Source organism: Hypanus sabinus, chromosome 32 (assembly GCF_030144855.1).
Source record: "Hypanus sabinus isolate sHypSab1 chromosome 32, sHypSab1.hap1, whole genome shotgun sequence".
Taxonomy (NCBI): Eukaryota; Metazoa; Chordata; class Chondrichthyes; order Myliobatiformes; family Dasyatidae; genus Hypanus; species Hypanus sabinus.
In genome coordinates, this window is record NC_082737.1 from 1,517,851 (window position 1) to 1,649,928 (window position 132,078).

General features: G+C 49.2%; 2 protein-coding genes and 2 long non-coding RNA genes across 4 annotated transcripts; 3 read left to right on the forward strand and 1 right to left on the reverse strand.

The window, feature by feature from the left end:
* The first annotated feature begins 50,244 nt into the window (after nt 1–50,244).
* Nucleotides 50,245–56,164, forward strand: LOC132384372 (uromodulin-like). Its single transcript, XM_059955478.1, has 7 exons — nt 50,245–50,300; nt 51,301–51,377; nt 51,483–51,647; nt 54,165–54,306; nt 54,599–54,675; nt 54,781–54,945; nt 56,085–56,164. The coding sequence occupies exons 1-7, from the start codon at nt 50,245–50,247 to the stop codon at nt 56,162–56,164; spliced, it is 762 nt and encodes a 253-aa protein (XP_059811461.1).
* Nucleotides 56,165–56,769: 605 nt separating this feature from the next.
* Nucleotides 56,770–57,463, forward strand: LOC132384386 (uncharacterized). Its single transcript, XR_009508867.1, has 3 exons — nt 56,770–56,891; nt 57,183–57,259; nt 57,365–57,463. It is a non-coding gene; the product is annotated as an uncharacterized LOC132384386 (long non-coding RNA).
* Nucleotides 57,464–59,994: 2,531 nt separating this feature from the next.
* On the forward strand, nt 59,995–81,370 carry LOC132384373 (uncharacterized). Its single transcript, XM_059955479.1, has 6 exons — nt 59,995–60,079; nt 62,534–62,629; nt 65,545–65,706; nt 76,007–76,204; nt 79,136–79,269; nt 81,281–81,370. The coding sequence occupies exons 2-6, from the start codon at nt 62,551–62,553 to the stop codon at nt 81,368–81,370; spliced, it is 663 nt and encodes a 220-aa protein (XP_059811462.1). The 5' UTR covers nt 59,995–60,079; nt 62,534–62,550.
* Nucleotides 81,371–103,605: 22,235 nt separating this feature from the next.
* On the reverse strand, nt 103,606–112,669 carry LOC132384433 (uncharacterized). The gene is made up of 3 exons (XR_009508897.1): nt 112,637–112,669; nt 111,573–111,665; nt 103,606–103,636 (listed from the first exon to the last, which is right to left on the reverse strand). It is a non-coding gene; the product is annotated as an uncharacterized LOC132384433 (long non-coding RNA).
* Between the last annotated feature and the right edge of the window lie 19,409 nt (nt 112,670–132,078).

Consider the following 132,078-nt stretch of genomic DNA (forward strand, 5'->3'; position numbering starts at 1 on the left):
GGATCCCAGAGTTCCGGCAAGGCAGGGCAGGATCCCAGAGTTCCGGCGGGGCAGGGCAGGATCCCAGAGTTCCAGTGGGGCTGGATCCCAGAGTTCCGGCGGGGCAGGCAGAGCAGGATCCCAGAGTTCAGGCAGGGCAGGATCCCAGAGTTCTGACGGGGCAGGGCAAGATCCCAGAGTTCAGGCAGGGCAGGGCAGGATCCCAGAATTCAGTTGAGGCAGAGCAGGATCCCAGAGTTCCGGCGGGGCAGGGCAGGATCCCAGAATTCAGTTGAGGCAGAGCAGGATCCCAGAGTTCCGGGGAGGCAGAGCAGGATCCCAGAGTTCTGGTGGGGCAGGGCAGGATCCCGGAGTTCCGGCGAGGCAGAGCAGGATCCCAGTGTTCCGGCGAGGCAGAGCAGGATCCCAGAGTTCCGGCAGGGCAGGCAGAGCAGGATTCCAGAGTTCTGGCGGGGCAGGGCAGGATCCCAGAGTTCCGGCGGGGCAGGCAGAGCAGGATTCCAGAGTTCCGGCGGGGCAGGGCAGGATCCCAGAGTTCCGGCAGGGCAGGCAGAGCAGGATTCCAGAGTTCCGGCGGGGCAGGGCAGGATCCCAGAGTTCCGGCGGGGCAGGCAGAGCAGGATTCCAGAGTTCCGGCGGGGCAGAGCAGGATCCCAGAGTTCCGGCAGGGCAGGCAGAGCAGGATTCCAGAGTTCCGGCGGGGCAGGGCAGGATCCCAGAGTTCCGGCGGGGCAGGCAGAGCAGGATTCCAGAGTTCCGGCGGGGCAGAGCAGGATCCCAGAGTTCCGGCAGGGCAGGCAGAGCAGGATTCCAGAGTTCCGGCGGAGCAGGGCAGGATCCCAGAGTTCCGGCGGGGCAGGCAGAGCAGGATTCCAGAGTTCCGGCGGGGCAGGGCAGGATCCCAGAGTTCAGGTGAGGCAGGCAGAGCAGGATCCCAGAGTTCCGGTGGGGCAGGGCAGGATCCCAGAATTCAGTTGAGGCAGAACAGGATCCCATCGTTCCGGCGGGGCAGGGCAGGATCCCAGAATTCAGTTGAGGCACAGCAGTATCCCAGAGTTCCGGCAGGGCAGGCAGAGCAGGATCCCAGAATTCAGTTGAGGCAGAGCAGGATCCCAGAGTTCCGGCAGGGCAGGCAGAGCAGGATTCCAGAGTTCCGGCGGGGCAGGGCAGGATCCCAGAGTTCAAGCGAGGCAGGAGGATTCCAGAGTTCAGGCAGGCAGAAGAGCGCCCTGGGGCGGGCGCATAACTCCTGGGCAGGGCCGCCTCCCAGTTAGGAACACGGAGGCCAGGGCAAGACAAGGAACCCTGGGCAGGTGCGGGGCACAGCCCATCTGAGGTGAGGGGTAGGAAGGAGATCGATCCCCCTGCTGGGCAACGGCAGACGGCCTGGCTTCCCCGACAGAGGAAAGGGACAGGAAGGGACAGAACCACCCAACAGGTAACGGCGACGGCCTGGCTTCCCCGACAGAGGAAAGGGACAGGAAGGGACAGAACCACCCAACAGGTAACGGCGACGGCCTGGCTTCCCCGACAGAGGAAAGGGACAGGAAGGGACAGAACCACCCAACAGGTAACGGCGACGGCCTGGCTCACCCGACGGAGGCGAGGGAACAGAAGGGAGCTGGGTCCAGGGTGAGCAGCAGGACAACCGGGATACACCGGTAAATAGCGAGAAGCAAGCAGACAGTGTGATAGCGCAGGCAAGGTGAATACGGCGGAACAGCAGGACCAGCGCACACGAGAGAAGCAGGAAAACAAGACGAACCTGGACAGAACTGATACAGAGCAGGTCAGAAGCCAGGCAGAATAGGATTCAGAGCAGGCCGGCAACCAGGGCAGAACTGGATTCAGAGCAGACAAACCAAGTACAGTGAGTTAAACCAGCTTCGGAGCAGGACAACCCACCAACTAGGCTCAGTCTCCGAGCCACTTATAAACACCTGCCCTCTAATAGGTGACAGGTGTACCTCCATAAGCCAAGATGATCCCACAGCTCCGGGTGATAGGAGGGCTGGCCGGAAGGCCCAGAGTCTGGAGTCTGTGGACCGGAGCAAGACCCGGAAGGCGGGCTCCGGACCGGACCCTAACACAGTATGAGCTCATCAGTCTGATGGCCTGGTGGAAGAAGCTGTCCCGGAGCCTGTTGGTCCTGGCTTTTATGCTGTGGTACCGTTTCCCAGATGGTAGCAGCTGGAACAGTTTGTGGTTGGGGTGACTCGGGTCCCCAATGATCCTTCGGGCCCTTTTTACACACCTGTCTTTGTAAATGTCCTGAGTAGTGGGAAGTTCACATCTACAGATGCACTGGGCTGTCCACACCACTCTCTGCAGAGTCCTGCGATTGAGGGAAGTACAGTTCCCATACCAGGCAGTGATGCAGCCAGTCAAGATGCTCTCAATGAGTGTAATGAGTCTGGCCCACTGAGCGGCCTTTCAGTGGGTGAACAGAAACCACAACTTAATTTTCAAGATAGCTGTAGCTAAGGACAAGCACGCACCTTGCGAGAGAGTTTCAAATCTGAGCAGCACAAATTACGAGAGCATTACACAGGAGCCAGGGAGAATTAATTAGGAACGGCAGATCTTGGACAAGTCCACATCCGACATGCGGATGGTCTTTAAAGATGAACTGTATGGAGTAGAGTCAGAAGCAAGGACAAGGATGGCAAGGGAAGAGAACCGTAGGTGTCAAGAGACATCATGAATTCAGTCAAGGTGTAAAGGTTAGCGAGAATCAAAGAGAACTGGAAGGTGACACAGAAAAGAACACAAGCTGGGAATTAGGAACGGCAGGAGGAACCATGTAAAGTCCTTGGCAGCCAGGATTAACGGTAGGACTCTATACATACATCAGGAGCCAGAGGATAGTTATGGAGAAGGATGGGGAAACAGTTACCAGGATATGACAGATATGAGTGGGGTACTTACTGAGTATTTTACATCAGTATTTACCAAGGAAAAGGATGCCCCCAATGTGGAGATCAGATCCAGGATTATAAACATGCCAGGACATTTTGAAATAAAGTTGGAGGTAGTGTTAGGCCATTTAAATAGTATTAAGGTGGATTTGTCCCCAGGGCCTGATGGGAGATATCCCCAGGTTATTGGAAGAGGCAAATGAAAAGATTGCTGCGGTCTTCACCAATATTTTTCTGTCTTCCTTCACCACAAGTACGGTCCTGGAGTTTTGGTGAGTAGCCAATGTTAATCCATTATTCGGAAGGGGAACTAGGGGTAAACCTGGAAACTATAGACCGGTGAGTTTGCATCAGTGACAGAGAAGTTACTGGAGAGAATTCTTAGGGGTAAGGTTTATGAGCATTGGATAATGATGACTTAACGAGGGAGAGTTTGCATGGCCTTTTGTGGGGCAAATTGTGTCTTATTAACCTGATTGAGTATCTTGACCAAGCAACGAGGGTAACTGACAAAGGTGACTGATGAAGGTAGATCTGTGGATGTTGTCAACATGGATTTTAGTAAGGAATTTGATTAGTTCCCTCATGAGGCTAATCAAGAAGGTTAAGATGCATGGGATTGATGGTGAATTGGCTGTTTGGATTCAGAACTGACTTGCCTGTAGAGGAAGGAGGCTGGTATTGAAGCAAATTCTAGCTGGTGGTCTTTGATTAGTGGTGTACTGCAGAGGTCTCTACTCAGACCTCTGCAATTTGCAAGATATGATGGAGATGAAAATTCACATGGTTGGGATAAGAAGTTTGCAGATGATTCGAATATTGACAGTGTGAAAACTATAAATGACTGGCAAAGGGTACGGTAGGCTATCCTGCAAGTCATTTGTAGATATGGGCAGAAAAATGGCAGATGGAGTTTAACCCAGTCAAATGTGAAGTGTTGTGACTTGGTAGGTCAAATGTAAAGAGATAGCACAGTGTTAGATGCAAGACCACAGTGCGTGTGGATTGGAAATATATCTCCTCTTTGCTGATGATCAACACTGGCACATCACAGGGGTGTGTACTTATCCCACTGCTCTACACTCTCTACATCCATAACTGCGTGGCTAGGCATAGCTCAAATGACATCTATAAATTTGCTGATGATACAACCATTGTTGGCAGAAACTCAGATGGAGATGAGAAGGCGTACAGGACTTTTGACATACCAGCTAGTTGAGTGGAGTGGCAATAACAACCTTATACTCAACACCAGTGAGAACAAAGAGCTGACTTTAAAGTTCAGAAAGGGTAAGATGAGGGAACATGAACCAGTCTTCATAGAGGGATCAGAAGTGGAGGGAGTGAGCAGGTTCAAGTTCCTGGGTGTCAATATCTCAGAGTATGTAAAGTAGGCAATACCGCAGCTATACTTCAGGGCTATACTTTTGCAGATGTGTGGAGGAGATTAGCTTTACAGGCTGCAACACTGTCTGGTATGGGGTTGGGAGGGGGCTACTGCAGAGGACCAAAAGAAGCTACAGAAAGTTATAAAATTAATCAGTTCCATCTTGGACACTGGCCTCCCCAGTCTCCAAGATGTCTTCAAGGAGCGGTGCCTCAGAAAGATGACGTCCATTATCAAGGGCTCCCGGCACCCAGGGCATGCCCCTTTTCTCACTGTTACCAATAGGTAGGAGGTACAGAAGCCTGAAGACACACACTCAGCGATTCAGGAACAGGTTCTTCCCCTCTGCCATCCAATTTCTGAATGGACGATGAACCCATGAACACCACCTCATTGCATTTTTAAAAATTCTTTTTGCACAACTTATTTAATTTAACTGTTTAATAAATATGTACTGTATATACTTACTGTAATTCATGTTTTCTAAACTTAGCATGGATTTAATTCCACTCCTGCTGCAAAGTTAGCCCATTTCATGACTTTTGCCGGTGACATTAAACTTGATTCTGATTCTGATGGGATGGAATGCAAAGAGCTTCACTCTGTGTCTGACCCCGGGAGTGTGTGATGGGACGGTGTGGAGGGAGATTCACTCTGTGTCTGAGCCCGGGAGCGTGCGATGGGACGGTGAAGAAGCAAGGGTTCACAACCTGGGTCCAAGGACCCTCGGTTAATGGGAGGAGTCCATGACATTAAAAAATAGGTTGGGAACCCCTGGCAAAGGGAGCTTCACTATCTAAATATGGGAGAGTGATCAGAGGGAAATTTACTGCTATTGATTTGAACCCGGACACCCACACACGCACACAGAGACCGGAAAACACGGGGCTCTGGGCATCACACCAGCATCAATGTCCCCAACATCCGGTAAACACCCCCACCCCTCCAGAAAGCTCCAATCGCTTTCCACCATCGGTCATCGCATTCTGTTTTAAACAGCAGACTCTCCCTCACCTCAGACTCCCAGAACGCCAGCTCCAATGGCTCCCCACCATTGGTCACGGAATCCCGCCTCCCGCACGAGCTCCAATCGCTCTGCACCCTTGGTCAGGGAATCCCGCCTCCCGCACGAGCTCCAATCGCTCTGCACCATTGGTCAGGGAATCCCGCCTCCCGCACGAGCTCCAATCGCTCCGCACCATTGGTCACGGAATCCCGCCTCCCGCACGAGCTCCAATCGCTCCCCACCATTGGTCACGGAATCCCGCCTCCCGCACGAGCTCCAATCGATCCCCACCATTGGTCACGGAATCCCGCCTCCCGCACGAGCTCCAATCGCTCTGCACCATTGGTCAGGGAATCCCGCCTCCCGCACGAGCTCCAATCGCTCTGCACCATTGGTCAGGGAATCCCGCCTCCCGCACGAGCTCCAATCGCTCTGCACCATTGGTCAGGGAATCCCGCCTCCCGCACGAGCTCCAATCGCTCCGCACCATTGGTCACGGAATCCCGCCTCCCGCACGAGCTCCAATCGCTCCCCACCATTGGTCAGGGAATCCCGCCTCCCGCACGAGCTCCAATCGCTCTGCACCATTGGTCAGGGAATCCCGCCTCCCGCACGAGCTCCAATCGCTCTGCACCATTGGTCAGGGAATCCCGCCTCCCGCACGAGCTCCAATCGCTCTGCACCATTGGTCGGGAATCCCGCCTCCCGCACGAGCTCCAATCGCTCTGCACCATTGGTCAGGGAATCCCGCCTCCCGCACGAGCTCCAATCGCTCTGCACCATTGGTCAGGGAATGTCTGTCTGTGCGCCAGCCTCGCAGTGCGCTTTTCTGCCTTCTGGAAAACTCCGGGAGACGCGTTCCGGTGTTTAGTGAGGGAGGGTCCGGTGTTGTGAGGGTCTCGGGAGGGGTGCGGGATGAGAGGGTGAGTTGCGAAAGTTACGGGGGTGGGGATGGTGTGGGTGGGAGGTGAGAGAGCGTCCGCTGTTTAAAACATAGAAACATTAACATAGAAAGCCTGCAACACAATACAAGCCCTTCGGGCCACAAAGTTGTGCCGAACATTAATTACTAGACTTCTCCATAGCCCTCTATTTTTCTAAGCTCCGTGAACCTATCTGATAGCCTCTTAAAAGATCCTATCGTATGTACCCCCAGCACCGTTGCCGGCAGCCCATTCCACGCACTCACCACTCTCTGTGTAAAAATAAATAAATAAATCCTAACCCTCATATCACTTCTGTACCTACTCCGCAGCACCTCAAACCTAGAGTTTAGTGAGGGTCTCAGTGTGAGGTGAGGGGGCGTCCGGTGTTTAGACAGGGTCTCGGGAGGGGGTAGCGAGAGAGTCTCAGGTGAGGGAGTGTCCAGTATTTAGTGAGGGTCTCGGGGGATGAGAGAGAGTCTGAAGGATCATGCGAGGGTGGGAACGAACAGTCCTGAGGTAGCTGGACAGTCTGAAATGTGAGTCTAATTGGAGAGATTGAGGGGAATTCAGGGAGAGGGAAGGAGCAGGGGAGTGCAAAGGAAGCAGTTTGGGACCAAATATAGCTGGACGCAGGCAAGTGCAGAGAGGAGGAGCAGTTGGGAAAAGGGAAGAGGTGTGTAGGAGGCAGAAGGTACGGGACAGTGAGTAGGCAATGAAAGGAGAGAGGGAGCTTGGGAGGTGGAGAGGAAGCATGGGAGGACAAAGGGGGAGAGAAACAAAGGCAGAGTCCGAGGGAGGTGAGAAGGAGGAAGGGAGGGATTGAGTGGGGAGAGAGATGCAGGGAGGTACTGAGTGGGAGGAAAGTCACAGGGAGGGAGAAGTTGAGTGGAGAGAGATGCAGGAGAGAGGAATTAAGTGAGGATAGAAATGTAGGGAGGAATTGAACGAGGAGAGATATTCAGGGAGGGAAGGATTTTTTGGGGAGAGAGACACAGGGAGGGTGGTGTGTGGGGAGAGCGAGGCAGGGAGGGAGCAGTTGTGAGGAAGTGAGGGTATGATAGTTGGGGGTGAGACATGGTAGAAGGAAATTAGCGAGGGGGAAGTACCGGAGGGGAGAAGGATGGATAGTGGGAGCAAGGGGAGAGGAAGGGCGGACTGAGGGAGAGAGAGACTGGCATAACAAGGAAGGATGAAGGGAGGTGTTAGCAGTTGGGATACAAGGTGCAAGTGAGGAAAGAGAGGGACAGAGTGAGGAGGGTTGAACTGAGGGAGAAAGAGTCTCTCAGTCATTGATCAGCTAACTTGCCCAGTGTGCAAGTGGTTGGGGTGGGGGCTAAGGTGAGGGAATTCCTTAAGATGTGACAGACTGAGGGGGCTGAACTTTTCAAATCTTCTGGGATCTGAGAATTTCCAGCGACACCTGGCTCACTCTCCTCACGCTCTCCCTCACCTCTGCATTTACCCCTGGCTCCTCGTCCATGGTGAGGGAGCTCTTATGATGCAGTAAAGTTCTTGGGTTTGAGGGTAAGAGTCTAACTGAGGATTAGTGTCTGAGCTGAAGGTGAGGGATCTCATGATAATTGAAGTAGGCCCTGAGGCAGAGGGTTGGTCTGATCATGAGGGAACTCCTTAGGATGAGGGACAGACTGAGTGAGCTCCCTAAGGTTAAGGGATGGACCTGAGGCTCTGAGGTGGGCAGAGTCCCAATGGTCAGAGTCCGCTGATGACGGGTCTGTTACAGGAAGGTGTCAGACTGAGAGCGATGGACTCTCCGTGTCAGGGGCAGAGGCAACGTCTGGTGAGGAGCCACAGGGGAACATTGAACAACAGGTGGAAACCAGGCTGAGGTGAGAGATGGAGCTGAGACTGGGAGGGTGAACATTTCCTCTGGTCTCACTCCCCACTGAGATATCACTGCTGTCCCATCCCTGCCCCTATCATCCTGAATTAATCTCTACAACAGTGTCCACTCTGACCTTCAGCTGATTTGCCCTTGGCCTGAACTCCTCTCCTGAGCCAGCTCCACAAAGCTGTCAAATTTCCGTTCCTTCACGGATTGATCTTTTCCGTTAAGTACCTCCAATGTTTAGTACCCCAGATTTAACACTGTGAGAAGAGATATCGATGTACATCTCTTTTAAATCACCAGACAACTTGTTACCACATCCTTCTTATTTTAGTCAAACCCACTCCTGGAAACTTTTCAGCATCTACACTATCATCTCCGTCAGGACCTTTCAAACCCCAATAAGATCACCCTTCATTACTTCAAATTCCAAACTATACAGGTTGAGTGCTTTTAGCTCCTCATGGGAGGACAGCCTTCTCATCACAAGAATTAGCTGAGTGAATCTCTGCTCATCTACCTTCAATACTGGTCTCTACATTTGTATAAATCAGGGAACCAAAGTTGTATATAATATTCTGGATAACTTCACACACCTTCCCTTGTGTGGCACTCATCCTCTGAACTCTACCCCCTCACAATAATGACAAAATGCCCTTTACCTTCCTGATTGCTTGCTGCAGCTTCATGCTCACTTTATACTGTTTAACTTGAAGAACACCTCAATCACTCTGTACTCCATTCACCTAAAATGCTCTCCATATAGAGTTTTCCAAGATTTGACTCATCAACTTTATTCACAAAATATATCCAAGAAAAATAGAAATAGTACATTGCATTCCTCACATTTATATTGTCATCCAAACAATATGCTCATAGTGTCCTGTTTCTCACACACTGTGGCCATTTTATTAGGTACACATGTACATCTGCTTGTGAATGTAAATATCTAATCAGCAAAACATGTGCCAGCATCTCAGTGTATAAATGCATTCAGACATGGTCATGACGTTCACTTGTTCAGACTAAACATCAGCACTGGGAAGAAAGTGGTTGGAGTGAGCATGACCGTGGAATGATTGTTGGTTCCAAATGGGTTGGTTTGAGTTTCTCAGAAACTGCTCAGGTCTTGGGAATGTTATGCACAACAGTCTCTCGAGTTTAGAGTCTCTCGAGTCCAAAGTACATTTATTCTCAAAATATGTGAATGTTATACAACCTTGAGATTCAGGCAGCCATGAAGCAAAGAAACCCAGAAGAAACTATTAAAAAAACATGGAACACCCAATATTCAGAAAGAAAACAAATCATGTAAACAATGTAAACAAGCAAATGGATTCTGAACTGGGGTCCCCAGAGAGTCCACTCCCAGACCCTTGGTTCAGCACAGAGCCGAGTAGGTGTCGCAGAGCAGCAAGCTGAACAAGTCTGTTCCTTGCCTCAGGCCCCTGACCATTTCAGTCTGGCCCAGTGCCTAAAACATTGTCCAAACCCCACCATCTCAATTCAGCCTGTACCCAAACTTTCTGATTCGGCATGGCACCAGTGAGTGGTAGTTCTGTGGGTGAAAGCCCTTGTTAATGAGAGGCCAGAAGGAGAAATGGTAGGCTGGTTCTAGCTGTCTAGAGGGCAACGGTAACAAAAATAACCATGCGTTACAACAGCCACAGCTGAAGACAACACTGGGTTCCACTCCTGTGCTGAATGAAGTATTCCCATGAGGCAGCGCGGCACGGCAGCAGCAGCCTTTCAGACCTGGTGTTACTTTAATTTAATTTTCTATTTTTGATACACAATTTTCGATTAGGGCACATGGATAACAAAACAGCTATCTACCATCGCCAGATACTACTAAAATACAGAAATCGCCCAAAAACAAACCTCCACAAAGATCTGCTGGCTGAATTACGTCGGCTTGCTGAGGAGAATGGCCCGACAATCCTTGGACTTGCCTGATGTTGGGAGCCGGAGCCGGAGATGGAGACGTTGAAAGCGATGTGCGAGGAAGCAGAAGCGAGGCAAACGGGCAGGGGTCCGTGCCAGGCTAAAAGCAAACCCTAGCCGGCCGGCTCTCCCGTCCATTCTGCTCTCCAATGTCCGCTCCCTGGACAATAAAATGGATTACATCCGACTCCAACGGAATACTCGGCGAGAGTACAGAGTTTGCTCCGCGTAGGTCTTTACAGAGACATGGCTCACTGATGGGATTTCGGACGCTGCCATTCAGCAAGACGGGCTCGTCTTGTTTCGTGCGGACAAGGATGCAGCTCTCTCCGGCAAGACTCGCGGTGATGGTGCGTGTATTTACAGCAACACGGAACGGTGTAAGAACTCTGTGCTGGTTTCCAGACACTGCTCATCGCCAGTGGAGTTTGTGGGCTTTAGATGCAGACCATTTTATTTGCCACGGGAATTCACCTCTGCCCTTATATTCGGACTCCAATTCCCCACAGCGCTAATGCTAAGCAGGCGCTCTGTGAACTGTACGGGGCTATTAGCGAACTGCAGAACGCACACCCTGTTGGTCTGTTTATTGTCGCCGGTGATTTTAACCACGCAAACCTTAAGTCAGTGCTCCCCAAATTCCATCAGTATGTGGACTTAGAAACGAGGGGGGAGAATGCAATGGACCTGGTTTACACAAACATTCCCAACGCGTACCGGGCAGAGCCCCACCCCCACCTCGGTTACTCAGACCACATCTCTGTGATACAAATCCCAGCATACAGACTGCTCGTCAGGCGCTCCAGACCAGTTCAGAAGCAGGTGAAAACCTGGCCAGCAGGAGCCACCTCTGCTCATCAGAACTGCTTTGAGCACACTGACTGGCACATGTTCAGGGAGGCTGCAACCGATGGTGACTCTACCAACTTAGAGGAGTACACAGCATCAGTGACCAGCTACATCAGCAAGTGCATCGATGACGTCACTCTGTCCAAGACCATCACTATAGGTGCCAATCAGAAGCCATGGATGACCGCGGAGGTGTGTGCGCTGCTGAGGTCCCGTGACTCCGCCTTCAGAGCAGGCGACAAGGCAGCCCTAATAACAGCAAGGGCCAAAATGTCCCAAGCCATCAGATGGGCAAAGCTAATCCACAGTTACTTTCAGGACAGCGGTGACACGCGGCGCATGTGGAAGGACATCCAGGACATCACCAATTACAGGACAACATCACCTGACTGTGCAGATGAAGCCTCCCTCCCACATGCGCTGAATAACTTCTACGCCCAGTTTGATGCGGAAAATGACGTGGCGGCGAGAAAGTCCACCCCTCCTCCAAATGACCAGGTGCTGTGTCTCTCCGTGGCCGATGTGAGAATATCCCTGTGCAGGGTCAACCCACGGAAGGCTGCTGGAGCAGACAACATCCCTGGTAGAGTGCTCAGAGGATGTGCAGACCAGCTAGCAGATGTTCTCACTGACATCTTCAACATCTCCCTGAGCAGCACCACCGTTCCAACGTGCTTCAGGGCCATCGACCCCATACCGAAGAAGTCTTCAGGGTCATGCCTAAATGACTATCTCCCGTCCTGTTGCACTTACATCCATCATCATGAAGTGTTTCGAGAGGCTCATCATGAGGCATATCAAGACCCTGCTGCCCCCCCCCCCTCAGCGGACCTCCTGCAGTTTGCATACAGTCCCAACTGCTCAACAGACAACGCCATTGCCACCACCCTCCACCTGGCCTTAACCCACCTGGACAAAAAAGACACATACGTTCGGATGCTATTCATAGACTTTAGTTCAGCATTCAACACAATCATCCCTCAGAAACTGATTGGAAAGCTGAGCCTACTGTTCTGATTACCTCCCTCTGCAACTGGATCCTAGACTTCCTGACTGGGAGACCTCAGTCAGTCCAGATCGGGAGCAGCATTTCCAACACCATCACACGGAGCACGGGGGTCCTCCAGGGCTGTGTGCTCAGTCCACTGCTGTTCACTCTGCTGACCCATGACTGTGCTGCAACACACAGCTCGAACCATATCATCAAGTTCGCTGTGGTGGGTGTCATCAGCAAGAATGAAGAGTCATCTTACAAAGAGGAGGTGCAGCAGCTAATGGACTGGTGCGGAGCCAACAACCTGTCTCTGAATGTGAACAAAAAAAAAGAGATGGTTGTTGACTTCAGGAGGGCACGGAGCGACCACTCCCCACTGAATATCAACAGCTCCTCAGTAGAAATCGTTAACAGCCCCAAATTTTTTGGTGTTCACCTGACAGAGAATCTCACCTGGTCCCTTAACACCAGCTTCATAGCAAAGAAAGCCCAGCAGAGTCTCTAATTTTTACGAAGGCTGAGGAAAGTCCATCTCCCACCCCCCATCCTCATCACATTCTACAGGGGTTGTGTTGAGAGCATCCTGAGCAGCTGCATCACTGCCTGGTTTGTAATTTGCACCATCTCGGATCGCAAGACCCTGCAGTGGATAGTGAGGTCAGCTGAGAAGATCATCGATGTCTCTCTTCCCGCCATCACGGACATTTGCACTACACGCTGCATCCGCAAAAGAAACAGCATTATGAAGGACCCCATGCATCCCTCATACAAACTCTTCTCCCTCCTGCCATCTGGGAAAAGGCTCTGAAGCATTCGGGCTCTCATGACCAGAATATATAACAGTTTCTTCCCCCAAGCTATCAGACTCCTCAATACCTGAAGTCTGGACTGACACCTTGCCCTATTGTCCTGTTTATTATTTATTGTAATGCCTGCACTGTTTTTGTGCACTTAATGCAGTCCAGTGTAGGTCTGTAGACTAGTATAGCTTTCTCTGTTTTTTTTTATTATATAGATCAATCTAGTTTTTTGTACCATGTCATGTAAACCATGGTCCTGAAAAACATTGTCTCATTTTTACTATGCACTGTACCAGCAGTTATGGTCGAAATGACAATAAAAGTTGACTTGACTTGAAGTGACCATTGAGTGTATATGGTGAATGTAATGCATTCCATGTACAAAACACAGAACACTGAGCAGCCTCAGAACACAGAGCAGCTCAACACAGGAACAGACTAATAGGCTCATGATATCTCTACTTACCACGTTATCAGTCTAAACTAATCCTACCTTCCTGTACAAAGAACATATCTCACACTGCTGGTGTGGGTGAATCAATCCTGTCTCTCAATCTCTGTCCACTACAGTCCTGTGTACAGTGTGATAGCGCATACACAATCATAGATTGGGGCTGGGTTTATCCTGCGGAGATAATGTTTTGATCTGAAACATTGCCTGTTCACTTCCCTCCACAGGTGCTGCCTGACCAGCTGAACGCCTCCACCATCGTGTATGTTGCTCCAGATTCCTGCCGTCCCTGGTGCCACATACTGATGTTGCGTTCGTGAAAGGAAGCTGACAGAGAATGAACGATGGACTCACCGTGTCAGATGCAAAGACAACATCTGCTGAAAAGCCACAGGACGAAACTGAACAACAGATGGAAACAAGGCCGAGGTGAGTGATGGAGCTGGGGATTGGAATCAGGTTTACTATCACTGACATAGACTGAAAATTGTTTTGTATTGGCGGTACAGTGCAGGAGATAAAAATTACTCTAAGTTACAAAATAAATTAATAATGCCAGAGGCAAATAATGAGGCAGTGGTCCTGGGACTGGGAGAGGGTTTCATTTCCAATGATCTTACTGAGATATTTCTGTTGTCTTATCCCTCCCCTCCTCTATCCTGAATTGAAATCCTCCAGTGCTCTCACAAAGACCCTCTGCTCTGGAATGACTTCCCAAGACACCGCCACCTCTGCACACCAATAAAAAAAAACAATGAGATATGAAGAAATATGAAGGGTAATCTGGCATTAATATAACAGAGGATACCAAAGGCTTTCTCAGATATACAAGGGTAAAAGGGAGACAAGAATGCAGAATGACACTAGAGAGTTGGTAATGGGGGACAAAAAAAGATGGGCAAACTCAGTAAGTATTTTGTGTCCATCTTCATTGTGAAAGAACATCAGTAAGTCACAAATTTGTTTCAGGACAGAAGTGAGTGTAGTTGCTGTTACTGAGGAGCAGGTGCTTGGGTAGCTGAAAGGTCTGAAAGTCGATAAGTCACCTGGACCAGATAGACTGCACCCCCCCCCCTCCCCCAGGGTTCTGAAAGAGGTGGCTGAAATGATTGTGCAGGCATTAGTAGTGATCTTTCAACAATCACTAGATTCTGGACTGGTCTCAGAGGAATAGAAAATTGTAAAAGTCATTCCACTCTATAAGAAGGGAGGGAGGCAAACAACAGGAAATAGACAATAGGTGTAGGAGTAGACCATTTGGTCCTTCGAGCCTGCACTGCTATTCTGAGATTATGGCTGATCATCTACTATCAATACCAGGTTCCTGCCTTGTCCCCATATCCTTTGATTCCCCTATCCATAAGATACCTATCTAGCTCCTTCTTGAAAGCATTCGGAGAATTGGCCTCCACTGCCTTCCGAGGCAGTGCATTCCAGACCCCCACAACTCTCCGGGAGAAGAAGTTTTTCCTTAACTCTGTCCTAAATGACCTACCCCTTATTCTCAGACCATGCCCTCTGGTACTGGACTCTCCCAGCATCTGGAACATATTTCCTGCCTCTATCTTGTACAATCCCTTAATAATCTTATATGATGCAATAAGATCCCCTCTCAATCTCCTTAATTCCAGCATGTACAAGCCCTTCTCTCTAACCTCTCTGCGTAAGACAGTCCGAACATCTCAGGAATTAACATCGTGAATCTACACTGCACTTCCTCTGTAGCCAGGATGTCCTTCCTTAACCCTGGAGACCAAAACTGTACACAATATTCCAGGTGTGGTCTCACCAGGGCCCTGTACAAATGCAAAAGGATTTCCTTGCTGTTGTACTCAATTCCCTTTGTAATAAAGGCCAACATTCCATTAGCCTTCTTCACTGTCTGCTGCACTTGCTCATTCACCTTCAGTGACTGATGAACAAGGACTCCTTGATCTCTTTGTATTTCTCCCTTACCTAACTACACCATTCAGGTAATAATCTGCCTTCCTGTTCTTACTCCCAAAGAGGATATCCTCACACTTATTCACATTAAACGTCATCTGCCAAGTATCTGCCCACTCACTCAGCCTATCGAAGTCACCCTGAATTCTCCTAACATCCTCATCACATGTCACACTGCCACCCAGCTTAGTATCATCAGCAAACTTGCTGATGTTATTCTCAATGCCTTCATCTAAATCGTTGATGTAAATCGTAAACAGCTGTGGTCCCAATACCGAACCCTGTGGCACCCCACTAGTCACCACCTGCCATTCCGAGAAACACCGATTCACTGTTATCCTTTGCTTTCTATCTGCCAACCAGTTTTCTATCCATGTCAGTATCTTTCCCCCCAATGCCATGAGCTTTGATTTTACCCACCAATCTCCTTTGTGGGACCTTATTAGATGCCTTCTGAAAATCGAGGTACATCCACTGGATCTCCCTTGTCAAACTTCTTGGTTACATCCTTGAAAAACTCCAATAGATTAGTCTGGCATGATTTTCCCTTGGTAATTCCATGCTGGCTTGGCCCAATCCTATCACTGCTATCTAGATATGCCACTATTTCATCTTTAATAATGGACTCTAGCATCTTCCCCACTACTGATATTAGGCTGACAGGACGATAGTTCTCTGTTTTCTCCCTCCCTCCTTTCTTAAAAAGTGGGATAACATTAGCCATTCTCCAATCCTCAGGAACTGATCCTGAATCTAAGGGACATTGGAAAATGATTACCAATTCATCCGCAATTTCCAGGGCCACCTCCTTTAGTACCCTAGGATGCAGACTATCTGGACCTGAGGATTTGTCAGCCTTCAATCCCATCAGTCTACTCTTCACTGTTTCCTTCCTAATGTCAATCTGTTTCATTTCCTCTGTTACCCTATGTCCTTGGCCCATCCATACATCTGGGAGATTGCTTGTGTCTTCCCTAGTGAAGACGGATCTAAAGTACTCATTAAATTCTTCTGCCATTTCCTGTTTCCCATAACAATTTCACCCATTTCATTCTTCAAGGGCCCAACATTGTTCTTAACTATCTTCTTTCTCTTCACATACCTAAAAATGCTTTTGCTATCCTCCTTTATATTCCTGGCTAGCTTGCGTTCATACCTCATTGTTTCTCCCCATTTTACCTTTTTAGTTAAGTTCTGTTGTTCCTTAAACATTTCCCAATCATCTGTCCTCCCCCTCACCTTAGCTCTGTCATACTTCCTTTTTGTTAATACTGTGCAATCTCCGACTTCCTTTTTCAACCACTGTGGCCCCTTTCCCCCCTTTGAATCCTTCCTTCTCCGGGGGATGAACTGATTTTGCACCTTGTGCATTATTCCCAAGAATACCTGCCATTGCTGTTCCATTGTCTTTTCTGCTAGGATATCCGTCCAGTTAACTTTGGCCAGCTCCTCCCTCATGCCTCCATAGTCTCCTTTGTTCAACTACAACACTGACACCTCCAAATGGCCCTTAACCTTCTCAAATTGCAGATAAAAACATCATATTATGGTCACTACCTCCTAATGGCTCCTTTACTTCAAGATTGTTTATCAAATCCTGTACATTACACAACACTAAATCCAGAATAGTCTTGTCCCTGGTCGGCTCTTGTACAAGCTGTTCCAAGAATGCATCCCGTAGGCACTCTACAAACTCCCTATCCTGTGGTCCAGCACCAACCTGATTCTCCCAGTTCACCTGCATGTTGAAATCCCCCATAGCTACTGTGACATTACCTTTGCCACATGCCAGTGTTAACTCCCTATTCAACTTGCACCCAATATCCATGCTACTGTTTGGTGGCCTGTAGACAACACCCATTAGGGTCTTTTTGCCCTCACTGTTCCTCAGTTCTATCCACACAGACTCCACTTCTCCTGATCCTATGTTCTCCCTTGCAAAGGACTGAATCTCATTCCTCACCAACAGGGCCACCCCACCCCCTTTGCCCACATTTCTGTCCCTACGATAGCACGTATACCTTTTTACATTCATTTCCCAGGTCTGATCTCCCTGCAGCCATGTCTCGTTATCCCAACAACATCATAGTTACCCATTCGCACCTGAGCTTCAAGCTCATCTGCCTTATTCCTGACACTTAGTGCATTCAGATATAGAATTTTTGGCCCATTTCTCCTCTCTCTGTATAAATCGCTGCCTATTGTGCTTAACCCAGCTCCCCGAAATCACTATATGCCCCTTGGATTTTGTTGTCCTTCCTAAATTTACTTATTCTTTCTGCAAATCTAACTCCATGTTCCGTCAGACTATCCCTCTGTACATGTGTCCTCCTTATCACTTGTCCTGTCTCACCTTTCTCTACTACACACTTAATATTCCGGAACCGTGTCGTCCCCACCTGTCCTTTATTCTTCATCTCGCTATCCTCTCTCGCATTCTGGATCCCCGCACCCAGCAAATTTAGTTTCAACCCCCCCCCCCCCCCCCAAGAAGCACTAGCAAACTTCCCTGCAAGAATGTTAGTACCTCTCCAGTTCAGGTGTAAACCGTCCCTTCGGAACAGATCCCACCTTCCCTGGAACAAAGCCCAATTATCTAAAAACCTGAAGTCCTCCCACCTGCAGCATCCTCTCAGCCACGTATTAATCTTTATAATCTTCCTGTTCCTTGCCTCACTCGTACGTGGCACAGGTAGGAATCCTGAGATTGTTACCCTGGAGGTCCTGCCCTTCAGCTTCGCACCTAACTCCCTGAACTCGCTACGCAGGACCCCCTCACTCATCCTACCCACATTGTTGGTCCCTACATGGACCACAACATCTGGGTTCTTGCCCTCCCTCTTGAGAATAACCTGCACCCGATCTGAGATGTTCCGGACTCCGGCACCAGGGAGGCAACATACCATCTGAGACTCCTGATCTTCCCCACAAAATCTCCTATCCGCCCCCCGACTATAGAATCCCCCATCACTATCGCTCTCTTCTCTTCCCTCCTCCCCTTCCTAGTCGAGGGTCCAACCTCAGTGCCAGAGACAGGACCACTGCAACTTGTTCCTGGTAGGTCATCCCCACCAACAGTATCCAAAACGGTATATTTATTGTTGATGGGAACGGCCACAAGGATAATCTGCTCTCTCTGTCTGCTCCCCCTGCCTCTCTTGACTGTCATCCATTTGTGTGATGTGTGAAATGACAGGCAAAACTCAGATTGAGAACAAAGAACTGTTCATTTCACTCACATGGGTATCACGAGTTGAAAGCCACAGATGCAAATTCACCCAGAGAACTGAGAAGACTTCATGGATTAGGGTGCTGAGCTGATACAGAGAGAGTGAGACAGAAGGGGGAGGGGGTGAGACAAGCGGTGAGAGAGAAGCTGAAAGATTGTGGAAGCAGTAGTAGTGATCTTTCAACAGTCATTTGAATCTGAGGGGAATTTGAGTTTGAGGGGAATTGAAAATTGTAAACATCACTCCTCTCATTAGGAAGAGAAGGAGGCCAAAGACAGGAAATTATAAGCTAGTTAGCCTGACTTCAATATGACCAGTATTAAGAACAAAGTTTTGGGGTACTTGTAGGCACATGATAAGATGGGCCATTGTCAGCAAGATTTTGTTGAAATTCTTCAAGGAAATGACAAAGGGATAGACAAAGGAGAGTCAGTGGTTGTTATTTACTTGGATTTTCAGAAGGCCTTTAACAAGATGTTGTACAAGAGGCTGCTTAACCAGATAAGGGCCCGTGTTATTACAAAAAGATACCAGATAAATGGGCCCTTTTCTGATGGGCTGCCAGTGACTAGTTGTGTTTCATCCTGGTTGATGTTAGGACAACTTTTCACACAATAATGTATGTCAATGAGTTGGATGACAGAATTGATGGTTTTGTGGATGATACAAAGATCGGTGGAGGAGCGGTAGTGTTGAGGAAGCAGGGTGCCTGCAGAAGGACTTGTACAGATCAGAGGACTGGGCAAAGTGTGGCAGCTAGAATACGGTATGGGAAGTGTATGATCATGCACTTTGGTATAAGGATTAAAGTTGTAGACTATTTTCTAAATGGAGAGAAAATTCAGAACTCAAAGATGCAGAACCCTCCTGTCCGCTTCCCTGAGGGTTGATCTACTGGTTGAGCTGGTGGTGCAGAAGGCAAAAGCAATGTTAGCATAAATTTGAGAGGACTAGAATATAAAACCAAGGCTGGAATGCTGAAACTTTATAAGGCATTTGTCAGAATGTCTTTGGATAACTGAGTAGTTCTGGGTCCCTCTTCTAAGAAAGGATGTGCTGGCATTGGAGAGTGACCAGAGGAGGTTTGTGAGAATGACCCTGTGAATGAAAGGGTTAAACTAAGAAGAGCATTTGTTGGTACCGTGTAGATACTGGCTGGAGTTTACAAGAATGAGAAGGATCACATTGAGATCTATTGTACATTGAAAGCCCTGGATAGAGTGGACGTAGAGCAGATGTTTCCTATTGTTGTGAAGTCTAGGACTGAGGGTCACAGTCTCAGAATCAGAATCAGGTTTATTATCACTGGCATGTGTCATGAAATTTAACTTAGCAGCAGCAGTTCGATGCAATATATAATGTAGCAGAGAGAGAAAAAAAGCATAATAATAAATAAACAAAAAAATCGTATGTTATGTATATTGAATAGATTATTTACAAATGCGCAAAAACAGAAATACTATATATTAAAAAATGTGAAATAGTGTTCAAAGCTTCAAAGTCCATTGAGAAATCAGATGGCGGGGGGAAGAAACTGTTCGTGCATCACTGAGTGTGTGCCTTCAGGCTTCTGTATCTCCTACCTGATAGTAACAGTGAGAAAAGTGTGCCCTGCGTGCTGGAGGACTTTAATAATGCAGGGACATCCTTTTAGAACAGAGATGAAGAGGAATTCCTTTAGCCAGAGAATGCACATTGGAATTCATTGCCACAGATGATTGTGGGGGCCAAGTTATTGAGCATATTTTAAAAAGTTTTTGCTCCGTGGCCTGACTTGACAGAGTCAAGTATTAATTTGCTTATGCCTAAATAATTTACTCTGACTTCTGCAACTGCTGGAGTTTGAATAGAAACACTATACAGATTAATCATGTCTTGTTCTGACACCATGTTTGCAGCAGGAAGCACAAAGATTGAGAACAATGGACTGTTCATTTCACTCACACAGGTATCACATGTTGAAAGCCACAGATGCAAATTCACACACCAATAGAACTGAGAGGAGTTCCTGGAATAGGCTGCTGAGCTGATACAGAGAGTGAGACAGAAATGTGGGGGGGGGGGGGTGAGGTGAGAGAGGGTCAGGGAGATGCCCATGTAGTTTGTGGGGCTGAATATTCAGTTCCTCTGCAAAATATTCCAGATTATTCACTCTTGCTTCTTGGCCATTACAGTTCCAACAGGAACATCCCTCTGGTTAATTCTGTCCTGTTCTGTTCTCCTGTTTGCCACCAGATGCAAACAGTCTGAGAACAGAGGGGTTTTCACATCAGAGACACAGTTCACATTTGGTGAAATGTCACAGGTCAGAAACAATGTGTTGAGGTGTTCAAGGGGATTAGGAGTTTAGCATCTGTGCCCCCAATTTACCCCCGTTCACCTAGGGTGAAACACCGTCGCCCTACCAATAGTGCAATACGGTGTAATGCCCCCCCCCCCCCCAAGTACACGCCCGCAGCAAAAATATCAGACAATACACCAAAGGCAAGTAAATAATTACAACTTTATAGTTATTTCTTAGTGATCGGTTAGTGGAAACAGATAACCTAAAGACGCCAAATCAGTAAGTTTATCAGTTTGTGCACATAATATTTTAATACGTTGGAGCTCACGCCTCCGGTTCCAACCACAATGACCTTCTGAGCCTTCGACCACCGTCCGAACCTCCGACGTCCAGTATCCACTGCCCTGGAACCGCTGTCCGCTCCTCACACGTCATCCTCCTCGCTCGCCTCCCGAGAAAAGACCGTGAACTCCTGCTCAGCTCACAGATACAAGATCGCATAACAATTCTCCATTGGCTAGTTCCCCCCTTAGCTACAGTTATAACCCAAACATTCCAGATACTGAAACCTATTACAGCATTAAGTAACATTACAGAGAAGCCATTTCATTATAACAATACAAAGAAGCCATTTTGTTCACCTGAACAGTTAACACCACAGTTACTGGTACTGAGAGCCCTACATAAGACTTTTACTCCTGTATATGAAGGTTGTAAGGTCAATTCCAATTCAGTTTACACAGGCCTCAGAACAGTAACTAGGATGTAGACTACAAATTGCAACAGGAGATAGGAAGGGCATGTAAAAAGGACAATGTAATGATAATCATGGGGGTTTCAATTTGCAGGTAGATTGGGAAAATCATGTTGGTGCTGGATCCCAAAAGAAGGAATTTGTAGAATGCCTTTGAGATGGCTTTTTAAAGCCGCTCGTGGTTGAGCCCCCCAGGGAAAAGACGCCTGGATTTGGTGTTATGTAATGAGGCAGAGATCATGATATGATAGAAATTCGAGTGTCGGGGGCAGAAGTCAGTGTAGTTGCTATTACTAAGGAGAAGGTGCTTGGGTTGGTAAAAGATCTGAAAGTAGATAAATCACCTGGACCAGATGTACTACACCCCCAGGGTTCTGAAAGAGGTGGCTGAAATGATTGTGGAGGCATTAATAGTGATCTTTCAACAATCACTAGATTCTGGGATGGTTTCGGAGGAATGGAAAATTGTAAATGTCACTCCACTCTTTAAGAAGGGTGGGAGGCAAACAACAGGAAATCAAAGACAACAAAAAACACCCAGATTGAGAACAATGGACTGTTCATTTCACACACACAGCTATCACATGTTGAAAGCCACAGATGCAAATTCACCCACTAACAGAAATGAGAGGAGTTCCTGGAATAGAGTGCTGAGCTGATACGGAGAGTGAGACAGAAAGGTGGGGGGGGGGGTGGTTGAGGTGAGAGAGGGTCAGAGAGATGCCCAGGTAGCTTGTGAGGCTGAATGTTCAGTCTCTCTGTAAAACATTCTGAATTATTCACCCTGCTTCTGTGGCCATCACAGTTCTAATATAAATATCCCTCTGGTTAATTCTGCCCTGTTCTGTTCTCCTGTTTGCCACCGGATGTGAACAGAGGGGTTTTCACATCATAGACACAGGTCACAGGTGGAAACACAAGGCATTAGTATAATGTGAGGGGAAGAGTGGGAAAGTGAAAGACAGTAGTGTGAGAGACGAACGGGGGTAGAGAGAGAGAGTCAGAAAGTCATACAATGCTGAAACAGGCTCTTTGGCCCAAAGGGTACGTGTTGACCATCAAACACCATTGGCACTGATCTGATGCTAATCCCACGTTATTGTCTTTACTTTCACGGGAGGCAGTTTTCTGTGGCCATTTAATTGACTAATCAGTGGCTGGAATGCAATGAAAACATTCTGCCTTACAATCACCTCCTCCTCATTATGCAGTAAGACAACACATTAGAAGCAAGAGGGCTTTCTCTGGCTTCTCCGTTTAGGCTGGCACTCACTGGTTGATCCGTCCCAGTTCCACACCAATGCACAAGACCGGAGAAGCCTATTAATAGGGGTGGATACTGCCCAGTCCATCACAGGAAAAGCTCTCCCCACCACTGGGCACATTTACAAGGGGTGTTGACACAAGAACGCAGCATCCATCATCAAGGAAAAACAAGAGGAAACCTGCAGATGTTGGAAATCCAAGCAACACATGCAAAATGCTGGAGGAACACAGCAGGCCAGGCAGCATCTATGGAAAAGTGCATAGTGGGCATTTCAGGCTGAGACCTTTCAGTAGGACATATCCATCATCAAGGATCCTCACCATCCAGAACATGCTCTCTTCGCATGTTGCCATTGTGTAGGAGGTACAGGAGCCTGAGTTCTCACACCAGCAGGTCAAGAACAGTTATTACCTTTCAACCATCAGGCTGTTGAACCAGTATGGATAACCTCAATACCAAATTGATTCCACAAAATATGGTCTCACTTCTCAGGACTCTACATCTCATGTTATCAGCATTATATATTGATCTGTCTGTCTACAGTGCCTTCTAAGATTATTCAGCCTCCAACCCTTCGTACACATACATATTACAACCAGGGGTTTTGGTCAATTTCACTTGAGATTTTTTTTTATTTGTGACTCACATGTTCCTTTTTTTTTACAATAGTGCCCAAAAGCAGAGAGAATTGTTGCCCCAGCTGATGCACAAGATTAGACTTGCGCCTCATGTACCACTTGGTGTTGATGCCAAAAAACTCTGCTTTAGTCTCATCTGACCACAAGACATTCTTCCACATCTTTTCAAGCTTCTGAGTGACACTTTTCAAAGTCTTTACCGGTAAGGATTTTTTTCAGCAAAGTCTTATTTCTTGAAACTCTTCTGTAAGTACCCTTTTTGTGGAAGGCTTTAGAGATTGTGGAGACACAACTTCATCTCCAATTGCATCCACTGATTTCAGCAGCTCACTCTGTTGGCCTCCCTTCCAAGTGCCATCCCTTTCTGGTTACTAAGTTTAGATGGGTGGCCTAAACTGGGCTGTGACATTATGGTTTCACAATGGACTGCACTGTGCTCTGAGGTATGTTCAATGCCTTTGAGATGGTCTTGGACCTCTCCTTTCATTTGTGCTTCTCTATTATCATCACCCTGACTTGTCTTGAATGCTGTTTTGTCTTCATTTGGTTTGGTCTGTTGCCAGTCTACCAGATTTTTGGACCTGACAGAGAGAGGTATTTAATCTGTTGAATTCATTGAAAACAAGAGGTCCTCCAGTTTCCTACATCAACAGATTGGGTGAGTTGGTAAGGTTATGTATTGCATTGGAGAAAAGTTAGTGTAGTAATTACAAAGGGCAGGAATACATTTTCAGCTGCAGAATCTTTGGGGTTTTAATTTTTAGTAAATGAGAATAGAAACATAGAAAACATACAGCACAATACAGGCCCTTCAGCCCACAAAGCTGTGCTGAACATGTTCTTACCTTAGAAGTTACCTAGGTTACCCATAGCCCTCTATTTTTCTAAGCTCCATGTATCTATCCAGGAGTCTCTTAAAAGACCCTATGGTATCCGCCTCCATCACAATTGCTGGCAACCCATTCCACACACTCACCATTCTCTGCATAAAAAAACTTACCCCTGACATCTCCTCTGTACCTCCTTCCAAGCACCTTAAAGCTGTGTTCTCTTGTGCTAGCCGTTTCAGCCGTGGGAAGAAAAGCCTCTGTCTGTCCACATGACCAATGCCTCTCATCATCTTATACACCTCTGTCAGGTCACCTCTCATCCTCTGTCACTCCAAGAAGAAAAGGCTGAGTTCACTCAACCTTTTCTCATAAGGCATGCTCCCCAATCCAGGGAACATCTCTTGTAAATCTCTCTGCAACCTTTCTATGGTTTCCACATCCTTCCTGTAGTGTGGTGACCAGAACAGAGCACAGTACTCCAAGTGGGGTCGGACCAGGGTCCTATATAGCTGCAACATTACCTCTCGGCTCCTAAACTCAATCCCGCATTTGATGAAGGCCAATGCACTGTTTGCCTTCTTAACCACAGAGTCCCACCTGCACAGTAGCTTTGAGTGTCCTATGGACTCAGACCCCAAGATCCCTCTGATCCTCCACACTACCAAGAGTCTTACCATTAATACTATATTCTGCCATCATATGACCTACCAAAATGAACCATTTCACACTTATCCGGGTTAAACGCCATCTTCCACTTCTCAGTCCAGTTTTGCATCCTATCAATGTTCCGCTGTAAACTGTGACAGCCCTCCACACTATCCACAACACCATCAACCATTGTATCATCAGCAAATTTACTAACCCATCTGTCATCCAGGTCATTTATAAAAATCACAAAGAGAAGGGGTCCCAGAACAGATTCCTCAGGCACACCACTGGTCACCGACCTCCATGCAGAATATGACCTGTCTACAACTACTCTTTGCCTACTGTGGGCAAGCCAGATCTGGATCAACAAAGCAATGTTCCTCTGGATCCCATGCCTCCTTACTTTCTCAGTAAGCCTTGCATGGAATACTCTATGAAATGCCTTGCTAAAATATATAAACACTACATCTACTGCTCTTCCTTCATCAATGTGTTTAGTCACATCCTCTAAAAATTCAATCTGGCTTGTAAGGCACGACCTGCCCTTGACAAAGCCATGCTGACTGTTCCTAATCCTATTATGCCTCTACAAATGTTCATAAATATTGCCTCTCAGGATGTTTTGCATAAACTTAAAAACCAATGAAGTAAGACTGACTGGTTTATAATTTCCTGTGCTATCTCTACACCTTTTCTTGAATAAGAGAACATTATCTGCAACCCTCCAATCCTCCAGAACCTCTCATCCTCATTGATGATGCAAATGTCTTCACCAGAGGCTCAGCAATCTCCTCCCTCGCCTCCCACTGTAGCCTGGGGTACATATTGTGTGGTCCAGGTGACATCCATCTTGATGCTTTCCAGAAGCTCCAGCACATCCTCTTTCTTAATATCTACATGGTCAAGCTTTTCAGTCTGTTACAAGTCATCCCTACAATCGCTGATCCTTTTCTGTAATGGATATTGAAGCAAAGTACTCATTAAGTACCTCTGCTATCTCCTCTGGTTCCACACATACTTTTTCACTGTCACACTTGATTGGTCGTATTCTCACTCATCTTATCCTCGTCATATACATATAGAATGCCTTGGGGTTTTCCTTAATCCTGTCTGCCAAAGCCTTCTCATGGCCCCTTCTGGATCTCCTAATTTCATTCTTAAGCTCCTTCCTGCTAGCCTTATAATCTTCGAGATCTCTATCATTACCTAGTTTTTTGAACCTTTCATAAGCTTTTCTCTTCTTCCTGACTGGATTTACGACAGCTTCTGTACCCTACCATCCTTTCTTTTTCTCATTAGAACATACCTATGCAGAACTCCACGCAAGTATCCCCTGAACATTTGTCACATTTCTTCTGTACATTTCCCTGAGAACATCTGTTCCCAATTTATACTTCCAGATTCCTGCCTGATATCCTCATATTTCCCCTTACTCCAATTAAACGCTTTCCTAACTTGTCTGTTCCTATCACTCTCCAATGCTTTAGTAAAGGAAATAGAATTGTGATCACTATCTCCAAAATGCTCTCCCACTGAGAGACCTGACACTTGACTAGGTTCATTTCCCAATACCAGATCAAGTACAGACCATCCTCTTATCTATGCCTTATACCTTATCTATGCATTGTGCCAAGAAACCTTCCTGAACACACCTAACAAATTCTACCCCTTGCTCTTGAGAGATACCAATTGATATTTGGGAAATTAAAATCTCCCACCATTGCAACCCTGTTATTGTTACACCTTTCCAGAATCTGTCTTCCTATCCATTTCTTGATGTCCCTGTTACTATTGGGTGGTCTAGAAAAAACATCCAGCAGAGTTATTGACCCCTTCCTGTTCCTAACTTCTACCAACAGAGACTCCTTAGACAATCCCTTCATGTCTTCCTCCTTTTCCAGGTCCATGGCACTATCTCTGATCAACAGTGCCATGCCCCCACTTCCTTTGCCCCCCTCCCTGTCTTTCTGAAACATCTAAAGCCTGGTACTCGAAGTAAGCATTCCTGCTCCTGAGCCATCCAAGTCTCTGTAATGGCATCAAAATCGTAGCTCCAAGTACTGATCCATGGTCTAAGTTCATCTGAATTGTTGATGCATTTTAGATTTTTTTTCTTTTGATTCGATGTGATGAAGACTGCTTTATAGATTAGCTAAGATCCTTCTTCAATTTAGTTTAAATTTAGAAAATGGGACGGGAAAATGTGAAAATAGGTTTTGGGGCTGAATTATTTGTCAAGGAACTCCATCTACCTATTATTTGTTATGTACTTGCACAGTTTGCCTTTTGCACATTGGCTGTGTGTCAATTTTTATCTGTGTGTAGTTTTTCATTGCTTCTATTGTATTTCTTTGTAACGTGTATCTACAGGACAATGAATCAGGGTAGTGTATGATGACATACAGTTTATGTATGTCAATAATAATTAACTTTACTACTTACATCCTCCATATACATGATGAGTTAAAATCTTTACATTACATCTCTGTCTCAATGTGCAACATGCAAATTATAGTAAGTTATATAAATAGTATGTACAACATGATAGTCAATATAACATGGAAATGCAATTGTATCGGTATGAATTAATTAGTCTGATGGCCTGGTGGAAGAAGCTGTCCCAGAGCCTGTTGGTCAAAATTGCAATCAGTGGGATAGGGTGAAGTTTGTCTTTAAACTAAATATTAGGTTCAACATTTCAACAGTCTGTGAGAGTGATGATAAAGTAAAAGGGAAGGAGAGTGCAGGAGAGGCTACAAAAGTCCCCAGAAAGGGATTTAAATTTAACTTCTGATAACATGGGGGCAAAACTGAAAAGGATGATGAATACAGCATTGAAATGTTCGTACTGTACAAATAATGTGGATAATCTTGTAACACAGTTAGAAATTAACAGGTGTGATGTGGGCATCACTGAGTTGTGATTGAAAGAAGATCATAGTTGGAGTTTAGCATGCAAGGATAACATTGTATCAAATGGACAGGAGGGAAGGATTTGAGTACAGAAGCAGGGAGGTTCTACTGCAGTTGTACAAGGCCTTGGTCAGACCGCACCTAGAGTATTGTGTGCAGTTTTGGTCCCCTAATCTGAGGAAAGACATTCTTGCCATAGAGGGAGTACAAAGAAGGTTCACCAGATTGATTCCTGGGATGGCAGGACTTTCATATGAAGAAAAACTGGATCGACTGGGCTTATACTCGCTGGAATTTAGAAGATTGAGGAGGGATCTTATTGAAACTTATGTAACCCCCTGGGTCGCCTCAGGCTCACTCAGCTCGTTCTTGTCTAGGGGGAGCAGCCTTCGGCCCCACTAAACTGGGTAATCAGCTGGTGTGGATGCTGTGTGATGTCCCCGCCTCGCCAAAAACAGACAGGACACCATATGCAATTAAATGAGTACAATTTATAAAGGTTACTATAACTAAGTGATTAATAACGATACAGTATATATGAAGAGAAAATTAAAGGAAAGGCGCCAAACTTATCAAAGTCCAAACCACTTCGTGCACAGCCATTGGAGCTCAATTTCTGAAGTCTTCTGGCCACCATTCGATCCCCTCCGAACTCCTCGACTCGCAGCTCAGGACCCTCCGAACTCCTCGGACTCTCCAAACAGCTCAGGACCCTCCGAGTGGTCAACCAAGCACATCTAGCTTCATCCCCCCCCCTCGGAGAATCTCCCGGCCTCGGACCCCCCTTTGGGGTCCGATCCTCGCCCAGCTTAGAGCATTGCGTCCTCTCTCTCGACCCCCTCGCGCCGATCTGTCCAAAAGCCCGTCAACAAAAGCTTACAGACTCAGAAGAAAGAACATTAATCCCCATTTGGTTTACAAAGGAATACCATTCTCGTTATCAGTAAATTAGCATTCCTGCTAGTTAACAAAAAAGAAGAAACCCTCTTTACACTTATAAAATTCTAAAGGAATTGGACAGGCTAGATGCAGGAAGATTGTTTCCGATGTTGGGGAAGTCCAGAATGAGGGGTCACAGTTTAAGGGTAAAAGGTAAGCCTTTTAGGACCATGATGAGGAAAAACTTCTTCACACAGAGAGTGGTGAATCTGTGGAATTCTCTGCCACAGGGAACAGCTGAGGCCACGTCATTGGCTATATTTAAGAGTGAGTTAGATATGGCCCTTGTGGCTAAAGGGATCGGGGGTATGGAGAGAAAGCACGTACAGGGTTCTGAGTTGGATGATCAGCCATGATCATACTGAATGGCGGTGCAGGCTTGAAGGGCCGAATGGCCTACTCCTGCATCTATTTTCTATGTTTCTATGTTTAAGCAGAGGGTTTGGGGTGGGAATTGAATTCTTAGAAAGCACAAACAGAATCAGGTTTATTATCACCAGCATGTAATGTTGAATTTGTTAATTTAGCAGCAGCAGTTCAAAACAAAACATAATCTAGCAGAGAGAGAAAAAATAATGATAATAATAAATAAAATAAAAAATAATAAATAAACAAATCAATTACATATATTGAATAGATTATTTAAAAATGTGCAAAAGCAGATATACTGTATATTAAAAAAAAGTGAGGTAGTGTCCAAAGATTCAACGTGCATTTAGGAATCGGATGGCAGAGGGGAAGAAGCTGTTCCTGAATCGCTGAGTGTGTGTGTTCAGGCTTCTGTACCTCCTACCTGATGGTAACAGTGAGAAAAGGGCATGCCCTGGGTACTTTGTAGGCTAGTACCCAAGGTGGAGCTGGCTAGATTTGTAACATTCTGCAGCTTCTTTTGGTCTTGTGCAGAAGCCCCTCCACATCAGACAGTGAGGCAGCCTGTCAGAATGCTCTCCACGGTACAAATATAGATGTTTTTGAGTGTATTTGTTGACATGCTAAATCACTTCAAGCTCCTTATGAAGTATAGCCACTGTCTTGCCTTCTTTATGACTACATCAATATGTTGGGACCAGGTTAGATCCTCAAGATCTTGACACCCAGGAACTGCTCACTCTCTCCACTTCTGAGCCCTCTGTGAGGACTGACGTTAAGTGCTAGGTTGTTGCTGCAGCACCATTTCACTAGTTAGCGTATCTCACTCCTGTATGTCCTTTCGTCACCATCTGAGATTCTACCAACAATGGTTGTATCGTCAGAAAATTTGTAGATGGTATTTGAGCTATGTCTAGCCACACAGTCATGTGTGTACTGAGAGTAGAGCAGTGGGCTAAGCACACACCCCTGAGGTGCGCCATCGTTGATCGTCAGCGAAGAGGATATGTTATCACCAATCTGCACAGACTGTGGTCTTCTGGTTAGGAGGTTGAGGATCCAATTACAGAGGGAGGTACAGAGGCCCAGGTTCTGCAGTTTCTCAATCAGGGTTGTGGGAATGATGGTATTAAATGCTGAGCTATGGTCGGTAAACAGCATCCTTACTTAGGTGTTTGTGCTGCCCAGGTGGTCTAAATCCATGCAAAGAACCATTGAGATTGCATCTGCCATTGACCTATTGTGACGACAGGCAAATTGCAATGGGTCCAGATCCTTGCTGAGGCAGGAGTTCAGTCTAGTCATAACCAACCTCTCAAAGCATTTCATCACAGTCGATGTGAGTGCTACTGGGTGATAGTCATTAACGCAGCCCACATTATTCTTCTTTGACACGGGTATGATTGTTGCCTTTTTTGAAGTAAGTGGGAACTTCTGCCCATAGCAGTGAGAGGTTGAAAATGTCCTTGAATACTCCTGCTAGTTGGTTGGCACAGGATTTCAGAGCCTTACTCCATCGGGACCTTCTTCCTTGCAAAGGTTCACTCTCTTTAAAGACAGTCCAGTCTAACGTCGCTCCCTGAGACAGAGATCACAGGTTCATCAGGTGCAGCAGGGATCTTCACAGCTGTAGTTGTGTTCTCCCTTTCAAAGCGTGTATAGAAGGTATTGAGTTCCCCTGGTAGAGAAGCTTCGCTGCCATTCAGAATCAGAATCAAAATCAGACTTTAATCACCAAGTACCTGTACTCATACAAGGAATTTACTTCCGGCAGATGTTGTCTCTCTGCTCATAACAATAATAATGATAATTATAAATGAAAATATAGATTATACATACACGTAGTGCAATCCAAGTAATAGTTAGTCGACAGTTAACCGGCAGTTAACTGTTCAGCAAAGTGACCGCAGTAGGGAAAAAACTTCTCCGGTGCCTATTAGTCTTAGTCTGGAGGGATCTGAAACGCCTACCAGACGGAAGCAGTTCAAACAGTCCGTGCGCAGGATGGAAGGAGTCCTTTATGATGTTCCCCGCCGTCTTCTTCAACCTGGAAGAGTACAGGTCCACAACAGAGGGCAGGGAGGCTCCAATGATGCACTCGGCAGTCCTCACTGTGCGCTGTAGTCTGGTTCTATCCTTCTTGGTGGCGGCTCCAAACCACACAGTGATGGAGGTGCACAGGACAGACTCAATGACTGCAGTATAGAACTGCAGCAGCAATTCCTGAGGCAGACCATATTTCCTCAAGAGCCGCAGGAAGTACATCCGCTGCTGGGCCTTCTTCAGGATGGAGCTGATGTTCTGCTCTCACTTCAGATCCTGAGAGATGGTGGTTCCCAGGAACCTGAAGTTCTCCACGGTGGACACAGGGTGGCCGAGGACTGTGAGGGGGGGCATAACGGGGGGATGACTCCTGAAATCCACTATCATCTCCTTTGTCTTGAGCGTGTTCAGCTCCAGATTGTTCCCACTGCACCAGAGCGCCAGATGGTCCACCTGCTGTCGATATGCAGACTCATCACTGTTCTGGTTGAGTCCGATGACGGTGGTGTCATCTGCAAACTTCAAAAGCTTCGCATAGGGGTTGGAGGAGGTGCAGTTATTGGTGTAGAGGGTTTTGCTATTCGGTTTCATTTTTTAGGAAGAAATGTCTTGCAGTCCCCGCCAGAGTTGCCATGCATCTGATATCACCTCCAACCCCGTTTGAAATTGTCCCTTCACCCTTGAAATAGCCCTCCACAAGCAATACCTGGTTTTCAGCTACAGGCCTGGGTTGCCAGACTTGAATGCCACAGATCTAGCCTTCAGCATACGATATACCTCCTGGTTTGTCAACGGCTTTTGGTTTGCGAATGTACAGTAAGTCTTTGTAGGCATGCACTCATCCACACAGGTTTTAATGAAGTTGGTAGCAACAGCAGCATACTCATCCATATTCAAAGATGAATCCCTGAATACAGTCCAGTCCACCGATTCAAAGCAGTATTGTAAGCGCTCCTGTGCTCCAAACCTTCTTGGTGCTCACTACTGGTGTTGGATTGGAGAGATATAGAATCCTTGTGGGTAAAGTTTAGAAACTGCATGGGTAAAAAGAACCTGATGGACATTATATACAGTCTAGGAACAGTAGCTAGACGTGGACTACTAATTACACCAGGAGATAGTAAGGGCATGTAAAAAGGGGAATGTAATGACAGCCATGGAGGTTTCAATTTGCAGGTAGGTTGTGAAAGTTGGAGATGAGAAAATCTACAGATGCTGTCAATCCAAGCAACATGCACAAAATGCTGGAGGAACTTAGCAGGCCAGACAGCATTCATGGAGAAGGGTAAACAGTTTAACTATTGGGCCGAACCTTTCATTAGTGTCAGCCAAATATGTCATCTGCTTGAAATGTTCCATAGATGCTGCCTGGTCTGCTGAATTACTCCAGCATTTTGTGTTGCTTTGGAAAATCAAGTTGGTGCTGGACCCCAAAAGAAGGAATTTGTAGAATGCCGATGAGATGATTTTTTTATATCAGCTTGTGGTTGAGCCCACCAGGGAAAAGACAAGTAATGAAGCAGTGACCTTCTTTACCCTGCCGTTCTAGAGGGAGAAGTGAGATGTATTGGTATTACAGTGGATTAAATGGAACTATGGAGGCATGAGAAAAGACCTGGCCAAAGTTGATTGGAAGCAGACATTAGTAGGGATGATGACAGAGCAGCAATGGTTGGAGTTTCTGGGAGTAATTTGGAAGGTGCAGGATAGATAAATACTGAAGATGAAGAAATATTGTAAAGGGAGGATGAGGCAACTATGGCTGAAAAGGGAAGTCTAAAAGCATAAAAGCAAAAGAGAGGGCATGTAATAAAGCAATAATTAGTGGGAAACTGGAAGATATATAAAAAAACAAGTGAAGACAATAACAAAACAACAAGGAGAAAAAAGATGAAATAAAATAAGGTTAATTAGCCAATAATATAAAAGAAGGTACCAAAAGCTTTTCTAGATATACAAAGAGTAAAATAGAAGCAAGAAGGGAAAATGACATTGTAATGGGGAATACAGAAAATCACAGAAGTGAGTGTAGTTTCTATTACGAAGGAGAAGGTGATTGGGTGGCTGAAAGTAGATAAGTCACCTGGACCAGATGCACTACCCTCCATAGTTCTGAAAGGTAGCTGATATGATTGTGGAAGCATTAGTGGTGATCTTTCAACAGTCACTAGATTCTGGGATGGTTTTGGAGGTATTGACAATTGCAAATATTACACCACTCTTTAAGAGGGGAATGAGGCTGAAATCAGGAAATTATAAGCAACAGAAAACACACAGATTGAGAACAAAGAGCTATTCATTTCATTCACGCAGGTTTGTGCTGAAAGCTACAAATGCAAATTCACACACAGAGAGAAGTGAGAGCATTTCCTGGAATAGTGGTACAGTGAAAGAAAGATAGAAAGAGAGAGGAGAAGGGAGGCGAGGTGGCGGGGGCTGGGGGGGTGAAGAGAAATGCCATGCAATTTGTGGGGCCAAATATTCTGTTTCTCCACAACATGATACAAATTATTCAGTCTTGCTTCTGTTGGTCATTACAGACCTAACAGGAACATCCTTTTGGTTGATTATGCCCTGTTCTATTGTGTTTGCCACTGGTTGTGAACAGACTGAGAACAACAACACACACAAAATGGTGGTGGAATGCAGCAGGCCAAGCAGCATCTATAGGAAGAAGTACAGTTGACATTTTGGGCTGAGACCCTTCGTCCTGACAAAGAGTATCGGCCTGAAACATCGATTGTACTTCTTCCTATAGATGCTGCCTGACCTGCTGTGTTTCACCAGCATTTTGTGTGTGTTGCTTGAATCTCCAGCATCTGCAGATTTCCTCATGTTTGTGAGACTGAGAACAGAGGGGTTTTCACATCATGGACGCAGGTCACGACTGGTGAAAGTTGAGAAGATTTGGTTTGCCAACCAAAACAGTCAAAAACTTTCAGCTGGGTACAGTTATTGATTTTAACCAATGTTTTGATACCTGTACCTGCTGGAAGCCTGAAAAGAGTTTATTCATCATGTATGCCAGGAAAGCACTAGTTCCCACTGACTACATGCTGACCATCAAACAGTTTAGTCACTGGTTGCCATTGTCTGTCAAGCTACTCAAGGAACAAGACCTACTCTGGAGTTACCTCCTGAAGCCCCTCCATCTCATGATGCAAGAAGACAACACACTGAGGGCCAAAGGCATCTCCCAAACCCCAAGTCTGGTCTGCTGCTCACTGGTCAATCTGTCCCAGTCCCAGACCAATTCCCAAGAATGGAGAGGCCTATAAAAACTGGTCGATTAAGCCCAGTGCCTAGGAAAAGTTCTCTCCACCTTTGAGCACATCTACAAGGACAGTTGACACAAGAAAGCAACATTCATCCAGAACATTGTCTCTTTTTGCTGCATCCATTGGACAGTTTTAGGTCTCAACCACCAGATTACCCTTCAACCAACAAGCTGCTAAATGAGTGTGGATAGCTTCACTCACCTCAATTGTAAGCTGATTCCACAACCCAAGGACTCTGCAGCTCATGTTCCCTAATTATTTATTTATGTATCTATCTGTCTTCCTACAGTGGCTTAAAGTACTCAGCCTCCAACACATTGTTCACCTTAATGTGTATTGCAACCAGGGACTTCGATCAATTTAACTGAGTATTTTTTATTCATCAATCACAAGCTCCTATTTTCACAGTGGAGGGGAAAAAACATGAAAAATTAAGAATTCAAAAACTGAAATGTCAGCAGTTCAAAAGTACTCATCCCCCTTTGCTCTGTATCAAAAGGATGAAACTGACTCAACAGTCGAGGCATGTGGGAGCGAGACGGATTTGGAAAGAGGTCAAGTCGTGGTCGAAGAGGAAGTCAGAGTGGAAGGCCCAGCATAAGTACATTCCAAAGAATAAGTGTTCGAACTGGCGGCTGAGGCTGGTAAGAAAAGTCAAAGTTTGCATAAAAGCAAAAGAGAGGGCATGCACAGCAAATATTAGTGTGAAGCTAGAGATTTGGAAAGCAGTTAAAACCAACAGAAGGCAACTTAAAAAGCAATAAGAAGAGAAAAGTGAAATATGAAGGTAAGCTATCCAATTATATAAAAGAGAATATAAAGTAAGTTTTTTTTTCAGATATATAAAGAGTAAAAGAGAGGCAGGAGTGGATATTGGAACACTGGAAAATTATGCTGGAGAGGCAGTAATGAGGGACAAAGAAATGGCGGATGAGTTAAATATGTATTTGGTTTCTGTCTTTACTATGGAAGACAGTATACCAGAAATTCGAGAGTGAATGTGGGTGCCTCAAACACTATCTATAGATTTGCTGATTATACAGCTATTGTTGGCATAAATTCAGATGGTGACGAGGTACTGTACAAGAGTGAGATAGATCAGCAGGTTGTGTGGTGTCAAACCAACAATCTTCCAGTTAATGTTGGTAAGAACAAAGAATTGACTTTGGACTTCAGCAAGGGGAAGTCAAGGGAACACACACCAGTCTTCAATAAGGGATCAGCGGTGGAAAGGGTGAGCAGTTTCAAGTACCTGGGTGTCAGCATCTCTGAAGATCTATCCTGGGCCCAACATTAATGGAATTACAAAGAAGGCAAGACACTGGCTGTATTTAAGAGTTTGATGAGACTTGATTTGTCACCAAAGACTCTCACAAATTTCTACAGATGTACCGCAGAGAGCATTCTAACTGGTTGCTTCACTGTCTGGAATGGAGGGGATGCTGTACAGGATCAGAGAAAGTGGCAGAAAGTTGCAAACTCTGCCATCTCTATCAAAGCTGCTACCCTCTCCAGCAGTGAGGACATCTTGAACAGGTGATGCCTCACAAAGGCAGCATCCAGCATTAAGGACTCCACCACTCAGGACATGCCCTCTTCTCATTGCTACTGTCAAGGAGGTGGTGCTGGAGATTGAAGCCACACACTTGATCTTTTAGGAACAATTTCTTCCCCACCACCCTCCACCATCAGATTTATGAATGGACAATGAACCTATGTGCACCAACTATTTTCTCTTTTGCTCTTTTTTACACTACTAATTCAAATATAAATATATATATAAAATATATACACACTATATGTATATCTTATTGTAATTTTTACTTACTATTGAAAAGTACTTCTGCCACAAAACAACAAATTTCACAACATATGCCAGTGATATTAAACCTGATTCTGATTGGCTATTACTAAAAAGAAGCTGCTTAGGAAGCTGAAGTGTCGGAACCAGGTGGACTTGCACCCTAGAGGTAGCTGAAGGGATTGTGGAGGTATCAGTTATGATCTTCCAGCAATCACTGGTTTCTGGAATGATTCTGGAGGAGTGGAAAATTGCAACTGATCTCCACTTTTTAAGAGGGGATGCTGGCAGAAGAATGAAAATAATAGTCCATTAAGCATGATTTCATTGGATGGTAAGATGATGAAGATTTGGGGGACTTAAAGGCACATGATAAAATAGACCAAAGTCTGCATGGTTTCCTTAAAGTGAAATCTTGCCTGCCAAAGCTGTTGGAATTCTTTGAGGAAATAACATGCTGGATGGACAAAGAGTCAGTGGATGTTGCTAACTTGGATTTTCAAAAGGCCTTTGACAAGGAGACGCACATGAGGCTGTTAAGCAAGATGCTGAGCTGAATCCTCCATTGGTCAGTTGACTGCAATCTTGTGTGGTACGATGTGGAAGTAAGAGCCCAGGAAAGATACTAACATGACAGAGGATTGGCTGATTGGCAGGAGGTAGTGTGTGGAAAAAAAGGGATCCTTTTACTGATTGGCTGCTGGTGACTAGTGGTGTGTTGTGACCGCTTCTTTTCATATTAACGTACAAACAAGCTGGAGGAACTCAGCAAGTCAGGCAGCATCCGTGGAAATGAATGCTGCCCGACCTGCTGAGTTCCTCCAGCTTGTTTGTACGTGTTGCTTTGACAAAGCATCTGCAGTGTACTTGGTGTTCTTTTCATATTATGTCAGTGATTATATATTACGTCAATGATTTAGATGGCGGGATTGATATATTTGTGCAAAGTTTCTGGATGACACAAAGTAAGTCAAGAGACAGGTAGTTCTGAGGAAGCAGGGTGTTTGCAGAAACACAGATTAGGAGAATGGGGATATTGGCAGATGGAATCCCACGTAAGAAAGTGCATGGTCATGTACTTTGGTAGAAGGAATAAAGGCACTATCTATTTTCTAAATGGGGAGAAAATACAGCAATCAATCAGGAAAGAGTCTGAGAGTACTCAAACACAGAAATGGGATCTTCTGCCCATCTAGTCTGTGCCAAACTATTATTCTGCTTAGTCCAATCGACCTGCATCTAGACCGTAGACTTTTGTACCTTTGTACCTACCCAGATTTCTCTTGAATGTTGAAATTGTGCATCCTGGTGGCAGCTCATTCCATACTTTCACCACTCTCTTAGTGAAGAAGTTCCCCTTCATGTTCCCCTTAAACATTTCAAGCTCAGTTTAACTTTACCCTATCTATAAGCCACATAATTTTGTATACCTCCATCAAGCCTATCATTATAGACAATAGACAATAGGTGCAGAAGTAGACCATTCGGCCCTTCGAGCCTGCACCGCCATTTTGAGATCATGGCTGATCATCTACTATCAATAACAGGTTCCTGCCTTGTCCCCATATCCCTTGATTACCCTATCCATAAGATACCTATCTATCTCCTTCTTGAAAGCATCCAGAGAATTGGCCCCCACTGCCTTCCAAGGCAGTGCATTCCAGACCCCCACAACTCTCTGTGGAGAAGAAGTTTTTCCTTAACTCTGTCCTAAATGACCTACCCCTTATTCTCAAACCATGCCCTCTGGTACTGGACTCTACCAGCATCTGGAACATATTTCCTGCCTCTATCTTGTTCAATCCCTTAATAATCTTATATGTTTCAATCAGATCCCCTCTCAATCTCCTTAATTCCAGCATGTACAAGCCCAGTCTCTCTAACCTCTCTGCGTAAGACAGTCCAGACATCCCAGGAATTAATCTTGTGAATCTACACTGCACTTCCTCTACAGCCAGGATGTCCACAATACTCCAGGTGTGACACAGTACACAATACTCCAGGTGTGATCTCACCAGGGCCCTGTACAAATGCAAGAGGATTTCCTTGCTGTTGTCCTCAATTCCCTTTGTAATAAAGGCCAACATTCCATTAGCCTTCTTCACTGCCTGCTGCACTTGCTCATTCACCTTCAGTGACTGATGAACAAGGACTCCTAGATCTCTTTGTATTTCTCCCTTACCTAACTTTAACTCCCTTACCTACCTTAACTCCCTTACCTTACCTAACCATTTAGATAATAATCTGCCTTCCTGTTCTTACTCCCAAAGTGGATAACCTCACACTTATTCACATTAAACGTCATCTGCCAAGTATCTGCCCACCCACCCAGCCTATCCAAGTCACCCTGAATTCTCCTAACATCCTCATCACATGTCACACTGCCGCCCAGCTTAGTATCATCAGCAAACTTGCTGATGTTATTCTTAATGCCTTCATCTAAATCGTTGATGTAAATTGTAAACAGCTGTGATCCCAATACCGAGCCCTGTGACACCCCACTAGTCACCACCTGCCATTCTGAGAAACACCCATTCACCGCTACCCTTTGCTTTCTATCTGCCAACCAGTTTTCTATCCATGTCAATGTCTTCCCCCCAATGCCATGAGCTCTGATTTTACCCACCAATCTCCTATGTGGGACCTTATCAAATGCCTTCAGAAAATTGAGGTACACTACATACACTGGATCTCGCCTTTCTAACTTCCTGGTTACATCCTCGAAAAACTCCAATAGATTAGTCAAACATGATTTACCCTTGGTAAATCCATGCTGGCTCGGCCCAATCCTATCACTGCTATCTAGATATGCCACTATTTCATCTTTAATAATGGACTCTAGCATCTTCCCCACTACTGATACTCATTCTTCTACAGTCTAAGGAATAACACCTACTCAGCCCTCCCGTATAACTCAGTTCCTCAAGCCCCGGCAACGTCCTTGTAAATTTTCTCTAGTTTTGGAATCGCCCAGCTTTCGTTTATGCTATCTATTCCTCTCATAATTGTGTCTACCTTTATTCTCCAGAGCGTAGGAGAATGAGCAGAGATTTGATAAAGTGCCAACCTATTCAAACTTCCTTATTACTTAGGTCCTCAAGTCCTGGTAGCATCCTTGTAAATTTTCTCTGCACTCTTTGAATCTTATTGATATCTGACCTGTCAATAGCCTAACAGAACTGAACACAATTCTTTAAAATAGGCCTCACCACTTCAACAGGACATCTCAACTCCTTCACTCAATACTGTGATTTATGAAGGCTAATGTCCCAAAGGTACATTATGACCTTACCTAACTTTGATATTACTATCAATGAATTCTGGATCTGTATTTCAATATCCTGCTGTTCTACTGCACTCCTCAGTGCCCAAGCACCCACTGTGTAAGTCATTTGCTGGTTTGTCCTAACAAAGTGCAACATTTGTTTGCAATAAATTCCATCTGCCAATTTTCAACCCATTTTTCCAGTTGGTATAGATCTTATTTCAAGTCTTGTTAAACTTCCTTGCTGCCCATTACGCCCGAATCTTGGCGTCACTGGCAAATTTGCTGATCTAGTTCCCTACGTTATCATTCAGGTTGTTGATATGGATGACAAACAGCAGCAAACCCTATGGTAAACCACTAGTCACAGACCTCCGGTCAGAGAGGCAACCATCTTCTTTGGTTTCTCCTGTGAAGACAAAGTTTGCATAGGTTACCTCATCCTGAAAGCCAAGTGACTGAAACTGCTTAATCAACTTTCCATGTAGTACCTTGTCAAAGTGCATGTAGACAATATCCAATGCCTTGCTCTCCTCAGCTTTCCTGGTAACTTGCTCAAAAACCTTTAAGATTGGTTAGACATGATCTACAATGCACCAAGCCATGTTGACTATACCTTATCAGTCCCTGCCTGTCCAAATACTTGCATATCTGGTCCCTTAGGATACCTTCCAATAGGTTACCCACTACTGATGTCAGGCTCACTGGTTTATAGTTACATTATTTAGTTTTAGACCCTTTCTTAATGAATGGAACAACATTTGCTATCCTACAATTGTCCGGCACTTAAGTATGTTTTAAATGTTTCTGCTGGGGCCCCTGCAATTATTGATCTAGCATCGCAGAGGGTCTGAGGGAACACCTTGTTCGGCCCTGGTGATTTATCTACACTAATTGGCCTCAAGACAACAAATACCTCCTCCTCTGTAATCTGTATACGGACCATGATCTCCCTGCGTTGCCTCACTTCTATAGACACAGTGTCCATCTCCTGAGTGAATACAGATACAAGATGTACATTTAAGATCTCTCCTATCTTTTTTTGGCTCCACACATAGAAGATCTTCAAGTGGACCAAATTTGTCCCATGCTATCCTTTTGCTCTTAATATATCTGTAGAAGACCTTGAGATTCAACTTTGTCTACTCGAGCAATCTCATGCCTTCTTTTAGCCCTCCTGGATTCCTTCTTAAGTGTTCTCTAACATTTCTGATACTCAAATAGCTGATTTGTTCCTTCCTGTCCCTATTTGTATTCTGCACCGCTTCTTGTTACTCAAGGCCTGGAAAATCTCTCGGAGACCAAGGTTCCCTAAACCTGTTATCCTTCCCTTTTATTCTGACAGGAACATGCATACATTGTATTCTCAAAATTCTACCTTTGAAGGCCTCCCACTTACCAGGAATTCCTTTGCTAGAAAACAACCTGTACCAATCCACATTTGGCTGATCCTTAGAAACCATCAAAGGTGGCCTATCTCCAATGTAGATTTTCAAACTGAGGACCAGACCTATCCTGCTTCATCACTATCTTGAAACTGTGATCACTAGATATAAAGTGTTCCCCTACACAAACTTCTATCTCCTGCCCTAGGCTCCATGCCCTAGTAGGTGAGCTTAGGACATGGGTCAACACATGGAATTATGACTCTGCAGCTACTTGTGAGACTTGGTTGCAGGAGGATCAGGACTGGCGGACAATGTTCTGGGGATCCATTGTTTCAGACTCTTCATTTCCTAAGGGCAGATGAAGTATCATACTCTCTCTCGTTTGGACCTCAACAAAATAAGGAATCTGTCCTGAACGTATGTGACAAACTCCCATCTAGTCCAATTAGAGTATTTGAGTCCCAGTCAATATGTGGAAAGTTCAAATCACCTATTATCGTAACCTTCTGTTTCCTGTCACAGTCTGCGATCTCTACGAATTTGCTCCTCTACATCCTGTTGACTATTGAGTGGTTTGTAATATATATAAATCAAACCATTAATGTGGTCTCCCATTTTGTATCCCTTAGTTCTACCATATAAACTTAGTAGTCAAGCTCTCCAGTCTGTCCTGTTGGAGCAGTGCCATGACATTTTCTTTGACTTGTAGCACAACCACTCCCCCTTTAATCCCTCCTGCCCTGTCATGTCTAAGGCAATGGATCCCTGAAATACTGAGCAGCTAGTCCTGCTCCCCCTGAAACCAAGTCTCACTGATAGCTGCGAAGTCATAATTCTATGTGTTGATGCATGTCCTAAGCTCATCTACTTCACCTATAATACTCCTTGCATTGAAATATACACAGCTCAGAACATTGATCCCACCATGCTCAACATTTTGAGTCCTGACTTGGTAAGTAGTCTTAACAATATCTTTCCCCACAAGGCCCCACCATCTGCTCCATTGTTCTGGTTCCCATGAAACTCTAGTTTAAACTCCCCTCAGTCTTGCAAAGGGACCTGGGAACACTTATGGTTAATTTGCAAGTTGAATCAATCATAAGGAAGGCAAATGCAATATTAACATTTATTTCGAGAGGACTAAATTATCAAGGCAGAGGCTTTATAAGGAATTTATTAGACTGCATTTAGAATATTGTATTAGTTCTGGGACACTTATCTAAGAAAGTATGCACTGGTGTTGGAAAGCATTCAGAGGCGGTTCATCAGAATAATCCCATAAGGGAAAGGGATAAAGTATTTATGAGTTGCATTTGATGGCTCTGTGTCTGTACTTGTGGACTTTAGAAGAATGAGGGAGGGATCTTACTGAAGCCTATTGAATACTGAAAGGCGTAGATAGAGTGTATGTGGAAAGGTGCGTCCCGTAGTGGGGGCATCAAGGATCAGAGGGCACAGCCTCAGAATAGATGTATTTCCCTTCAGAACAGAAACTAGGTGTATTTACAGCAGAGGTTAATAGGTTATTGATGCGTAAGGGTTCAAAGGCTACAGAGAGAATGGGGTTGAGAGGGATAATAAATCAGCCATACTATGAAATCAGAGCAGACTCAATGGGTCAAATGGTCTAATTCTGCCCGTGTCCTATGGAAAAAGAACAAGAGTCCAGAGCCGTCATGTTCCTATCAGTGTAGGAGCCAAAGGTAATGAGTACAGTGAACCCTAGATGTCGAGGGTTGGGTAAAGAGAAGAAAGGATATACACAGGTACAGAGAACAAATGACGAAGTATAAAAAAGGTAGGAATTGTTAAAAAGGAAAGTAGGATGGCAAGGAGAAATTCTATTTTGGAGAAAAATAATGACAGCATTCAGGATCTGGTAGAAGTGGATTTGATAGGTTAGAGATGCATGGTAAATAAGAGGCTTTCAAAAGTGAAATAGTGAGTGTACAGAATCTACATTCCTATTGGTCTATGAGGCAAGGCTAACCTCTGTTATCGAGAGATATTGAGGGCCTGGTAAAGAAACAGAAAGAGACACAAATCAGGTCTACGCAGCTCAGAGTACAAAGTTCATTGTAAATCTCTTACCAAAGTACAGATCTGGAGCCTGAGATTTATTTTCTCGTGGGCAATCACAGTAAGTACAAAAAGCACAACAGAATCAATGAAAGATTGCACCCAAACAGCCACTGTGCAAGAGACAGCAAGACATGCTCATACAAAAAGGAAGAGAAGAATATAATAATAAATAAACTATCTATCAGTATCAAGATCATGAGATGACGAGTCATTGAAAGTGAGTCCATAGGTTTTGGGAACAGTTCAGTGATGGAGCGAGTGAAATTTTCCACTCTTGTTCAAGAGCCTGATGGTTAAGGGGTAATAACAATTCCTGTTCCTGAACCTGGTGGTGAGAGTCCAGAGGCTCAGATAACTTTTTCCTGATGGTAGCAGTGAGAGGAGAGCACGGCCTGGATGGTGGGGAGTCCATGATGATGGATGGTGCTTTCCTATGACAATGCTACACGTAGATGTGCTCAGTGATGAGGAGGGCTTTACCTATGATGGACTGGGCCATATCCATTACTTAGTTGTAGGCATTTGTGTTTCCATAGCAGACCAAGATACAACCAGTCAATATACTCTCCACCACACATTGATAGTTTATCATAAATTTTGATGACATGCTGAATCTTTTCTAACTTTCAAAACAGTAGAGGCTTTCTCCATAATAGAAATTATGTGCTATTACTATCAAGTTATTGAAAGTTACTAAAATGAGTTGCTTGAGAAGTATAAGGAAGAAAATACTTAACAGGGAAATGAGGCAAGCTAAAAGAGGTTTCTTTGTCAGACAAGGTAAAAGAGAATCTCTAGGGCTTCTACAGGTATATTAAGAGCAAAAGGAGAGGAACAGACAAAATTGGTCTTCTTGAAGATCACCGTGATCATATACGAATAAAGTTGGATCCAGATGAAGAGTAGTGAGGTTATCAACCATATCTAGATTATGGAGGAGGAGGTATTTACTTTTCTGAGACAAATTAGGATGGATAAACCCCCGGAGCTTGACAGGATGTCCCCTCAGCCTCAGTGGGAGGCTATTGTAGAAATTGCAGGGACCTTGTTAAGAGATATTTTAAACAACCTTAGCCAATGGTAAAATGCCCGAGGATTGGAGGATGACTAACATTGTTCAAGAAAGACTCTTAAGAATAAGCCAGGGAATTACAGGCTGGTGAGCCTGACATCAATAGTGGGTGAATTATTAGAAGGTAGTGCAAAGGATGGGATATATAAATATTTGGATAAAGATGTTTGATTAGAGACAGTCAACAAGGCTTTATGCATTGCATGTCACTTGTAACTGGACTTACTGGTTTTTTTTGAGTGGATTACCAAGAGGTCGATGAAGAAAAGGTGCCGGATGTTGTTTACGTGGACTTTAGCAAGACTTTAGGGAAATTCCCACTTGGGAGGCTGGTCAGAAGGTCAATTTGCTTGGCATTGTAGTTCATTGCGTTTGACAGTGGGAGAGGACAAAGAGTGGTAGTAAATGGTTGTCTTTCCAACTAGAGGCCTGTGACTCGTGGTTTCCGCAGGGATCAGTGCTGAGTCCGTTGTTTGTCATCTTTCACAATAGTCTGGATGATAATGTGGTAAACTGGATCAGCAATGTTGCTGCTGACTTCAGGATTGTGTGTGTAATGGACAGCGAGGAAGGCTATCAATGCTTGCAGTGGGATCTGGACCAGCTGAGAATGGGCAGATAGAATTTATTGCAAATGAGGGTGAGATGTTGAATTTGGGATGTCAAACTTGGATAAGACTCACATAGTGGATATTAGGGCTCTGAGGTGTGTGATAGAACTATGGGACCTGGAAATACAACTCCATATTTGCTTTAAAGCAGCATCACAGATAGATATGGTTGTAAAGAGAGCGTCAGGTACATTGGCCTTCATAAATCAGGGCATTGAGTAAGGAGTTGGGATGTTATATTGAAATTGTAAAAGATGTTAGTGAAGCTGATTTCAAAGTAATGCGTGAAGTTGTGGTCACCGACCGATAGGAAAGGTATCAATAAACTTGAAAGAATGCAGAGAAAATTTATAACAATGCTGCTGGCATTTGAGGACCTGAGTTACAGGCAAAGTTTGAATGCGTTAGGAATTTATTCATTGACGTCTTTTCTGGGAAAGGTGAAATATTTAAGAGGAATCTGAGGGGGATCTTCACTCAGAGGGTGGTGTGAGTGGAGTGAGCTGCCAACGGAAGTGGTAGATGCAAATTCAATTTTAACATTTAGGATAAGTCTGGATAGGTAAATGAGATGAGAGAGGTTTGGAGGGCTAGGGTCTGGGTGCAGAGAGATGGGATGAAGCAGAGGAGCAGGCTGGCATGGACTAGATGGGCCCAAGTTCCTGTTTCTATGCTGTAATGCTCCATGACTCTGATCAACAGCTCCCCCATACAATAAATATCAATGTGCCATTTGCCTTCCTAACTACTGCTGCCCCTTCCTGCAGTCTGAGATAAACACCCCACCGTGGACCAGTGTGACCACACACTCGCATCTGTGCAGAAACATCTTTGTGTCTTTCACTAAATTCCCTCTAAATTCCTTCTCCATTACCGACCCTGTACACGGTCCACTCCCCATTACTGACCCATTGCCAACCTGACTGGGGGTTTATCCTGTGTCCACTCCCCCTCTAATGTCTGCTGTCCGTTACAGACAATCTACACCTTCCACTCCACAATACTGACCCATTATAAACCTGGCAACAGTAATCCTGTGACTATTTCCTCTCCAGCACCTGTGTCCATTCCTGACCCTCTGCTCAATACTGTCCAATGACTGAAACCATGTTTATTAGAGGAGGCTCACTGACTGGGAACAATAGGCTCTTCATTGCACAGCCTCAGGAGAGATGATGTTTGCTTGCTTTGCATAACTTTTCAAGACATATATCAACTTTGCAACCGCCCAGCTCTGGTTTCATTGCATCGAGAAGCTGGTGCGGAAGGTAGTCGTTGACCTGTCGCTGCGTCTGACACCACTCACAGCAGAGAGTGAGGAGGTTGTAGGTGGTCCCATCTCCCTCCAGTTCACACAGCAACACCTCATCGGGAGTCACACGTGAGTAGACATCCCCAGTAGAGACTGATCGCACCTAAAAATTCATCTTGTGCTCTGTGTTTGTGTGTGGGTGTTGCAGAGAGAGAGAGAGGGTGTAAGTAAATGAAGGTAGATGGAGCTGCTCTGTCTCATTCATCTGTGAGGTTTCAGGAAGGAATTTTTCACCTCTGGGGTCTGAGTCACAGAGATCTCACTGTATGTGGGGTCCCAGTGAGGGAGAGAGGGAGATCTTACCTCTGTCCGTGGGGTTTCTGTCAAGGAGTGATGAATCTATCCCACTATTGATGGATATCCCTTTCCATCCTCAGTTCCCATCCCCATTTACACCTTGTCCTCAGCCCCAGTGTGTCATTTCTCACTGAGTTAATTCCAATCTTTCATTTCCAGAATGTCACCGGCTGAACTGAGGGTTGTGCTGCTGATCCTGGGTTTTCTGGGTGAGTAATGTCTTGTAGGGACAAACTGCGTGCCGTGTACAGTAAGAGGAAGCAGATGTTATTTATTGTTTCTGTAGACGAGCAGAGACAGCCTGTATTTAATGGGGGAAAAGTACTGAAGGGACCTCGGGAACATTATGAATCCAATTTGACACATGGCATTAGAGCTGGTGATCAGAAACATCCAGATATCCGGTTTGGTGAAACAACAGTAGGGAGTGGAGGGAGATGGGGAGGCAGAGAGGTTTCAGCAGAGAATGTCAGGCTTGAAGACTGAGGAGAAGGCACGGCTGGAAATGCAGTGATTACACTCCGAGAGGCTGGGACTGGAGGGAGTGTTGAGAGGCTGGAGGAGATTACACTGGGAGGGAGTGGTGAGGCTATGTTGGGATGTGAAAGCAAAGTTGGGTTGTGTGTTATTTAACCAGATTAGTCAACACAGGGACAGTGGGTGAAGGGGCATTGGGGAGGGGGAAAATTTTCAGGCACAGTCAGCAGAGTTTATGGAGAGCAGAGGGCAGGATTGGGAGGTGGCTGTAGTTGTGAATGAGAGTGGACTGAGACAGGGGTGGAGCTTGGTGACGTTACACTGGTGAAGTCTCAGTGGGGCAGAGATGCGGCTGGAGCCACATCAGTGACTGCACCAGACCCACTGAGGGCTTGGTCAGGCTGAGGGGAAAGGGAGGTGTCAGTACTCCTGGGCACGGTTTGAGGAAGGACCAAAGGCAGTTCCAGTGACTCAGTCCAAACCTGACCTTTATGGAGTTTGTATGTTTTCCCTGTGACCACATGGGCTCCCACAGGTTCTCGGGTTTCCTTCTCCTGCCAGAGGTTCAGGTCTGGTTCAGAGTAACACACACTATATGCTGGAGACACTCAGCAGGTGAGGCAAGGTCTGTGGAGAGGCGTAAAGAGCCGATGTTTCGGTTCGAGACTTTTCATTGGGACTGCAGGTTTGATTGGTTAACTGGCCACTGTAAATGGTCCTCTGTGTGGAAGTGAGATTAAATCCTGAGGGGAGTTGTTGCTACGTCTGGAAGATAAAAGATGAATCGTGTTGGACTGGTGTAAGTTGGTGTTTGATGATCAGTGTCGACTCTGTGAGTTGAAGAGCCACTTTCTGTGCTGGATGGCCCCGTGGAAGGCCTGGAGCCTGATTGGTTTCATTCGGACAGGGCTCTTGTCATTGGTCTGGGGGTGTCCCCGTGTAGATAGCCTCAGACATGATGGCTTGAACAACAATTTGTCATTCCAGAAATTTTATTTCCCTCCCCCCTTCCCTTGTCTTCCATTCCCCAATCTGGCCTCTTACCTTCTTTCCTCACCTGCCTATCACCACCCCCTTCTGCTTTTCCTTCACTTTCCCCATGGTCCACTCTCCTCTCCTATCAGATTCCTTCTTCTCCAGCCCACTCTCTACCTTTCCCACGCACCTGGCTTGACCTGTCATCTTTTAGCTAGCCCTACTTTTCTTCCCCCACCTTTTCACTCAGGCGTCTTCCCCCTTCCTTTCCAGTCCTGAAGGAGGATCTCAGCTCTAAATGTTGACTGTTTATTCATTTCCATCAATGCTTCCTGACCTGCTGAGGTCCTCCAACATTATTATGTGAGTATCATTCTTGCAATCAGTGTCACTTTATACACCCAGCAGTCACCTTACTGGCTACAGTGCGTCTCTAATAAAGTAGAGACAGGAGTAGAAACCGGTGTGGTCTTCTGCTGCTGTAGTCCAAACACTTCAAGGTTTGATGTGTTGTGTGTTCAGAGATGCTTTCCTGCACACTACTGTTGTAACATGTGGTTATATGAGTTTCTATCTCCCTGCTGTCAGTTTGATCCAGTCTGACCATTACCTCTCTCATTACCAGGGCATGTTCACTGACAGAACTGTTGCTCACTGGACCCCTTTTGATTTTTGCACCATCCTCTGTAAACTCTGGAGACTGATGTGGGTGAAAAATCCCAGCAGTTTCTGAGATACTCACACCACCCTGTCTGGCACCAGCTATCATTCCACAGTCAAAGTCACATAGATCACATTTCTTCTCATTTTGATGTTTGGTCTGAGCAACAACTGAATCTTTTGACCATGTCTGCATGCTTTTATGTATTGAGCTGCCACCATGTGATTGGCTAATCAAATATATTAATGAGTTAGTGTTCAGGTGTACCTAATAAAGTGGCCACTGAGTGCATCCCCACTGACTTGGCCTCCACTGCTGTCTGTGGTTATGGATACCACTGACTCACCACCCTCTGGCTAAAAATACCCCCTTATCTCTACCCTAAAGGGATGTCCTTGTATTCTCAGGCTGTGCCCACTGGCCCTAGACTCCTCCACTACTGGTCAAATCTCTGTATTCACTCGATCCATGCCTTTCAATATTTGGTAGGCACATGGATTGTAGAAGAATGGAGGGTTGTGTTGGAAGAGAGGGCTTGATTGATCAGAGGTCTAACATCACTGCTATATGTCATGAAATTTGTTGTTTAGCAGTAGTACCTTGCAATACAAGATGATAAAAGCTATAAATTACAAATTAAATATATTTAAATAAATGAACTAATTAGTGTAAAGAGAGAACAAAAAGATTTGCAGTGGTGCACATGGGTTCATTGTCCATTCAGTGATCTGATGGCGGAGAGGATGAAGCTCTTGCTAAAACATTAAGAATGCATCTTCAGGCTCCTGGGCCACCTCTTTGATGGCTGCAAAGAGAAAAGGGATGGTCCTTGGCTATGGGTGTCCTTAATGATGGATAAGACCTTTTTGATCTGTCACTTTTTGATGCTAGGGAGGCTAATGCCTATGATGGAGCTGGATGTGTTTAACATTTTCTGCAGTTTATACTGATCCTGTGCAGTGACCCCTCCATCCCAGACAGTGATGCAACCAGTTAGAATGGTCTCTGCTGTACATTCGTAGAAATTTGCGTGAGTCTGCTGTCATGCCAAGTCCTTCAAACCCCTGATGAAATATAGCTGCTGTTGGGCCTTCTTAGTAATTGGCTCAATATGTTGGGCCCAGGATAGAACTTCAGAGATGTTGACACTCAATAACTTGAAACTGCTCACCCTTTCCACTGCTGATTCCTTGATGAGGTGTGTATGCCCTTGACTATTCCTTTCTGAAGTCCAGATTTATTTTCTTGGTCCTACTGATGTTCGATGCAAAGTTGTTATGACACCACTCAACCAGCTGATCCACTCGCTACTGTATGCCTCCTTGTCACCATCTCAAATTCTGTCAACAATAGTTGTGTTAACGGCAAATTTATAGATGGTGATTGAGCTGTACTGAACCACACAGTCGTGGGTGTAGGGAGAAAGTAGAGCAGTGGGCTCACAAATACTTGAAGCATTTCCAGTGTTGATTGTCAGTGAGCAGGAGATGCTATTTTAGATCTGCACTGACTGTGGTCTCCCAACGAGGAAGTCAAGGATCCAGTTGTAGAGGGACATACTGAGGGCCAGGATTTGAAGGTTGCTGATGAGTACTGAGGATATGATGTTGCTGAACACTGAGCAGTAGTCAGTAAAATTCAGCCTGATGTAGGGATAGCTATTGTCCAGGTGATCCAAGGCCAAGTGTGGAACCAGTGAAATTGCATCTACTGTAGACCTATTGTGGTGAATGCCAAGTTACAGTGGGTCCAGGTCCCTGCTTAGGCTGGAGTTGATTCTGGCCATGACTAACCCCTCAAGGTACTTCATCACTATAGAACTGAGTGCAACTGGACAGTCGTCATTTAAATTTCAAAGTAAATTTATTATCGGAGTACATACAGTGCCTTGTAAAAGGCCTCAAACCTTTCGATCACATAACTATTACAACCAGGGATTTTGATCAATTTAACTGAGCATTTTATTTGTTAATCACATGCTCCTTTTTTCAAGCAAGAAAAAAAATCTGTAAAATGTCAAAAAGCTAAAAAATTTTAAGACAGAAATGTCAGCAGATCAAAAGAATTCATCCACCTTTGCTCAGTGCTCAGTTGAACCAAGGTTTGCTCATTCCTCTGTGCAACTTTCTCAAGCTGTACCAGGTTAGTTGGGGCGAGGTGCTGGACAGGAATCTGGAAGATTTGCTGGAGATGTTGAATCGAGTTAAAGTCCGGACTCTGACTGGGCCACTGAAGGACATCAATAGTCTTCATTTGAAGCCACTCCATGGTTGCTCTGGCAGTGTGTTTTGGGTTATGTTACATATTCACAGGAGCTGTTGTTTCACGACTCCACCTCAGGTTAGATCTTAAATTTATACAACAAATTTTGGGCAATAGCCAATAGCTAAATGCATCTGGTTGTGGATTTAATGAAGCACTTGTTAAGTATCAGCAAGTCTACCAATGTTTCCGCGTGATACACAAAATTAGAATTGCGTGTCTACAGTCAGTTCAATTAATAGCTAGACAATAATGTCTGGATTTTGTTAGCTCACACAAGCATGGAAGCATCTGCCTCTTATCCCATCACTCTCAAGATCCAGATCTTCAGCAATATCTAGCTAGTCAAGTTTGTACACCGTTTCATCACTGAACACCATTCTGTCCCTCAGCCGCAGACTCCACACTCGGTGATCCATGTGCAAGCCACACCGTCCTGGATCAGCCCTGGAGGAGCACGGATTGTTTCAACACTGAGTGTACCCATGGACAATGGATGGGTGATGGAAATCTTGAAGTGGGATGGTACAGATTTAACAGGTAAAGTGAGGAAATAATCACTGAGAAACTGGACACAGAAGGGGAATGTAAACAGGGGAACAAGGGGTGTGTGAATGAGAAATACAGGGAGACCAGGATCATCAGTGACTACACTGAGATACGGAGTAAATACAGGGAGAGGAGAGATCCCACATTTTTGGGGTAGAGAAAAGGGGGAGGTAGAACAGAGAAGAAAATCCCAGGATTGGGGATTTCTTTGGGTGAGTCCAATTTGCCATGTCTCTCTGATTGAATAACCCCTCTCAGATCAGGGACTGACTCTGTGATTATTGTTTCAGTTCTGGAGGATGGAAGATTCCCGAGACGGTCTTACCAGAAGATCGCTGCTCTGGAGTGATCCCAGGCTGGATAAACGGTAGGCTGAGAGTTTGCATCATTGGGGCACGGTTATTTAGGAGAGGGTCTCACCGATGACCGAGGGATCGGGTATATTTTACAGTGTTTATAAAAATCATTCCAGGTTCCCATCCCAACGTGGGAGAGGGGGAGGTGACCCGCACCGCATGTTTCCCCTGGAGTGATTGCTCTTGTTACTGGAGTCGGGAGATCGGGGTGAAAAACTGCTCCAGTTTCTTTGTGTATCATCTGAAACCGACACCCTGCTCCAGTGCTGTGTACTGTACAGGTAGGTCACCGTTCCCCAGTCACACTGGAAACTGGGTGTAGTGGGCAATTTGTCGTGAAAATGTGTGCAGTGGGGAATTTCTGGATTGTCCTGAGTGACCACAGTGTAGAATGTGCTGAGGCAGTTTCCAGGCAGTTTCCTGCAGTGTGGTCAAACCATCTCCTGGAGTGGGAGAGGGTGGGATTGAAAAGAAAGTGAGAGAGTGGTGCGACAGACTGGAGAGTGAAACAGCGGTTGAAAGAGGATAGGGACATAGGGAGAGACCGAGGGGTGGGAAATGTAGAGATGGGCCGCATGTTGAGTGACATGGAGGGAGAGCGAGCAGGGAGGAAGGGAGTGAGTGAGAGAGAGTGAGACTGAGTGCAGAGGAATGAATGGAAAGACCAAAGAAGGAGGGAATGAGTGAGCGACTGAAGGGGCAGACTGTTAGGGAGAAAGCAAATGGTTGTTGAGGAGAGGTTGGAAGAGATTGAGGGGGTTGTGTGGTAGGGAAAGATTGTTATGGTCGTGTCTGAATTCCGCATTCTGGTTCTTGATCCGGTCTGTGGACTCTGGGACCTTCGACCATCCCTCAATTCAAGTAGTCACACCTGAGGATCATCTGGGCTCAGTTGGCCTCAATGAGGCGCACCTGATGCCTATGGGTTGGCTGTGAATATAAGGGGCTCTGGAACTGAATATAGTCCTGTCTTAGAGTACCACCGTTAACGACAAGTTCTGTGAGTGAGTGAGTGAGTGACCGACCGGCTCCATAGCCCGCCCAAGTCTTCCAGCTGCAGTGAGTCTTGAACTCACCCTTGACCGAGCTCCCTACCTACCCCCTGCCTCCATTGGGTAAGCCAGGCCAGATTGCCGTTGCCTGGTGGAGGGCTCTGCCCAATCCTATCCATTGCCTCCGTCGGGTAAGCCGGGCCGGATTGCTGTTGCCCCTTCCTATCCCTCACCTCCGATGGGTTGTTCCCCTTGACCTGCCCAGGCCCCTGTGTCCTGCCTGGGAGGTCTGGGTCCTGCCCAGGAGTTCTGCGGCCTGCCCGGGGGCTATCCTCCCAGCATTCCTTGCCTGGAGACCCCAGCCTCGAGCCCACCTTGGGCCCCAAGATCTCTCTGATCTCCAAGGTCATCTCTGATCTCCAAGGTCTCCACGAACGACACGGTCTCCACACCTTGTCCTATCCTTTAGCTTCTCCCGTCCTGACCTTAGTACTTCAGTGTCTGTGTCCTGCATTTGGGTCCAGTCTCACGTCCCTTATTACAAAGATAGATAGTGAGAGAGAGGGATGTCCAGACTGAGGGGAGATGGAAATTACCAGCAATTGAGACAGACCAGAAACCAAGCACGTTTAGTTTCTTGTACTATCCCTCGACCGCCCAGCACACTTGTGTATCTGTCTTCCAATTTCTGTCCTGAACCCCTGCCTATAACATCCTTTCTGAATCAGGATCAGGTTCAATATGACTGGCACTCATCATGAAATTTGTAGTTATTCGACAGCAGTACATTGTGATAAATAACAATAAAACCCTGTAGGTTACAATAGATATATAGTATATGCAAAAGGTTAAGTTAGATAAGTAGAACAGAAAGAGAAAGAAACAGTAGTGAACTGGTGTTCATGTCCTTTGAAAAATCTGATGGCAGTGTGGAAGGAAGTGTTCCTAAGTCATTGAGTGTGTGTCTTCAGGCTGCTGTACGTGAACCTTGATTTTTGCAATGAGAAGAGAGCATGTCTTGGATAATAGAGATATTTGATAATTGGTGCTGCCTTTTGAGGCATCCAACTTGGAAGATGTACTGGGTGCCGAGGAGGCTACTTCCCATGATGGAGCTAACTGATTTCATAACTTTCTGCAGCTTATGTCTGCCTCCAACGTCCCTCCTTGAATACCAGAGAGGAATGCAACCAGCTAGAGTACTCCCCATGGTACATCTGAAGTATCTCCCCATTCAGAAAGAGATGGCTCTGCCCTCTGTGCTTCCTCTCTTCCCCTATCCCACTCCTGTCCCTGACAGGTAGCAATGCACTCTGTCTTAGTATTCTGTTCTACTTCAGTGACCCAGTTTCAGTATGACCTCCTGTGCTTTCTGTGTTTGAGTGTGCAAATTCTCACTGTGATCATCTGGGTTTGCTCCCACCAGACAAAGGTGTGCACGTTAATTGGCTGCTGTCAAATGTTCCAGAGACTGGGTCAATGACATGAGAAATCAAAGAAAAGTGTCAGAGTGAACAAGCTGGGGGAATATATGGGAAGGAACCGATGTGGGTAAATGGGAATGATGGGATTCGCCTCCCAGAACCTGCCATGGACCTGATGGATATAAGGGCATCGATGTTGTAATAAGTAGATGATGGGAGGATGATGAGGCTTACTTAAGAGATGTTCTTATTGGTAAGAGGGTAAATGGGAGATAATTGGTTCTCTGTTGTTGGTATTGGTGGATGTATAGATGGGGGAGTTTGGGGGACATGAGCTGAACATCACCTTAACACTGAACATCATTCTGTCCCTCACCTGCAGACTACGCACTCAGTGATCCGTGTGTGACCCACACCGTCCTGGATCAGCCCTGGAGGAGCACGAATTGTTTCAACACTGAGTGTACCCATGGACAATGGATGGGTGATGGAAATCTTGATGTGGGATGGTACAGGTTTGACAGGTAAAGTGAGGAAATAATCACTGAGAAACTGGACACAGAAGGGGGATGTAAACAGGGGAACAAGGGGCGTGTGAATGGGAAATGCAGGGAGACCGGGATCATCAGTTACTACACTGAGATGGGGAGTAAATACAGGGAGATCCCACATTCTCAGGGTAGAGAAAAGGGGGAGGTAGAACAGAGAAGAAAACCCCGGGATTGCGGATTTCTTTGGATGAGTCCAATTTGCCATATCTCTCGGATTGAATAACCCCCCTCAGATCAGGGACTGACTCTGTGATTATTGTTTCAGTTCTGGAGGATGGAAGATTCCCGAGACAGTCTTACCAGAGGATCGCTGCTCTGGAGTGATCCCAGGCTGGATAAACGGTAGGCTGAGAGTTTGCATCATTGGGGCACGGTTATTTAGGAGAGGGTCTCACCGATGACCGAGGGATCGGGTATATTTTACAGTGTTTATAAAAATCATTCCAGGTTCCCATCCCAACGTGGGAGAGGGGGAGGTGACCCGCACCGCATGTTTCCCCTGGAGTGATTACACTTGTTACTGGAGTCGGGAGATCGGGGTGAAAAACTGCTCCAGCTTCTTTGTGTATCATCTGAAACCGACACCCTGCTCCAGTGCTGTGTACTGTACAGGTAGGTCACCGTTCCCCAGTCACACTGGAAACTGGGTGTAGTGGGCAATTTGTCGTGAAAATGTGTGCAGTGGGGAATTTCTGGATTGTCCTGAGTGACCACAGTGTAGAATGTGCTGAGGCAGTTTCCAGGCAGTTTCCTGCAGTGTGGTCAAACCATCTCCTTGAGTTGGACAGGGTGGGATTGAAAAGAAAGTGAGAGAGTGGTGCGACAGAAAGTGGAGAGAGAAACAGCAGTGGAAAGAAGGGATAGGTTCATAGGGAGAGACCGAGGGGAGAGGGATGCAGTGAGACTGAGGGGTGGAATGTGTAGAGAAGGACCACATGTTGAGTGACATGAAGGGAGAGCGAGCAGGGAGGAAGGGAGTCAGAGACCGACTGAGGAGGGAGTGAGTGAGAGAGAGAGTGACTGAGTGGGGGTGGAATGAATAGAAAGACCGAAGGAGGAGGGAGGGAGTGAGGGAATGAAGCGGCAGAGTGGTAGGGAGAAAGCAAATGGGTGTTGAGGAGAGTTTGAGAGAGATTGAGTGGGTTATTTGGTAGGGAAAGATAGTGAGAGTGAGGGATGTACAGTCTGAGGGGAGATGGAAATTACCAGCAATTGAGACAGACCAAAAACAGAGCATTGTTAGTTTCTTGTAATATCCCTCGACCGCCCAGCACACTTGTGTATCTGTCTTCCAATTTCTGTCCTGAACCCCTGCCTATAACATCCTTTCTGAATCAAAATCCGATTCAATATGACTGGCACACATCATGAAATTTGTAGTTATTCGACAGCAGTACATTGTGATAAATAACAATAAAACCCTGTAGGTTACAATAGATATATAGTATATGCAAAAGGTTAAGTTAGATAAGTAGAACAGAAAGAGAAAGAAACAGTAGTGAACTGGTGTTCATGTCCTTTGAAAAATCTGATGGCAGTGTGGAAGGAAGTGTTCCTAAGTCATTGAGTGTGTGTCTTCAGGCTGCTGTACGTGAACCTTGATTTTTGCAATGAGAAGAGAGCATGTCTTGGATAATAGAGATATTTGATAATTGGTGCTGCCTTTTGAGGCATCCAACTTGGAAGATGTACTGGGTGCCGAGGAGGCTACTTCCCATGATGGAGCTAACTGATTTCATAACTTTCTGCAGCTTATGTCTGCCTCCAACGTCCCTCCTTGAATACCAGAGAGGAATGCAACCAGCTAGAGTACTCCCCATGGTACATCTGAAGTATCTCCCCATTCAGAAAGTGATGGCTCTGCCCTCTGTGCTTCCTCTCTTCCCCTATCCCACTCCTGTCCCTGACAGGTAGCAATGCACTCTGTCTTAGTATTCTGTTCTACTTCAGTGACCCAGTTTCAGTATGACCACCTCTGCTTTCTGTGTTTGAGTGTGCAAATTCTCACTGTGATCATCTGGGTTTGCTCCCACCAGACAAAGGTGTGCACGTTAATTGGCTGCTGTCAAATGTTCCAGAGACTGGGTCAATGACAAGAGAAATCAAAGAAAAGTGTCAGAGTGAACAAGCTGGGGGAATATATGGGAAGGAACCGATGTGGGTAAATGGGAATGATGGGATTCGCCCCCCAGAACCTGCCATGGACCTGATGGGTATAAGGGCATCGATGTTGTAATAAGTAGATGATGGGAGGATGATGAGGCTTATTTAAGAGATGTTCTTATTGGTAAGAGGGTAAATGGGAGACAATTGTTTCTCTGTGGTTGGTATTGGTGGACGTATAGATGGGGGAGTTTGTGGGACATGAGCTGAACTTCACCTTAACACTGAACATCATTCTGTCCCTCACCTGCAGACTACGCACTCAGTGATCCGTGTGTGACCCACACCGTCCTGGATCAGCCCTGGAGGAGCACGAATTGTTTCAACACTGAGTGTACCCATGGACAATGGATGGGTGATGGAAATCTTGATGTGGGATGGTACAGGTTTGACAGGTAAAGTGAGGAAATAATCAATGAGAAACTGGACACAGAAGGGGAATGTAAACAGGGGAACAGGGGTGTATGAATGGGAAATGCACGGAGACCGGAATCATCAGTGACTACACTGAGATGGGGAGTAAATACAGGGAGATCCCACATTCTCAGGGTAGAGAAAAGGGGGAGGTCGAACAGAGAAGAAAACCCCGGGATTGCGAATTTCTTTGGGTGAGTCCAATTTGCCATGTCTCTCTGATTGAATAACCCCCCTCAGATCAGGGACTGACTCTGTGATTATTGTTTCAGTTCTGGAGGATGGAAGATTCCCGAGACAGTCTTACCAGAGGATCGCTGCTCTGGAGTGATCCCAGGCTGGATAAACGGTAGGCTGAGAGTTTGCATCATTGGGGCACGGTTATTTAGGAGAGGGTCTCACCGATGACCGAGGGATCGGGTATATTTTACAGTGTTTATAAAAATCATTCCAGGTTCCCATCCCAACGTGGGAGAGGGGGAGGTGACGCTCACCGCATGTTTCCCCTGGCGTGATTACACTTGTTACTGGAGTCGGGAGATCGGGGTGAAAAACTGCTCCAGTTTCTTTGTGTATCATCTGAAACCGACACCCTGCTCCAGTGCTGTGTACTGTACAGGTAGGTCACTCTTCCCCAGTCACACTGGAAACTGGGTGTAGTGGGCAATTTGTCGTGAAAATGTGTGCAGTGGGGAATTTCTGGATTGTCCTGAGTGACCACAGTGTAGAATGTGCTGAGGCAGTTTCCAGGCAGTTTCCTGCAGTGTGGTCAAACCATCTCCTTGAGTTGGACAGGGTGGGATTGAAAAGAAAGTGAGAGAGTGGTGCGACAGAAAGTGGAGAGAGAAACAGCAGTGGAAAGAAGGGATAGGTTCATAGGGAGAGACCGAGGGGAGAGGGATGCAGTGAGACTGAGGGGTGGAATGTGTAGAGAAGGACCACATGTTGAGTGACATGAAGGGAGAGCGAGCAGGGAGGAAGGGAGTCAGAGACCGACTGAGGAGGGAGTGAGTGAGAGAGAGAGTGACTGAGTGGGGGTGGAATGAATAGAAAGACCGAAGGAGGAGGGAGGGAGTGAGGGAATGAAGCGGCAGAGTGGTAGGGAGAAAGCAAATGGGTGTTGAGGAGAGTTTGAGAGAGATTGAGTGGGTTATTTGGTAGGGAAAGATAGTGAGAGTGAGGGATGTACAGTCTGAGGGGAGATGGAAATTACCAGCAATTGAGACAGACCAAAAACAGAGCATTGTTAGTTTCTTGTAATATCCCCCGACCACCCAGCACACTTATGTATCTGCCTTCCAATTTCTATCCTGAACCCCTGCTTCTAACATCCTTTCTGAATCAGAATCCAGTTCAATATGACTGGCACACATCATGAAATTTGTAGTTATTCGACAGCAGTACATTGTGATAAATAACAATAAAACCCTGTAGGTTACAATAGATATATATATTTTATGCAAAAGGTTAAGTTAGATAAGTAGAACAGAAAGAGAAAGAGACTGTAGTGAACTGGTGTTCATGTCCTTTGAAAAATCTGATGGCAATGTGGAAGGAAGTGTCCTAAATAAGTGAGTGTGTGTCTTCAGGCTGCTGTACCTCCATCTTAATTTTTGCATGTCTTGGGTATTAGAGATACTTGATCATTGGTGCTGCCTTTTGAGGCATCCCTCTTGGAAGATGTCCTGGGTGCTGAGGAGGCTACTTCCCATGATGGAGCTGACTGATTTCATAACTTTCTGCAGCTTATGTCTGCCTCCAACGTCCCTCCTTGAATACCAGAGAGGAATGCAACCAGCTAGAGTACTCCCCTTGGTACATCTGAAGTATCTCCCCATTCAGACAGTGATGGTTCTGCCCTGTGGGTTTCCTCTCTTCCCCTATCCCACTCCTGTCCCTGACAGGTAGCAATGCACTCTGTCTTAGTATTCTGTTCTGCTTCAGTGACCCAGTTTCAGTATGACCTCCCGTGCTGTCTTTGTTTGAGTGTGCAACTTCTCTCTGTGCTCATCTGGGTTTGCTCCCACCACACAAAGTTGTGCAGGTTAATTGGCTGCTGTCAAATGTTCCAGAGACTGGGTCAATGACAAGAGAAATCAAAGAAAAGTGTCAGAGTGAACAAGCTGGGGGAATATATGGGAAGGAATCGAGGTGGGTAATTGGGAATGATGGGATTTGCCCCCCCGAAGCTGTCATGGACCTGATGGGTGTACGGCCATCGTTGTTGTAATAAGTAGATGATGGGAGGGTGATGAAGCTGGGTTAAGGGACGTTGTTATTGGTCAAAGAATAAATGGAAAATTATTCGTCTTCTGGTGTTGGGGAGGTTGGGGGACATGAGCTGCACTTTACAGTAACACTGAACATCATTCTGTCCCTCACCTGCAGACTACGCACTCAGTGATCCGTGTGTGACCCACACCGTCCTGGATCAGCCCTGGAGGAGCACGAATTGTTTCAACACTGAGTGTACCCATGGACAATGGATGGGTGATGTAAATCTTGATGTGGGATGGTACAGGTTTAACAGGTAAAGTGAGGAGATAATCACTGAGAAACTGGACACAGAAGGGGAATGTAAACAGGGAACAAGGGGTGTGTGAATGGGAAATGCAGGGAGACCGGGATCATCAGTGACTACACTGAGATATGGAGTAAATACAGGGAGATCCCACATTCTCAGGGTAGAGACAAGGGGGGAGGTAGAACAGAGAAGAAAACCCCAGGATTGGGGGTTTCTTTGGGTGAGTCCAATTTGCCACGTCTCTCTGTTTGAATAACCCTCCACAGTTCAGAGACTGACTCTCTGATTGTTGTTTCAGTTCTGGAGGATGGAAGATTCCCGAGACAGTCTTACCAGAGGATCGCTGCTCTGGAGTGATCCCAGGCTGGATAAACGGTAGGCTGAGAGTTTGCATCATTGGGGCACGGTTATTTTGGAGAGGGTCTCACCGATGACCGAGGGATCGGGTATATTTTACAGTGTTTATAAAAATCATTCCAGGTTCCCATCCCAACGTGGGAGAGGGGGAGGTGACCCGCACCGCATGTTTCCCCTGGCGTGATTACACTTGTTACTGGAGTCGGGAGATCGGGGTGAAAAACTGCTCCACTTTCTTTGTGTATCATCTGAAACCGACACCCTGCTCCAGTGCTGTGTACTGTACAGGTAGGTCACCGTTCCCCAGTCACACTGGAAACTGGGTGTAGTGGGCAATTTCTGTCAATCAGCCAATGCTCTAACGATATTAGTAACTTTCCTATAACATGATGGGCTCTTAACTTGGTAAGCTGCCTCCTGTGTGGCACCTTGTCAAAGGGCTTCTGAAAGTCCAAATATACAACATCCACTGGATCCCCTTAATCTTTCCGACTTGTAATCTTCTCAAAGAATTCCAACATGTTTGTCAGGCAGGATTTTCCTTGAAGGAATCCATGCTGTCTTTGTGCTATCTTGTCCTGTGTTACCAAATATTCATCAGCTCCTCCTTAACAGTTGACTCAAACATCTTCCCAACCACTGAAGTCAGGCCAACTGGTCTATAATTTCCTTTCCGCTGCCTTCCTCCTTTCTTAATGAGCAGAACAATAATTGCAATTTTCCAGTCTTCTGGCACCATGCCAGAGTCCAATGATATTTGAAAGATCATTTCCAATGCCACTACAAGCTCTAAAGCTACCTCTTTCAGAACCCTAGGGTGCAGTTCATCTGGTCTGGGTGACTTATGTACCTTAGTATCTTTTGTCTTTTTGAGCACCTTCTCTCTTGTAATAATAACTGCACCCACTTCTCTTCCTTCATGCACTACAACATCAGTCATACTGCTAGTGTCTTCCATAGTGTAGACTGATGCAACATACTGATTTAGTTTATTAGCCAGCTCCTTGTACACCATTATTATTTCTCCTGCCTCATTTTCTTGTGGTCCTATATCCACTCTCAGTTCGCTTATATTTTTAACATACTTCAAAAAACTTTTACTTTCCACTTTGCTATTATTTCCCAGCTTCCTTTCATATTTCCTCTTTTCCCTTCTAATGATTATTTTAGTCGCTGTCTGCAGGTTTTTAAAAACCTCCCAATCCTCTATCTTCCCACTAATTTTTGCTTTGTTGTATGCCCTTTCTTTTGCTTTTAGAATAGTTTGTACTTCCCTTGTCAGCCACAGTTGTACTATGTTTGCCATTTCTGGAATCCATATGTCCTGCATCTTCCCTGCCAGCAGCTCCTTCCAATTTACTTTTGCCAATTCCTTTCCTATACCACTGAAATTTCGCTTACTCTCCTTTAATACTGCTTTTTACTTTCTCCCTATCAAATTTCAAATTGAACTCAATCATATTGTGGTCACTGGTTCTGAAGGGTTCTTTTACCGGAAGCTCACTAATTGCCGGCAGTTCATTACTTAACACCCATAACAAACTGCTCTAAAAAGCTCATAACTTAGGCATTCAACAAACTCACTCTCTTGAGATCCATTACCAACTTGATTTTTCCAATTGACCTGCATGTTAAAATCTCCCATGACTACCATAAGATTGCCCATTTAACTTGACTTTTTTATTTCTTGTTGTAATCTGTGGTCCACCTTGCAGCCACTGCTGGGAGGCCTGTATATAACTGCCATCAACGTTCTTTTTACCCTTGAAGTTTCTTAATGCAAACCACAGGGATTCAACATCTTCCAATCCTAACTTACATCTTTCTACTGATTTGATGCCATTCTTCATCTCTCGAGCCACACCATCACACCCTCTGGTGAACTACTTGTCACTCCAATGCAACATGTAACCTTGGACATTCAGCTCCCAACTACAACATTGGCCATGATTCAGTGATGGCCACAACATCATACCTCACAATCTGTAATAGAGCAACAAGATGATCCAGCTTATTTTCTTTTACTATGCAAAAACAGTTTTCCAAACCGTTGCCTGCTCTGTGGTCAAACCATCTATGGCGTGGGGGAGGGTGGGATTGTTAAGACTGAGGGAGTTGTGGGCATGAGGGAAGAGGGAAACGGTGCTGGATCACGGTGATTGGCATGTAGGGAGAGATGAAGGGGTGTAGGACGTTGACAGACCGAGATGTGAGGAACGTAGAGAGGGACCAAAAGGTGAGGGATATAGTGCGGGTCTGAGGTCAGATGCAGAGGGGGTAGACCTGGGGGAGAGGGAGATATGAACAAAGTGAGGGGAGAAAGTGATCGAGTCAGAGAGGGATAGAATAAAGAATGGAAAGTGTCAAATGGAGGGGGTGGAGAAATGGGAAGGAGGGATGCTTGCTTCATTAGAGAGAAGAGTAGGAGTGACAGTGGAAAGGGAGGTGTGATGAGTGCTAGGGAAGAGCTGTAGTGTGTGAATGGAGGAAAATCATGAGTGAAGAAAGAATGGCTGGATGTGGTGTGAGATGTGAGAATGGAGGAGATTGGAGATTAGGGAGAGTGGAGTGGACTGCGTTCTAGGAGGGGGTAATGTTGGAGTTGAGAGGTAATAATTGGAAATGAGAGTGAGAGGGATGGTTTCACCACAGACCTAGACTCCCATTCCCTGAACTCCTGTCCTATTCTAATGATCTATTTCAGTGTTTCCACACTTCCCTCTCTCTGTTCCTTCATTACAGACACCGAGATTTTCACAATGGAGCAACTGGAAGTATCATCGACTGAAGGGTCCACCCAGGAACCGTCCACTGTCCCAAACAGAGAGCCATCCTTAGGTACCAAGTCTTGTGTCTGTTGGGGTCATGCGATCTCTGTCTCTGTGGCCCATTCTCCCCCTCTCTCTCTCTCATTGCTCTTGTTTGAGAACAAAGATCAGGTGAAAATTCTTCAGTTAGAGTGTGATGAATCAGTGAATTTTTTGCCAAGTCACCGGGCATATTTAAAGTAGAGGTTGATTGGTCCTTGCTTAGTAAGGGTATCAGAAATTGCAGGGAGAAGGAGGGAGGATGGGGTTGAGGGGGGTAATAAATCAGCCACAGTGACGTAGCAGAGCCCATTATTTGGGCCAAATGACCAAATTCTGCTCTTGTGTGTTATGGCGTGAAATTATCAGCAATTGAGACAGGCCAGAAACCGAGCATTGTTTGTTTCTTATTTTCTCCTCCGAGCTCCCAGCAGGCTTCTGTATCTGCCTACCAGTACCTGCCCTCCACCCCTGCCTCCTACATCCTCTCAGACTCAGAATCAGCCTTAATATCACTGGCATATGTCATGAAATCTGTCATTATGTGACAGCAGTACATTGCGATACACTATAATAAAATATTGTAAATACACAATAAGTTCATATTGTAAATGTAAGGTTTAGTTAAATAAGTAGGGTAAAAAGAAGAAAAAAACTATAGTGAGGTGGTGTTCATGAGTTCAATGTCCATTGAAAAATCTGATGGCAGAGGAGAAGGAGATGTTTCTAAATCATTGAATCTTCAAGCTGCTGTACTTCCAGCTTGATTTTTGCAATGAGGAGAGATCATGTCCTGCGTGATAGAAGTCCCTAATAATGGATGCTCTGTTTTGAGATATCGCTCCTTGAAGATGCCTGGGATGATGAGGATGCTACTGCCCATGACAGAGCTGACTGAGTTTATAACTTTCTGCAGCTTACATTGATCCTCTGTTACCCCCCCCCCCCCCCCCCGAGTACCAGACAGAATGCAGCCAGCAAGAGTACTCCCCACATTACATCTGTAGAATCCCTCCATACAGAAAACGATGCCTCGGCCCTCTATGCTTCCTCTCTCCCTCTTCCCACTCCCATCCCTGACAAGGAGCCATGTGCACTGTTTTAGGATTCTGTTCTGCTTCAGTGACCCATTATCATTCCTGACCTCTAGTACTGCCTGTCTTGAGTTTGCAAATTTTCCCTGTGATGGTGTGCGTATGCTCCCAAAGATGTGCAGGTTAACTGGCTGCTAACAAATGCTCCAGAGTTTGGATTAATAATAGGAGGAATCAAGGGAAGGTGTCAGAGTAAACAAACTGGGAATATATGGAAGAAAATGGTTTAGGTAGATGGGAATGATGGGATTGGTCTCTGGGTCTGCCATGGACCTGATGGGTGTAAGGCCATCATTGTTGTAGTAAGTAGATGATGGGAGGGTGATGAAGCTGAATTAAGAGATGTTGTAATTGGTCAAAGAGTAAATGGGAGATTACTGGTTTTCTGGTCTTTGCGATGGTGGAGGTACAGATGGGGGAGGTTGAGGGACATGAGCTGAACTTCACATTAACACTGAACACCGTTCTATCCCTCGGCTGCAGACTATACACTCAGTGATACTACACCACCCTGGTGTAGATAGTGCAGATAGAAAAGGGGGAGAAGTGATGGTAAAGAGAATGTTTGTGTGAATAGAGAGCAGAGCAGGACTGATAGTGGAAAGGGGAGGTGTGTAGAGTATCAGGAAAGAGCTGTAGTGTGTGAATGGAGGACAATAATAATCATGAAGAAAGAGTGGCTGGCTGTGGTGTGAGATGTGAGAATGGAGGAGATTGCAGTCTAGGAAGACTGGTAAGGACTGCGTTCCAGGAGAGGGTAATGTTGACGAGAAGTAATAATTGGAAATGAGAGTGAGAGGGATGGTGTTGGTTTCACCACAGACCTAGACTCCCATTCCCTGAACTCCTGTCCTATTCTGATGACCTATTTCAGTGTTTCCACACTTTCCTCTCTCTGTTCCTTCATTACAGACCCAGAGATTTCCACAACAGAACAACCAAAAGTATCATCGACAGAAGGGTCCACCCAGGAACGATCCACTGTCCTAATTAGAGAGACATCCTTAGGTACCAAGTCTTGTGTCTTATCCAAGAGGGACAGACCTACTGGGGAGAGGGATGTTGCTGGGGGAGAGGTGCAACATGTCTAACTCTTGGTGTTTGTTACTGTAATCATGGTCTGGGCCTCTCGCGCTCTACAGACGTGGAGTTATACAGCAGGGGAATGAGGCTTTGGCCCAACTCATCCATGCTGACCACAATGTCTGAGTTAGACCTAGTTGCCTGCATCTAAAATTACTCCTCTAAAATTTTCCTTTGCACATACATGTTCTGATGACTTTTAATCATTGTAATTGTACCTACTGGGGAAAGGCATGAAACAAACCTGACAGACAAGTTCTTCACACACAGAGCAGTGCACATGGGATGTTGCCAGAGTACGTCATTGAGACAGATACCATAAGAGCACTTAGAAAACATTTGCATGAATAAGTGGATTGTAAAGGTTAGAGGGATGTTGACCATACGAGGGACAGTGAGACTAGTTCACGTCAGCACCTTGAATGGCATGGGCCTTTTCCAGTTATGCGTTACTCGATGAGTCTGTTCTCCTTGTGATTGTAAGTCTTTATTCCTTGTTAACACACTACACCCAATACCAGGAGCTCTCATCTTTTCAACCAATTACCTCCCTCTCCACATCGAGTAAGACAGCACACAGAGTGATGCCAAGAGAGGGAGATAGGTTTAAGAGACAAGGGTAGGGGTATTAAAGAGCAAAGGAGAGTGGAGTGTCTGTATATTTCAGAGGACAGATTTGACCCGGACTTGAGCCTCCCATTCCTGCCATTGATCTAATGTAACACTTGTTTATGACTTAACCGCTCCTTTGTATATCTTCTTATTGCAGATTCCCACCCAGACACAACTTGGGAACCCCACGGATCAGCAAGCAGCGAACTTGGTCCAGTTTTGTCCACCACCCCAGGAGGGTCTATAAGCTCAGGTCCATATTCCCAGTCGGACACCACTCGGGAACCCCAGGATTCAGTGACTGCAGAACCCGCTCGAGGTTTGTTCCGCAGCCCAGTAGTGTCTGTGATCTCGGGTATCCATGAGGGGGGGTCAGTAAACAGAATGGTCCTTCAGTCTTCCACATTCATCTGGGCTTTGCCTGAGACAAGTGACTAGTCGCAGAAGTTTTGGGAGGAAGAGTTGGTGAACAGGGACTGGCTGGTTTTGTTATCTTTTAAATTGGACTTCTTTGTCAAATTGCTGTTCTGGTGGCAACCCATTTGAATTCTACTTCCCATTCCAAGATGACTGACCACGGCATGCACTACTGACGTGATGAAACCACCCCCACATTTAAGGAGCAATACCTAATTTCCATCTAGGTAGCCTCCAACCTGATGGCGTGAATATTGACTTCTCTAACTTCCAGTAATTTCTGTTTCCTTCCACTTATCTCTATTTCCATTCCCATTCTGGCTCCCCTCTTAGCCCTTCTCACCTCCTCACCTACCCATCTTCTCATTGTCCCCCTGCCATCCCTTTATTTCTTGATCCACTATCCTGCCTCATTGGATTACTCCTTCTTCAAACCTTTTTCGCTTCCACATATACCTCCCAGCTTCTCAAACCATCCCACTTGCTCACGCTGACATCTTCTCAACTCACCTGGCTTCACCTATCACCCACCTGCTAGTATACTTTCTACCTTTTTATTCTGGCTTCTGACCCCTTCCTTTCCAATCTTGATGAAGTGCCTTGGCCCAAAGTGTCAACTGTTTATTTCCCTCAACAGATGACGCCTGATCTGCTGAGCTCCTCTGTATTTTGTGTGTTGCTCTGCATTTCCAGCAGCTACAGAATATCTTGTCTTTATGAATAATTGTCTCTTTTGTGATGTTTAAGGTCTGACAATCTCTCATGTCTCCATTACTTTGTTCCAGACCTGGAGACTTCAACACTGGAACAGTCTACAGGATTGTCTACTGGAGAGCACACCCAGGAACTGTCCTCTGTCCCAGCGGGAGACACGTTCTCAAGTACGAAGTCTCGTGTCGGTCTGTGTTCATTCTGTCTCTCTCACTCTGAGGCTGAACTTCTCATGGACCAGTTCCCCTACTGGATGTACAGTACATTTTGGGTAGGGGTGCAAATGATGTTAGGGGTTGGAGAGAGTAGGGCGGGAGGAATGAACACAAAAGGACAGAGTGACTGAGTGCATCACAGGAGGTTTGGCTGTCACCCCAGCAGGATCTGTAAGCTCAGATATTTGTAATGGGGAAGCAATGAATGGAACAATCTTTCCCTCCTTTAGTACTCGATATTCATCTGGGCTTTGTCTGAGAGAAGTGTCTGGTTCCAAAAGTTTTGGAAGGGACAGTTCTTAAACAGGGATTAGATGGCTTTTGTTTCTTTTCATATAAAAGACCTTTTTGTAAAATTGTTGTTTCGGTCTCTACTGACGAGAATTCTAATTCCTAATCCCATTCTGACGTGACTTCGCAACCTCCTCTACTGACAGGATGAGACCTTCCTCATTCTGGAGGAGCAGCACTGCAAAGAAATTAAGAAAATAAGAAATAGCATGTAGAGTAGGCCATCTGGCCCATCGAGCCTGCTCCGCCATTCATTAAGATCATGGCTGATTTGACCATGGACTCATCTCCACCAACCTGCCTTTTCCCCATCACCCTTAATCCTCCTACACTGCAAAAAACTATCCAACCATTCAAAGTGTTTTCAAATGTAACCTCCACTGCTGCATTTTGCAGAGAATTCCACAGATTCATCTCTGGAAAAAGCAGTTCCTACTCATCTCCATCCAAATCTACTCCCCCAAACCTTGAGGCTATCTCCCCTAATTCTCATCACATTTACCAGAGGAAACAACATTCCTGTCTCTATCTTTTCTATCCTTTTCACAATTTTATATGTTTCTATAAGATCTCCTCTCATTCTTCTGAATTCCAGCAAATGCAGTCCCAGGTGACTCAAACTCTCCTCATAGTCTAACCCTCTCATCTCTGGAATCAACCCAGTGAGCCTCCTCTGCACCACCACCTCCAAAGCCAATATATCCTTCCTCAAGTAAGGAGACCAGAATTGCACGCAATACTCCAGGTGTGGCCTCATCAGTACCATGCACAGCTGCTGCATAACCTCCCTGATTTTAACTTCAATCCCTCTAGCAATGAGGGCCAACACTCCATTTACCTTCTTGATAGTCTGCTGCACCTGCAAACCATCCTTTTGTGATTCATGCACAAGTGCTCCCAAGTCCCTCTGAACAGCAACATGCTACAATTTTTGCCATTTATATAATAATCTGCTCTGTCATTTTTCCTTCCAAAGTGGATGACTTCACATTTATGAACATTACACTCCACCTGCGAGACCCTTGCCCACTCACTGAACCTGTCTCTCTGCAGACTCTCCATATCTTCTACATAGTTTGCTTTTTCACTCAATTTGGTATCATCAACTTACTTCGAAACACTACACTTGGCCCTGTCTTCCAGATTGCAATGATCTGTACATCATGAACAGTTGTGGGCACACTGCACACCATTGATTGCCAACCAGATTAACATCCATGTATCCCAACTGTCTGTTTTCTATTAGTTAATTCTAATTAGTTAAACTAATTCTATTAGTTTTCTATTAGTTAATAGTTTTCTATTAGTCTATCCATGCTAATACATCATCCCCAACTCTATGCATCCTTATCTTATGGATAAGACTTTTATTTGGCACCTTATCGAATGCCTTCTAGAAATCCATGTAAATAATGTCCATCTGTTTCCCTCAATCCCCTGCGCATGTTATGTGCCCTGAGAACTCTGGTAAGACTGTCAAACAGGTCCTGGCTTTATTGAATCCATGCTCCATCTGCCTGATGGATCCATTTATTTCCAGATGCTTTGCTATTTCTTCTTTAATGATAGCTTCAAGAATTTTCCCAACTACAGATGTTAAACTAACTAGTTACCTTCCTTTTGTCTACATCCTTTTATGAACAGTGGCGTGATATTTGCCATCTTTCAATCTGCCGGGACCAGGCCAGAGTCTGGAGAATTTTGGTAAATTTTCAGCAAAGCCTCCACTGTGACATTCATAGGGAGAAGTGCTGTCGACGATTTGGGCTGCGACCCTTCGTCAGGACTAACCAAAAGGAAAGATAGTAAGAGATTTGAAAGTAGTGGGGGGAGGGAGAAATGCAAAATGATAAGAGAAGACCGGAGGGGGTGGGATGAAGCTAAGAGCTGGAAAGGTGATTGGCGAAAGTGAGACAGAGCTGGAGAAGGGAAAGGATCATGGGACGGGAGGCCTCAGGAGAAAGAAAAGTGGGGGGGGGGGGAACACCAGAGGGAGATGGAGAACAGGTAAACAACTAAATATGTCAGGGATGGGGTAAGAAGGGGAGGAGGGGCATTAACGGAAGTTAGAGAAGTGAACATTGACATTTTTTCAGTGCCCTGGGATGCATTCCATCAGGACCAGAGGACTTTTCTATCTTCAGGCCCACAAGTTTGCTCAGCACTACCTCTTTAGTGATAGCAATTGTAACAAGTTCCACACCTCCCATTGCATCCATGACATCTCTCTTTGGCATGTTAGGGATGTCCTGCTCCGTGAGGAATGACACAAAATAATCATTCAGAATTTCTATCATTTCCTCATTACGCACTGTCAATTCCCCCTTCTCATGATCCAAGGGACCGACATTCTCTTTTACCACCCTTTTCTGATTTAGATAATTATAAGAACTTATATTATCCATTTTATATTTTGTACCAGCTTATTTTCATTATCTAGCGTACCTTTCTTTACGGCTTAGTGGTTCTTTGTTGCTTTTTAAAGTTTTCCCAATCTTCCAGGTTATTTGCACAGTTAGGGATGAACAGAGATTAAGAAGTGGAGAATTTCTTAAATGCATCTATTTTAATGCTAGGAGCATTGGAAGAAAGGTGGATGAGCTTAGAGCATCGATTGATACCTGGAAATATGATGTTGTATCTATTAATGAAACATGGTTGCAGGAGGGGCATGATTGGCAACTAAATATTCCTGGATTTCATTGCTTCCAGTGTGATAGAATCAGAGGGGCAAGAGGGGGAGGTGTTGCATTGCTTGTCAGAGAAAATATTACAGTAGTGCTCTGGCAGGATAGATTAGAGGGCTTGTCTAGGGAGGCTATTTGGGTGGAATTGAGGAATGGGAAAGGTGTAGTAACACTTATAGAGATGTATTATAGATCACCTAATGGAGACTGAGAATTGGAGGAGCAAATTTGTAAAGAGACAGCCGATATTTGGAGTAAGCACAAGGTTGTGATTGTGGGAGATTTTAATTTTCCAGACATAGACTGGGGAGCCCATTCTGTAAAAGGGCTGGATGGTTTGGAGTTTGTAAAATGAGTGCAGGATAATTTTTGCAGCAATACACAGAGGTACCAATTATAGAAGTGGCAGTGTTGGATCTCCTGGTAGGGAATGAGATGGGTCATGTGATGAAGGTATGTGTTGGGGAGCACTTTGGGTCCAGTGATTACAATGTCATTAGTTTCAATATAATTATGGAGAAGGATAGGACTGGACCCAGGGTTGAGATTTTTGATTGGAGAAAGGCTAACTTTGAGGAGATGTGGAATGATTTAGAAGGAGTGCATTGGGACAATTTGTTTTATGGGAAGGATATAATATAGAAATGGAAGAAATTTAAAGGTGAAATTTTGAGGGTACAGAATCTTTATGTTCCTGTTAGGTTGAAAGCAAAGGTTAAAAGTTTGAGAGAGCCATGGTTTTCAAGGGATATTGGAAACTTGGTTCAGAAAAACGTAGACATCTGCAATAAATATCGGCAGCATGGAGTAGATGAAGTGCTCGAAGAATATAAAGGATGTAAAAAGAAATTAGAAAAGCTAAAAGACAATATGAGGTTGCTTTGGCAAGTAAAGTAACCCAAAGGGTTTCTGCAGTTGTATTAATAACAAAAGGGTAGTGAGGGATAAAATTGGTCCCTTAGAGAATCAGAGTGGACTATTATATGTGGAGCCAAAAGAGATGGGGGAAATTTTGAACAATTCTTCGGTATTCACTAAGGAGAAAGATATTGAATTGTGTAAGGTAAGGGAAACAAGTATGGTAGTTATGAAAACTATGATGATTTATGAAGAGGAAGTACTGGTGCTTTTAAAAGTCGATGTCTCCAGGTCCTGACAGGATATTCCCTAGGACCTTGAGGGAAGTTAGCGTAGAAGTAGCAGGGGCTCTAACAGAAATATTTCAAATGTCATTAGAAACGGGGATAGTGCCGGAGGATTGGCATATTGCTCATGTGTTTCCATTGTTTAAAAAAGGTTCTAAGAGTAAACCTAGCAATTATTGGCCTGTAAGTTTGACATCAGTGGTGGGTAAATTAATGGAACGTGTTCTTAGAGATCGTGTATATAATTATCTGGATAGACAGGGTCTGATTAGGAACAGTCAGCATGGATTTGTGTGTGGAAGGTCATGTTTGACAAATCTTATTGAATTTTTTGAAGAGCTTACTAGGAAAGTTGACAAGGGTAACACAGTGGATGTTGTCTATATGGACTTAAGTAAGGCCTTTGACAAGGTTCCACATGGAAGGTTAGTTAGGAAGGTTCAATGGTTAGGTATTAATATTGAAGTAGTAAAATGGATTCAACAGTGGCTGGATGGGAGATGCCAGAGAGTAGTGGTGGATAATTGTTTGTCAGGTTGGAGGCCGGTGACTAGTGGTGTGCCTCAGGTATCTGTACTGGGTCCAATATTGTTTGTCATAAACGTTCATGATCTGGATGATGGGGTGGTAAATTGGATTAGTAAGTATGCAGATGGTACTAAGATAGATGGCGTTGTGGATAATGAAGTAGGTTTTCAAAGCTTGCAGAGAAATTTGAGCCAGTTAGAAGAGTGGGCTGAAAGATGGCAGATGGATTTTAATGCTGAGAAGTGTGAGGTGCTACATTTTGGTAGGACTAATCAAAATAGGGCATACATGGTAAATGGTAGGGCACTGAGGAATGGAGAAGAACAGAGTGATCTATGAATAATGATGCATAGCTCCCTGAAGGTGGAATCTCATGTGGATAGGGTGGTGAAGAAAGCTTTTGGTATGTTGGCCTTTCTAAATCAGAGCATTGAGAATAGGAGTTGGGATGTAATGTTAAAATTGTACAAGGCATTGGTGAGGCCAAATTTGGAGTATTGTGTACAGTTCTGGTCACCAAATTATAGGAAAGATGTCAACAAAATAGAGAGAGTACAGAGAAGATTTACTAGAATGTTACCTGGGTTTCAACACCTAAGTTACAGGGAAAGGTTGAACAAGTTAGGTCTTTATTCTTTGGAGCGTAGAAGGTTGAGGGGGCACTTGATAGAGGTATTTAAAATAATGAGGGAAATAGAGTTGACATGGATAAGCTTTTTTCATTGAGAGTAGGGGAGATTCAAACAGGAGCACATGAGTTGAGAGTTAAGGGGCAAAAGATTAGGGGTAACACAAGGGGGAACTTCTTTACTCAGAGAGTGGTCGCTGTGTGGAATGAGCTTCCAGTAGAAGTGGTAGAGGCAAGTTCGATATTGTCATTTTTAAAAAATGGATAGGTATATGGACAGGAAAGGAATAGAGGGTACCGGCCTGAGTGCAAGTAGGTGGGTTTAGGTGAGAGTAAGCGTTCGGCACGGACTAGAAGGGTCGAGGTGGCCTGTTTCTGTGCTTTAATTGTTATATGATTACCCACTACTCTTGGAGACCTGCATAAGCATTTTAGTTTGATACCTTCTTTTACATCCCTTGTTTTCCGAGGCTGGCTCTCCCCACTTTTGCTCTCCTTGTTTTTAACTGGAATATACTTTTGTTGAACAATCTCTTTGAAAGTCTTCCACTGTTCCTCAACTGTCTCACCATATAGCCAGTGTTCCCAGTCTACACTAGCCAAATTCTCCCTCATCCCATCGTAGTCTCCAATATTTAGGCATAATACACTGGTTTTACATCAGACTATTACACCCTCCATTTGTGTGAGAAACTCAGTCATACTGTGAGCAGCCTCTCCAAGAGGTTCCCTAACTACAAGATCACTAACTTTACTTGTCTCATTGCACAGTACCAGATCTAAGGTAACATGTTTCATTGTAGGTTCAGTAACACACTCTTCAAGAAAGCTGTTCTATGATGTCTTCCTCAACCAATTTGTTTCAACCAAACTGTGTGCAAGTTAAAGTGCACCATGATAGCTGCTGTTCACTTCTTACATGCCTCGAATATTTCTCTGTTTAATTGTCTGTGCCACTCTAATATTACTACTTGGTGGCTGAAAGATAACTCCCATGTGATATTTTCCCTTTACTATTCCTAATGTCTCCAGATGGACTGAACTGTCTGCTCCTTAGATCTTATATCATCTCTCACTATCGCCCTCATCTGACCTTTAATTGAGAATGCTACCCACCTCCCTTACCGTCCTGCCTCTCCTTCTGTATTACATGATGGGGTTTGTATATTTAATTCTTAATCCTTTCCACCCTGGAAATGAGTCTCTGTCATGGACACTAAATCTTACCACTTTGTACTGATTTGTGCCACAAGTACACTGATCTTGTTTCCAATACTACAGGCATGCAGATAAAGAGCCCTTATACTCATTGTGTTTTTAAAATCTTATAACCTTTTACTGTTTTGCATGACTTTCTTCACTCCACTCTTACTTCACTCTTCTTTATCTTTTGCTTTTTCCTTATCTTTATTCACACTTTTCCTTTTTACTTTATCCATACTTCTCCAATCTGTTGAACCCACCCCCACCTACTATTTAGTTTAAAGCCCTATCCAAAGCTATGAGTTATGAGATTCGCTAGGATCCAGGTGGAGCCCGGCCGATTGGTAAAGCTCCCTACATCGCCATGACTGGTGCCAATTTCCCATGAATTCAAATCCACATTTCCCACACCAATCCTTGAGCCATGTATTTAACTCTCTGATCTTCTTGGTCATATGCTCAGGTAGTAATCCAGAGATTAGACCATCAGACCATAAGATATAGGAGCAGAAGTAGGCCATTTGGCCTATGGAGTCTGTTCCGTCATTCAATCATGGGCTGATTCAATTCTTTCAGTCATCCCCATTCCCCTGATTACCACTTTTTTGGTTCTGCTTTCTAATTTGTTCCCTAGCATCTCAAATACCCTCAGCAGAACCTGATTCCTTGTTCTGCCTGTATCATTGGTACCCGCATGGACCATGACTACTTGATGTTTCCACTCCCACTGCAAATTCCTCTGCAGGTCAGATAAGACATCCAGAATCTGGGCCCCAGGCAGGCAACACAGCCTTCGGGGTGCTCTGTCCTTGTGATAGAGAACTCTGTCTATTCCCTGGACTATACTACCCACAATTACCACCACATTTCTCTATTCTGCCCCTCTCTTGAATGGCTTCTTGAACTACGGTGCCACAGATAGGAGCCTGTAAGGAATTCAGAAGTCTCCCCGTGTCTGCATGGGTTTCCTCTGGATGATCTAGTTTCCTCCCACAATCCAAAGACATACCAGCTGGTAGGTTAATTGGTGATTGTAAATTAAACTGTGATTGGATAAACATTAGGTTCAGAGTGTCTGGGTCAGAAGGGCCTACTCCAGGCTGTGTCTCAATAAAATCAATCTATAAATCTGACATCATTATTATTGATTTCTCCAAATTCTGGTAGTTTGTGCTCCCGTGCACTTCTCACTTTTTCTATTCCCATTTTTGTTCCCATCTTCGCCCTTCTCCTGTACTCAACTGGTCCCACTCCTCCATCTGCAGGTCAACTGTTTGAGTGATCCTGCAGAAAGTTTGAAGTTAATAGCATCTCCTCTTACCATAGGTCACGAACTTATCAATCACCCCTGCTGTGGACACTTTCTGGTGGACCAAAATCCATATGCTCCACGACGGCTGGACTAAGTGCATAAATGTAGGAGGGAAGTATGTTGAAAAATAAATGTGCTAGGTTTTCTAAAATCCTTCTACCTTAGGCCACAAACTTATCAATCACCCCTCAATCACTGCCCAGTTTCTTGTATCATCCCACTCGCTCACTTAAACATCTTTCAGTTGCCTGGTTTCAACTGTGACCTACCAGCTTGTACTCTCCCCACCTTCTTATTCTGGCTCTTGTGCACTTACCTTCCAGTCCTGATGAAGTGTCTTGGCCCAAAACATCAACTCTTTATTCTCCTCCACAGATGTTTGCTGATGTGCTGAGTTCCTCCAACATTTTGTCTGTGTTGCTTTGGATTTCTAGCATTTACAGAATCTCCTGTCTTTCTGAATAATTGTCCCTGTTGTGTCTGACAATCTCTCATGTCTCTGTTACTTTGTCCCAGGGCTGGAGACATCCACAGTGGAACAGTCCAAAGGATATTCTACTGGAGAACAGACTCAGAAAATGTCCTCTGTCCCAGCAGGAGACATATCCACAGGTACCAAAACTCTGTCTGTCTCACTCTGTTGGGTTGAACCTCCCATAGACCAGTTCACCTACAGTACATTGTGGGCAGGGTGTGAATAATGTTTGGGTTGCAGAGAGTATGGTGGGAGGAATGAACAGAGTGGGGTAGAGTGACTGAAAGTGCACAAGAAAGTGATGAAGATGAGGGAGGAGAATAGTCACAGAAAAGAAGGGAGGATTGACTGCGAGGACGTACCTGGTGACTGATGAGGCATCAAAGTGGGATTGGAGCAATTGAAGCAACACACACAAAATGCTGGTGGAACGCAGCAGGTCAGGCAGCATCTATAGGAAGAAGCGCTGTTGAAGTTTCAGGCTGACGAAGGGTCTCAGCCCGAAACGTCAACAGCACTTCTCCCTGTTGATGCTGCCTGACCTGCTGCGTTCCACCAGCATTTTGTGTGTGTTGCTTGAATTTCCAGCATCTGCAGATTTCCTCGTGTTTGGAGTAATTGAATATGTGAACAGAATGAACTTTGTGAAAACACATGGGAGAGAGCTGGAGTGAGGTGGGATGCTGGAGTTGGAGTAATGTAACGAGTGAAGAGAGAGTGACGACTGTAAGGAGAGTTGGGCAGAGATCAGTGAGAATGATGCTGCTACCGGAGGGAAGGAAGGAAGGACTGACAATAGAGTAATGCAGACAGTGAATGCCGAGAGAGGGAGATGCGAGGAGAGGGATTTGAGAGACAAGGGTGCTGGTACTAAAGAGCAAAGTGTGTGTATTTCAGAGGACAGATTTGAGAAGGATGAGCCTCCTATGCCCTGACATTGAGTTTCTTCCTGATCCAGTGTAAAACTTAGTTACTACTTTACCCTTCCTTTGTATACCTTATTACAGATGTCCCGTCGGACACAACTTGGGAACCACAGGGATTGGCAACAGGAGAGCCCGGTCTGGTTTTGTTCAGCACCCAAGGAGGACCTTTGAGCTCAGATTCAGATTCCTTCTCAGACAGAACTCGGGAACCCCAGGGATCAGTGACAGGAGAGCTTAGTCCAGGTGTCAACACTACCGCAAGAGGGTCTGCGAGCTCAGGTACAGATACACAGTCTACACCACTCGGGAAGCCATTGAAACAGTGATGGGAGAGCTTGTCCTGGTTTGTCCACTACCACAAGAGAGTTTGTAGCTGAAGTACAGATTCCCAGTCAGACTCCACTTGGGAACCCCAGGAAACAGCAAATGAGAGACTGGTCCAGGTTTGACTGTCACTAAGCAGGATCTGTGAACTTAGGATTTTGTGATGTGGAAGCAATGAATGGAACAATCTTTCCCTCCTTCAGTACTCGATACTCATCTGGGCTTTGTCTGAGGGAAGTGTCTGGTTCCAAAAGTTTAGGGAGGGAGAGTCCCTAAACACGAATTGGATGGTTTTGTTTTCTTTTCAAATGAACGACCTCTTTGTAAACTTGTTGTTCTGGTGGCTACTCATTTCCAGTCTGACATGACTGTCCACAGCCTCCTCCACTGACAGGATGAGACTGCCTCAGGGTGGAGGAGCAACACTGCAGAGAAAATAAGAACGTATGAAATAGGAGCAGGAGCTGGCCATCTGGCCTGTCGAGCCTGTTCTGCCATTCATTAAGATCATTGCTGATCTCCACCAACCTGACTTATCCCCATAATCCTTAATTTCCCTACTTGGCAAAAAAACATCCAACTTTGTCTTGAATGTGTTTTCCGAGGCAGCCTCCACTGCTGCATTCTTAGGGAATTTCACAGATTCACCACACTCTGGGAAGAGCAGTTCCGCCTTATCTTCATCACACATCTACTGCCCCAAATCTTGAGGATATGTCCCCTAGTTCTCGTCTCATCTACCAGTGGAAATATCATTCCAGTCTCCATCTTATCTATCCCTTTCACAATTTTATATGTTTCTACAAGTCTTCCTCTCACTCTTCTGAATTTCATCATGTACAGTCACAGACGACTCAATCTCTCCTCATAGTTTAATCCCCTCATCTCTGGAATCAAGCTGGTGAACCTCCTCTGCACCACCTCCAAAGCCAGTATCTCCTTCCTCCAATAACGTTGGCAGAACTGCACGCAGTACCCAGGTGTAGCCTCACCACTACTCTGCACAGTTGCAGCATGACCTTCCTGCTACGCTCCAAAGAATAAAGACCTAACTTGTTCAATCTTTCTCTGTAACTTAGGTTCTGAAACCCAGGTAACATTCTAGTAAATCTCCTCTGTACTCTCTACAAATTGTTGCCATCTTTCCTAAAATTCGGTGACCAGAACTGTACACAGTACTCCAAATTTGGCCTCACCAATGCCTTGTACAATTTTAACATTACATCCCAACTCCTATACTCAATGCTCTGATTTAGAAAGGCCAGCATACCAGAAGCTTTCTTCACCACCCTATCCACATAAGATTCCAGCTTCAGAGAACTATGCACCATTATTCCTAGATCACTCTGTTCTTAAATCCTTGAATATTTAATCTCCATTTCTCTCTGCCCTGCAACCATTCTCTGTAATGGCTACTAAATCATTCCCCTTTGTAGTGATTTATTCCACAAGTTCACTGACCTTGTTAAAAATGATACGGACTTTCAAATGAAGTGCCCTTACACTCATTGTGCTTTTAAAATCTTACAATCTTCTACTCTTTGGAATGACTATTCTTCACTCCACTCTTACTTTTCTTTTTATTATCTCATTCTTTTTCTTTATCTTTATTCACTCTTTTCTTTTTCACTTTATCCATACTTCTCCAATCTGTTGAACCCACCCCCACCTACTATTTAGTTTAAAGGCCTATACAGAGCCCTGGTTATGGGATTTGCTAGGATTGAAGTTGCACCACAGTTCAGGTTGAACCCGTCCCATTGGTACACCTCCTCCTTCCCCAATGCTGGTGCCAATTTCTCATGCAGTCAGACACATTTCTCCCAAACCAATCCTTGAGCCACATATTTAACACTCTAATCTTCTTGACCCTATGCCTATGCACGTGGATCTGATAGTAATATAGAGATTACCACCTTTTTGGTTCTGCTTTTTAATTTAGTCCCTACCTGCTCAAATTCCCTCAGCAGAACCTCTTTACTCATTCTGATTGTGTTGTTGGTACCCACATGGACGACAATAACTGGATATCTCCCCTCCCACTGCAATTTCTCTGCAGGTCAGTTAAGATGACTTGAACCCAATCACCAGTCAGAAACACAGCTTTCAGGATGTGCTCTCCTCGCAACAGAAAACTCTGTCTATTCCCTGGACTATACTATCCCCAATTACCACCACATTACTCTGCTCTACCGTTCTCTTGAATGGCTCTCTGAACTACTGTGCTGCAATTAGGAGCTTGTAAGGAGTTCAAAAATCTGCCCGTAACTGCATGGGTTTCCCATGGGCGATGCTGATTCTTCCTACAATCCAAAGAGATACTAGTTGGTAGGCTAATTGGTGATTGTAGGCCACCAGGGCCTACTCTGCGCTGTGTCAATCAATAAGCCCGCTGTCATTAATACTGATTTCTCCAAATTCTGGTGGTTTGTGCTCCCGTGCACTTCTCTCTTTTTCTCTTTCCATTCTGGCTCCCACCTTCACCCTTCTCCTCTACTCAACTGGTCCCACTCCTCCATCTCTTTAATCCATGATCTATTCTCTGTCTCAATGGATTCCTCCTTCTTCAGCCCTTTAGGTTTAATACATAAACTTCTCAGCTTCTCGCATCATCTCACTCTCTCATTCAGACATCTTTTCACTCGCCTGGCTGCACCTGTGACCTGCCTGCTTGTACTCTCCCCACCTTCTTATTCTGCCTCTTGTGTACCTAACTTCCAGTCCTGGTGAAGTGATTTGGCCCACAACATTAACTCTTTATTCCCCTCCACAGATGCTGCCTGAGCTGCCGAGTTCCTCCAGCTTTTTGACTGTGTTGTTCTGGATTTTCAGCATTTACAGAATCTGCTGTCTTTCTGAACAATTGTCCCTTTTCTGTTGCTTAAGGTCTGACAGTCTCTCATGTCTCTGTTGCTTTGTCCCAGACCTGGAGAGTTCCACAGTGGAACAGTCTGAAAAATATTCTACTGGAGAACAGACCCAAAAACTGTCCTCTGTCCCAGCAGGAGACGGATCCACAGGTACCAAGACTCATGTCTGTCTGTGCTTATTCAGTCTCTCTCAGTCTGTGTGGTTGAACATCCCATGGACCAGTTCACCTACTGGATGTACAGAGCATTGTAGGCAGGGGTGTGAATGATGTTAGGTTCAGAGAGAGTGGGGCGGGAGTAATGTGCAGAGAGTGGTGGAGTGACTTAGAGTGACACAGGAGAGAGTGATGGAGGTGAGGACGGAGAACGGTCACAGCGAAGAAGGGAGGATTGGCTGTGCAGAGATACATGGTGACTGATGAGGCATCGAAGTGGGATTTGAGTAATTCAGTATGTGGATAGAATGAACTTTGTGAAAACACACGGGAGAGAGCTGGAGTGAGGTGGAATGCTGGAGTTGGAGTAATGTAACGAATGAAGAGAGAGTGACGACTGTACGGAGAGTTGGGCAGAGATCAGTGAGAATGATGCTGCTTCTGGAGCGAAGGAAGGAGAGACTGACAATAGGGTGATGCAGACAGTGAATGCTGAGAGGGGGAGATGTGAGGAGAGGGATTTGAGAGACAAGGGTGCAGGTACTAAAGAGGAAATTCTGTGTATTTCAGAGGACAGGCTCCTATGTCCTGCATTGAGTTACTTCCTGATCTAATGTAATACTTATTTACCAGTATTTATTTATTTATTTATTTGTTTGTTTAACTTATTTATTTACCAGTGAGCCTTACGTCTGTGGTGGGAAAGCTGTTGGAATTGATGCTTAGAGATAGGATCTACGGGCATTTAGAGAATCATGGTCTGATCAGGGACAGTCAGCATTGCTTTGTGAAGGGAAGATCGTGTCTAACAAGCCTGATACATTTCTTTGAGCAGGTGACCAGGCATGTAGATGAGGGTAGTGAAGTGGATGTGATCTACATGGATATTAGTAAGGCATTTGACAAGGTTCCACATGGTAGGCTTATTCAGAAAGTCAGAAGGCATGGGATCGAGGCATGATTGGCCAGGTGGATTAAGAATTTGCTTGCCTGCAGAAGGCAGAGGGTTGTGGTGAAGTGAGTACATTCAGATTGGAGGGTTGTGACTAGTGGTGTCCCAGAAGGATCTGTTCTGGGACCTCTACTTTTTGTGATTTTTATTAATGACCTGGATGTGGGGGTAGAAGGGTGGGTTGGCAAGTTTACAGATGACACAAAGGTTGGTGATGTAGATAGTGTAGAGGATTGTCAAAGATTGCAGAAAGACATTGATAGGATGCAGAAGTGGGCTGAGAAGTGGCAGATGGGGTTCAACCCGGAGAAATGTGAGGAGGAGCAGAGGGATCTGGGGGTACCTGTCTACAGATCCCTGAATGTTGCCTCACAGGTATATAGGGTAGTTAAAGAAAGCTTATGGGGTGTGAGATTTTGTAAGTCGAGGGATAGAGTTTAAGAGACGTGATGTAATGATGCAGCTCTATAAAACTCTAGTTAGGCCACACTTGGAGTACTGTGTCCAGTTCTGATCACCTCAGTATAGGAAGGACGTGGAAGCATTGGAAAGGGTACAGAGGAGATTTACCAGAATGCTGCCTGTTTTAGAGAGTATGGATTATGATCAGAGATTAATGGAGCTAGGGCTTTACTCTTTGGAGAGAAGGAGGATGAGAGGAGACATGATAGAGGTGTACAAGATATTAAGAGGAATAGACAGAATGGACAGCCAGTGCCTCTTCCCCAGGGCACCACTGCTCAGTACAAGAGGACATGGCCTTAAGTTAAGGGGAGGGAAGTTCAAGGGGGATATTAGAGGAAGGTTTTTCACTCAGAGAGTGGTTGGTGCGTGGAATGCACTGCCTGAGTCAATGGTGGAGGCAGGTACACTAGTCAAGTTTAAGAGACTACTGTTCAGGTATATGGAGGAATTTAAGGTGGGGGGTCATATGGGAGGCAGGGTTTGAGGGTCGGCACACCATTGTGGGCCGAAGAGCCCGTAATATGCTGTACTATTTTATGTTCTATGCTCTATGTTCTACTCTACCCTTCCTTTGTATACCTTGTTACAGAATCCCTGTCAGACACAACTTGGGAACCCCAGGGATCGGCAAGCAGAGAGCCCGGTCCAGTTTTGTTCACCACCCAAGGAGGATCTATAAACTCAGATACAGATTCCCTGTCAGACAGCACTCGGAAACCTCTGGGATCAGTGATGGGAGAACTTAGTCCAGGTGTCAACACTACAGCAAGAGGGTCTGCGAGTTCAGGTACAGATACACAGTCTACACCACTCGGGAAGCCCATGAGACAGTGATGGGAGAGCTTGTCCTGGTTTGTCTACTACCACAGGAGAGTCTGTAAGCTCAAAAACAGATTCACAGTCAGACTCCACTTGGGAACCCCAGGGAACAGCAAATGAGAGCCTGGTCCAGGTTGGACTGTCACTACAGCAGGATCTGTGAGCTTAGGATTTTGTGATGTGGAAGCAATGAATGGAACAATCTTTCCCTCCTTCAGTGCTCGATAGTCATCTGGGCTTTGTCTGAGGGAAGTGTCTGGTTCCAAAAGTTTTGGGAGGGAGAGTCCCTGAACACGAATTGGATAGTTTTGGTTTCTTTTCAAATGAACGACCTCTTTGTAAACTTGTTGTTCTGGTGGCTACTCATTGTAACGGTATTTCCCATTTCCAGTCTGACATGACTGTCCACAGCCTCCTCCACTGACAGGATGAGACTGCCTCAGGGTGGAGGAGCAACACTGCAGAGAAACAAAGAACATATGAAATAGCAGGAGCTGGCCATCTGGCCCGTCGAGCCTGTTCTGCCATTCATTAAGATCATTGCCGATCTCCACCTACCTGACTTATCCCCATAATCCTTAATTTCCCTACTTGGCAAAAAAACATCCAAATTTGTCTTGAATGTGTTTTCCGAGGCAGCCTCCACTGCTGCATTCTTAGGGAATTTCACAGATTCACCACACTCTGGGAAAAGCAGTTCCTCCTTATCTTCATCATACATCTACTGCCCCAAATCTTGAGGATATGTCCCCTAGTTCTCGTCTCATCTACCAGTGGAAATATCATTCCAGTCTCCATCTTATCTATCCCTTTCACAATTTTATATGTTTCTACAAGTCTTCCTCTCACTCTTCTGAACTTCATCATGTACAGTCACAGACGACTCAATCTCTCCTCATAGTTTAATCCCCTCATCTCTGGAATCAAGCTGGTGAACCTCCTCTGCACCACCTCCAAAGCCAGTATCTCCTTCCTCCAATAACGTTGGCAGAACTGCACGCAGTACCCAGGTGTAGCCTCACCACTACTCTGCACAGTTGCAGCATGACCTTCCTGCTCTGAAATTCATTCCTTCTAGCAATGAAGGCCAACTCTCCATTTGCCTTTTTGATAGTCTGCTGCAACTACAAACCATCCTTTTGTGATTCATGCACAAACACTCCCAAGTCCCTCTGTACAGAAGCATGCTGCATTTTTTTTGCATTTATATAAAAATCTGCTCTTTACTTTTTCCTTTCAAAGTGGACATCTATTTACCAACATTGTACTCCATCCGTCCACCCACTCACTGAACCTGACTCTGTGAAGGCTCACCATATTTTCTCCACAGTTTGCTTTTCTACTCAATTTGGTATCATCAGCAAACTTAGATACACTACAGAACGTTAATGTTTATCGTGAACTGTTGTGGGCCCAGCAATGACCCCTGCAACTCACCACTGATTGCCAACAAGGGCTACACCCATGTATTCCAACTCTCTACTTTCTATTGGTTAACCGATTCTCTGTCCATGCTCATATATAACCCCCAACTCTATACATCCTTATCTTATGGATAAGTCTATTATGCAGCTTCTTATTGACCGCCTTCTGGAAATCCACGTAAATAACATCCATCTGATTCACTCTATCACATGCGCTTGTTTTGTGCTCAAAGAACTCCAGTAAGTTTGTCAAACAGATCCTGCCTTTACTGATTCCGTGCTGCATCTGCCTGACGGATCCATTGCTTTCCAGGTGCTTCACTATTTCTTGTTGAAGGAATGCTTAAAGAATTTTCCCAATGACAGATGGTAAACTAATTGTTACCTGCCTTTTGCCTACATCCTTTTATGAACAGCGGCGTGACATTTGCTATCTTGCAATCCTCCGGGACCAGGCCAGAGTCCGAAGAATTTTGGTAATTTGTCACCAAAGGCTCCACTATACCTTTTGCCATTTTTTTTAGTACCCTGTGATGCATTCCATCAGGTATTCAGGTACACACCTCCCACTGCATCCATAACATCACTCATGTCCTCCATCACGAGGACTGACACAAAGTAGTCATTCGATATTTCTGTCATTTCCTCATTACGCAATATAGTTTCCCCCTTCTCGTGCTCCAAGGGACCTCCGTTCACTTTTATCACACTTCTCCGATTTAGACAATTATAAGTACTTTTACTACCCTTTTTATATTTTGTTAGTTATTTTCATAATCTAGCTTCCCTTTCTTTATGGCTTGCTTAGTGTTCTTCATTGCTTTTTAAAGTTTTCTCAATTCTCCAGTTTCCACTACTCTTGGAAACTTGCACGAACCTTTAGTTTCATGTCTTCTTTTGCATCCTTTGTTTTCCAAGGCTGGATCTCCCCACCCTTGCACTCCTGGTTTTCAACTGGCACATACTTCTGTTGAGCACTGTGAAAAATCTCTTTGAAAGTGTGGTGAACTACATATACCTGCTGCTGTGGCTCCTCCCACAGACCCCGGTATAAAGGCGATTGGAGACTGAGCCCGGCCTCAGTCTCCAGGATGTAGTGTGGTGGTCAATTGCTGCTTGTTCTTTCTTCCAGCCAATAAAAGCCTATATCTCACCTCACGTCTCACGTCTCGGAGAGTTATTGATGGTGCATCAGAAAATCTTCCACTGTTCCTCAACTGTCCCACCATATAGCCAGTGTTCCCAGTCTACAATAGCCAAATCTTCCCTCATCCCACTGCAGTCTCCATTGTTTAGGCATAATAAACAATGCCTAATTTGATGTACTGGTTTTACATCAGACTATTACACCCTCCATTTGTGTGAGAACTCAGTCATACTATGAGCAGCCTCTCCAAGAGGTTCCCTAACTACAAGATCACTAACTTTACCTGTCTCATTGCACAGGACCATGTCCAAGGTGGCACGTTCCCTTGTAGGTTCAGTAACATGCTGTTCAAGAAAGCTAACCTAGATGCACTCTATGAATTCTCCTCAAGACTGCCTGAAGCAACGTTATTCACCCAATATTTGGGCAAGTTGAAGTCACCCACAATAATTGCTGTTGCATTCCTACATGCCTCAGATATTCCTCTGTTTATTGCCCGTGCCACGGTAATGTTACTATTTAGTGGCTGAAAGACAACTCCAATCTGATAATTTTCCTTTTACTATTCCTAATCTCTACCCAGATGCATTGAACATTCGGACCCTTAGATTTTATATCATCTCTCACTATCACCCTGATCTCATCTTTAATTGAGAGTGTTATCCCACCTCCCTTACCTTTCTGCCTATCCTCCCATATTACCTTATATAACCATATAACAATTACAGCACGGAACCAGGCCATCTCGGACCTTCTGCTCTGTGCTGAACGCTTACTTTCTCCTAGTCCCACCGACCTGCACTCAGTGCATAACCCTCCATTCCTTTCCTGTCCATCTTGCTATCCAATTTTTTTTTTAAATGACAATATTGAACCTGCCTCTACCACTTCTACTGGGAGCTCATTCCACACAACTAACACTGTCTGAGTAAAGAATTTCCCCTTCTGTTACCCCTAACCTTTTGCCCTGTAACTCCAAATTCATGTCTTGAATCTCCCTTACTCTCAATGGAAAAAGGCTATCCATGTCAACTCTATCTATCCCCCTCATAATTTTAAATACCTCTATCAAGTCCCCCTCAACCTTCTATGCTCCAAAGAATAAAGACCTAATTTGTTCAATCTTTCTCTGTAACTTAGGTTCTGAAACCCAGGTAACATTCTAGTAAATCTCCTCCATACTCTCTACAAATTGTTGCCATCTTTCCTAAAATTCGATGACCAGAACTGTACACAGTACTCCAAATTTGGCCTCACCAATGCCTTGTACAATTTTAACATTACATCCCAACTCCTATACTCAATGCTCTGATTTAGAAAGGCCAGCATACCAGAAGCTTTCTTCACCACCCTATCCACATAAGATTCCAGCTTCAGAGAACTATGCACCATTATTCCTAGATCACTCTGTTCTTATATCCTTGAATATTTAATCTCCATTTCTCTATGCCCTGCAACCATTCTCTGTAATGGCTACTAAATCATTCCCCTTTGTAGTGATTTGTTCCACAAGTTCACTGACCTTGTTTTAAATGATACGGACTTTCAAATGAAGTGCCCTTACACTCATTGTGCTTTTAAATTCTTACAATCTTCTACTCTTCGGCATGACTTTTCTTCACTCCACTCTTACTTTTCTTTTTATTATCTCATAGTTTTTTCTTTATCTTTATTCACTCTTTTCTTTTTCACTTTATCCATACTTCTCCAATCTGTTGAACCCACCCCCACCTACTATTTAGTTTAAAGGCCTATACAGAGCCCTGGTTATGGGATTTGCTAGGATTCAAGTCGCACCACAGTTCAGGTTAAACCCGTCCCATTGGTACACCTCCTCCTTCCCCAATGCTGGTGCCAATTTCTCATGCAGTCAGACACATTTCTCCCAAACCAATCCTTGAGCCACACATCAAATCTTCTTGACCCTATGCCAATTTGCACGTGGATCTGGTAGTAATGTAGAGATTACCACTTTTTTGGTTCTGCTTTTTAATTTAGTCCCTACCTGCTCAAGTTCCCTCAGCAGAACCTCTTTACTCATTCTGATTGTGTTGTTGGTACCCACATGGACGACAACAACTGGATATTTCCCCTCCCACTGCAATTTCTCTGCAGGTCAGTTAAGATGTCTTGAACCCAGTCACCAGTCAGAAACACAGCTTTCAGGATGTTCTCTCCTCGCAACAGAAAACTGTCTATTCCCTGGACTATACTATCCCCAATTACCACCACATTTCTCTACTCCCCCCTTCTCTTGAATGGCTCTCTGAAATACTGTGCTGCAATTAGGAGCCTGTAAGGAGTTCAAAAGTCTCCGCATAACCGCATGGGTTTCCAGTTGACATACAATTGGTAGGTTCATTGGTGATTGCAAATTAAACTGTGATTAGGCTAGCATTAGGTTTGTGGTGTCTAGGCCACCAGGGCCTACTCTGCGCTGTGTCAATCAATAAGCCCGCTGTCATTAATACTGATTTCTCCAAATTCTGGTAGTTTGTGCTCCCGTGCACTTCTCTCTTTTTCTATTTCCATTCTGGCTCCCACCTTCACCCTTCTCCTCTACTCAACTGGTCCCACTCCTCCATCTCTTTAATCCATGATCTATTCTCTGTCTCAATGGATTCCTCCTTCTTCAGCCCTTTAGCTTTAATACATATACCTCCCAGCTTATCGCGTCATCTCACTTGCTCACTCAGACATCTTCTCGCCTGGCTTCACCTGTGACCCGCCACTTATTCTGGCTTTTGTGCACTAACCTTCCAGTCCTTGTGAAGTGTTTTGGCCCAAAACATCAACTCTTCTTTCCCCTCCACAGATACTGCCTAACCTGCTGAGATCCTCCAGCGTTTTGTCTGTGCTGCTCTGGATTTCCAGCATCTACAGAATTTCCCATCTTTATGAGTAATCATCCCTGTTGTGTTGATTAAGGTCCGTCAATCTCCCATGTCTCCGTTACTTTGTTCCAGGCATGGAGACATCCACATTGGAGCTGTCTGAAGGTTATTCTGGAGAACAGACTCAGAAACCATCCTCTGTCCCAGCAATAAATGCATCCTCATGTACCAGGTCTCATGTCGGTCGGTGTTCATTCAGTCTCTGTCACTCTGTGATGTTGAACCTCCCATGGACCAGTCCCCTACTGGGTGTACAGTGCATTGTGGGCAGGGGTGTAACTGATGGAGTCAGTGGTTCCTCTCTCCTGTCTGTTGTGTTTCTTTTGGTGAGTCTGAAGTGATGAGGCTCTGTTGGGCGTTGGAGAGAATGAGGTAGGAGGAAGGAGCAGAGGGTGGAGTGTCTGAGAGTGACACGGGAGGTACAGGAGGAGTGTTGTAGCTGAGAGGGGAATATAGTGACTGATGGCACACAGAACAGCCAGCGTGTGAGTTGAGTAAGAGTTGTAACATTCAGATATGTCCCAAGTCTGGAGACAAAGACACTGACTTTAATGAGAACTGTTGCAGAATATAATGGAAAATAGAGAGAATAAATGCTGCACCAACAGGGCTGTTGACTAAAACTCTTAAACTGAAATTGAAATGCTGTCAATGAAGTGAGCAGCCTTGGAAAATTCATCAATAGCAACCCGAGTGGTAGTGCCAAATGTTCATGGGTCTGAGCCCTCCACGACAAGGAAGCTGGGAGCATCACACAGTTAGGGGAAGCCAATTGCAGGGAGAATCAAACCATTAGGTGTCCTCTTTCCCTGGACGCTTGGGACATGACGCCCAAAATAGAGGCACAAATCTGTTCACCTGTGCCTGTCATGTTCCACCTGAGGCAGGCACATGCTCCTCCGTGAACTGGTACTGGGTGATGAGGGACAGGGTGAAGACAGATCATGATCCAAAAAGTAGGAAACTTGAGACATTCTTTCCCTGTGCCACGCAGTTAACTGGTCGTCAACTCAAAAAGCCAGATTAATCAGGTCGTTTAAACTACCCTGTTCATCATGGACTATGAACTGGTGCTGGACTCTTGAGTTCAATCTGTGCTAGAAGGAGCTGATGAGGGATCTCTTGATCCTTCCTGTCTCCATTGCAAGCATGTGAAATTTAACTGCATAGTTGTTTAGTGACCCTCTACCAGGATTTTGTTAGCAGCCACTTGATGCCTACTGGAAGGTCAAAAGCTGTCCTTAACTCAACTGCAAAATGTAGAAAATGACTGGGCTGCAGGGGAACTGGTTCCCGTAGACCACTGAACAAGTGTAGTGGCGGTCGTTCCAGGAGGTTTACCATGTATGCTGTTTTACATGTATCATCGCCAAACTGACCAGGCTGAGCTTTGGAAGTCAGCTCGCACTGGGTAATGAAGTTCCTGCAGCCTTTGGGGTCACCAGTGTATCTGTCTGCTAAAGATGTACTCAGTTCTGGTATGGGCAGTGGAGTTGGTTCTAGTTTGGATCCGGGAGTTGGGGCATTAGTGGCAGAGGGTGGTGTGGCAGCAGAAAAGGAGGATCTGCGAGATGCTGGAAGTGGGACTGACATGGCAAAAGCTTCTACATTGCATTTGTGAGAATGGTAATGCTAGTAAGCTGATGCTGTAACCTCATGAACTGCAGCTGTGAGAGCAGAGATCGCTGCCACCCGATTCTGATTGTCTGCGGTGAGCTGCTGAACTGTTACTGCGAGGGATGACACCAGTTCCTCCAGCTGAGACTGGGCTTGTCGAACTGAAGTGATCTGTCACATTGTTTTTGTCACTTCACCCAACACAGATGCGATCTCCTGTTACTACTCCCCTACCTGGCCAATGAACCTCAAGGTCAAGCTCAGCTGCTCCCTGTCTGCTAGGTTCATTTTCGTGGTTGAGACTTGCTGTCAAAACATTTGGTGATGGTCAAAATGAGGAGCGAGAGACACTGAAGGGGGACAAGACTTCACTGTATTTAATGAGAACTGTTGCAGAATTTAATGGAAAAGAAAGACAATAAACACTAACCCAACAGTTCCATTAATAAAAACTCTGGAACTGAAAGTTAAATGCCAACACTACAGCTGGAAAAATAAATAAATACAAAATATATACCACTTCTTTACAGCATCTGTTGATATGATAGTCCTCTTTCCCAGACAAGAACTAGGGGAAGTAGGAATTGTATACATTGCTGTACCTTTGGTCAAGTCTCGACAAGACTAGAGAGAAAAGAGAGGAGTAAATGGCTCCATAATTAATTGCAACATCCATGTTACTGAGTGTACTTGCCAAACCTCTTCCATATCTCTTCCCGTGCTGACATATAGACCCTGCAGCAGAGTCTGAGGTGTGACGGTACATAAATGGACAGAAGGAAATGAGTGAAAAAGTCAGTAAAGAGAGGCATGGGGAAAATGAAGAGAGAGTAATGATTGTGTGAAGAGAGTTGGGCAGATAGATCATTGAGAGTGACGTGCTGACCGGGTAGATAAATTTTTCAATCTGTCACCCAGCCCCACCCACAAATTCTCTCCCTTTACTGATCTCCAGTTGGACACAACTTGGAAACCCAATGGAGTAACGATTGGAGGACGTAGTCCAGATTTGACTGCCATGCAGTAGGGTCTGCAAGATCAGCTGTTTGTGGTGGGGATCACTGAATTGAACGTAGCGTTGATGATTCCTAGGTGTCAAACTGGAGACAGTGACGGACAACTGGGAAAGTGATGGTTTCACCACAGACCTTGCCTCCCATTCCAAGAACTCTTGTCCCAATCTAATAACCTGTTGCATTATTTCAACTCTCTTCCTTCATTACAGACCCAGAGAAATCCACAAGAGAACAGCACAAAGAATTATCGATTGGGGGGTCCACCCAGGAAATAAACTATTCTCTGCTGGGAGAGAGATCCACAGGTACCAAGTCCCAAACCTGTTAGGGTCATTCGATGTTTGTTTTTGTCTTGCTCAATCCCTCACTCTCACTTGCATTCTCCCTCTCCATTCTCCATTCTCTCCAGCACTCTCCAATCTCTCTCGTGCAATCTCCATTTTTTCTCTGTTGCACCCTGCATTCTCTTTCCTGCACTGTCCATCCTATCTCTCTCTCGCACGCTTCATTCCCTCTCTCCCTCACGCTCTCCATTCTCTTTCTCCCTCACTCTCTCCAGTCTCTGTCACTGTGTTTCACTCTCCATTCTCTCTTCCGCATTCTCCATTCTCTCAAGCGCACTCTCCATTCCCTCGTGCCCTTTCCAGTCACTCTCTCCTGCACTCTCAATTCTCTCTCACTCCACTCTCTGCTTTCTCTCTGTCCCCCGCACTCTCCATCCTCTCCCTCTGCCGCGCTCTCCGGTCTCTCTCTCTATCACTCTGTATTCTCTCTCCAGTACTCTGCAGTCTCGCTCTCTTGTGCACTCTCCATTCATCATCATGCACTCTGTTCTCTCTCATGCTCTCAACGTTCTCTCTCTCACCTGCACTCTCCATTCTCTCTCTAGCAATTTGCGGTCTCTCTCTCTCGTGCCCTCTCTGTTCTCTTTAAAGCAGTCTCGTTTCTCTCTTGTGTGCTCTCCATTCTCTAGTGCACTCTCTCCATTCTCTCTCACACACTGAACATTCTCTCTCTCTTGTACTCTCCATTCTCTCTCTCCCTTGCACTCTCCACTTTCTCTCTGTCTCACATTCTCCAGTTTCTTTCTCCCCTTCACCCTCTTCACTCTCTCCCTCTCTTGCACTATGTAGCCTCTCTCTCTCTGTCCCCACTCTCCATTCTCTCTCTAGTGCTCTGCAGTATCTCTCTCATGCACTCTCCATTCACTGCCATGCACACTCTCTCTCCTGCACTTTCTGTTCTCTCGCTCTCCTGCACTGTCCATTCTCTCTGTCTCCCAATGTTCTCTCTCTCCCTCGCGCTTTCCGTTCTCACTCTCCCTCACACTTTCTGTTCTCTCTCTCTCTCTCACACTTTCCGTTCTCTCTCGCCCTTGCACTCAGTTCTCCCTGTGTCCCTCGCACTCTCCATTTCCTCTGTGTCCCTCTCAGTCTCGGTTCTCTCTGTCTCACCCACACTCTCTGTTTTGTCTCTCTCCCTTGCACTCTCCCTTCTTTCTCTCATTCTCTCTCTCTCTCTCTCTCTCTCTCTCTCTCTCTCTCTCTCTCTCTCTCTCTCTCTCTCTCTCTCTCTCTCCCTCTCTCTCTCTCTCCCCTTGCACTGTCCATTTTCTTTCACTCCCTCGGACTCTCTATTCTCACTCTCTTCCTTGCACTATCCATTCTGACTCTTCTCCCTCGCACTCTCTATTCTCTTTCGCTCCTGCATTCTCCATTCTTTCTCTCTCCTGTGCTCTTTGTTCTCTCCCACTAATGGACGCACCATTCGCTCTCTCTCTATCTCTCACTCACACTCTCCATTCTCACTTGCACTCTCTGAATTCTCTCTCGCGTACTGTCTCTCTCGTGCATTCTCCATTTTCTCCGTCTCCTGCGCTCTCCTTTCTCTCTCTCCCTGGCACTCTTTATTCTCAATCTCTCCCTTGCACTATCCAATCTCACAAAACTCCCTCACACTCTCCATTTTCACTTTCTGTCCTGCACTCTCCATTTTCTCTCTCTCCGGCACTCCCCTTTCTGTCCTTCTTCAGGACTCTCCATTCTCTCTCTCCCACGCACTCTCCATTCCCTCTGTCTCACTCTCACTCTCCATTCTCTCTCTCCCTCGCACACTCCATTCCCCCCTCTCACTCACACTCTCCATTGTCTCTCACACTGTCTGTATTCTCAATCATGCACACAACATTTGCTCTTTCCTGTACTCCCCATTCTTTCTCCTGTATTCTCCATTTTCTCTCTCCCGCACTCTCATTCTCTCTCTCCATTTTCACTCTCTCCGCTGCACTCTCTATTCTCACTTTCTTCCTCACACTCTCCATTGTCTCTCTTCCTCTCCCTCTCTATTATCTCTCTCCCTCGCTGTCTCCAATCTCTCTTTTTCCTTGCACACTCCATTCTCTTTCCCATGCACTGCATTCTCTCTTGCACACTCAACATTCACTCTCCTTTGCTCTCCTTTCTCTCCCTCTCACAGACTCTCCATTCTCTCTCTATCGCAATGTCCGATCTCTCTCTGGCACTTTGCAATCTCTCTCCCGTGCCTTCTCATGCAGTCTCATTTCTCTAGCGCACACTCTCCATTCTGTCTCACGCATTCAACATTCTCTATCCCTCCTATACTCTCCATTCTCTCTCTCTCAATTATGCTCCATTCACTCTCTCTCCTGTGCACTCTGCAGCCTCTCTCTCTATTCATCACACTCTCCAGTCTCGCTCTGTCCCTTGCACTCTCTATTCTCTCTCTACCACACTAACTGTTCTTTCTCTCTCCCTCGCACTCTTTGTTCCCTCTTTCCCTCACACACTCAGTTCTCTCTGTGTCCCTCACACTCTCTGTTCTCTCTCCCTCACTCTCCATTCTCTCTCTCCCTCACACTGTTCTCTCTGTGTCTCTTGCAGTCTGTGTTCTCTGTGTGTCCCTCACACTCTCATTCCCTCTCCATTCTCTCTCTGTCTTGCGCACTCTCCATTCACCATCACACACTCTCCATTCTCTCTCACACTCTCAACCTCTCTCCTGAAATCTCTATTCTCTCTCTCTCGCACTTCCTGTTCTCTGTTGCGCCATCCCCATTCTCTCTTGTGCACTCTCCATTCCCTCTCATGTACTCCCCATTCAATCTCACACACTCCATTGGCTTTCACACCATCTCAATTCTTTCTCTCTCCCTCTCACTCTCCATTCTCTCTCTCTCCCTCGCACACTCTATTCTCACTCTCTCCCTTGCACTATCCATTCTCACAAAACTCCCTCGCACTCTCCATTTCACTTTCTCTCCCACACTCTCCATTTTCTCTCTCGCCTGTGCATACCTTTCTCTCCTTGTCGGGGACTCTCCATTCACTCTCTCTTGTGCACTCTCCATTCTCTCTCCCTCGCACACTCCATTCCCTCTCTCCCACTCACACTCTCCATTGTCTCTCGCACTCTCTGCATTCTCACTTGCACACACAACATTCTTTCTCATGTATTCTCCATTCTCTCTCTCCCTCACACTCTCCATTCTCTCCCTGACTCCCTCACACTCTCAGTTCTCTCTGTCTCCCTCGCACTCCTGATACTCCCTTTACCTTGCACTCTCCATTCTCTCTCTCCCTCACACCCTCTGTTCTCTCTCCCTCCCGCACTCACTGTTGTTTCTGTCTATTCCATTCTCTCTCACACACTCTCAATTCTCTCGCGCTCCAATCAGTCGCACACTCCATTTGTTCCCGCACTCTCCATTCTCTCTCTCCTGCAGTCTCCCTTATCACTCTCTCCTGAACTCTCCATTCTCTGTCTCGAGCACTCTCTATTCTCTCTCTCATGCACTCACCACTCTCTCTCTCCTGTACTATCCATTCTCTCTCTCGCTCTCTCCTGTACTCTCCATTTTCTTTTGCACACTCACACTTTCTCTCTCAACTCTCTGCTTCACACAGAATATCTTCTGACACACTCATCACCTGCTCCTCAGGACATGCCCTGCTCTCATCGTGCATCTTTGTATATGTGTGTATACATACGTACACTGCAGCCGTGAAACCTACACAAGTTACAACATATTCAGGTGATATCAAACCTGATGCTGAAGGGAATCTCTGGCTGTGGTGTGACGGATGTGGCAGGGGGAAGTATGATTGGGGGATTGATTGAGGAGTGAGAAGGCTGACTAAGTTGGAGGGGGGAGGTAATTCCTGATGTCTGGCACGGCCTGAATGCAGAGAGATGAGGGGAGGGAGAATTGTAGCCAATTGGGTGAAAGTGCCTGTTTCCATGATGTGCTACTCCATGGATCTGTTCACATGCAATCATGTTTTAATTTCTCAGAAACATATGACTCCGAATAACAGGAGCTTTAATGGCCATGTACTGCTCTGATCTGATGTGGATGTCATTCTCCCTCATTCTCTGGCCCTCATCACTATCTGTGCACATTCTCTGCCTCCCTCTCCCTGAGCACCCCTTTTTCTCTCACTCCCCTACCTGTGGCTTAAGGAAAAATGACATACGGTAGATATTTATTGATTGCGGCTGGGAGAGAAGGAATCAGGCGTTAGAGAGGGACAGAGGCAGTATCGAAGGGACGGAGACGAGGGAGCACATCCTGTGAGCAGCACTTGACCTGACAGTGACACCATGTTGACACTGGGCTGTTTTGTTCAGGAGAAGAGGACGGGTGGATTGACGTGCGGGTGACAGCGAGGGGAGACATGAGTGAGGAAGAAGTGCGGGAAGCCATTCGAAACAAGGTGAGAGAGTGAACTGAACGGGATGGGGTGGAGGGAGGGCAGAACATGGGGACAGATATCCTCTCCTTCCCTTCCCCTTGTCACCTTCCCCTCCTCCTCCTCCCAGTCCCTCATTTCTTTATCACCCTCTCAATTTTCTCTCCTCTCATCCCCCTTTTCTCTTAGCTCCCTCCCTTTGTGTCACACCTCTGCCTACTGTCTCCATGCTCCTCTCCTCCCGTCACTCCATCAACTTCTCCTTCCTCGGCAATCATTCATCTTTCCTCCTCTCTGGCCGCAGCTCCGGGAGATGTTCGATGATCCGGATCCTCAGATCGAACTTGTGCAGTGCACGTCGGAGCCTCCGGAGAGTGAGGAAGTGATCCCTCAACGAGTGAAGGAGTCTGCAGTTCCATCTCCTTGATGCTTTACACCCTCTCCCTTACTCCAGCCTGCCTTTAGACAAGTATACGGCTCACAGAGTCTTAATCCCAGGAGAGCCTGAGATGTTGCTACACTCTGCCAATTCCCCAGTGTGCCACAGCCTGCGAGCTTTTAGTTGCTCACATTGTGAAGTACGATCCCATTGAGTAGTGACGCCAGAAGCCCAGAACTGAGAGTGAGCAAACAGACGCGGCCTGTTCCAGGAGGAGCAGATCCTCCGAATGATGAGATTAATCACAGAACATCCCGGGTACGGTCCCCAGAAACACCGACACCCCTCACTGCAGGACCAGGTCAGTGTGAGACGTCACACACCTTCCACAGTGTACGGTCCGTAAACACCGACACCCCTCACTACAGGACCGGGTCGGTGTGAGACGTCACACACCTTCCACAGTGTACGGTCCGTAAACACCCACACCCCTCACTACAGGACCGGGTCGGTGTGAGACGTCACACACCTTCCACAGTGTACGGTCTGTAAACACCGACACCCCTCACTACAGGACCGGGTCGGTGTGAGACGTCACACACCTTCCACAGTGTACGGTCTGTAAACACCGACACCCCTCACTACAGGACCGGGTCGGTGTGAGACGTCACACACCTTCCACAGTGTACGGTCCGTAAACACCGACACCCCTCACTACAGGACTGGGTGGGTGTGAGACGTCACACACCTTCCACAGTGTACGGTCTGTAAATACCGACACCCCTCACTACAGGACCGGGTGGGTGTGAGACGTCACGCACCTTCCTCAGTGTACGGTCTGTAAACACCGACACCCCTCACTACAGGACCGGGTGGGTGTGAGACGTCACGCACCTTCCACAGTGTACGGTCCGTAAACACCGACACCCCTCACTACAGGACCGGGTCGGTGTGAGACGTCACACACCTTCCACAGTGTACGGTCCGTAAACACCGACACCCCTCACTACAGGACCGGGTCGGTGTGAGACACACACACCTTCCACAGTGTACGGTTCGTAAACACCGACACCCCTCACTACAGGACCCGGTCGGTGTGAGACGTCACGCACCTTCCACAGTGTACGGTCCGTAAACACCGACACCCCTCACTACAGGACCGGGTCGGTGTGAGACGTCACGCACCTTCCACAGTGTACGGTCCGTAAACACCGACACCCCTCACTACAGGACCGGGTCGGTGTGAGACGTCACGCACCTTCCACAGTGTACGGTCCGTAAACACCGACACCCCTCACTACAGGACCGGGTCGGTGTGAGACTTCACACACCTTCCGCAGTGTACGGTCCGTAAACACCGACACCCCTCACTACAGGACCGGGTCGGTGTGAGACGTCACACTCCTTCCACAGTGTACGGTCCGTAAACACCGACACCCCTCACTAAAGGACCGGGTCGGTGTGAGACGTCGCACACCTTCCACAGTGTACGGTCTGTAAACACCCACACCCCTCACTACAGGACCGGGTCGGTGTGAGACGTCACACACCTTCCACAGTGTACGGTCCGTAAACACCCACACCCCTCACTACAGGACCGGGTCAGTGTGAGACGTCACACACCTTCCACAGTGTACGGTCTGTAAGCACCCACACCCGAGGGAGGAGTTGTAAGGTTTGATGGCCATAGATAGGAATGACTTCCTGCAACGCTCAGTGTTACAGCTGAGTGTGTACACTCTGAACTCTGTGAACTCTGAACTAAACACAGAGCTGTGATGGTGTTATGATTTGTGATGTAGTGAGGAACATATCCAATCTCTGGAGGTACTGAGGAAAGTATTCTGTCCATCCTTGTACAAACATCTAGGTACAATCGCGCAGATCCACCCAATGACTATGACACCCCTACACATCTGCCTAATGCACTCTCCTTGTCCATCTCTCCCTCTGACACTCTCTCATTCTCCATCTCCCTCTGGCGCACTCTTGTTCTCCATCTCTCTCGGATGCACTCATTGTCCATCTCTCCCTCTGACATACTCTCGTTCTCTATCTACCCCTCTGACACACTCTCATTCTCCATCTCTCCCTCTAATACACTGTCATACTCCATCTCTCCCTCTGACACTCTCGTTCTCCATCTCTCCCTCCGACACTCTCGTTCTCCATCTCTCCCTCCGACACTCTCATTCTCCATCTCTCCCTCTGGTACACTTTCATTCTCCACCTCTCTCTTTGACATACTCTCGATCTCCTTCTCTCCCACTGACACACTCGTTCATCTCTCTCTCTGACACACTCACGTTCTCCATTTCTCCCTCTGATGCATTCCCATTCCCCATGTCTCTCTGACACCCTCCCATTCCCCATGTCTATCTGACACCCTCCCATTCCCCATGTCTCTCTGAGACACTCACATTCTCCATATCTCTCTGACACACTCACATTCTCCATCCCTCCCTCTGACGCACTCCCATTCTCTAACTTTCACAACAAGCACGTAAAGTCGATCTCTGGCCACAGATTCCTACAGTTAGTGGGTGGGGGTTTGGGATGGGTTCTTGGAAAACAGAGTGCGGAGATAGTATAATGGGTCAGATGGGGACGGGAGCTCAGTCTGCAAGGGTTTGAAGGCCTGAAAGCCAATTGACATTCCTGAATATTATTTGGTAGTGAAGCTGATGACTTGCATTTCTATTGCTAGGTGTTTATGTTCAATAATTGTAGAACTCATTTGAGAGAGGTGTGCCTTTTTTATCATCTGTACTTGCAGCTCAATATCGAGAGCTGAGCAGTGGTGCCCTCAGCTGGAGGAGTGGACAGAGCAGAAAGGGTGGATAGTGTGAAGGTCAGGGAGTGTGTGCACAGCTAATATGGTGGGGAGTCTCGTCCCGATGGACAGGGGAAGCTTACACCATATATCCTGACCGATGGGAAGATGATGGGGAGAGAAGCTGGACCCTTGATCCCTGGTACTGTTTTGTTCTACTCCCTTTCTGAAAGCTTACTCTGTCCATCTCCCCCCTCTCCTTGTGGGGCACCATCTTTCTCCTTATCCGTTTTTAGGGAAGAGTATATCTGCAAACTGTCTGCCTTCCTCCCGTCCCACACTCTTCCTCCAGTTTTCTTTCTATCCTTCCCACAAACTTCCATTCTCCCTCACACATTCATCCTATCCCTCCCTCTCTGTCTCTCTTTCTCGTATCTCTTTCCATTCCTCCTATTCTTGTGTTCTTCTGTTCTTGTCTTGTGTTGTGTTCTATTCTTGTTGGTGCTGTTTCTGTTAAGTTGCATATGACCAGGCTTGGAGAGAAGAAATTCTGGCTCACCTCCTTGGTAAACTTGTGTCCTTTCAGCTGACCTTGTCTTCTGGTCCATCTCCCAGTTCCTCCCCTCCACCATTCCCACCCTTGCGTTCTGTCTATATATATTTCTTTCTCATTTTCTCAAATGCTCCATCGTGTCTCTAACCCTTCTCTCTCCCATTGATGCACCATCTTCCCTCCTCATCATTCCTCTCGATCTTCACTTTATCTTATTCTCCCAGCCTTTTGTCTGCACATCCCTTTCTCATTCAATTCCCTTTCCCATTTTCTCACCCTTTAACTCACTGGCTTCTTTCCATCTTTTTCCCTCCCCAGTCTCATTTTCTCTTCAGCCCTTCACCCCGTTCTTCTCCCATCTCATTTCTCACCTTGTGCATCTCCCCTCTCCATCTCCTTCCTCTCTACCTCTCTACCAGCCATTCTTTTTACAAATGCCCTTGTTCCATTTCCTTCACTCTTCCACTTGCCTTTTCTGCTTTACAGATGGAAGATCTACCTCAGGCCGGTCTTCACCAGCTCCTGATGATCTTTGAGTCCTCTTTGGCTGCAGGGAAAGTGCCGAAGAACTGGAGAATGGCAAATGTAGTTCCCTTGTTTAAAAAAAAGGTAATAGGGAGAAACCTGGGAACTATAGACCGGTGAGTCTTACATGGGGGGTCTGCAAACTACTGGAAAGGATTCTTAAGGATAGGATCTACGAGCATTTGGAGAAGTATAGTCTACTCATGGATAGTCAACATGGCTTTGTGAAGGGAAGATCGTACCTCACGAACCTGATTGAGCTTTTAAGAGGTAACAAAAGAAATTGATGAGGCTAGGGCAGTGGATGTGTTCTATATGGACTTTAGTAAGGCATTTGAAAAGGTCCCTCACGAGAGACTCATCCAGAAAGGCAGTTGAATTAGTGATGTAGTGTTCACACGCGGGGAAAGTGAAGCCACTTTCAAGAACTCTTCACCCCATGTTTTCAATATTTAGTGCTGATTTATTTATTATTATCATCTTTAATTTTCTATTTCCAGAGTTTGTTGTCTTCTGCACTCTGGTTGAACGCATAGGTCGGGCATTGATTTCATTGATTCTGTAATGATCATTATTCTGTAGATTTGCAATTAAATGAATCTCAGGATCATTTGTGGTGACATAATGTGCTTTAATAATTTACTTTATACTTTGGAAATTGAAAAGTAGTATGTTTATCAATAACATGGAGGAAATGCAGAAGAAAGACTAAACAGATAATTATGTGATTTTTGCTTTGATTTTCCCATCAGCCCAGATTCCCCAGCACAACACCCCACCACCATCCCCACCCCACCAATACATTCAGTACAGTGATACATTGGATGCCGATGATCCAGGATCTTCTGCATCATCTCTTTTCCCTCTTCCGGCATTCTCTGTTCTGTTTAACTTCTGTTCTTGGACAGGACGTATTTGCAGGGGGTCTGCTCTATCAGCAGCTCGCGTATCTGTGGACCAGGGCAGTTGATGATGAGGAATGGGTGAGGAAAGGTGGTTAATTTGCACTGGGTGGGGTTCATGACTCCAGGGAGGACATCTGAGAGCTTCCCTCTGCCCACCATCATCCACAGAAATTCATCACTTAACACCAAGAAAATCCCTCTTCTTCACACCAAGAGCCACATCCCCAAACACGGGGAGACTTAATCACTTCCAAATCAGACCATTCATGTTCCTCACTAATAACCAACCAACCCGACCCTCACCAGAGCAAGTCACTTTCCAACACACGAAATAACACCTCTTCATGGAAAACTTGCTCAGGGGAATCATCTTCCCAGCACAGCTGGGAATCTTGTTTTCCAAACCAATGAAGATCCCACCTGTGAAGATGCAAAGTTATCCTTTTCCTCTGTAAGAAAGCTCCTGCCCCTAACCACAAATAGCTCCTTCCCACAAAATAAGCATTCCACTTTTCCCTGACTGGTTGAAATAGGAACTGGTTTCCTGCCATCATCCCAGTTTCCCCACCACCACTAACCCCAACCCATTATCCAGTGATACGTTGAATGAAACAATCCAGGATCCAGAGTATCAATTTCTTTCTCTCTTCCTGCATTCTCTGTTCCAGTAACCTTTGCACTTGGACAAGACATACTTGCTCTCTCGACATCTCACCTATTGACTAGGGCAGTTGTTGGTGAGGGGCAGGTGAAGAAACACGGTTAGGCAGCTCTATGTGGGGATGATGACTCAGACCAGGACAGCAGAGACACCCCGCCCCATTACACCTACCCCCATCACCCACCGAATCAAGCTCTGAACATCAAAAGATTGCCTGTCCTTCACACCGAGAACTACACCCACTACACTACACTGGCAGAATCCCATTCCTTCTGAATCAAATTATTCACATTCCTGATAAATCAGCATGCAACCCAACCCCTACCAGGGGAAATCACCTTTCATCACACCAGAGGACACCATTTGCTCACAGTTCATGGAAATCTCCCTGTGTGGACACCAGGGGAATCATCTTGCCCAGCACACCTGAGCATCTCCTCTTCCAAAACAATGAAGGCCCCACACTGCACACTTGCAGGAGATTGCCCCCCCCCCCTCCAAACCATGACTATAGGTAACCCCTTCCTCCTAAATAAGGATTATGTTGTCCTTTAACTGGAAGGGAGAACATTTCCATGTCAGACAACATATTCCAACCCTTGCCCCTCCACCCCCAAATAAAATGGAATGCTACCCACAACCTCCAAAGAAACCAGGGAATTCCTTTCACCTCCGTCAATCTAGATCAGGGTTTCCCAACGTGGGGTCCACAGATCCCTCAATAAATGGCAAAGCTCCACGGCATTAAAAAGACTGGAATCCCTTGATTGAGATGGTTCCACTCATCACTATTATGTCTATCTATGACCATGATTGTTCAATGGTTCAATATCTGAGAATGTACACAGCATACAACCTGAAATTCTTACTCTTCACAGACATCCACGAAACAGAAAAAAAAACACATAGAAAGAATGACAGAAAACGTTGGAACCACAAAGGTCCCCTCCCCCTGCCATGGATAAGCAGCTGCAAAAGCATCAACACTCCCCCGCCCACCTACTCCCCTCATTTGCTTCAGCGGAAGTATCAACCCCACCTCCCACCAACCACCATGCAAGTACTAGCATTTATTTCTACAGAAGTGCTTTGCCATTGCCTTCTCTGGGCAGTGTCTTTTGAAGATGGTTTATCCCAGCCATGATCGACATCTCTTCAGAGATTGTCTGTACAGAGTTGCATAATCAGGATAGAAGCTGCTCATACAACCATGCCTGTTCCCATGGTTGCCCATGACCCTGACCTGGGGGCTTAGTAGTGCCACCCCTAACCCAAGAGTAACCTGCAGGGCAGTGGAGGGAAGGAGCAAACTTGCACCTCATTTGGTGGAATTGTATCTTCACCCCGCCACCCAAAGATGATTGCACAAACCAGTTAGACCCCTTTCCCTACAATAGAAATCTCGGTGGTACCTGGGAATGAAGGAGTAAGGTTGATCGGGGAAATGCAAACTATGGAAAGGTGGGACAGTGGTAGTGAGTTTAAATAATTTTGATTCCGGTAGGGAAACAACAATAACTACAAATGGCAAATTGGGAGCAGTAACTGTTCATCACAGTGGAAGGACAATCACAGTTCAATGAGAAACAGTGGGGGTTCACTGGACATGGGAGGGAAAAAATGAGGCTCACTAGGGTGGGGAAGTACAACCACAGCTATATTTCAGTCAGAACTTTCAAACCGGATTACATGTGGAATAAATCTCTCACCTGATGGAGATACTCCTTGGAGAGTCCCAGGTTACTCTGTCCAACATAAAACACCTGGGCATCGCTAATCATATTCTCACATTCTTCCTTTGATGGGAGCCCCTTTACTGGAAGATTAATGCAGTATTCAGTCACATTTTCACCTGGCCTGACACAGAGGCAGCAACACACATGGCTTGGGGGATTCTGAAAGTGAGATCAGAAACCCTGGCTCTGGAAGATTAAACACATTGTGATCTGCACTGAAATGCAAAGGGGGCTCAGCGGGGGCATAAGGTTGAGTGGGCTGGGATGAATGAGAAGGGATGAAGACAGATGACAGGGAGAAGGGCTCGTCTGACTCTAATTCTGAATACAACAAATGTAATTAACTGACCTTCACAGATGAGATGCACGGATTCTCACAGAAAGGCAGTCAGGGTGCAGTGTGAGGGTGGGGAGCATTCAGAAAGTAGATATAGAGACCATCAGAGAGCAAGGGTCTTTGAGCATAGAAGCTATGGACTGAGGAAATGTAAGCAGAGGGCAGAGGGTGTTCTGTGATGTTTATACAAGAAATACAATAGTTTTAGAGGGGTTAGTATTGTATTTTTTCCTGCATCCATTGGGTGGATCACACATGCTATTGGGCACCATACACACACACACACACCCCTCCCCCCCCCCCCACCTGAGCAGGTTTCCTCCTCTTGGGGAGAGGATGTTTCCTGAATCAGTCTTCTAGTTGATGACTTGCCGTCATTGATAACATCTTTGGAAGTTGCAGACAATAAAAGAAAAACAGAACGTTAGAGTTTGCCAGACTACGATCACTGAAATACATCATCAGGGTGAGACAGGGGTTTGGGGGAATGGAGGATTTCCCTCTACAGTGAAATCTCTAAGACTGTAAGACACATAGTCTTGCACAACCCAAATTGATCTCCTAAACAACTGTCAATGTGAGATAGAGTGAATTTCCCGGAAGTATTTCTTTCAGTAATTTGAGCTTTTGGTGTGATGCTGAAATCCAGATCACTGGTATAAGTGACCTAAGCTGATGCTGAAATGTGGCAGAGAGGAGAAACGTGAAAAATTGATGTCATTCTCCCCTATCATGAAACCATAAGAGTAGCAAGAGCCATTCAGCCCATTCTATCATGGCTGATCTCAGATCCCATTCAACCCTCCCATGCACCTATCTTCTTGCCATAGCCTTTGATGCCCTGACCAATCAGGAAACTATCAATTTTTGCTTTAATTATATCCATGAATGTGGCCCCCACCACCATCTGTGACAGGATACTCCACAGATTCACTGCTCTCTGGCTATAAAAAAAAATTCTCCTTACCTCTGTTCTAGAGGGTCATCCTTGAATTCTGAGGCTGGGCCCACTAACTCTGGACTCACCCACCATAGGAAATATCCTCTCCACATCCACTCTATCTAGTCCTTTCAATATTTGGTAGGTTTCAATGAGATCCCCCTGCACTCTTCTAAATTCCAGTGAGTACAGGCCCACAGCTGCCAAATGTTCCTCACATGTTAACACCTTGAATCCTGGAATCGTGCTTTGGATTCTCCAATGACAACACATCCTTTCTGAGATATGGGTCTCAAAACTGTTGACAATACTCCACACTGCACTGCAGGGCCAGCAGGTGAATTAATCTATGGTTCATTCTTGGTCAGAGAATGGGAGAGACTGAATGAACCCCACAGACACAGGATTTGGTACCTGTAAATGTGTCTCCCGCTGGGACAGATGAAGGTTGCTGGGTGGGTTCTCCAGTTGATGATTCGCTGGCTTCTTCACTTGTGGATGTCTTGGGATCTGGAATAAAACAACAGAGAGCCTGGAGAGTGTGGATTGTGAGAAAAGTCATCAGGCTGAGACAGATGTTTGGGAGCAGTTAGGTCCATGCTGAAATCAAAATGATCCCTCTTAACTTCACCATCCCTTCCCTCCCAAACTATTGATATTACCCTCCTTCCAAGTGGGGATGAATTTCATGAAGAAACATGGGACTCACAGTTCCCCTTAGTAATCCTCACTAGTGACACCTGAGCTTGAAAACAACACTGTGCACATGGACAGTCCCAGACCAGGTACTTTCCTTTCACTCCTGCAATCTCCACTCTGCATCCTGGCATGGATCCCATCTCCCTTTCTTATTCCTCTCCTCTAGAGGTAAGCTCTGTTCTTTCCACTGACAACTGCTGAGTGGGAGACTGCAGAGTGAATTGGAGAGTGTCTTTTGTGGATTTCACATGCCAGGTTTAAAAAGTGACAGAGGCCAGTCAGGACTTGTCTGCTGGGCAGAAGGTTGTGGAGTGAGTTGGAGACTGTTCCTTGTGGACTTTATGCACCAGATTTGAAAAGTGACAGAGACCTAATGGGACATGTTTGCCAAGGAAGAAATCACTAGGATCATTAGTAACATATCAAGGGTCAATAAAAAGAAACACAGAGGGCTGCACAGTGAGTTATGGAAGACTAGAACAGAATTAAACCATTCAGCCCATCGAGTCTGCAAGATTTCCAAGAGATCTCTGGATTGCTCCCAGTGTCACATGTTAGTCAAAGCAGGAATAGGATGATGGTACAGATGAAAGAGTGGCTGAAGAATGAGGCAGGGGCAGGGTTTCAGCTTTCTCGATCAATGGGATATCTTCTGCAGAAGATCTGACCTGTACTAAAAAGACCTGAACACAAGGGGGACTAATATCCTTGTGGAAAGGTTTGCTGGAGAAGCTGGGGAGGGTTTAAAGTAACTTGTCGGGGAGATGGCAACTGGAGAGATAGGGCTGAGGAGGGAGCAGTTGGTATACAGCTGGAGGCAGTGTGTAGTGAGATTATCCAGAAAGACAGCCAGATGATAGGTCAGTGGATGAGTTGAAGTGAAACATGGGGGCAAAATCAAAAAGTGATAAATACAGGGCTGGAAGTGTTACATTTGAATGCTCATGGTATATGGAATAAGATGGATGATACAGTAGAGCAGTTTGGAGATTGTGGTCGTCAGTGAGTCGCAGCTGAAAGAAGATCATAGCAAGGAGCTTAACATCCAAGGATAAATGTTGTAACGAAACAACAAGCAGGGACACAGAATGGGTTGTGTGGTTCTGTTGGGATACAAGTTCCAACAGCATATGGAAAAAGCTTTTCAAAAGGGATAGTTGTGATAGTCATGGGGGAATCCAATTTGCAGATAAATTGGGAAAATCAGGTTGCTAGAAAGGGAATTTGGAGAATGCCTGAAATGTGGCATTTTGGAACAGCTTGTAAATGAGTCCACAAGAGGAAAGGTAATTCTATACAGGGTGTTGCTTATTGAGCCAGATTTGAATAGGGAGCTTAAGGTAGTGGAACACTTCAGAGGCACTGCGCATACTATGGTAGAATTCACTCTATGGTTTCAAAGGGAGAATATAAAGTCAGATATATCAGTATCTGAGTGGAGTTAAGGGAATTAGAAGGGCATGAGAGAGTAGCTGGTCAAAGTTGATTGTAAGGGGACACTAGCAGGGAAAGAAGACAGAAAAACAATGGCAAGAGTTTCTGGAAGCACTTCTGAAGCTGAAGGATAGATACATCCCAAAGATGAAGAAGTATTCGCAAGCAAGGGCAAGGCCACTGTGGCTGACTTGGGAAGTCAAAGATGCAAAAAAGGAAAAGAGAGGGCATACAATATAGCAAGAATTAGTGGGAAGTTAGATGATTGGGAAGCTTTGAAAAACCAACAGAAGGCAACTAAGAAAGAAACATAAGTGAAAAGATGAAATATGAAGGAAACTTACCCAATACGGTAATATAAAAGAAGATCACAACAGTTTCACATATATAAAGAGTAAATGAGAAATGAGGGTGACTATCAGACCGCTGGAAAATGACACTGGAGAGGTAGTAATGTGGGCCAGAGAAATGGTGTCAAACAAAATAGACAGAAGCTGTATGCCACAAATTTGAGAGTGTCACGGGGCAGATGTGAGTGTAGTTGTGATTACTAAGGAGTTGCTTAGAGAATAATATCTGAAGGTAGATAATTCACCTGAGCCAGTTGGACTACACCCCGAAGGGTCTGAAAGAGACAGCTTAAGAGATTGTGGAAGCATTGGTAATGGTCTTTTGAGCATCATAAAATTCTGGAATGGTTCGGGAGGACAGGAAAATTGGAAATGTCGCTCCACTCTTCAGGAAGGGAGGGAAGCAGAAGAAAGGAAGTTACAGGTCAGTTATATCACACAACTTCAATCATCCTGTTATATGAACTATGTCACTAAAGCAGAAAGTGTGGGGAAAATATCCACAAGGATTTTGCTTGGACTTGAGTGCCTGAGTTACAAGGAAAGATTGTGCAACATGTGACTTTATTCAATTCACTGTATAAACTGGACAGAGCTCCACCATAGAGACTTGTGCGAGGCTCCATTTATACATCCCCAATGGACACTTGTGCTTTTAGCTGCTTCTGGGGCTGTGGACAAAGACACAGTGGGTTCATTCTCTGTACCCTACTGTTCCCAATAGACTCTGAATCTGCTTTAAATCAGGAGCACATCAGGAGTGCAGGGGGGAGGTATCGAGCTCGCTTGTGATGGGACAAGACTGCAGGAATCACCAAAACCAGCCTTCCCTTGTACCAGCAAATGCCCATCACAGTCGTAATATAAGTTTATACATACTCATCCAACCACCAGTCACTGCATTCCACATCCCCCTCCCATGAGAGATCTGCTCAACTGTCCTCAGTCGTCCCAAACACATCACTTACAAATTTCCAACAGATGGCTAGAACCCTGTTTGCCAATTTCCCCATTCCCACTCTGAGTCTCTCTTTCCCTGTTTGTCAGTCACTCCAGAACAGTTCTCTGGGATGCAACATCCAGGGATACTCAGATCTGACCCTGTATGCTACGGTCACTCAATTATCCTCAGCATCTGTACATTCATTTCACTTCATGTTTATTTCAAAGCACTGCCTTCTGTTCATCCCGTTCACCCACCTACCAGACCCAGCGGCCTCCCCTACATCCACTGCTTGGAATACTGAGATACTTGTGTCCATTCCGATTAGTCAGACTTGCCATGCAACACTTTTTTACCTGCTTCTTCACCCCTCAACACTTGTTTTCCTTCTTCCTCACCTCTCTCCCCTCAGTCTCTCCAACACCACTTTGGCCCTTCCACTCCCATTGTTCGTGGCCACACAATCAGCCATCTCCCTCATTCACTCCATCCCCCATCTCCTCATCATTCCATTGCCCATCTCCTTCGGCCACATCGTCATACATCTCCCTCGGCCAATCTGTAACCCATTGCCCAGAGTCACTCTGTCACTTTCAGTCCCTCTAACACCCATCTTTCTACGTCTCTCAATCACCCATCTCCCTCTGCCACTCCTTCACTCATCTCCCACGGCCAATCTGTCACCCATCCCCCACGGCCGCTCCTTCACCCATCTTCCTCAATCACACTATCAGCCACCTCGCTCAGAAAACTCCGTCGCACATCTCCCTCGGTCTCTCTGTCACCCAACTTTCTAGGTCACTCTCTCACCCATCTCCCTCAGTCACTCTATTATTCATCTCCCCACTGTCTGTCCCTTGACTCTGATTGAATCCCTGGGATGATAATTTCAGAGAGGAGTCTGTGTAAAACACATCCCCACAACTGATACCTGAGCTTGTGTCTGGGTCCATGGTCAAGGACAATTCATCACTTGGCTCAGGAGTTGTCCCATTGGGTTGTAGAGTTGGGACTGATGTTGGATACATGGTGGCAACAGAGGGATTCCAACATCTTCCCAATCACTGTTCTGCCTATCTCCCATCTTGAAGAGTGGAGTGACATTTGCAATCTTCTTGTATTCCAGAACCATTGTAGAATCCATTGATTCTTGTGAGATCATTACTAATTCCTCCACAGTCTCCCTCGGTCACTCCATCATATCTTCCCCCCCCCCCCCACCACCCCGTCAGTCCATTGATTCTGATTGACTTTCCATGAGGGGTCTGCTTAGCTGACCCAAGTCATCCCAACCAGACAGGCTCCATCTTTCCAACAGCTGGCTAGAACCCTCTTTGACAATTTCCCCATTCCCACTCTGAATCACTCGTTGCCTGTTTGTCAGACACTCCAGAAAAAATTCTCTGGGATGCAACATCCAGGGACACTCAGATCTGACCCTGTATGCTACAGTCACTCAATTATGCCCAGCATCTGTACATTCATTTCACTTCATGTTTATCTCAAATCACGGCCTTTGTTCATCCCACTCACCCACCTACCAGGCCCAGCGGCCTCCCCCACATCCACCACTCAGAATACCGAGATACATGTGTCCGTTCCGATTGGTCGGACCTGTCATACAACACTCTTTTATCTGATTCCTCACCTCTCTCCCCTCAGTCTCTCCTACACCACTTTGGCCCCTCCATTGTCCGTGGCCACACAATCGACTATCTCCCTCGTCCATTCCATCACCCATCTCCCTCAGCCACTCCGTCACCCATCTCCCTCAGCCACTCCGTCACCCATTACCCTTGGCCACTCCATCACCCACTCCATTACCCATCTCCCTCGGCCACTCCATCACCCATCTCCCTCGGCCATTCCGTCACCCATCTCCCTCAGCCACTCCGTCACCCATCACCCTTGGCCACTCCATCACCCGCTCCATTACCCATCTCCCTCGGCCACTCCATCACCCATCTCCGTCGGCCACTCCGTCACCCATCTCCCTCGGCCACTCCATCACCCATCTCCCTCAGCCACTCCATCACACATCTTCCTCGGCCACTCCGTCACCCATCTCCCTCAGCCACTCCGTCACCCATCACCCTTGGCCACTCCATCACCCATCTCCGTCGGCCACTCCGTCACCCATCTCCCTCAGCCACTCCGTCACCCATCACCCTTGGCCACTCCATCACCCACTCCATTACCCATCTCCCTCGGCCACTCCATCACCCATTTTTCTAGTTCTCTCAATTATCCATGTCCCTCAGTCACTACATCTTCCATCTCCCTCAGCCACTCCTTCAACCATCTATCTCAAAAATGCCTTCACCCATCTCCCTTGGTCCCTCCGTCACCCAACTTTCTAGGTCACTCAATCACCCATCTCCTTTGGCCACTCCATCACCCATCTCCCTCGGCCACTCCGTCACCCATCTCCCTCGGCCACTCCATCACGCATCTCCCTCAGCTAATCCATTATCCATCTCCCTCGGCCACCCTGTCACTTCATCAGCCATCTTCCTTGGTCATTCTATTATTCATCTCCCCTCAGTCTGTCCCTTGATTCTTACTGAATCCCTTGAATGATAATTTCAGAAAGGAGTCTGCGTAAAGCCAATCCCCACAAATGATACCTGAGCTTGTGTCTAGGTCGGTGGTCGTGGAGAATTCATCGCTTGTCTCAGGAGTTGACCTCCTGGATTGTGAAGTCAGTACAGATGTTGGATCATTCAGATCCCTCAATTTCCCAGGAACCTCCTCCCGAGTTCGGGCAACACAGAGCAGCCAAAGCTCCACCACAGAGACTTGGGGGAGGCTCCATTCCTGCTGCACCAACCACTGACAAATGTGCTTTTGGACTGTGGACAGGAATCACCAATAGCTGCCATCGTTCCAGTAAGAGCCCTTCACAGTCACCATGTAAGGTCATAAGTGTAAAGAGGGTTTCTTCTTTTTGTTAACTAGCAGGAATGCTAATTTACTGATAACGAGAATGGTATTCCTTTGTAAACCAAATGGGGATTAATGTTCTTTCTTCTGAGTCTGTAAGCTTTTGTTGACGGGCTTTTGGGCAGATCGGCGCGAGGGGGTCGAGAGAGAGGACGCAATGCTCTAAGCTGGGTGAGGATCGGACCCCAAAGGGGGGTCCGAGGCCGGGAGATTCTCCATGGAGGGGGGGTGGATGAAGCTAGATGTGTTTGGTTGACCACTCGGAGGGTCCTGAGCTGTTTGGAGAGTCGAGGAGTTCGGAGGGTCCTGAGCTGCGAGTCGAGGAGTTTGGAGGGGTGCGAATGGTGGCCAGAAGACTTCAGTAATTGAGCTCCAACGGTTGTGCACGAAGTGGTTTGGACTTTGATAAGTTTGGCGCCTTTTCTTTAATTTTCTCTTCATATCTACTGTATCGTTATTAATCACTTAGTTATAGTAACCTTTATAAATTGTACTCATTTAATCGCTTATGGTGTACTGTCTGTTTTTGGGCGAGGCGGGGACATCACACAGCATCCACACCAGCTGATTACCCAGTTTGGCGGGGCCAAAGGCTGCTCCCCCAGACGAGAATAAGCTGAGCGAGCCTGAGGCGACCCAGGGGGTACATAAGGAAGATTGGAGGTGGAGTCAAGATGGCACTAAGCAGTGACTCATTTGCTTGCATCTTCAGAAACAGCTCTATTTCCATCTTCAATATCTTTCTTTTTCCCTTTCAGGGCTCTTTTGTAGACCCTGACCTGGAGTTACACGCTGACTTCGGTTCCTGCGGAATTGGAACCAGTTCTCGGGGTTTCAGGACCGGCCGATATTCAGCAAGCCAAGGATTCGGCCTGAGAGGCGGCCCAGTGTTTGGAAGCCTAAGATCTCAGGGCTCTGGAGACAGGCAGATCAAGGGTCGGTGTCATGGCAGGAGACTGGAAAATCTTTCACAGTGGGTCAGAAGACCCAAGAGCTTTGCGATCTTCGGACACAGCTCGAACAAAGCGATAATACAGGCTTTTAACATCATAAACCAGTGGGTTGTTGTTACGTCTCCCGCTCACTGTGAAAATGGGGGGCACCTCCCTCTCCCTTGCCAGGGTTGCCGGACGAATTGCGATAGTCCTGGGGTAACTGCAAGGTCTGTATCTTTGCCATCGCTTCGCTCACGCTTGTGCTCAGCAGCAGGTGCATTTTTTTCGCGGGAGGGAGGGGGTGGTATTGCTGCTGCTTACGCGCGGGAGGGAGGGGACCTGGAGGAGAAATTGGGGTTCTGACATTTAACTTTCATTCATTCTTTCGGGCACCTCTCTGGTTTCATGGATATTTTGCACAAAAAAAAACATTTCAGGATGTATATTGTATATGGTTCTCTGACATTAAATTGAACATTTGAACCTTTCAACTTTTTACACACTCACCCAGCGACCAGTCACTGCATTCCACATCCTCCTTCCAGGAGGGGTCTGCTCATCTGAACGAAGTCATCCCAGACAAATCACATTTCCAACTTTCCTAAAGATGACTAGATCCTGTTTGACCATTTCCTCCGTTCCCACTCAGAGTCACTCTCTGCCTATCCTGAGTCACTCCAGAACAATTCTCTGGAATGCAACATGCAGGGATACTCAGATCTGACCCAAAATGCTACAGTCACTCAATTATTCCCAGCATCTGTACATTCATTTCGCTTCATGTTTATCAGAAGTACGACCTTCTGTTCATCCCGCTCACCCACATACCAGGCCCAGTGGCTCCCCCACACACTGCTTAGAAAATCAATGTATCTGTGTCCTTTCTGATTGGTCAGATCTGACATACTCTTTACCTGCTACCTCACCAGTCACCCCTTGGTCCCTCACAACCCTCTGTCCTCGGTGCCTCCATCGCCAATCTCCCTCAGCCACTCCGTCACCCATCTCTCTCTGCCACTCCATCACTCTCTCTCCCTCAGTCACTCTGTCACCCATCTCCCCTCTGTCCCTTGACTCTGATTGAATCCCTGGGATGATAATTTCAGAGAGGTCTGTGTAAAACCCATCCCCACAACTGATACCTGAGCTTGTGTCTGGGTCCATGGTCGAGGACAATTCATCACTTGGCTCAGGAGTTGTCCCTTTAGGTTGTGGAGTTGGTACTGTTGCTGGATCTGTAATAAACAGGGGTACATGGTGGGAACAGAGGAACAGACAACTGATCCCCCAGTTGGGACTCCAACATCTTCCCGACCACTGACACTGGAATAACTGGCCTATCGTTTCTTCCTTTTGCCTCTCTCCCTTCTTGAAGAATGGAGTGACATTTGCAATTGCCTGTATTCTGGAACCATTATGGGATCCTCCGATTCTCAGAAGATCATTACTCATGCCTCCACAATCTCTTCAGCCTCCTCTTCCGGGGCCCTGGGGTGTTCGCCATCTGGCCCAGGTGACCTGTCTACATTCAGACCTTTCAGTTTCTCAGGAACCTCCTCCCGAGTTCTGGTGACACAGGCCAGCCAAAGCTCCACCACAGAGACTTGGGGGAGGCTCCATTCCTGCTGCACCAACCACTGACAAATGTGCTTATGGATTGTGGACAAAAACATGCTCTGTACCTGACTGTTCTCCAAGACCCTGAATCTGTTTTAAATCAGGGACACATGGTGAGTGTAGGAGAGGAGGTATTGTCCTCACATGTGATGGGAGAGACTAGTGGAATCCCTCAGAGGATGCGCCAATGCTCTGTATAGAGAAATGGACGATTCTGCCAAGAGGGGAAGCGAAAGAAGGGGAGGATGGACGATTTGGTCTGGGAAAGATGGAGGGGATTGCTTGGTCCTCATGGGAACTGTAGGGGACGAATCAAGCTTGGTGCTCACCAGTAATTAAGCACAGACATGGGTGGTTCATGTCAGTCTCGGTGTGGGAGAGGACGTTACCCATCAGACGAGGAGAATGATAATCTGACTCAGCAGATTGACTTGGACTGTGGGTACAGGGCAAATGACGAGGTGATCCCCTGATCTTGCGGTAGACTGGAATATTCAGCAGAATGTGTTCTGATCATTTGGGATGTCTCAAATTCCAAGTAACTCCTATCTCTCCCCCCGCCGTGCGTTAATGAGGAACCGTAATGTACCTGTACAGTAAACTTTGTTACAGCACAGTGTTGGCTTCAGCCAGTAAACAAAGAAGTCACCACAGTTTTTGATTCTGATAGTCCGCTTTGTCTTGCAGTTGTTTCCCGTCCAGCTGAAGCAGACAGTCCTGTTGACTTCCCCCTCTGCCTCACTGGGATGGTGACCTGGAATGGGGTTTGTAAACATTATAAAATATACCTGTCTCCACTGTACAATGGGAAACATGCAACCAGACCCACTGCAAATCCATTGTTCTCAACCCACTGTCAAGACCGTGGTCAATCAGTGTGAGCTGCTGTCCTCCCCACAGTCCCACCTCGTCTGAAAGGACAACTCCTGCTGATGAGACCTTGTGGGTCCCTGTCCCATCAAACACAAGTCCAACCCCTGAAGGGATTTGACAACACTGAAGCCATGAACAAACTGACCCACTGTTGAATGTCTCTGAAGAGAATCAGAGACATTTGCAAGCTGACCCACTATTGAATGTCTCCAAAGAGAATCAGAAACATTTGCAAGCTGACACACTGTTGGATATCTCCAAAGAGAATCAGACATCTGCCAGCTGGTCCACTTTCTCCAAAGAGAATCAGAGACATTTGCAAGCTCAGAAAATATCTAAAACTGATAACAATCACAGTTGTTGTAAGTTGTTAAATTTCATGTCTTATCTAAATTCTGGATGTGTTTAAATATAACCATAACCTGAAATTGGGAAAGAGATATCAATTTTAAAATAATTGCAACATGGAAACTAAGGAATGGGTTGAAATGAAAATAGTACACAATCTTGTTGAAAAGTTACATAGGTTTATTAATTACTTTATGTATTGTGGGCCGCTGTGGAATACACTCGACTCCCTGGGTGCAGCTCCTCTACTGAAGTTGCTCTTGGTCTTATCTGGAGTGGGTTTAACCAGTGGAACCACTCCAGGTACCTGGAATCTGCAGGAAGCTGATGCTCCGCTGCCAGATTCCATGTAGATTCAGGGACGCAGTGTGGCTTCATCATCTGTGGGGAGCATTTCTCAGGGATGTCGAGATATGTTTCTGTACAAGGAGTTGTCCATAATTTGTGTCTCGTCCAACCCTACGTGAGAAGTAACCCAGCCCACTGCTGCATACTATGACCTTACCGTTTAACCAGCCTGGACTTGACCCAGAGCACTTGTATGTTGGAACAGCAGTCTCAGGAATTTTCCACCCTCCAGAACTGAAAAAAAAAAAGAAGCATCGCCGTCCACAACTGAGAGAATGAGGAGGAATGGGGGCCTATTCCATTGATTTAATATTCTCTGCAACCTCAGGAAATCCTGTTCAATCTTTGACATAAAACCTTCTGCAGATACAGGAAATCTTGAGCAACACTCGTGAAATGCTGCAGAAACTCAGCAAGCTAGGCAAAGTTCAATGTAGAGTTTATTATCGGAGTGCATACACGTCACCATGTATAACCCTGAGGTTGCTCTCCTGCGGGCATACTTAGCAAATCTGCAGAACAGTAACTGTAAACAGGATCTGCAAACTGTGCAAATGCAAACACTAAATGCAGCATCTGTGCAGAATAAACACGTGAGCCAAGACCCTTCATCAGAACTGGAAGGGAAGGGAACAGAAGCAGAAGGTAGCCTACTCACTCCCTTCTCTTCTTCTCCCCGCCCTCGTTTCCAGCCCAACAGCTCCCTCGGTTCCCCACCTCGTTCCCCTTACTCCACTGCCCATTCCTATCAGATTCCTTGTTCCACAGCCCTCTGCCACTTCTAAACATTAAATCCCAGCTTCTCACACCATCCCTGATTCCCCCTCTCCTGGTCTCAATTATCACCTTCCAGCTCAGACTGCACCACCACCACCAAACCCCATCTCTTTCAGCTGGATTCTCCCCACTTTCTCTAAAGTCCTGATGAAGGCTCTTGGTATCAAATGGTCAATATCTGTTCCTCACCAGAGACACCTCTTACTGCTGAGTTTCTCCATCATTTCCCATGTGTTGCCATTTTATGCTGTGTGTTTTTTTCCAGTTCATTAATGCCTCATTGTCTGGGAAAGAGATGTGAGATTCCCTCTTCCCGCATTTATTCCCTGCCACATTACCGACTGATGACCCCAGACCTCCGGCGTCTGCTCTCCGGACCGACTCCTCCAGTATCCAACCCCTGAACCGATCCTCCCTGTATCCGCTCCCCCGACCGACCCTCCCTGTATCCGCTCCCCAGACAGACCATCCCCTGTATCCGCTCCATCGACCGACCCTCCCTGAGTCCGCTCCCCCGACTGACCCTCCCTGTATCCGCTCCCCAGACCGACCCTCCCTGTATCCGCTCCCCAGTCCGGCCCTCCCTGTATCCGCTCCCGCCACCGACCCTCCCTGTGTCCGCACACTCGGCCGACCCTCCCTGTATCCGCTCCCCCGACCGACCCTCCCTGTATCCGGTCCCCCGACCGACCCTCCCTGAGTCCGCTCCCCCGACCGACCCTCCCTGCGTCCGCTCCCCCGACCGACACTCCCTGCGTCCGCTCCCCCGACCGACACTCCCTGTGTCCGCTCCCCCGACTGACCCACCCTGTATCCGCTCCCCCGACCGACCCTCCCTGTCTCTGCTCCCCCGACCGACCCTCCCTGTCTCTGCTCCCCCGACCGACCCTCACTGTATCCGCTCCCTCGACCGACCCTCCATGTATCCGCTCCACAGACCGACCCTCCCTGTGTCCGCTCCCTCGACCGACCCTCCCTGTATCCGCTCCCCCGGCCGACCCTCCCTGTATCCGCTCCCCAGACCGACCCTCCCTGTGTCCGCTCCCCCGACCGACCCTCCCTGTGTCCGCTCCCCCGACAGACCCTCCCTGTGTCCGCTCCCCCGACCGACCTTCCCTGTGTCCACTCCCCGGACCGACCCTCCCTGTGTCCGCTCCCCCGGCCGACCCTCCCTGTGTCCGCTCCCTCGACCGACCCTCCCTGTATCCGCTCCCCCGGCCGACCCTCCCTGTATCCGCTCCCCAGACCGACCCTCCCTGTGTCCGCTCCCCCGACCGACCCTCCCTGTGTCCGCTCCCCCGATCGACCCTCGCTGTATCCGCTCCCCCGACCGACCCTCCCTGTGTCCGCTCCCCTGACCGACCCACCCTGTATCCGCACCCACGACCGACCCTCTCTGTGTCCGCTCCCCCGACCGACCCTCCCTGTGTCCGCTCCCCCGACCGACCCTCCCTGTATCCGCTCCCCCGACCGACCCTCCCTGTATCCACTCCCCCGGCCGACCCTCCCTGTGTCTGCTCCCCGGACCGACCCTCCCTGTATCCGCTCCCCAGACCGAACCTCCCTGTGTCCGCTCCCCCGACCGACCCTCCCTGTGTCCGCTCCCCCGATCGACCCTCCCTGTATCCGCTCCCCCGACCGACCCTCCCTGTGTCCGCTCCCCTGACCGACCCACCCTGTATCCGCACCCACGACCGACCCTCCCTGTGTCCGCTCCCCCGACCGACCCTCCCTGTGTCCGCTCCCCCGACCGACCCTCCCTGTATCCACTCCCCCGACCGACCCTCGCTGTATCCGCTCCCCCGACCGACCCTCCGTGTCCGCTCCCCCCGACCGACCCTCCCTGTATCCACTCCCCCGGCCGACCCTCCCTGTGTCTGCTCCCCGGACAGACCCTCCCTGTATCCGCTCCCCAGACCGACCCTCCCTGTGTCCGCTCCCCCGACCGACCCTCCCTGTGTCCGCTCCCCCGATCGACCCTCCGTATATCCGCTCCCCCGACCGACCCTCCCTGTGTCCGCTCCCCCGACCGACCCTCCCTGTATCCACTCCCCCGGCCGACCATCCCTGTGTCTGCTCCCCGGACCGACCCTCCCTGTATCCGCTCCCCCGACCGCCCTCCCTGTATCCGCTCCCCAGACCGACCCTCCCTGTATCCGCTCCCTCGACCGACCCTCCCTGTGTCCGCTCCCCCGGCCGACCCTCCCTGTGTCCGCTCCCCGGACCGACCCTCCCTGTATCCGCTCCCTTGACCGACCCTCCGAGTCCGCTCCCCCGACCGACCCTCGCTGTATCCGCTCCCCCGACCGACCCTCCGTGTCCGCTCCCCCGGACCGACCCTCCCTGTATCCGCTCCCCCGACCGCCCTCCCTGTATCCGCTCCCTCGACCGACCCTCCCTGTGTCCGCTCCCCCGGCCGACCCTCCCTGTATCCGCTCCCTCGACCGACCCTCCCTGTATCCGCTCCCCCGGCCGACCCTCCCTGTATCCGCTCCCCAGACCGACCCTCCCTGTGTCCGCTCCCCCAACCCACCCTCCCTGTGTCCGCTCCCCCGATCGACCCTCCCTGTATCCGCTCCCCCGACCGACCCTCCCTGTGTCCATTCCCCGGACCGACCCTCCCTGTGTCCGCTCCCCCGACCGACCCACCCTGTATCCGCACCCACGATCGACCCTCCCTGTGTCCGCTCCCCCGATCGACCCTCCCTGTATCCGCTCCCCAGACCGACCCTCCCTGTGTCCGCTCCCCCGACCCACCCTCCCTGTGTCCGCTCCCCCGATCGACCCTCCCTGTATCCGCTCCCCCGACCGACCCTCCCTGTGTCCATTCCCCGGACCGACCCTCCCTGTGTCCGCTCCCCCGACCGACCCACCCTGTATCCGCACCCACGATCGACCCTCCCTGTATCCGCTCCCCCGACCGACCCTCCCTGTGTCCATTCCCCGGACCGACCCTCCCTGTGTCCGCTCCCCCGACCGACCCACCCTGTATCCGCACCCACGACCGACCCACCCTGTATCCGCACCCACGACCGACCCTCCCTGTGTCCGCTCCCCCGACCGACCCTCCCTGTGTCCGCTCCCCCGACCGACCCTCCCTGTATCCGCTCCCCCGACCGACCCTCCCTGTATCCACTCCCCCGGCCGACCCTCCCTGTTTCTGCTCCCCGGACCGACCCTCCCTGTATCCGCTCCCCAGACCGACCCTCCCTGTGTCCGCTCCCCCGACCGACCCTCCCTGTGTCCGCTACCCCGATCGACCCTCCCTGTATCCGCTCCCCCGACCGACCCTCCCTGTGTCCGCTCCCCTGACCGACCCACCCTGTATCCGCACCCACGACCGACCCTCCCTGTGTCCGCTCCCCCGACCGACACTCCCTGTGTCCGCTCCCCATACCGACCCTCCCTGTATCCACTCCCCCGGCCGACCCTCCCTGTGTCTGCTCCCCGGACCGACTCTCCCTGTATCCGCTCCCCCGACCGCCCTCCCTGTATCCGCTCCCCAGACCGACCCTCCCTGTATCCGCTCCCTCGACCGACCCTCCCTGTGTCCGCTCCCCCGGCCGACCCTCCCTGTGTCCGCTCCCCGGACCGACCCTCCCTGTATCCGCTCCCCCGACCGCCCTCCCTGTATCCGCTCCCTCGACCGACCCTCCGTGTCCGCTCCCCCGACCGACCCTCCCTGTATCCGCTCCCCCGACCGACCCTCCCTGTATCCGCTCCCCCGGCCGACCCTCCCTGTATCCGTTCCCCAGACCGACCCTCCCTGTGTCCGCTCCCCCGACCGACCCTCCCTGTGTCCGCTCCCCCGATCGACCCTCCCTGTATCCGCTCCCCCGACCGACCCTCCCTGTGTCCACTCCCCGGACCGACACTCCCTGTGTCCGCTCCCCCGGCCGACACTCCCTGTGTCCGCTCCCTCGACTGACCCTCCCTGTATCCGCTCCCCCGGCCGACCCTCCCTGTATCCGCTCCCCAGACCGACCCTCCCTGTGTCCGCTCACCCGACCGACCCTCCCTGTGTCCGCTCCCCCGATCGACCCTCCCTGTATCCGCTCCCCCGACCGACCCTCCCTGTGTCCGCTCCCCTGACCGACCCACCCTGTATCCGCACCCACGACCGACCGTCCCTGTGTCCGCTCCCCCGACCGACCCTCCCTGTGTCCGCTCCCCCGACCGACCCTCCCTGTATCCGCTCCCCCGACCGACCCTCCCTGTATCCACTCCCCCGGCCGACCCTCCCTGTGTCTGCTCCCCGGACCGACCCTCCCTGTATCCGCTCCTCAGACCGACCCTCCCTGTGTCCGCTCCCCCGACCGACCCTCCCTGTGTCCGCTCCCCCGATCGACCCTCCCTGTATCCGCTCCCCCGACCGACCCTCCCTGTGTCCGCTCCCCTGACCGACCCACCCTGTATCCGCACCCACGACCGACCCTCCCTGTGTCCGCTCCCCCGACCGACCCTCCCTGTGTCCACTCCCCCGACCGACCCTCCCTGTATCCGCTCCCCCGACCGATCCTCCCTTTATCCACTCCCCCGGCCGACCCTCCCTGTGTCTGCTCCCCGGACCGACCCTCCCTGTATCCGCTCCCCAGACCGACCCTCCCTGTATCCGCTCCCTCGACCGACCCTCCCTGTGTCCGCTCCCCCGGCCGACCCTCCCTGTGACCACTCACCGCACCGACCCTCCCTGTGTCCGCTCCCCCGGCCGACCCTCCCTGTGTCCGCTCCCTCGACCGACCCTCCCTGTGTCCGCTCCCCCGACCGACCCTCCCTGTGTCCGCTCCCCCGACCGACACTCCCTGCGTCCGCTCCCCCGACCGACACTCCCTGTGTCCGCTCCCCCGACTGACCCACCCTGTATCCGCTCCCCCGACCGACCCTCCCTGTCTCGGCTCCCCCGACCGACCCTCCCTGTCTCTGCTCCCCCGACCGACCCTCCCTGTATCCGCTCCCTCGACCGACCCTCCCTGTGTCCGCTCCCTCGACCGACCCTCCCTGTATCCGCTACCCCGGCCGACCCTCCCTGTGTCCGCTCCCCCGACCGACACTCCCTGCGTCCGCTCCCCCGACCGACACTCCCTGCGTCCGCTTCCCCGACCGACAATCCCTGTGTCCGCTCCCCCGACTGACCCACCCTGTATCCGCTCCCCCGACCGACCCTCCCTGTCTCTGCTACCCCGACCGACACTACCTGTCTCTGCTCCCCCGACCGACCCTCCCTGTATCCGCTCCATCGACCGACCCTCCCTTTGTCCGCTCCCTCGACCGACCCTCCCTGTATCCGCTCCCCCGGCCGACCCTCCCTGTATCCGCTCCCCAGACCGACCCTCCCTGTGTCCGCTCCCCCGACCGACCCACCCTGTATCCGCTCCCCGACCGACCCTCCCTGTATCCACTCCCCCGGCCGACCCTCCCTGTGTCTGCTCCCCCGACCGACACTCCCTGTGTCCGCTCCCCCGACTGACCCACCCTGTATCCGCTCCCCCGACCGACCCTCCCTGTCTCTGCTCCCCCGACCGACCCTCCCTGTCTCTGCTCCCCCGACCGACCCTCCCTGTATCCACTCCCCCGGCCGACCCTCCCTGTGTCTGCTCCCCGGACCGACCCTCCCTGTATCCGCTCCCCCGACCGCCCTCCCTGTATCCGCTCCCCCGACCGACCCTCCCTGTGTCCGCACACTCGGCCGACCCTCCCTGTATCCGCTCCCCCGACCGACCCTCCCAGTATCCGGTCCCCCGACCGACCCTCCCTGTGTCCGCTCCCCCAACCGACCCTCCCTGAGTCCGCTCCCCCGACCGACCCTCCCTGCGTCCGCTCCCCCGACCGACACTCCCTGCGTCCGCTCCCCCGACCGACACTCCCTGTGTCCGCTCCCCCGAATGACCCACCCTGTATCCGCTCCCCCGACCGACCCTCCCTGTCTCTGCTCCCCCGACCGACCCTCCCTGTCCCTGCTCCCCCGATCGACCCTCCCTGTATCCGCTCACTCGACCGACCCTCCATGTATCCGCTCCACAGACCGACCCTCCCTGTGTCCGCTCCCTCGACCGACCCTGTATCCGCTCCCCCGGCCGACCCTCCCTGTATCCGCTCCCCAGACCGACCCTCCCTGTATCCGCTCCCTCGACCGACCCTCCCTGTGTCCGCTCCCCCGGCCGACCCTCCCTGTGTCCGCTCCCCGGACCGACCCTCCCTGTATCCGCTCCCCCGACCGCCCTCCCTGTATCCGCTCCCTCGACCGACCCTCCGTGTCCGCTCCCCCGACCGACCCTCCCTGTATCCGCTCCCCCGACCCATCCTCCCTGTATCCGCTCCCCCGGCCGACCCTCCCTGTATCCGTTCCCCAGACCGACCCTCCCTGTGTCCGCTCCCCCGACCGACCCTCCCTGTGTCCGCTCCCCCGATCGACCCTCCCTGTATCCGCTCCCCCGACCGACCCTCCCTGTGTCCACTCCCCGGACCGACACTCCCTGTGTCCGCTCCCCCGGCCGACACTCCCTGTGTCCGCTCCCTCGACTGACCCTCCCTGTATCCGCTCCCCCGGCCGACCCTCCCTGTATCCGCTCCCCAGACCGACCCTCCCTGTGTCCGCTCACCCGACCGACCCTCCCTGTGTCCGCTCCCCCGATCGACCCTCCCTGTATCCGCTCCCCCGACCGACCCTCCCTGTGTCCGCTCCCCTGACCGACCCACCCTGTATCCGCACCCACGACCGACCGTCCCTGTGTCCGCTCCCCCGACCGACCCTCCCTGTGTCCGCTCCCCCGACCGACCCTCCCTGTATCCGCTCCCCCGACCGACCCCTCCCTGTATCCACTCCCCCGGCCGACCCTCCCTGTGTCTGCTCCCCGGACCGACCCTCCCTGTATCCGCTCCTCAGACCGACCCTCCCTGTGTCCGCTCCCCCGACCGACCCTCCCTGTGTCCGCTCCCCCGATCGACCCTCCCTGTATCCGCTCCCCCGACCGACCCTCCCTGTGTCCGCTCCCCTGACCGACCCACCTGTATCCGCACCCACGACCGACCCTCCCTGTGTCCGCTCCCCCGACCGACCCTCCCTGTGTCCACTCCCCCGACCGACCCTCCCTGTATCCGCTCCCCCGACCGATCCTCCCTGTATCCACTCCCCCGGCCGACCCTCCCTGTGTCTGCTCCCCGGACCGACCCTCCCTGTATCCGCTCCCCAGACCGACCCTCCCTGTATCCGCTCCCTCGACCGACCCTCCCTGTGTCCGCTCCCCCGGCCGACCCTCCCTGTGACCACTCACCGCACCGACCCTCCCTGTGTCCGCTCCCCCGGCCGACCCTCCCTGTGTCCGCTCCCTCGACCGACCCTCCCTGTGTCCGCTCCCCCGACCGACCCTCCCTGTGTCCGCTCCCCCGACCGACACTCCCTGCGTCCGCTCCCCCGACCGACACTCCCTGTGTCCGCTCCCCCGACTGACCCACCCTGTATCCGCTCCCCCGACCGACCCTCCCTGTCTCGGCTCCCCCGACCGACCCTCCCTGTCTCTGCTCCCCCGACCGACCCTCCCTGTATCCGCTCCCTCGACCGACCCTCCCTGTGTCCGCTCCCTCGACCGACCCTCCCTGTATCGCTACCCCGGCCGACCCTCCCTGTGTCCGCTCCCCCGACCGACACTCCCTGCGTCCGCTCCCCCGACCGACACTCCCTGCGTCCGCTTCCCCGACCGACAATCCCTGTGTCCGCTCCCCCGACTGACCCACCCTGTATCCGCTCCCCGACCGACCCTCCCTGTCTCTGCTACCCCGACCGACACTACCTGTCTCTGCTCCCCCCGACCGACCCTCCCTGTATCCGCTCCCTCGACCGACCCTCCCTTTGTCCGCTCCCTCGACCGACCCTCCCTGTATCCGCTCCCCCGGCCGACCCTCCCTGTATCCGCTCCCCAGACCGACCCTCCCTGTGTCCGCTCCCCCGACCGACCCACCCTGTATCCGCTCCCCCGACCGACCCTCCCTGTATCCACTCCCCCGGCCGACCCTCCCTGTGTCTGCTCCCCCGACCGACACTCCCTGTGTCCGCTCCCCGACTGACCCACCCTGTATCCGCTCCCCCGACCGACCCTCCCTGTCTCTGCTCCCCCGACCGACCCTCCCTGTCTCTGCTCCCCCGACCGACCCTCCCTGTATCCACTCCCCCGGCCGACCCTCCCTGTGTCTGCTCCCCGGACCGACCCTCCCTGTATCCGCTCCCCCGACCGCCCTCCCTGTATCCGCTCCCCCGACCGACCCTCCCTGTGTCCGCACACTCGGCCGACCCTCCCTGTATCCGGCTCCCCCCGACCGACCCTCCCAGTATCCGGTCCCCCGACCGACCCTCCCTGTGTCCGCTCCCCCAACCGACCCTCCCTGAGTCCGCTCCCCCGACCGACCCTCCCTGCGTCCGCTCCCCCGACCGACACTCCCTGCGTCCGCTCCCCCGACCGACACTCCCTGTGTCCGCTCCCCCGACTGACCCACCCTGTATCCGCTCCCCCGACCGACCCTCCCTGTCTCTGCTCCCCGACCGACCCTCCCTGTCTCTGCTCCCCCCGATCGACCCTCCCTGTATCCGCTCACTCGACCGACCCTCCATGTATCCGCTCCACAGACCGACCCTCCCTGTGTCCGCTCCCTCGACCGACCCTGTATCCGCTCCCCCGGCCGACCCTCCCTGTATCCGCTCCCCAGACCGACCCTCCCTGTGTCCGCTCCCCCGACCGACCCTCCCTGTGTCCGCTCCCCCGACAGACCCTCCCTGTGTCCGCTCCCCCGACCGACCTTCCCTGTGTCCACTCCCCGGACCGACCCTCCCTGTGTCCGCTCCCTCGACCGACCCTCCCTGTATCCGCTCCCCCGGCCGACCCTCCCTGTATCCGCTCCCCAGACCGACCCTCCCTGTGTCCGCTCCCCCGACCGACCCTCCCTGTGTCCGCTCCCCCGATCGACCCTCGCTGTATCCGCTCCCCCGACCGACCCACCCTGTATCCGCACCCACGACCGACCCTCTCTGTGTCCGCTCCCCCGACCGACCCTCCCTGTGTCCGCTCCCCCGACCGACCCTCCCTGTATCCGCTCCCCCGACCGACCCTCCCTGTATCCACTCCCCCGGCCGACCCTCCCTGTGTCTGCTCCCCGGACCGACCCTCCCTGTATCCGCTCCCCAGACCGAACCTCCCTGTGTCCCGGCCTCCCCCCGACCGACCCTCCCTGTGTCCGCTCCCCCGATCGACCCTCCCCTGTATCCGCTCCCCCGACCGACCCTCCCTGTGTCCGCTCCCCTGACCGACCCACCCTGTATCCGCACCCACGACCGACCCTCCCTGTGTCCGCTCCCCCGACCGACCCTCCCTGTGTCCGCTCCCCCGACCGACCCTCCCCTGTATCCACTCCCCCGACCGACCCTCGCTGTATCCGCTCCCCCGACCGACCCTCCGTGTCCGCTCCCCCCGACCGACACTCCCTGTATCCACTCCCCCGGCCGACCCTCCCTGTGTCTGCTCCCCGGACAGACCCTCCCTGTATCCGCTCCCCAGACCGACCCTCCCTGTGTCCGCTCCCCGACCCGACCCTCCCTGTGTCCGCTCCCCCGATCGACCCTCCATGTATCCGCTCCCCCGACCGACCCTCCCTGTGTCCGCTCCCCAGACCGACCCACCCTGTATCCGCACCCACGACCGACCCTCCTGTGTCCGCTCCCCGACCGACCCTCCCTGTGTCCGCTCCCCCGACCGACCCTCCCTGTATCCACTCCCCCGGCCGACCATCCCTGTGTCTGCTCCCCGGACCGACCCACCCTGTATCCGCTCCCCCGACCGCCCTCCCTGTATCCGCTCCCCAGACCGACCCTCCCTGTATCCGCTCCCTCGACCGACCCTCCCTGTGTCCGCTCCCCCGGCCGACCCTCCCTGTGTCCGCTCCCCGGACCGACCCTCCCTGTATCCGCTCCCTCGACCGACCCTCCGAGTCCGCTCCCCCGACCGACCCTCGCTGTATCCGCTCCCCCGACCGACCCTCCGTGTCCGCTCCCCCGGACCGACCCTCCCTGTATCCCGCTCCCCCGACCGCCCTCCCTGTATCCGCTCCCTCGACCGACCCTCCTGTGTCCGCTCCCCCGGCCGACCCTCCCTGTATCCGCTCCCTCGACCGACCCTCCCTGTTACCGCTCCCCCGGCCGACCCTCCCTGTATCCGCTCCCCAGACCGACCCTCCCTGTGTCCGCTCCCCCGACCGACCCTCCCTGTGTCCGCTCCCCCGATCGACCCTCCCTGTATCCGCTCCCCCGACCGACCCTCCCTGTGTCCATTCCCCGGACCGACCCTCCCTGTGTCGCTCCCCCGGCCGACCCTCCCTGTGTCCGCTCCCCCGATCGACCCTCCCTGTATCCGCTCCCCCGACCGACCCTCCCTGTGTCCGCTCCCTGACCGACACACCCTGTATCCGCACCCACGACCGACCCTCCCTGTGTCCGCTCCCCCGACCGACCCTCCCTGTGTCCGCCCCCTCGACCGACCCTCCTGTATCCGCTCCCCCGGCGACCCTCCCTGTATCCGCTCCCCAGACCGACCCTCCCTGTGTCCGCTCCCCCGACCGACCCTCCTGTGTCCGCTCCTCCGACCGACACTCCCTGCGTCCGCTCCCCGACCGACACTCCCTGTGTCCGCTCCCCCGACTGACCCACCCTGTATCCGCTCCCCCGTCCGACCCTCCCTGTCTCTGCTCCCCCGACCGACCCTCCCTGTCTCTGCTCCAACGACAGACCCTCCCTGTATCCGCTCCCTCGACCGACCCTCCCTGTGTCCGCTCCCTCGACCGACCCTCCCTGTATCCGCTCCCCGGCCGACCCTCCCTGTGTCCGCTCCCCCGACCGACCCTCCCTGCGTCCGCTCCCCCGACCGACACTCCCTGCGTCCGCTCCCCTGACCGACACTCCCTGTCCGCTCCCCCGACTGACCCACCCTGTATCCGCTCCCCCGACCGACCCTCCCTGTCTCTGCTCCCCCGACCGACCCTCCCTGTCTCTGCTCCCCCGACCGACCCTCCCTGTATCCGCTCCCTCGACCGACCCTCCCTGTGTCCGCTCCCTCGACCGACCCTCCCTGTATCCGCTCCCCCGGCAGACCCTCCCTGTATCCGCTCCCCAGACCGACCCTCCCTGTGTCCGCTCCCCCGACCGACCCACCCTGTATCCGCAACCCACGACCGACCCTCCCTGTGTCCGCTCCCCCGACCGACCCTCCCTGTGTCCGCTCCCCCGACCGACCCTCCCTGTATCCGCTCCCCCGACCGACCCTCCCTGTATCCACTCCCCCGGCCGAACCTCCCTGTGTCTGCTCCCCGGACCGACCCTCCCTGTATCCGCTCCCCAGTCCGACCCTCCCTGTGTCCGCTCCCCCGGCCGACCCTCCCTGTGTCCGCTCCCCCGACCGACCCACCCTGTATCCGCACCCACGACCGACCCTCCCTGTGTCCGCTCCCCCGACCGACCCTCCCTGTGTCCGCTCCCCCGACCGACCCTCCCTGTATCCGCTCCCCCGACCGACCCTCCCTGTATCCACTCCCCCGGCCGACCCTCCCTGTTTCTGCTCCCCGGACCGACCCTCCCTGTATCCGCTCCCAGACCGACCCTCCCTGTGTCCGCTCCCCCGACCGACCCTCCCTGTGTCCGCTCCCCCCGATCGACCCTCCCTGTATCCGCTCCCCCGACCGACCCTCCCTGTGTCCGCTCCCCTGACCGACCCACCCTGTATCCGCACCCACGACCGACCCTCCCTGTGTCCGCTCCCCCGACCGACACTCCCTGTGTCCGCTCCCCCGACCGACCCTCCCTGTATCCACTCCCCCGGCCGACCCTCCCTGTGTCTGCTCCCCGGACCGACCCTCCCTGTATCCGCTCCCCCGACCGCCCTCCCTGTATCCGCTCCCCAGACCGACCCTCCCTGTATCCGCTCCCTCGACCGACCCTCCTGTGTCCGCTCCCCCGGCCGACCCTCCCTGTGTCCGCTCCCCGGACCGACCCTCCCTGTATCCGCTCCCCCGACCGCCCTCCATCTATCCGCTCCCTCGACCGACCCTCCGTGTCCGCTCCCCCGACCGACCCTCCCTGTATCCGCTCCCCCCGACCGACCCTCCCTGTATCCGCTCCCCCGGCCGACCCTCCCTGTATCCGCTCCCCAGACCGACCCACCCTGTATCCGCACCCACGACCGACCCTCCCTGTGTCCCGCTCCCCCGACCGACCCTCCCTGTGTCCGCTCCCCCGACCGACCCTCCTGTATCCGCTCCCCCGACCGACCCTCCCTGTATCCACTCCCCCGGCCGACCCTCCCTGTTTCTGCTCCCCGGACCGACCCTCCCTGTATCCGCTCCCCAGACCGACCCTCCCCTGTGTCCGCTCCCCCGACCGACCCTCCCTGTGTCCGCTCCCCCGATCGACCCTCCCTGTATCCGCTCCCCCGACCGACCCTCCCTGTGTCCGCTCCCCTGACCGACCCACCCTGTATCCGCACCCACGACCGACCCTCCTGTGTCCGCTCCCCCGACCGACACTCCCTGTGTCCGCTCCCCCGACCGACCCTCCCTGTATCCACTCCCCCGGCCGACCCTCCCTGTGTCTGCTCCCCGGACCGACCCTCCCTGTATCGGCTCCCCCGACCGCCCTCCCTGTATCCGCTCCCCAGACCGACCCTCCCTGTATCCGCTCCCTCGACCGACCCTCCCTGTGTCCGCTCCCCCGGCCGACCCTCCCTGTGTCCGCTCCCCGGACCGACCCTCCCTGTATTCCGCTCCCCCCGACCGCCCTCCCTGTATCCGCTCCCTCGACCCGACCCCCGTGTCCGCTCCCCGACCGACCCTCCCTGTATCCGCTCCCCCGACCGACCCTCCCTGTATCCGCTCCCCCGGCCGACCCTCCCTGTATCCGCTCCCCAGACCGACCCTCCCTGTGTCCGCTCCCCCGACCGACCCTCCCTGTGTCCGCTCCCCCGATCGACCCTCCCTGTATCCGCTCCCCCGACCGACCCTCCCTGTGTCCACTCCCCGGACCGACCCTCCCTGTGTCCGCTCCCCCGGCCGACACTCCCTGTGTCCGCTCCCTCGACTGACCCTCCCTGTATCCGCTCCCCCGGCCGACCCTCCCTGTATCCGCTCCCCAGACCGACCCTCCCTGTGTCCGCTCACCCGACCGACCCTCCCTGTGTCCGCTCCCCCGATCGACCCTCCTGTATCCGCTCCCCCGACCGACCCTCCCTGTGTCCGCTCCCCTGACCGACCCACCCTGTATCCGCACCCACGACCGACCGTCCCTGTGTCCGCTCCCCGACCGACCCTCCCTGTGTCCGCTCCCCCGACCGACCCTCCCTGTATCCGCTCCCCCGACCGACCCTCCCTGTATCCACTCCCCCGGCCGACCCTCCCTGTGTCTGCTCCCCGGACCGACCCTCCCTGTATCCGCTCCCCAGACCGACCCTCCCTGTATCCGCTCCCCCGACCGATCCTCCCTGTATCCACTCCCCCGGCCGACCCTCCCTGTGTCTGCTCCCCGGACCGACCCTCCCTGTATCCGCTCCCCCGACCGCCCTCCTGTATCCGCTCCCCAGACCGACCCTCCCTGTATCCGCTCCCTCGACCGACCCTCCTGTGTCCGCTCCCCCGGCCGACCCTCCCTGTGTCCACTCCCCCGGACCGACCCTCCCTGTGTCCGCTCCCCCGGCCGACCCTCCCTGTGTCCGCTCCCTCGACCGACCCTCCCTGTGTCCGCTCCCCCGACCGACCCTCCCTGTGTCCGCTCCCCCGACCGACACTCCCTGCGTCCGCTCACCCGACCGACACTCCCTGTGTCCGCTCCCCCGACTGACCCACCCTGTATCCGCTCCCCCGACCGACCCTCCCTGTCTCTGCTCCCCCGACCGACCCTCCCTGTCTCTGCTCCCCCGACCGACCCTCCCTGTATCCGCTCCCTCGACCGACCCTCCCTGTGTCCGCTCCCTCGACCGACCCTCCTGTATCCGCTACCCCTGCCGACCCTCCCTGTGTCCGCTCCCCCGACCGACACTCCCTGCGTCCGCTCCCCCCGACCGACACTCACTGCGTCCGCTCCCCCGACCGGACAATCCCTGTGTCCGCTCCCCCGACTGACCCACCCTGTATCCGCTCCCCCGACCGACCCTCCCTGTCTCTGCTACCCCGACCGACACTCCCTGTCTCTGCTCCCCCGACCGACCCTCCCTGTATCCGCTCCCTCGACCGACCCTCCCTTTGTCCGCTTCCTCGACCGACCCTCCCTGTATCCGCTCCCCCGGCCGACCCTCCCTGTATCCGCTCCCCAGACCGACCCTCCCTGTGTCCGCTCCCCCGACCGACCCACCCTGTATCCGCTCCCCCGACCGACCCTCCCTGTATCCACTCCCCCGGCCGACCCTCCCTGTGTCTGCTCCCCCGACCGACACTCCCTGTGTCCGCTCCCCCGACTGGACCCACCCTGTATCCGCTCCCCCGACCGACCCTCCCTGTCTCTGCTCCCCCGACCGACCCTCCCTGTCTCTGCTCCCCCCGACCGACCCTCCCTGTATCCACTCCCCCGGCCGACCCTCCCTGTGTCTGCTCCCCCGGACCGACCCTCCCTGTATCCGCTCCCCCGACCGCCCTCCCTGTATCCGCTCCCCCGACCGACCCTCCCTGTATCCGCTCCCCAGACCGACCCTCCCTGTGTCCGCTCCCCGACCGACCCTCCCTGAGTCCGCTCCCCCGATCGACCCTCCCTGTATCCGCTCCCCCGAGCGACCCTCCCTGTGTCCGCTCCCCCGACCGACCTTCCCTGTGTCCACTCCCCGGACCGACCCTCCCTGTGTCCGCTCCCCCGGCCGACCCTCCCTGTGTCCGCTCCCTCGACCGACCCTCCCTGTATCCGCTCCCCGGCCGACCCTCCCTGTATCCGCTCCCCAGACCGACCCTCCTGTGTCCGCCTCCCCCGACCGACCCTCCCTGTGTCCGCTCCCCCGATCGACCCTCGCTGTATCCGCTCCCCCGACCGACCCTCCCTGTGTCCGCTCCCCTGACCGACCCACCCTGTATCCGCACCCACGACCGACCCTCTCTGTGTCCGCTCCCCCGACCGACCCTCCCTGTGTCCGCTCCCCCGACCGACCCTCCCTGTATCCGCTCCCCCGACCGACCCTCCCTGTATCCACTCCCCCGGCCCGACCCTCCCTGTGTCTGCTCCCCGGAACGACCCTCCCCTGTATCCGCTCCCCAGACCGAACCTCCCTGTGTCCGCTCCCCCGACCGACCCTCCCTGTGTCCGCTCCCCCGATCGACCCTCCCTGTATCCGCTCCCCCGACCGACCCTCCCTGTGTCCGCTCCCCTGACCGACCCACCCTGTATCCGCACCCAACGACCGACCCTCCCTGTGTCCGCTCCCCCGACCGACCCTCCCTGTGTCCGCTCCCCCGACCGACCCTCACTGTATCCACTCCCCCGACCGACCCTCGCTGTATCCGCTCCCCCGACCGACCCTCCGTGTCCGCTCCCCCCGACCGACCCTCCCTGTATCCACTCCCCCGGCCGACCCTCCCTGTGTCTGCTCCCCGGAGAGACCCTCCCTGTATCCGCTCCCCAGACCGACCCTCCCTGTGTCCGCTCCCCCCGACCGACCCTCCCTGTGTCCGCTCCCCCCGATCGACCCTCCATGTATCCGCTCCCCCGACCGACCCTCCCTGTGTCCGCTCCCCAGACCGACCCACCCTGTATCCGCACCCACGACCGACCCTCCCTGTGTCCGCTCCCCCGACCGACCCTCCCTGTGTCCGCTCCCCCGACCGACCCTCCTGTATCCACTCCCCCGGCCGACCATCCCTGTGTCTGCTCCCCGGACCGACCCTCCCTGTATCCGCTCCCCCGACCGCCCTCCCTGTATCCGCTCCCAGACCGACCCTCCCTGTATCCGCTCCCTCGACCGACCCTCCCTGTGTCCCGCTCCCCCGGCCGACCCTCCCTGTATCCGCTCCCCGGACCGACCCTCCCTGTATCCGCTCCCTCGACCGACCCTCCGAGTCCGCTCCCCCGACCGACCCTCGCTGTATCCGCTCCCCCGACCGACCCTCCGTGTCCGCTCCCCCCGGACCGACCCTCCCTGTATCCGCTCCCCCGACCGCCCTCCCTGTATCCGCTCCCTCGACCGACCCTCCCTGTGTCCGCTCCCCCGGCCGACCCTCCCTGTATCCGCTCCCTCGACCGACCCTCCCTGTATCCGCTCCCCCGGCCGACCCTCCCTGTATACGCTCCCCAGACCGACCCTCCCTGTGTCCGCTCCCCCGACCGACCCTCCCTGTGTCCGCTCCCCCCGATCGACCCTCCCTGTATCCGCTCCCCCGACCGACCCTCCCTGTGTCCATTCCCCGGACCGACCCTCCCTGTGTCCGCTCCCCCGGCCGACCCTCCCTGTGTCCGCTCCCTCGACCGACCCTCCCTGTATCCGCTCCCCCCGGCCGACCCTCCTGTATCCGCTCCCCAGACCGACCCTGTGTCCGCTCCCCCGACCGACCCTCCCTGTGTCCGCTCCCCGATCGACCCTCCCTGTATCCGCTCCCCCGACCGACCCTCCCTGTATCCGCACCCACGACCGACCCTCCCTGTGTCCGCTCCCCCGACCGACCCTCCCTGTGTCCGCTCCCTCGACCGACCCTCCCTGTATCCGCTCCCCCGGCCGACCCTCCCTGTATCCGCTCCCCAGACCGACCCTCCCTGTGTCCGCTCCCACGACCGACCCTCCCTGTGTCCGCTCCCCCGACCGACACTCCCTGCGTCCGCTCCCCCGACCGACACTCCCTGTGTCCGCTCCCCCGACTGACCCACCCTGTATCCGCTCCCCCGTCCGACCCTCCCTGTCTCTGCTCCCCCGACCGACCCTCCCTGTCTCTGCTCCCCGACAGACCCTCCCTGTATCGGCTCCCTCGACCGACCCTCCCTGTGTCCGCTCCCTCGACCGACCCTCCCTGTATCCGCTCCCCCGGCCGACCCTCCTGTGTCCGCTCCCCGACCGACCCTCCCTGCGTCCGCTCCCCCGACCGACACTCCCTGCGTCCGCTCCCCTGACCGACACTCCCTGTCCGCTCCCCCGACTGACCCACCCTGTATCCGCTCCCCCGACGACCCTCCCTGTCTCTGCTCCCCCGACCGACCCTCCCTGTCTCTGCTCCCCCGACCGACCCTCCCTGTGTCCGCTCCCCCGACCGACCCTCCCTGTGTCCGCTCCCTCGACCGACCCTCCCTGTATCCGCTCCCCCGGCCGACCCTCCCTGTATCCGCTCCCCAGACCGACCCTCCCTGTGTCCGCTCCCCCGACCGACCCACCTGTATCCGCACCCACGACCGACCCTCCCTGTGTCCGCGCCCACGACCGACCCTCCCTGTGTCCGCTCCCCCGACCGACCCTCCCTGTATCCGCTCCCCCGACCGACCCTCCCTGTATCCACTCCCCCGGCCGACCCTCCTGTGTCTGCTCCCCGACCGACCCTCCCTGTATCCGCTCCCCAGACCGACCCTCCCTGTGTCCGCTCCCCCGACCGACCCTCCCTGTGTCCGCTCCCCCGATCGACCCTCCCTGTATCCGCTCCCCCGACCGACCCTCCCTGTGTCCGCTCCCCTGACCGACCCCCCCTGTATCCGCAACCACGACCGAC

Coding starts and splice junctions, on each gene's coding strand:
- LOC132384372 (XM_059955478.1), top strand. CDS start 50,245: ATGTCAGCAGATCAAAAGAATTCATCCACCTTTGCTCAGTGCTCAGTT. Junction 50,301..51,300: donor CAGTGCTCAGTTGAACCAAG/GTTTGCTCATTC, acceptor TTATTGTTTCAG/TTCTGGAGGATGGAAGATTC. Junction 51,378..51,482: donor GATCCCAGGCTGGATAAACG/GTAGGCTGAGAG, acceptor AAATCATTCCAG/GTTCCCATCCCAACGTGGGA.
- LOC132384373 (XM_059955479.1), top strand. CDS start 62,551: ATGGAGCAACTGGAAGTATCATCGACTGAAGGGTCCACCCAGGAACCG. Junction 76,205..79,135: donor AAGAGGGTCTGCGAGCTCAG/GTACAGATACAC, acceptor CTGTTGCTTAAG/GTCTGACAGTCTCTCATGTC. Junction 79,270..81,280: donor AGCAGGAGACGGATCCACAG/GTACCAAGACTC, acceptor ACCTTGTTACAG/AATCCCTGTCAGACACAACT.